The sequence below is a fragment of the Citrus sinensis genome, chromosome 5, assembly GCF_022201045.2.
Source record: "Citrus sinensis cultivar Valencia sweet orange chromosome 5, DVS_A1.0, whole genome shotgun sequence".
Classification (NCBI taxonomy): Eukaryota; Viridiplantae; Streptophyta; class Magnoliopsida; order Sapindales; family Rutaceae; genus Citrus; species Citrus sinensis.
In genome coordinates, this window is record NC_068560.1 from 9,605,540 (window position 1) to 9,749,718 (window position 144,179).

General features: G+C 34.0%; 10 protein-coding genes, 1 long non-coding RNA gene, 1 other non-coding gene and 1 pseudogene across 27 annotated transcripts; 9 read left to right on the plus strand and 4 right to left on the minus strand.

Moving 5' to 3' along the window:
- Positions 1-5,090: 5,090 nt before the first annotated feature.
- Positions 5,091-5,837, minus strand: LOC102628974 (uncharacterized). Its single transcript, XM_006471014.4, has one exon. It carries the CDS (start codon positions 5,679-5,681, stop codon positions 5,241-5,243), a length of 441 nt encoding a protein of 146 aa, XP_006471077.2. The 5' UTR covers positions 5,682-5,837; the 3' UTR covers positions 5,091-5,240.
- A 2,911-nt stretch (positions 5,838-8,748) lies between these two features.
- On the plus strand, positions 8,749-11,442 carry LOC102628704 (transmembrane emp24 domain-containing protein p24delta3-like). Its single transcript, XM_006471013.3, has 4 exons — positions 8,749-9,078; positions 10,000-10,212; positions 10,972-11,048; positions 11,134-11,442. The coding sequence occupies exons 1-4, from the start codon at positions 8,860-8,862 to the stop codon at positions 11,276-11,278; spliced, it is 654 nt and encodes a 217-aa protein (XP_006471076.2). The 5' UTR covers positions 8,749-8,859; the 3' UTR covers positions 11,279-11,442.
- An 822-nt stretch (positions 11,443-12,264) lies between these two features.
- Positions 12,265-14,755, minus strand: LOC102628205 (F-box protein At1g10780). 2 transcript variants are annotated; one of them, XM_025095973.2, is made up of 5 exons: positions 14,463-14,755; positions 13,921-14,042; positions 13,300-13,824; positions 12,868-13,148; positions 12,265-12,778 (listed from the first exon to the last, which is right to left on the minus strand). In XM_025095973.2, the coding sequence occupies exons 2-5, from the start codon at positions 14,039-14,041 to the stop codon at positions 12,542-12,544; spliced, it is 1,164 nt and encodes a 387-aa protein (XP_024951741.2). In that variant the 5' UTR covers position 14,042; positions 14,463-14,755; the 3' UTR covers positions 12,265-12,541. The 2 variants fall into 2 exon arrangements, with proteins under 2 accessions (XP_024951741.2, XP_006471074.2); XM_006471011.4 differs by having other exon boundaries at positions 13,300-14,042; positions 14,463-14,754.
- A 20,902-nt stretch (positions 14,756-35,657) lies between these two features.
- Positions 35,658-39,674, plus strand: LOC102627334 (uncharacterized). Of its 3 annotated transcripts, XM_052441496.1 has the most exons (7): positions 36,184-36,202; positions 36,299-36,330; positions 36,408-36,465; positions 37,204-37,313; positions 37,396-37,767; positions 38,278-38,947; positions 39,081-39,674. In XM_052441496.1, exons 1-7 carry the CDS (start codon positions 36,199-36,201, stop codon positions 39,167-39,169), a joined length of 1,335 nt encoding a protein of 444 aa, XP_052297456.1. In that variant the 5' UTR covers positions 36,184-36,198; the 3' UTR covers positions 39,170-39,674. The 3 variants fall into 3 exon arrangements, with proteins under 3 accessions (XP_006471071.2, XP_052297457.1, XP_052297456.1); XM_006471008.4 differs by lacking the exons at positions 36,184-36,202; positions 36,299-36,330; positions 36,408-36,465 and adding an exon at positions 35,658-36,018; XM_052441497.1 differs by having other exon boundaries at positions 36,051-36,465.
- A 472-nt stretch (positions 39,675-40,146) lies between these two features.
- LOC102626271 (RHOMBOID-like protein 10, chloroplastic) lies at positions 40,147-44,711 on the minus strand. 7 transcript variants are annotated; one of them, XM_006471007.4, is made up of 10 exons: positions 44,433-44,708; positions 43,446-43,489; positions 43,245-43,346; positions 42,978-43,032; positions 42,778-42,858; positions 42,591-42,687; positions 42,441-42,508; positions 41,768-41,866; positions 41,542-41,583; positions 40,147-40,524 (listed from the first exon to the last, which is right to left on the minus strand). In XM_006471007.4, exons 1-10 carry the CDS (start codon positions 44,613-44,615, stop codon positions 40,381-40,383), a joined length of 915 nt encoding a protein of 304 aa, XP_006471070.2. In that variant the 5' UTR covers positions 44,616-44,708; the 3' UTR covers positions 40,147-40,380. The 7 variants fall into 7 exon arrangements, with proteins under 7 accessions (XP_006471070.2, XP_052297460.1, XP_006471066.2 ...); XM_052441500.1 differs by having other exon boundaries at positions 42,978-43,121; positions 44,433-44,537; XM_006471006.4 differs by adding an exon at positions 40,696-40,789 and having other exon boundaries at positions 40,376-40,524; positions 43,245-43,489; positions 44,433-44,711.
- Positions 44,712-44,840: 129 nt separating this feature from the next.
- On the minus strand, positions 44,841-47,478 carry LOC102625875 (E3 ubiquitin-protein ligase RING1-like). The gene is made up of 3 exons (XM_052441501.1): positions 46,509-47,478; positions 45,805-45,934; positions 44,841-45,498 (listed from the first exon to the last, which is right to left on the minus strand). Exons 1-2 carry the CDS (start codon positions 47,419-47,421, stop codon positions 45,897-45,899), a joined length of 951 nt encoding a protein of 316 aa, XP_052297461.1. The 5' UTR covers positions 47,422-47,478; the 3' UTR covers positions 44,841-45,498; positions 45,805-45,896.
- A 4,346-nt stretch (positions 47,479-51,824) lies between these two features.
- Positions 51,825-58,098, plus strand: LOC102620240 (protein RETICULATA-RELATED 1, chloroplastic). The gene is made up of 8 exons (XM_052441854.1): positions 51,825-52,318; positions 55,281-55,445; positions 55,586-55,678; positions 55,754-55,869; positions 56,191-56,289; positions 56,385-56,687; positions 56,828-56,992; positions 57,511-58,098. Exons 1-8 carry the CDS (start codon positions 51,959-51,961, stop codon positions 57,797-57,799), a joined length of 1,590 nt encoding a protein of 529 aa, XP_052297814.1. The 5' UTR covers positions 51,825-51,958; the 3' UTR covers positions 57,800-58,098.
- Positions 58,099-59,052: 954 nt separating this feature from the next.
- LOC102612452 (elongation of fatty acids protein 3-like) lies at positions 59,053-60,051 on the plus strand. The gene has a single exon (XM_052440434.1). The coding sequence runs from the start codon at positions 59,146-59,148 to the stop codon at positions 59,962-59,964; it is 819 nt and encodes a 272-aa protein (XP_052296394.1). The 5' UTR covers positions 59,053-59,145; the 3' UTR covers positions 59,965-60,051.
- A 2,755-nt stretch (positions 60,052-62,806) lies between these two features.
- On the plus strand, positions 62,807-65,401 carry LOC107175073 (putative disease resistance protein RGA3). The gene has a single exon (XM_052441073.1). The coding sequence runs from the start codon at positions 62,807-62,809 to the stop codon at positions 65,399-65,401; it is 2,595 nt and encodes an 864-aa protein (XP_052297033.1).
- An 806-nt stretch (positions 65,402-66,207) lies between these two features.
- Positions 66,208-72,520, plus strand: LOC102620344 (uncharacterized). 7 transcript variants are annotated; one of them, XR_008054748.1, is made up of 18 exons: positions 66,208-66,810; positions 67,552-67,613; positions 67,826-67,937; positions 68,062-68,148; positions 68,229-68,351; positions 68,463-68,928; positions 69,099-69,465; positions 69,562-69,623; positions 70,052-70,213; positions 70,321-70,385; positions 70,480-70,636; positions 70,769-70,967; positions 71,096-71,182; positions 71,264-71,373; positions 71,504-71,646; positions 71,770-71,867; positions 71,975-72,102; positions 72,210-72,520. It is a non-coding gene; the product is annotated as an uncharacterized LOC102620344 (long non-coding RNA). The 7 variants fall into 7 exon arrangements; XR_008054744.1 differs by having other exon boundaries at positions 66,209-66,810; positions 71,967-72,102; XR_008054745.1 differs by having other exon boundaries at positions 66,209-66,810; positions 71,504-71,581; positions 71,967-72,102.
- Positions 72,521-74,812: 2,292 nt separating this feature from the next.
- Positions 74,813-116,875, plus strand: LOC102630135 (putative disease resistance protein RGA1). Its single transcript, XM_052441074.1, has 14 exons — positions 74,813-76,070; positions 76,771-76,896; positions 77,621-77,714; positions 77,811-77,872; positions 78,166-78,281; positions 78,355-78,480; positions 78,588-78,652; positions 78,748-78,904; positions 79,037-79,235; positions 79,364-79,450; positions 79,532-79,641; positions 79,785-79,862; positions 80,051-80,148; positions 116,781-116,875. The coding sequence occupies exons 1-2, from the start codon at positions 74,813-74,815 to the stop codon at positions 76,857-76,859; spliced, it is 1,347 nt and encodes a 448-aa protein (XP_052297034.1). The 3' UTR covers positions 76,860-76,896; positions 77,621-77,714; positions 77,811-77,872; positions 78,166-78,281; positions 78,355-78,480; positions 78,588-78,652; positions 78,748-78,904; positions 79,037-79,235; positions 79,364-79,450; positions 79,532-79,641; positions 79,785-79,862; positions 80,051-80,148; positions 116,781-116,875.
- Positions 101,403-105,597, plus strand: LOC102607226 (elongation of fatty acids protein 3-like; annotated as a pseudogene).
- A 10,446-nt stretch (positions 116,876-127,321) lies between the features above and the next one.
- LOC112499423 (small nucleolar RNA R71) lies at positions 127,322-127,428 on the plus strand. Its single transcript, XR_003067030.2, has one exon. It is a non-coding gene; the product is annotated as a small nucleolar RNA R71 (small nucleolar RNA).
- The last annotated feature ends 16,751 nt before the right edge of the window (positions 127,429-144,179 follow it).

A 144,179-nucleotide genomic window follows, 5' to 3' on the forward strand; every position in this document is an offset into this window, starting at 1 on the left:
GTTCTGTTGATTTAGCAGTCGATAACGATGCTATTTGTCGAGCAAGACCTTCAACCATCTCCTTGACTTCTTTGATTCCTGAAATTGACTCGCCAATTTGAACCTCATTTACTCCTTTAATTCTTCTAGTATTCCTGAGTGATCGACTCCGTTGTTGGGAATTATCTGCTTGTCGCTGGAAGAATTCCCAAATTTCTGATGCACTTTTTGACATTAGCTCTCCTCCACTTGTTGCCATTAGCCATTCTTGCACATTTGGTAGTAATCCCTCCAAAAAGTATTGGCATTGGTGCCATTTCTCGTACCCATGATGTGGACACTTCAAGAGTAGCCCATTGAATCGCTCACATGTTTCGAAAAATTGCTCGTCCTCTCTCTGGGTAAACTCCGAGATTTCCCTGCGAATAGCATTGGTTTTATACACTGGGAAATATTTATTCAAAAATTTTGTAACCATTTGTTCCCATGATGCAATGCTATTAGCAGGCAATGTATTAAGCCATGAACGAGCTCTATCTTTTAAAGAAAATGGGAATAATCTGAGTTTAACATCATCATCTGAAAAATTCTCATATTTAAATGTTTGACAAATTGCATGAAAATCATTCAAATGATTATATGGGTCCTCATTTTCTAGGCCATAGAATGTGGGGAGACAATTTAGCACACTAGGTTTTAGTTCAAAACTCCTAGCAGCTACATTTGGGTATCTTATGCATGATGTGCTCAAATTAGCTAAGGGACTAAAATAGTCCTTAAATGGCCTCTCCTGTGGTGCTTGTAAATCCATTTTATTTTTTACTTGTTTGTGTGTGCGACGTGTTTTCTCAAGTTCAAGGTCTATAGGTTCAAGATTGGGTAATAATGACCTTCGACCATGCATGCAAAACAGATAAAATAAAAAATAAAGATGGGAACAAAATAAATAAAAATAAAGAAGAGGGAGAAATTACGATACTAACCTTATTGCGCTATTACAACCTTTCTATAAAAATACACAAAAATAAATACGTGAAATAAATTAACTAAAAATTAAATTAATAAAATAAACAAAAAAAATTACAAAGAAAAATAAATTGAAAATTAAATTACAGAATTTTAAAGAAGAGAAAAAGGAAAGAAATACTAACCTTTAAATGTAAATTCACTTTTTTTTTAATTAAAAAAAAATTACAAGAAAACAATTAAAAGAAATTATTCACAAAAATTAATTCTATGAATTAAAATTACTTACCTCCCCGGCAACGGCGCCAAAAACTTGTTGTGCAAATTTTAATGTACTCGCAAGCGCACGAATCTATTGTAGTATAGACTAATAGTGACGAGTGTCGATCCCACGAGGAGGTGGATTTTAATTATATATAGAATTAATTTTGTAAATGGGTAGTTGGATTTATGGTGGAAATGATTTGGAATATGCTAATAATTAAATTAAAATGGCAAGAATAAATTCTAAAATTGGAATTGAAATGGCGAGAATAAATTGAAGAGAAAATCTATTAAATTGACGTACTTGGGTATCTGGATCCGTATCAACATGCATCATGGGCTAAATAATCCGTATTAATGCCAATTAAATCATGAGGGGGGAATCCACACCTCATGAACCACGCTCTAATCAATATGGTGCTAAGGGCTTATCGTGCCAAATAATAATAACCTTATACTAGAGAGCCGGTGTAACCAAGGCGGTATCTAGACAAGACTATTATTATTTGTCGACGAGAAGTCAAAACATCCACAAAAATTAGAGGGGAAGAGAAAATAAATTTACCAAATTAAGCCCATGACACATGTTGAGACTTCACCTTCAACCCAAGCTTGAAAGAAAATTAGCCACTCATAGTTGAACTAGGGGCAAAATGGAAATTTATTAAAATACGAAGAAAATACAAGATGGAGAGGGAATTACAGAAAATGGATCCCAAAAATGGATTCAGAGATATCAAATTAGGGGGGGAGGCCCCCTTTTTATAGATACATGGAGTAAATCATGGCCATCGGATTAAAAACAGTTTGGACGCTCAGGATTGCGCCACGTCATCAGTCAATAGTCCACGGTTTGACCGCGCGGATGAACAGTAACACGGTTTGACTCGGATGAACAGTAACGCGGTTTGACTCGGATGAACAGTAACGCGGTTTGGTTGAAAATAATCCTGTGTGATGCATGTACCGTACGCGAGATTTTTCATCCACTGATATGCTGCCACGTCACCATCATCAGTACATAAGAATTTTAGCCCAACAGGATAGTGACACCTCATCAGTCAATGCCACATCATCGGTCCGTCTATGTGAACAGTGTTGTGAACAGTAACGTAGTTAGTACCGTACATGTGAATAGTACCGTACATATGAATAGTGCCATTTTTCCTTTTATGCTCCTCCTAAGGTTTTCGACTGTCCTGAGTTCAAAAGTGATGTCCGTTTTGCCGTCTGATCTCTCCTTTATTGTGAAATGACTATAATGCCCCTAAAATACATAAAATACTTAATTAAAATAAAACACATGTAATTAAATCACAAGAAGGTTAAATACATAAAAGTAAGGGTTGTTAGTAAGACTTGAAATGTAAAATGACGGTTTTCTCCTTTATAAATATGCATTTTCTAACACTCAACAAAGCGCACCTGTCGCACCTTGCATTTACGCACGACAGGCGTGCAAGTGAACCTGTTGCTCGCGCTTATCACACGTGCTTACGAGCTGTTTGTCACACCAAGTTACAATTTTACTTTTTTTTTTCAGCGTGAGGTTATTAATTTGTTATAAATACAATATAATAATGATATAAATGTAATAGATACATGGCGAAATCCAAAATAACAAATCATGATTCAGCAAGATCAAGAAATGAACTGGGCATGATAAAGTTAGCTTATACCGATCATTTCTCTGGGCGTATTTCAATTATGTGTAAATTAGTTACAATCGTAAAAGCCATCCAAAAGAACTTAACAAAACGGTAGTTGCATTTGTTCAAGCACGACATATTTGGGCATTTATTGGAGTGCCGAAATTTTCCGTTTAGTGGCGTAATTTTGTACAATGTATTGCTTAGGCAAGTGGCCCATGGAGAATACAAAGAGAAAGATCAACTATGGTTTCAAATTGGTGAGTATTTGATACACTTATCAATTAGAAAATGGTGCCTCGTTATGAGACTTTCCTATGGTGAAGATGCCGTACTAAAAAAGTCAAAAACAATGCATAGGCTATTGAATACGTATTTTGATAGTTTGTTTCGCAACATCAATCTTAATCAATTCAACTCAAGATTTGAGGAGTTGGACTTCGAGGTTATGGATAACATTGATACACTTAAAGATCGCGCTATTTTATTTTGCGAACAGAGTTCTAAATGGGAAAAAAAAGTCACTGTAAAATCAATTTCTCATTGTTTAATGAAGTAGATGATATATGTCACTTTTCAAATCATCCATGGGATCGTTTGTCGTGGAAAACGATATTCGACAGTCTTGACAATGCATTGACCGGCAGAGACGAGAAATTTAAGAACTCTCAGTTGGAAAAGACAAGTCATAAAATTGAAAAGTACAATATTTATGGTTTTACGTTTGGGGTTTAGGTGCGTTGATTTTTTTTTTGGATTAATTAGTTCGGTAATGTTAAATATTTAATGGTAGTTTTAATACATTTCTCATTTTGATTGTTGCATGATTGGATTTTCGAAACAATCAGAGATCTGCCATCAGTATGGGTCGTGAAAACGAAGAAGAAGATTCCCCGCATCATGCAATGGAAGCCTATGGCTTGTTCTAAAATAAACTTTGCTGAAGTTTATTCGTTATTGAATGACAATTCCCGTCTTGTAAATAATATGTATTAGTAGATGTATAGTACTACTTTTGACATTACTAAATATTAGATGATTACACTTAAAATTTTGGGTTAAATTTATAGCAGGGGAACATTTTATAAACTCTTAAGTCGAATGTAAAAGCGAAAGGAGGAAAATTTTGGAAGATTGTGAAGGATAATGTGCCACATATTTCAAATTGGGTCCATAATGTGGGTATCTTATAGTGCATCAAACCACTATTATTTATTTAATCGAAATAAATACTCCATGCGGCCATCCATTAACGTCTCCCACCAACCATCATAACACAATTGAAGTACAACTGAATCCATTAAGCCTGAAATTATTATTATTATTATTATTATTATATATATATACACACACTATGAAACATAATAAAGAAAATATGTAGCATATTTTGATATATAACATTAAAAAAAAAATTGTATATTGTTGTCGCACAAATTAGGTGCGATAGGCGCTTGTTGCACCAATATACAATGGCATCGAAACTCTCTTGTCGGACCAAATCAAGTCAACAAACACCTCTTAACACTTGGTGATACAAAAATAAAGTATAAACAATCTAAGAAACATTTTATCAAACACCTAATATGCAATTCTTCTACAAAACCAATTTCCTTTCAATTAGCTTACCTATGTTTTAGGGTTTAATTCACTTTGTTAGAATCGTGTCAAATTGGTGTTGGATCCGCATGGATTTGGTTGTATTTGATCGGATTTCACTTTTACCGTTGTCGTCGCTGTTCGCCGCTGCCAATGATGATTCAAGAGGGAAAAATTGCGTTCAGTTTGATAAAGAGGGAGAGAATTTGGAATTGAACTAACAAGGGTATTTTAGGGTAAAAAACTTGTGTTTGACTAGTTATGATATGAAAAAGTTTCAAGAATTAAATGTGAAAAATGAAAAAAAATTTAGTTATTTTTATAAACTTTCCATTTATTTTAATTTTTTTTAATTTACTTATTGGGGTTATACCATGTTAGATTGTGGCTATAGTATTATTCTCTAAAATAAATCAAATTGGTCCTTTTAATTGAGATGATCGCCATGAAACTTTATCTTGAATGTGCAAGAGTATTACATTTATAATTAAAATTTTTAAGTTCTATTTAGTATCATAGCATTGTGGCTTGAAAGTTATTTATTAGAAGGAAAAAGTTAATAAACTAAATGAAAATAATAAACTTATTAAATCAAGCCAGAAACTAATATATATATGTACTTAAATTGCTGCCTCATAATCAAAATAACTATAAGATTGAGATGAATTTAGCATTTACAGAAATCAAAAACTTTAAATTAAACATGAGTAAATTATTCTCATATGGTATTCAATAATGATCATAATCAATTTTCATAAACCATGACACAAATTTATACTAAAAAAATCAGGAAGGATGAACCCTATTGGAAACACCCTTAAAAGCAGCTTTCATAGAAGCAGAAGCAGAATTCATGGCAGCCTCAATATACTTGTTGGAAGCAAAAGTTGCTGCTTTTTCCATGAACTTCCCCATCTTCCTAGCTTTCTCAGCCGTCTCAACCAAACCACCATATTCTTCTTTCTCGATTCTCACCATTTCTTCCTCAAACATTCTGAACTCATCCATGGCGTCTTCCATGGCCGAATCAAGATAATCTTCGGCCTTTTGCATGGTGATTTCAGCTTCTTCGGCTTCTCTTTCTTGCTGGAGCTCCACTGCTGCCCACGAGTTGTATGCTTCGATCTCAAACAGTTTCATCAAGTCCTCAATGGCATACGGATCAAAGCCTTTGTCTTGGCAAGCTTGGTTTGAGAGGAAAGTGAACTGGGAAATTAGGGCTTCCATTGCTTTAATTTTTGAGTTTTTGAGTGTTGAGAGAATAATATTGGAGATGCAAGATCTAGAGAAGAATAATGAAGATGAAAAAAGTTAGTAGATGAAAAAAGTTAAGTGGGTGGGAGGAGAATAGTATCATATAAAGATTGGTCACCCAAAAGTCCTTTGCTAAAATGTTTTATTATTAATACATATATATAGATAGATAGATAAATAAATACATAGCCGTTTAGATAGGTTTATAAAATTTTATTATTTGTAAACTAGGTGAAATGAGTTTCAACTTTAATCAAGTGGTTTTTTTTAATCACTCACACCTATGTTTTTAATAAAATTAATATAAACTATTAAATTTTGAATATGTATTAGAGGATTTTTATAACTTGCTTCATGAATATTTAAAGCTTCTTTTTTTTTTTTAATTTACCTAGAGAAAATATTTGCAATTAAATTGATCTATCCCCCATTAAAATGTGAACATAAATTGTTAAAAATTAATCATAATCAAGCAATTCATTTTCTTCGTGCTTTCATGGCCAGATGGGGTGTGTGTGTGTGAATTGGACCGTTGGAGTTTCTTTTTCTTTTGATAAATTATTGAAAAAGAAGAATTTTTTTCCACTCTCTATATCTGGTGATGGGGATGATGGAGATGTGGATGGATTTTCTTATCTAATACATTGAAAGGAATCTTCAGTATAGTGGAATGTGGGACCATACTCCTTTGAATTTGTCAAATTCTGACTCTACAATTTTCTTATCTTTTGGTTAATTAAGCTTGCTTTTGCTGCAATTGGGTGAAGATTTTACAATCAATCATGTAATGAATATGAATAATGTTAAAAAAAGATTGTTAGACACAGCTTGGTAAGTGAATTATTGAGAAGAATGTTTTTGGTTACAATAGAATTGAGAGAAAGAGTAAAACTCCATGCTATTTGACTTATTTAATCAAAGTTTTCTTGATTTTTAAAATACATTAAAATTCTCTTAAGTGTTAAAAGTTTTGCTAATCTTGTCATTTTATCCTTGATAATTGTTTGATGTTGAGAATATGAATATATTTAATTATTTAATTAATTGAATAAATTGAATAAATTTAAATCATAACTAATTGAAAATTTTATTTTAATTATGAGAAAAAGCAAGGGAATTGTCAAGTAGAATTTATTAAAAATTAAATCTGAAATTAATATATATATTTTGGATAATAAAAAGTCGAAACTATATATATGTATTTTATTTTTACTGTTTCAAATACCCTTAGAAATATTGTTCTCCAAAAGTGTGTGTATTAGTTTAAAAATTTAATTATGTTTAAAAATATGAATATCTTTAATTAAATAATTAAATATATTCATATTCCCTACATCAAACAACCACAAAAAATGAAATGGTCATCAACTAAAAGGTTGACAATTAAGTGAGTTTGGATATATTTTAAAACATTAATTTAGTCAAACAACAAAAAGTCTTAACTCTTTTTCCTTATATAATTAGTGTATTAAAAAGAATAAAAAAACATATAATCTAATTAAGTTGATCTTTTTAGTGGAATCAGTAAATTAAGAAAAAAAAGATAATGAAAGTCGTATGACATCAAATGTAATTAACTATACGAATACTTAATATGCTTTTATCTGTTTGAAATTTATAAAAATCGAAAAATTGATTTAATATTAATCGGCTTGAGAACCATGAAATTGAAAATGTTGCAGTAAAAAAATCGACCTAATGTGGAGGTTTAGATTAGTTAGATTTCAAACTCACCACACCCATGTTGAAATCTGAAAATTTAAACCTAACTTAGAATGGTATGATTATGATGACATGACACATTACATACGACGTATAATGAGCATACTGGGCCGTCCCTTTAAAATTTCTAAACCAACCCGAAGCGGTTACGTATTTAGTTTTCTTCCTAAACAGGCTCAAGTTCTATTTGTCTTTTATTGGTAAGTTACTATTTGCACCCTAATTTTATCTTTGCCGACCCCATTGAAAAGGTGGAGTTATAAACAGGCGTTGAATGGTTATATTATCTGAGCAAAACCCTAACTAATGTCTCAACTCTCACTTTTTTTAAGAATCAAACTAAAATAACAGCTAAATTAAAAAGAAAACTTAAAAACCACTCGGTAGTTGAGGAAGCGTGCAGCATTAATTAAATGGGTAATTTTTAAAAACTTACCCTGAGGTTTGGACTTGTTGCAAGTAGATGACGAGAATTTATTTATTTGTAAAAAATCCCCTACCGTCAGTTAACTTTAACATTGACCGTTAGTTGACTGTGCAAAGATAATATTACCCTTAACAATAATTTGTAGACGGAAATAACTAAAAAAAAATAAAATTATTGGCTATTTTATCCTCTTTAAATTATTGATATTTTCTTAAAGTTCCTACAAGAAAAATAAAATTAAAAATTTTAAAAATCCTCTTTAAATTATTGATATTTTCTTAAAGTTTCTACAAAAAAGATAAAATTAAAAACTTGAAAATGAAATAGTTATAATCTTTACCTATGATATTGTAAATCTTTGGAATTGACAAGGATAAAATTGTCAAAAAATAGGGTTTGTGCTTTTCGCGCCAATAATTTTAAATTTTTTTTTAGTTATTTCGGTCTACAAATTGTTGTTAAGGGTAATATTGTCTTTGCACAGTCAACTAACGGTTAATGTTAAAGTTAACTGATGGTAGAGGGTGTTTTACAAATAAATAAATTCTCACCATTTACTTGTAACAAGCACGAACCTCAGGGGAGGTTTTTAAAAATTACCCTTAATTAAATACGAAACACGGCGCTAGAGTTGAAAATTTTTCTAGTTGTGGATTGTCGTCTAGGTCCTAAATTTTATGTTTTTTAACAAATAAGAACACAATTTATCCATTTATAGCATGTAGGTCCCTCATACTGTATGGAATGACGAAATTACTATCAAAGTTGTAAATTATGACCGCCATTGACTAATGAGCATTGCTGTCATTTCAGCAGAATTTGGGAACCCAAACGATCAAAAAATAATCAACGATGCATTAATTGGGCAAAAACAAGAATTTAAGGACTTAGACGATAACAGTCTCATCCAATAAAATCAACTTAATTGTTGTTGCATGATAAACAGATCGAAATCGAAAGTGTTTTCGAAACCCGACGCAATCATTAACTCAGAATCTGGCCATGGCGAAGATTGCTAACGTGCACGGGGAGGTGTTGTTCCCTGTCTTCTTTGCCTTCTATTTCACGATTAACGCTATAGTGAGCGACGCCATATGGTTGAATCTACCGGCGACGGGAACCAAATGCGTGTCGGAGGAAATCCAGAACAACGTCGTCGTTTTGGCCGATTACGTCGTCGTTTCCGATGATCACTCACATAGCCCCACCATCTCCGTCAAGGTGTGTGAATTTTTTCGATTTCGTAGTTTTGGATCATTTTAGGTTGGAATTTTATTTTGGAAAAGTTTGACTTTTTTTAAATTTTGATCAAATTGTAGGGTTAGGTTTCGGCAATTTTTAGTGACAGTGTGTTGAGTTTATGTCGATTGGTGATGAATGTGTATCAGCTAGAAATGAGTTTGTATAGTTATAATATTGATTGTTGAGAAAATAATTTGTTTGGTTAGGGAATTGGTTTATTTCTCGCAAATGATGTGTTTCAGAGTGTTTTTAGTAGCGGCAAAAAGACCTTTAAACAACTAGAAATGCTGTTGTGTTTATTTTGTGGTGTTCGTTTGAAATGGATAAAAATTTTATTTTCATGGCGCTCAGGTCTAGACGTCCGGATTTACAAAATCCGGATTTAAACTAGAATCAGAGTTGTATAGCATTGTAAAATAATATGTCCGGGCATCCGAATTTGAGCTAGAATCAGTGTTCTGCAATACTGTAAAATAATTGTACAACTTCCAGATTTTACAAAATAACCATATAAATATGTAGTGATTTCGAAATAATCATTTGATAGAATGATTCTTCAGAAAATGAAATTCAAGTTGCTAAAGCACTTGATGGTTGCATTCTCCCAAAAGCAAACCCAGGAGGTTATTGCGAAAAGTAGTTTTACTTGTTAACACTTTCTGCTAAATCACTTCCAAAAATAGCTTAATTTTGTCATGGGCATTGTAATTATAGTTGGACCATTAGAGTATGCTTTTGTTTACAAATAAGTTATATTTTTCTGTAGCATTTGTAAATGAAATATGGATTAAATGAAACTTCTTGTTTATTTGAAATCGTGTGAGGAAATGCTGTTCCGTCCTTTTTTTCCCTTTTTTTTTATGTGATCAATTTCTGAAAATGTTTCATGTTTTACGATAGGTGACATCACCATATGGGAACAATCTTCACAACAGGGAGAATGTGACATATGGTCAGTTTGCTTTCACGACTCATGAAGCTGGCAACTACCTGGCATGTTTTTGGGTGGATGGCCATAATCCAGGAGGTGGAGATGTAAGCGTCAATATTGACTGGAAAACTGGAATTGCAGCTAAGGATTGGGAATCAGTTGCAAGAAAAGAGAAACTTGAAGTGAGTAGTTTTAGTTTCCTTTTGTTTTCTTTAGAGTGAATCAGATCCTTTGTTTTCGATATTTATTTGAATTTCTATTGTCTGAAATTTTGATGTATAGAAAATATTTTCAGTTAAAGACATCGCGTCACTATTATTTAGCTGCTCTTCTGCCATCCCTTTTAGTATAATTTTACTACCTGATGCACAAAGCTGCATTTTGGATGACCTAGAGCTTGGTACATCATTAACAGCAGTAGGGTCTTTTTTTATGGTAAACAACTTAAGTCTGATTTATGGGCTGTGCAGACAGAACTTTTTTCCCTTTCTCTCATCCCCCTTCCCTGAATAAGAGTTTATCATAGCTTCCCAAATTTTATTAGCATCAGGTGTTAGGAATGAATGAAGAGGAGTTGTGGTAATAATTTTTACCATACTTGTACTAAGCAGAAGAAGCTTTGATGTTTTTGAGAAATTCCAATTTAATAGAGACAAAGTCTTAGCATTATTTTGGATTCCATTGTTCATAAGGTGCTAAGGATTGTTCTCAACAGTTTTGAATTCTGATTATTGTGTGTGCTTTAACTTGATAACAGGGTTTTTTTTTTTTTGGGAAGAAACTTAGGTTTAATAACGAATTTCATGTTATTTACTATATTTTGCTTAGCAACCAGGAGAATTTCCAGTTACCCACATAGTTTCCTTCTTATAAATTTTATTCTTTCCTTTTGTCATTACTCTTGACCAAGCATGATTTTGTCTTGCATTGCTAACAAGTAGGGCGTGGAGCTTGAACTGAGGAAACTTGAAGGGGCAGTAGAGGCCATCCATGAGAATCTACTTTATCTCAAGACCAAGTAAGTTTGTTTTGTAGTTGGAAGTGATTAAAAGTTTTCTTCTTAATAATAAGCTAATGGCAATTAATGTGGGATATTCTTACAGGGAAGCAGAGATGAGGGAAGTAAGTGAAAAAACAAATTCCAGAGTGGCATGGTACAGTCTCATGTCCTTGGGAGTCTGCATTGTGGTTTCAGGTGTGCAGGTGTGGCACTTGAAGCGATTCTTTCAGAAGAAGAAACTTATCTAAATTCACTTCTAACATTATATTTCTTGTTAAAAGAGCAAATTGTAGAACACTTTTTTTCCCCCCTTTTCTGAAGAAATGAATACTGTAGTAGGAAATTTTGGTACATTTACTGTGCAATCATCTTTCAATATGATACGTAAGAAATTCAATTCTTCATTTCTTAATTTGTGTAAACTCAATTATTCTTTTATAGATCTTCAGTTTGTGGTCATTACTGCAATTGCAGAAATATGTTAAACATGATAGGTCTTCCGAGTGGAGCCTTATTCTGTATGTTTTTATCTGGTTAGAACCTAGAAGTCATCAATTTCATCACACCATGGAATTTGTTGTAATAGTTCTTTTTCATAAATCTAGATGAGATTGAAATCTCCATGGTAGGCAATGGTAGAGTTGTCCTGATCTTTTGAAAGCAGGAAAACGGTGACTTTTCCCTGGGTTGTGAATTGAAGCATTTGATCCCTGATTTGTGAGGCAAATTATGCACTGACCATTTGGTTAACACAAAGGGTTATTTGGGGTTAATCAAGAAGCTGTAACTGTGTGCACTAGAATCTCCACCACTCGATGCAAGGCTGATTACCATATTGAAAAATTTGTGAAAATGGACAGCATGAGGCACAAGAATAGTACATTGGATTTACATTTATCACCGTATGTAGTCGTATAGAGATTTTTGTGCCATGTAAATTTGACTACAAAGTAGTGAAAATGTAATTTTGAGTAAAGAAACTTTTGTGCCATGGAATCAAATAGTGAAGAATGCATTATATAGTACTTAAATTGGTTTCTATGGAGGCCGCTGGTTGATTCAAAAGTCAAAACTCAGTCAGGTGAGCTAGGTATACAGTGGCCCGAGGGCTGTGAAAAGCCAGTAAACCAAAACTCTCTTAGATGTGACTCAAACAGATTTAAACCAAAGCTCTTTTGTAGTGAATGCAAAAACAGGCAGCATGAAGTCATCACTCATCATAACCTGAGTACACTTTTATTCCATCTTGTTAGATTACTCTTAGCTTGCGACATAGAATTGCGACTATGTATGCTATTTGATCCTGAAAATTAAATACTACAATGACCAAAACAGAAAAGCAAACAACATGGAGAAATTGTTGTTGTGAAACCAATCATTAAAGAATGATTAAAGTTTTAATCAAATCAGCAGTCAAAACTACTAAATCAGGGAAACAATGTCAACTGAAATGGGATAAATTAAAGAAGAATTGGCCCGTGTAGCCTCTATTCAATTGGCCTGTGTAGGCTCTATTCAATACGAACTATTTTGCGATTCATGCATCTAAACCGGCAAATCTCGTCAAAGAAATCATCTGAACTGCTGTGGCTGCTCTTCATTTGAAGAATTCGTATTACCATTGTCTTCAAATTTTTCCCATACTTCAACAGTGACTCAAGAGTGCTCATTTTCTGTTCAGCATTTAAAGGTGATCTTACTGTGACCACCACCTCCTCCAGACATGGAATCACAAATCCTGATTCTACCTGCAAAAAAAGAGTATATATCTATCAATGTGAAGTCTAGAAGGTTGACTTGAGCGAATATTACACAAAAGTGCAGAGCATCAACTGACATTTTTCAGGCTGTTCTTTTGGCAAAGAGCAGCGAACATTGCCCCATGGATATCAAACTTCTGCAATTTAGGGTGGTTATTAAAGAATTCAACGAAGTCAACCTCCGGAAAGGGCTGAAGTGTATCAAAGTCCCCAGTGAATTCAACCTTCATGTATAGATGCTTCACCTCACTTGCCCAATAAAGCATTTTGCTAATTGCATCCCAACACCACTGAACCCCTCTTAAGGTCAAGGACTCAAGAGCCACAAGCTTTCCAAAATCGACCATGTAGACCCTCCCTACAGCATTTGCAGGAACATATAATCAATTACAGTTATAATTAAAGTAATCAGGAAACTTTGCTTTGCATCTGTGGAGTGAACTCAGGAGAAATGAAAAGTAATAATAACAATATTAAAGTTCATAGTAACTCCAAATGAGGAAAATTACCTGCATTATTGGAAATTGACAGATTCCTCAAGCAGTTTGTCTCTTGAACCCTAATCCAACTACAGCCTTGAACCTCAAGGAATTGGATCTTCGGACATGAAACAGAAAGTGAGCAGTTACCTAAGCCATAAAAATCCAGCTTACACTGCTCCAAATGTGGCAACTCAATCGAAACTGACCTGACCCCTTCGCAGCCAAGCAGCAACAAGTTGGTCAAATTAGGACATGCCCTTAGTGCAGTGGACAATGCTGGATCCTCCAGTCTTGCACCAACAATTTCAACGTTCTGAAGCTTATGAAAAACATCCCACTTGGGAGAACTAACCATTAGCACTCCCCAAAGCTTGAGTGACTCCAAATTTTTTGCTCTGCTAATGCAATCCAATTTCGAGGGGTTCTCCAGGCACCCTTGATAATCAGCAAGATTATCCATTCGAAGCTCTAGATGTTTGAGGGTAGAGCCAGCAAGCATTAGCCACGAGTCAAGGCCTGCCTTAGAGAATGGGGTATACACGACAAGCTCCTCTAAACAAACAATAGAATATATCATCTTCAGCACAATGTCATCAGGACTGTTATCACAACTCTGGTTATCAAAAGAGTTTCGTGGAAAATACAGACTTTTAAGGTAAGGAATCGATTCCTTCCATCTCTTGGATACACAGTTACAAACTGCAACGTCCCTGGCATTTTTCATGTGTGATAAAACGTATTGAACAATCGCATCTGGAAGCGAGTCCATTCTGTAAGGACAGCAATCAAACGGTTTGCAGTCAATAATAAGTATTGTAGAATAAGCAATAATTAACGTCAAAATAAAGAATGTAACTAAATTAACGAACATTAATCAACTCAAATAAGCTTGAATCTGAGATTTTTCTTTCAACTAACTAGAAACCAACTTCAGATAAATTAATAAATGATACAAAATTGAGAGAACCCAGATGAGAATCAAACATTTTAAGAAAAACCCACATGAAATTCAAACAAATTATACACAGAGGAAGAAAAATAGAGATTCTATGCATCAATTCGAAAGCTAAAGACAAAATCCATTTGCATAAATTCACGTTAAAGCCTCAAAATGTACAGATTTTCCTCAATGCTCAAACAAACAATTAAAACGTATAATGTAGCAAAAAGGAAAATGGAGGAGAGCTTACAGTTAACAGTTATAAATTTGAAACGAAACAGAAAGAAACAGATCTAAGCTCTGGCCTCACGAAGTATTTTCAAAAAATTTGAAAGCCGAGGCCTGTGCTTTTTTATATTTTATATTTCTTTCAGTCTGAGAAAGAAGAGACAGATTCCTGATTTGTTATTTATATAAAGAGAAGAAAAATATCAAAGTGAGAATCTGTGACTTATTTTTTTAATATTTTTCAAAAAATTTTGTGCAGGGAGCGCGACTGCGCAAAGGGCTCGAGGGGTTTTGTGTTGTTTTTCAAAATTTAAAATGCTTTCAATTGAGCCCTCGCTAACGGGCACGAACTTGAAAAACAAGTCGAAACGGCCCTGGCCTAGGCCCGCTTTCGGCTTTGCGATTTCAAAATTTTGAATTTTGTTACCGTTCCTACGGTCTAAATTTTTTATCAGATAGGTCCCCCTAATTTAGTAATATATTAACAAGAGTTCATTATTTTGTCTGTTTATATAAAAAAAATGATCGCTAGCAATAACACTGACCTATAAAACGAACAAAATTGTCCTTTGCTTTTGGAGTTTTCATTTATATTGAGTCCTACCATTACAACACGAGTAACTTATTCATGTTTATCTTTGTTAATAATGAAGAAGAGCTAATGCGGAATTAAGAACAGTTGTTTTATAAAATTTTATGAATTTTGCATGACCCTCTAAAACACGACCATCCAAAAGTTGTTTTTAACGTAGTTATGTAATTTTTACAATGTGCTAAAAAGCTCTATTTAGAAACAATAATAGTAATAATAATAATAATAATAACAATAATAATGCATGTTGTAAAGTTCATTGACAATTCATAAAAGGTCGATCCAAAGACTTAGGCTAGTAAGATTACTAAGGTTGTGATGATAATAATAAAAAAAAAACATTTTGATTTGCCTAGATGGAACTAAGAACATATATGTTAGGCTAATTCTAGACTATTATACATTGGATGTAACAAAAATGATTGAAATTATATAAAAAGTGATTTTGCATGTGCTATTGACAATTTTGTTAGGAATCTAAGGGGGTATTTGGTATTATTTTCGGGCCACTGTTTTCCACTTTATGAAAATAATAATAAAAAAAAAATGCGTTTGGTTGGTACTTTTATTGTCAAATTTTTGCTTTATTGGAAAATGATCAATTAGAAAGAAGTGCAGAGATTTCCTATTTTATAACCACTTTAGTTACTTATTTTATTTGTTAAAAATAATTAATATTCACAATAAAAAAAGACCATTTAAAGAAAATAAATTAGACATAAAAACAAAACACTACAAAATACAATACAACTACAGAAAATTGTTTTCATCAAAAGATTTTACCACTCTTTCGTCATCTTCAAATTTTCAAACGAACAACAAAAAATATTTTTATTTTTTCATTTTTAAAAATTATTTTAAAATTAAACTATCCAATGTATTTTTAAATTCACCTAAAACTAATCATTTCTATATTATTAAACAAATACAACAGCATCAACTTCAAAGCAATACCCAATACACCCTAAATATTTTTATTTATTGTCAAATATGCACTCAAAACTATTTTTTACATTAACTTTTCTCTTGGGAATGCCAAAAAAAAAATCTGCAAATGATTGAAATATGTAATACATCATTTATTAAATAGTTAAACATTTCACACTTTTTAGATTTCTTATATTACCACATCGTCTAACTATTCACCTCACAAGTATTGAATCATTTGAAACAAATTATTTTTTTTTTGTCTCTTTTCCCTTTTTTTTTTTGTGGATTAGAAACATATTCTTAAAATATTTGAGTGTAAGTGTTCTCATTCACCAAAAAGTTACATCTATTCAAATATAAACAAGTATATCATGAACTAATTGAAATATATTCAAAATTAAGGGATCTAAAGAGAATTACTATTTTTAATATAAACGTGTGTGAAGAGGATTGAATGTAGGGATGACAATTGGCACTGCTCGTAGCGGGTTTTCCATTACTAAATCTAAATCCCCACAAAATTTAAATTATCAAACCCACCCGTAACCCGCTGTGAGTTTTAATTTTTTTAAGAAAATCCACTCATTGCGGGTTTTGACAATTATTAAACCCGCAATGGTACCTAGCAAATTTTTTTGTGAATTTCCACATTTAAAAATCACAAATTTCAATATATAAATTTATAATAATAACCTAAAATTTCACTTAACATATTCAATTATAAATTTAACCAATGTAAATGGAAAATTAAAATTTTAGCATCAATCCAATAAAAGTTGTCAAATTTAAATATAAAATACAAAAATTCATAAAAATAAAAAAGCCACAGATGAGTATCTAAAAATAAACAATTATCAATTCATAATATCATTCAACACAAGCTCCAAAAGAAAATCTTCATTTCATTCACCACCATTAACACCTATCCAACACAATTCCTATAATAATAATTAAGATTAATATTTTCTAAAGAATAATACTTTTTAAATACTAATCCGAAGAACAAAATTATAATAATGAAATAATTCATGCATCAAGTTAAAGCCTATTAGGACTTAGGCACGTTGCAACTTGCACACACATTTGCATTTTATATTATCTACTTTATATGTTTTTAGATTTAAATATTTTTCAATTAAAAATATTTTAAAAAAAGTTATGGGTTTTTGGATAGCAATGCAGGTATTCGTTAAAATTTAGCTAATATCAAACTCACCTGCAACCTAGTGCGGGTTTTGATTTACAATACCAAACATGTCCACAACCCACAAAATTACTCACAACGAATAGGTTTTGGCGGGTGGGTTTGAGCGTTTTCAGGTACCATTGCTATCCTTAATTGTACACTTTGTACGTTGCTTGTACTGACAAGAGACACATGTGAGATAAGAATTAGCCATAGATCTGATAAATTTGGTCATTGGATCATGAAACATTGCCATCGTTGGTGCTTTTGTATTTTAACATAATGATAGGGTTATTTATTTAAGAGCCGACAATTGACAATTGCTGACTCACATGCAAATTGGTTTCTGACTTCCTTCCTTCCTTCCTAAAAAACGAAAAGTATATATATATATATAGATATATATATGGTCCCTTAATGATCCTATAATTTAAAGCATCAATAAAATAAAAATATGTATCGTTAGATCCAATCAATAGTATGTGTTATCTTTATTAATAAAAATTTTTATTAGTTTTAAAACAATAACCAATTAACAAACAAATAAAAGGGTGGTTTTAAATTTAAAAATAAAAATAACAAAAAATTTGTCCGATCCTTGACCCTTTAAATTTGGGCCAAAGTCCTAATCTTTTGGATTGGGTCAATCGAGCTAAGGGTTAGTTGAACCTTTTTTACCATCCTTAGTGGCAAATGTAACCCAAGCATTAAAACTAGGGGTGGGCAAAATACCCGACCCAATCCGACCCGAAAAATTTCGGGTTCGGGTCGGTTCGGGTTGTTATTGAAACCCGAACGGGCGAAAAATTGCAAACCCGATCGGGTTGTGATCGGATCGGGTAAAACCCGATCCGATCCGAATACTCGATTGGGTCGCACAAAAAAAAAATTCACTAAACCTATAAACACATCACACATGCACACACCAGACACCACACACACGGCCACACACAAAGTTACAACTCAAAAACAATTGGCTAAAAAAAAATTGACAAATAAAAAACAAAATCAAATTATAACCCACGCACAACCACACACAAACATTGAAACATATCCTCGCTGCCTTCATAGCCCTCATCCCCACAGCCCTCACGACTTCACACACACACACAAATATCGCAAAAGCCAAAAGCAAAGCGGCAGCTAGCAGCCAACGCAGAGAAGAGAACAGAGGAAGCGCAACCAGCGCATGCAGGCACCTAACCTGTGACTGGATCTACTGCTCCGCGACATCCGTAGATACCAGATTTGCTGTTGCCGGATATCTATCGGATTTGCTGTTGCTATCGGATCTGCTACTGCAGCCTCCACCATCACCGAGTTACACCGCGAACCGGCAACCTGAATTCTTTTCCTTTTTGATATTTTGATGGGATAAAATAATATATTATATATTATTTGTTAATTGCTAAGTATATGTATTGTTAAATGTTAATAATAAAATGAGGGAAATTCTTGTATGGAAAATTTTGGAGTTTAATTTATTAAGTCCGTGGAAGCTTAAATAATAAGTATGAATTGATTTCTTTTGTTTTGTTTTGTTTTTAATGAATAGATTAAGCAGATTAAGCATTAAAATTAAATATTTTGCATTTGATCCAAGCTTCCTCTTCACCCGATCCGAATTAACCCGAATTTAACCCGATTATTTGACCTGATCCGATCCGATCCGAATATGTTCGGATCGGGTCGGATCGGGTTACAACTTCGGGTTGAGTTCGGATGAATTCTTTTCTAACCCGACCAACCCGAAATCCGATCGGGTTGATCCGAACCCGAAAATGCCCACCCCTAATTAAAACTCAGTAAATACAAAAAATCATAAAAAGCCAAAATATTTATTCATTACCATGAAATAATTATAATTTATATGGATATTTATCAAAGCAATATTTTATCTCCGTATAAGCAACATTTAACCTTCTTATAACTCATATTATCTCCCTAATTTGAGAATTGTCAGTCTTATAATTATTATGTACTATTTATCACTTTATGGTTATGTTACTACAAAAGGAGGATTTTACTCCTTATTTAGATATACTTAAGATTGAATAAAATTTCACTCTAAATATTGTGTCTCTTATTTGCTCTCCCTTTCTCTTACTAAAATGTTGTGCTCCTAATTTATAAATAACTTAATATGTGTTAACATATATGTTTCCATAATATTGATTTTGATGATAACAAACAAGTTTAAGAATGATTAATCTTTTAAGCTCAAATTATTTAATATTCTTTTTAAATAAATCATTATTTTCACATTATAAATGTTTTATATTTAATGGAAAAATGATTTTATGAAATTGATTGTTTTTATTCTTTTTAAATAAATCATTATTTTCACATTATAAATGTTTTATATTTAATGGAAAAATGATTTTATGAAATTGATTGTTTTTATTCTTTTTAAACAAATCATTATTTTCACATTATAAATGTTTCATATTTAATGGAAAAATGATTTTATGAAATTGGTTGTTTTTCAAAGTTTATGGTTTAATTGAAAGAATTTTGAAAACTTTGAAATAAACAAGTATTGCTTGAAATCTTGGTAAATGACTTATTTGAAAAGTGTAATAGCATTTTGGGGTATACCATAATTTCAGAAAGTTTTGGGATTAACAAAGCATTACTTAGAAATTCTGAAATTGGACCTATGTGCAAAGTTTCATAACGTTTTGGGCCGTAATACAGTTTTATAAAGTTTTGTGGTCAAACTGTAAATTTGGAAAATATTTTCACTGTAGCAATCACTGTAGCAAACGGCTAACCGTTTATTTAAAACGGCTAACCGATAATTTCCAGAAAGCATGTTCTGCAAAGTATTGTTAAAATGATGATTCTGGAAACTAACGGTGAACCGTTTACTGAAAACGGTTAACCGATTATTTCCAGATTGCTAACCTTGAACCGTTTAGTAAGAACGGTTAAACCAAATTTGTTTTGCAGGTCCCTGGAAATTAACGGCGAAAGGGTAAGCCTAAACGGCTAACCGTTTATTTGAAAATTGGCCCAACGGTAACTTTGACCGGCCTAAACGGTTAACCGTTAATGGTTAACGGCGAACCGTTTTCGAGCAGACAGTCTGTAACGGCTAGTTTTTCAGCTCCAACTATAAATAAGCTCAATCTAATTCAAACGAGTAGAATTCCAACGATCATCATTGAGCAAAATATAGAGAATACAACTTTCATTGAGCTTTAAATCTTTGTATTCATCTCATTCATTCACACATTGAGCTTTCACTTGTGATCAAACATATTGTGTGAGAGAGATTCATTTGTAATCTTTTTTGTAAAATCAAGTTAAAAGATTGTAAGTGTTGGGATACACTTGGGTTAAGAGATTGGGGATAATCTCTTGTTGTAAAGGTCCATTGACACCTTGGAAGTCAATTGTAAGCGTTTGAAGCCTTGGGAGGCTAGCTTAGTGAAATCCTCAAGCCCGGTGTGCTTGGAGGCGTGGACGTAGGCGGGGATTGCCGAACCACGTAAAAATCCTTGTGTTTGTTTTCTCTTTCCTTACTCTTTTAATATTGTTCATGATTGAATTTATTGTTTTCAATTTGATTAAGGCAATAGATTAAATTGTTGTGTGGTTTGCCTAGGATAATTTTTAAAATCCCAATTCACCCCCCTCTTGGGTTGCCTAGTTAGTATTTCATTTGGTATCAGAGCGAGGTACTCTTGTATAGACTTAACCGTCTAGAGTTAAAGATCAATAGCAACCCAAATTAGTTCAACTTTCATGGAAGGCCAATCCACCACTAGACCTCCATTCTTTGATGGTAATGACTATCCTTATTGGAAAACTAGGATGAGAGTGTTTTTACAAGCCTTAGATTATGAAATTTGGGAAGTTGTTTGTGATGATTTACTCATTCCTAGAAAGAATGTTTTAAGTGAATTGGATAAGAAAAAGATGTCTTTAAATTCTAAGGCTATGAATGCTTTATTTTGTGCCTTAGATAAAAATGAATTTCATAGAGTTTCAAATTGTTCTAATGCTTATGAAATTTGGAGAAAACTTGAAATTGTGTATGAGGAGACTACAAACGAGGAGGAATTTCATGAAGTGTCGAATTTGGCACTTATGGCAATTGGAGATGAATCGGATGATGAACTTGATGAGGTAAGTGATCCAACATATGATGAATTGTATGATGCTTTTAAAGAAATGCATGATGAGTTGATGAAAATTGGTAAAAAGAATTCATGCCTTAAAAGGAAATTGCTAAAATCTACAAATGAAAAGGATGCCATGCAAAAATGCAATGAGTCATTGAATGAGAAGATTAAAGGATTAGAATTAGAGAATAAAACCTTGCATAATAGAGTTGCATTATCAAATGAGAAACTTAGCACTTCACATGAGCATCTAGAATCATATGTAGATGACTTGAAAAATGAAAATGATGCTTTACAAAAATGCAATGATTCATTAAATGAAAAGATTAAAGGACTAGAGTTAGATAATAAAATGTTGCATGATAGAATTGCATCATTCACATGTAAACAAAGTACTTTGTATGAGCATGAGAAATCACATGTTGATGAATTAATAAATGAAAATGAAACACTTAAGAAAAGGAGCAATGAGTTGAATGAGATTGTTTTTAAATTCACAAATGAGCAAAAGATGTTGGATAACATGCTTAATTTACAAAAATGTGTGTTTGATAAAGGAGGACTTGGGTATAAGCCTTACTTGAAACAAAAATATTATAAGAATTATTTTGTTAAGGCTACCTCCACAAATGATCAAATTGTATGTCATTATTGCAATCAAAATGGTCATATGAAGAATAGATGTCCAATTAAAAGAAATGTGTATTATGGAGTCAAATGTATTTGGGTTCCAAAAAGAACTAAATCTAACATTCAAGGACCCAAGAGTATTTGGGTACCAAAGGGTACAACTTGAATTTATTTTTGTAGGTACCATAAACAAGGAATGGTGGAGAGTTCCTTGATGAAGCTTGTGGAGATAATCACTTGATCATAATCTAAAGCAAAAATAATGAGGCAAGATGATTTAATTGTTTTGGTAATTATTATTGCCTTATTGATTATAAGTGATGGTATTTTAATCTTAGTAAATATTTAACACTTCATTTGATATCATAACATTAAGTGCATTAACATGATGTGGATAAGTTTATCTTGGCTATTTACTATATTGAGTGAATCATGATAAATGAATTTGCGAAAGTATGCTTGTATGTTTACATGATGGAATTATCATTGTGTTTAACATTGAGTGCTTTATCATGATGCATGGTTATATATATAAGATGATAGCTTGTCAACTTATCATGATAGATTTGTTTGATTTTTAATGATTATGTAATGCCTAAGCATGATAAATAAGTGATATGCTTTAATTCTAAATCTTTGAATATTTACATATTTCATGATTGTGTGATGTATATGCATGATAGATGAGTTATATGTTATTTCTTGCATTAGAAGTGATCATGGTGGATAATTCGAAAATCATGCATTTGAGATTTTTTTGTAATGGTTTTGCCATTGAATATAAATTTTCATCACCTAGAACTCCACAACAAAATGGAGTTGTAGAGAGAAATGATAGGTCTATTAAAAAAAAAAAATGGTTAAGACCACATTGATTAGATATCATCTCAATAATACTCTCTATGAGCTTTGGAAATATAGAAAACCCAACATTAATTATTGCAAAGTTTTTGGATGCAAATGTTATATTTTGAACACAAAAGATAATCTTGGCAAATTTGATCCAAAATTTGATGTTGGTATTTTTCTTGGCTATTCAAACACAAGCAAAACTTATTGAGTGTATAACAAAAGAACTTTGATTGTGGAAAAATTTATACTTGTTATATTTGATGAGTCTAATTCTTCCTCTATGGAGAAAGTTGTTTTTGATGATAATGTAGATGAAGAGCTACAAGAAGATTATCAAATGATAGCCAAAAGAATGCACCACTTGAAAATCAAGAGGAGCAACATGAAGAAACAAATGCGAAGTAAAATGAAGGTACTTCTCAAATACTCCCCAAGGAGTGGAGGTATGTTTCTTCTCACCTTAAGAACTTAATTTTGAGAGATCCATCACAAGGTGTAACTACTATATCATCTCTTAAAAATATATATGAGTATTTGTAATAATGGATTTGATCACTTGTTCTTTAACTCATCATTATGGCTTTTCTTAGTAGTCATGTTGATTTTGATGATCTATATATTGGCATATGTTGATTTTGATGATTTATATATTGCCATTATGTACTTATGCTTTGCTTAAGTTTTGATGATAAAATTTGTGCTTTGATGATTATTGTTTGATCTTATGCAATCTATGATTGGTGAATGGATGCATTTTTGTACTTTATTGATGTATTGTCGAATATGCATTACTTGCTTTAAATAATATCGAAAGGGGGAGAAATCCATGATCCTTGAGATCTTGGCGCATATGAGAGTGTAAGTTATATTAAAATGTCACATTTGATCTTTGATGAGTTTAGTTGTCTTGATTTCTAAAATATGATTAGTAATTATAAAGTTTGAATTGTTGACATTATGCTCTTATGACTTTTGCATTCCCTTGCTTAGCTTATTACTTGTTCTATTTTGGATAATATGCTTTTTGAACATTTTTATTGTCCAAAGAGGGAGACAAAGTAATAAATCTTTTTAATGATGTAAATTGGGGAAATAACATGTATTTTGAGCATTCTTTTAATGGTTGATATATGATTATGGAATCCTCGGATTTAATTTTTACAAGTGTTGGGGGAATTCATATTGATTTTGATGATTAATGATTATATGTGCATTGCTTGATGAATTGATGGAGTTATTGGTTTGTTATAATTGTTGAAGCTTATATCTTTTTAACCATGTTGTGTATTTGATAATTTGTTCATTTTTAAGGGGAGACTTTACCGAAATTTTTGCTCGCACAAAATAGGTAATATCTTCATCGAATTATTTTCATGATATTGTTTCAATTGCATCTATCTTTCCTTTTTACGATGAAGGGGGAGATAAATATGATATGTTTTTGGATAAAATCATTTTGGTTAAATTTTTTAATTGGCCATATATTTAGGGGGAGCATACAATATGATTTTGAATAATATGCATTTTGAACTTTTTTGTTGTCAAAAAGGGGAGAATAACATGAACTTTGAATATTGTTTTGATGATGAATATGTGCTTATGGTGATGTTTTTAAGATATGATAATGATTTGATTACATTGTTTTATATGATATTTTGGAAGTGATATCACTAATCTTGTATTTGAGGTGATGCTTGTTGTTAGGGGGAGATTCTTTCAAAATTTCTACTCAAACAACATGGGTAACAAATTTGCTATTTTTTTTCTTTTCCTTTAAAGTTTTCTTTTTGATGATGAAGGGGGAGAAGAATACATGTTTTTCAAATCTATAAAAATTTGCTACTTTTGTCTTTGCCAATTAAGTTTTTCTTTTTGATGATGAGGGGGAGAAAAACCCATGTATTTAAATCATGAATTTAGCTAATTGGCAAATTGTAAAAGAAGATTATATTTAGGAGCAATTTGTGGAATCATTCTTTAAATACATGAAATGTTTGTCATCATCAAAAAGGGGGAGATTGTTAACATATATGTTTCCATAATATTGATTTTGATGATAACAAACAAGTTTAAGAATGATTAATCTTTTAAGCTCAAATTATTTAATATTCTTTTTAAATAAATCATTATTTTCACATTATAAATGTTTTATATTTAATGGAAAAATGATTTTATGAAATTGATTGTTTTTATTCTTTTTAAATAAATCATTATTTTCACATTATAAATGTTTTATATTTAATGGAAAAATGATTTTATGAAATTGATTGTTTTTATTCTTTTTAAACAAATCATTATTTTCACATTATAAATGTTTCATATTTAATGGAAAAATGATTTTATGAAATTGGTTGTTTTTCAAAGTTTATGGTTTAATTGAAAGAATTTTGAAAACTTTGAAATAAACAAGTATTGCTTGAAATCTTGGTAAATGACTTATTTGAAAAGTGTAATAGCATTTTGGGGTATACCATAATTTCAGAAAGTTTTGGGATTAACAAAGCATTACTTAGAAATTCTGAAATTGGACCTATGTGCAAAGTTTCATAACGTTTTGGGCCGTAATACAGTTTTATAAAGTTTTGTGGTCAAACTGTAAATTTGGAAAATATTTTCACTGTAGCAATCACTGTAGCAAACGGCTAACCGTTTATTTAAAACGGCTAACCGATAATTTCCAGAAAGCATGTTCTGCAAAGTATTGTTAAAATGATGATTCTGGAAACTAACGGTGAACCGTTTACTGAAAACGGTTAACCGATTATTTCCAGATTGCTAACCTTGAACCGTTTAGTAAGAACGGTTAAACCAAATTTGTTTTGCAGGTCCCTGGAAATTAACGGCGAAAGGGTAAGCCTAAACGGCTAACCGTTTATTTGAAAATTGGCCCAACGGTAACTTTGACCGGCCTAAACGGTTAACCGTTAATGGTTAACGGCGAACCGTTTTCGAGCAGACAGTCTGTAACGGCTAGTTTTTCAGCTCCAACTATAAATAAGCTCAATCTAATTCAAACGAGTAGAATTCCAACGATCATCATTGAGCAAAATATAGAGAATACAACTTTCATTGAGCTTTAAATCTTTGTATTCATCTCATTCATTCACACATTGAGCTTTCACTTGTGATCAAACATATTGTGTGAGAGAGATTCATTTGTAATCTTTTTTGTAAAATCAAGTTAAAAGATTGTAAGTGTTGGGATACACTTGGGTTAAGAGATTGGGGATAATCTCTTGTTGTAAAGGTCCATTGACACCTTGGAAGTCAATTGTAAGCGTTTGAAGCCTTGGGAGGCTAGCTTAGTGAAATCCTCAAGCCCGGTGTGCTTGGAGGCGTGGACGTAGGCGGGGATTGCCGAACCACGTAAAAATCCTTGTGTTTGTTTTCTCTTCCCTTACTCTTTTAATATTGTTCATGATTGAATTTATTGTTTTCAATTTGATTAAGGCAATAGATTAAATTGTTGTGTGGTTTGCCTAGGATAATTTTTAAAATCCCAATTCACCCCCCTCTTGGGTTGCCTAGTTAGTATTTCAATATGTTATCAACACGAGTCGCTATCCACAAGACGTTGATTTTTGTCCTCTTTAAAATATGGTAATATCTCTCCTTTGACCTTACTCTTAAAAGAATGAGTTGAATTATCTTGATTTTATCTAAAATTATATTTACATTTTTAATGCATTTTGATAATTAAGAATAACACATCAATGAATTCACACTTTAATCATCATTATTTATATTTTCATTGTTTGACATTTCTTATTCTAATATTCAATTGTTATTATGTATTTCTATTCTTGGAATTAAAAAAAAAATCATCTTGAAGTGTGATTATTATAATATATAATGAAAGAATTGCATAATGAAGAATTTCTTTCAAAATACATTTATGAAGAACTATTCCAAAATTATAATGTTATTCATGGACATCGTGTTCATGAAGGATTCACTATATACGTATATATTTTACATTTTCCTGAAGGACTTATACAAATATTATGAGTTCGTGTATATAACATGTAAGACTCTTTCTCCATATTTCCCAGAAGGAGTTACAAAATGAATGTATAAATAGGTCATAATTGTTTCTTTGAAATAATTTGTAGGAAAAATATGACAATCAAAAGTGTTTGAGTGAATGTAGTCATAAAAAAAAAATTATTCATTTCTAGTTTGAACAGTTTCTTGACTTGTTGGCTTTTTGCTTTATTTTCAATCTTTTAGTTGCATGCTTAATTTATATTAGATAATTTTTAAGAACAATTTGATATAATAAAAATATAGGAATGAGTTGTAAGTAGTATATATATGCACTTGACCCCTTTAATTTATCTGTTTGTTTTTATGGAATTCTTAATGAATGATTCTTTTATGATTATTTTGAATTACTAAAGACTGATTACTGTTCAAGTGTTTGGATCATGAATAGTCCGAAAACATTTTGTGAAATAAATCAATATCTGAAGGATTTAATCATCTCCCCAAAGGAGCTAAAAATTAATGCATAAGTTTGATGATAATTCAAATGCTCGATTAATTCTGTCATTTGAAATTATGTGGAAAGATAGAAGGAAACATATTAAAGGACACATGATTTTATAACACAAATATACTCTTTGATTAGAAAAATTAAGAGTGCCAATATAAATTGATGTTATTTTTTCTTTTATTAAAAGACAAAATATGAGTTTTTGATTAAAAAGAAAATCATGGCTAATTCAATTCCTTAATGGATTCATGTTCTAGTGGGAATAGTAATGGATATAATTATTATCAAATGACTTTTCAAAATTCTAATAGCCATAAGTCTTATAATAAGAAATCAACATGCCAATATTATACCACTAGAATGTATGAAATTGAATTAATGTTGGTGATGGACCAGAAGTCCAAAATCCAAAATCTTCATTAATTTAGCTTAGTAACTTTGCCATGCAAGCTTAATAATGAAATGCAAGTTATGCAACCCAAGAGGGGGGGTGAATTTGAATTTTAAAATTTATGCAATACAATTCGCACAACAATTTAATCTATTGCCTTAATCAAATCAAAAATAATAAATTCAATCAAGCACAATATTAAAAGAGTAAGGAAAGAGAAAATAAACACAAGGATTTTTACGTGGTTCGGCTATCCCAGACTACGTCCACGCCTCCAAGCTCACCCGACTTGAGGATTTCACTATCCAAGGCTTCAAATGTTTACAATTGACTTCCAAGGTGTCAATGGACCTTTACAACAAGAGATTATCTCCCCAATCTCTTCACCCCAAGTGTTTCTCACACTTGTACACTCACAATTTGATGAGAAATGAAAATCACAACAATGAAACTCTCTTTAAGAGTGGATAACAAATTATAACTCAATGATGATTCAATAAATGATGATTTACGAAATGGAAGCTCAATATATGTTATATGATCTTGTTTATGCTTGCATTAGTCCTTAAAATGAAGTTGAAGTTGAAGTTGAGTTTTTATAGTTAAAACCCGAAAACTAGCCGTTATAGGCAAATTCCCTCGCTCAAGCGGTTAGCTGCTTGATTTATCCGGCTAGCCTCTCATGAACAGTGATATTACAGTTATTTTTGAATTTTACCACAGTAACAATGTTCACTAAAATTATACTTTAGCCCAAAACTTTCTATAATTATACTACCGCTCAAAACGTCAGAAAACTTTGCAAATAGGTCCAATTTTAGAATTTCCTAATAATAGTTTTCCAAAACTTTCTGAAATTATGAGATGGCCCCAAAGATATTATTCTTTTGCAAAAAGGTCCTTTTCAACATAATACCCATATTTTTCAAAGTTCTCAAAACCTTTCACTTTAGTCCTATAATATTCATAAAATTATAGTATGGCCCAAAACATTTTAAATATTTGTAAAAAAGGTCCAACTCTGAAATTCAATAATAATACTTATTAAAATCAAAGATTTCAAAACTTTGCATTTAAGTCCAAATTACTCAAAACCACAACGTACTTTATCTTATAAAAATAAAACTTTTAGTTTATAAAAAGTAATTAATTAAATTAATCTCTTGAGCTTCTCAAATGCTAAATCATGCATAAATTAAATCATACCGGCTTTACAAGAATTTATCACACTAATTTGTCCGTTGGGCTCTAAACTTTATTCTTGATTTCACTGTTGTCCGTTAAGTGTCTTGAGCTTGATTTCACTTGCATAAATATTACCCTTAAAAAACTAGTGAAAATGTGAAATACAATATTTATAAATCACTTAATACATATGTTTGTTATCATCAAAATTACAATATGTGTAGCCCTTTAGGCTAACAAATAAGTTTCCTAAAAGTTTGCCTACGATTAGGGAGAGAAAAGTAATATGTGTTGTGCAAATTTTATTGAACTCGCAAGTGCACGAATCTATTGTAGTATAGATCAATGGTGATGAGTGTCGATCCCACAAGGAGGTGAATTTTAATTGTGTGTAGAATTAATTTTCGAATTAGGTAATTGGATTTTTGGTAGAAATGATTTGGAATATTCTAAAACTTAAATTAAAATGGCGAGAATAAATTAAAGAGAAATCTATTGAAATGAAGTACTTGGGTATCTGGATCCGTATTAACATGCACCATGGGCTAAATACTCCTTATTAGTGCCAATTAAATCATGGGGGGGTATCCACACCTCATGAACCACACTCTAATCAATATGGTGCTAAAGGCTTATCGTGCTAAATAATAATAACCTTGTACTAGGGAGCCGGTGAAACCAAGACGGTATCTAGATAAGATTATTATTATTTGTTGATGAGAAGTCAAAACATCCACAAAAACTAGAGGGGAAGAGAAAATAAATTTACCAAATAAAGCTCACGACACATGTTGAGACTTCACCTTCAACCTAAGCTTGAAAGAAAATTAGCTACTCATAATTGAACTAGGGGCAAAATGTGAATTTATTAAAATACGTAGAAAATACAAGGTGGAGAAGGAATTACAGAAAATTGAGTCCAAAAATGGATTCAGAGATGCCAAATTAGGGGGGGAGGCCCCCTTTTTATAGATACATTGAGTAAATCATGGTCATCGAATTAAAACAGTTTGGACGCTCAGGATTGTGCCACGTCATCAGTCAACAGTACGCGGTTTGAATAGTGACACGATTTGACCACGCGGTTTGAATAGTGACACGGTTTGACCACGCGGTTTGGTTGAAAATAATCCCATGTATTGCATGTACCGTACGCGCGATTTTTGGTCCACTAATATGCTGCCACGTCACCATCAACAATACATAAGAATTTCAGTCCAATAGAATCGTGAAACCTCATCAGTCAATGTCACATCATCGGTCAATGCCACGTCATCATTCCGTATATGTGAACAGTGTCGTGAACAGTAACATGGACAATACCGTACACCTGAATAGTACCATATATGTGAACAATGCCATTTTTCCTTTTATGCTCCTTTTAAGGTTTTCGACTGTCCTGAGTTCAAAAGTGATGTCCATTTTGCCGTCTGATTTCTCGTTTATTGTGAAATGACCATGATGCCCCTAAAATACATAAAATACTTAATTAAAATAAAACACACGTAATTAAATCACAAGAAGGTTAAATACATAAAAGTAAGGGTGTTAGTAAGACTTGAAATATAAAATGACGATTTTCTCCTTTATAAATATACATTTTCTAACACTCAACAATATGCATTTGATGAATAATATAAATAGTATGCATCACCTTTATCCTATTTCAATCTTTATATGAATTAATTTGTTTGATATTGAAGTTCAACAAATTATTGTACAACTGGTATTGTTGATAAGTTATTAGATAAACTATAAAACAAATACCCTAATATGGGTTGATGTCCTTGAAGGATGAAATGGTGATACAAAATAAATATACAATCGTATGAAGCATGCGTGTAATAGATCAAATCATACAAATAATTTAAATTTCGAGAAGATTTGAAAATGATTTGGCACTCCTAAAGAGATCGTGTTTGTATAAATAACAAACACATTTGATCTATAATTAAATTATTAAATATATTGCCCTTAGAAAGGCGTATTTTACCAACTAGTAAATGAATCTCAAATACCCTTGAAGAAGTAGATAGTAAGAAATAAAGAGATTCAAATTGCCCTATAAAAGACATGTATACACACTAAAAAGGAGAGATCTTTAGCTCTTGAAAACTCATATATAGTAGAAGTTTCGAAATATCTCAATAAGGCATATATATTAAAAATGAGAAATATTTAATTAATGTTGGTAATTGGTGCAAGAGAGAAAATTGAAACTAACCTAAGTTTTTTGTTAAAAAAAATTCAATTGTTTTGAAAAAAATTTCAAGATCCCGAATCACAAAATCTAAAGATCATCAAATTATATGATTGGCCTAAATTATAAAATATTTGAACCTATAATCCATATGCTAGAGGTTGTAAGATTGATTAATAAAAATTAAGAATTTTGGACTTGTAGCCCATACGCCTGAAGTCATAAAATTTATTAATAAAATATGCATTTGAACTATAATATGTCAAAATTAAATTAAATATCTATGTACTTATCCTTGGAGGATAAAATGTTTGAAACATGTATTTGAAGTATTAAATAAAAAAGCTTGCACCTTATATATTCTGGATAAACCATAATCGCAGTTGTTTACATTACAGCAATCTAGGCTTGTAAAGTATAACCACTTAAGTGAAAAATTATTTTAAGTTAGATATGTCATTATCTACTTTGTTATGCGAATTTATTAAAAAAAAACTAAAAATTGAAGAGAAAAGGACTAATATACCCCCAACATTTAGTAAAAGGGACACAAATTACCTCAACGTTTTAAAAAAGATATTTAAACCCCTATTTGTTAATCAAATCCGTTTCTTTTAACATAAGTTATATTTTCAACATATAATTACCATTATCTCCCTCTAAAATACAAGCGACCTGGACATGTCATCGAAAAATAATTGTTGATTACTGAATTCACCGATGGATCTAATAAAATTACGAACATACCATTATTCATAAGTGCTAGAGTTTTTACTTAAAGATCCAATTTAATTCCCCATTTTTACCGATTTAATTATTGCTTGTTAATTAAATTACAAGAATACCCTTATTTATAATGGTTCAAATCACTAAATTTTGTCCCAAGGCTGATTAACATCCCATTTAGCCTAATTTTCTCATAAAACCAAATAAATTTGTTCCATTATTCGAGAATAATCCATAATTGATTGTCTTATGTATTATTTGTACCTAAAAATTTAACTGAACTTCATTTCATTTCATGCTATAAAGATTATTGATGCCATACCAATAGCACAATTCTTCATTGACATGTCAACCATTTAAACTTTCATGATACAAACAAAAATAGAAGAAAATAAAAAAACTAATTACATCAAGAATCACTATATCTTAATAGTACTAATTAGCCTATCCAAATGACATGAAAAACCACCGTTTCAATAAACATAACAAAAAAATCCTTCTATTATAATATTGTATCAAATTGGTATTGGTAAACTTTACAACAATAGCCATAATATTACAAAAAAGACCATAATCTATTCGATTTTTCAGCGGTTCAATTTGTCTTGTGATGGTTTCAGTCTTGCAGCAGTGCCGGGGATGCACAAACAGTGGCACCAACAACGTGCTATGGTTTGACCTGATGGTTTGATTTTTCATTGGTGGTCTGGATTTGACTTTGGTAGTGGTTTCATTCTTGCAGCCACGTTGATGATGCACGCGCAGCAGCACCATTAGCGTTCGGCGGGTTAGGCGTTGGGAAACAGAGTGTGTTAACTGTTAAGGGTTTGTGATTTTTGTTAGGGAAGAGGTTTTTGAATCATTTTGGGTTTATGATATTTGAAGAGGGGAAGAGGGTTTTTAGGTGAATTCATCTGTTATCCCTGTGCAATTACAAAATTAACCTTGCAATGACTTAAAGAAAGAGATTTCGTTAATAAATGGGGGTCTAAATGTCTTTTTAAAAATGTTGGGGAGTTTTGTATCTCTTTTTTTAAATGTTTAGGGTGTACTGGTCTTTTTCTCAAAATTAAATTTGCAATGTTTCAAAATGTATCGATGATTTCATCATGAAAAGACTTATGAAGAGCTTATGAATTTATTCAATTTAAGAATAAAATTCAAGACGAAAGATCTTAAAATGAAAGGATTTCTTTTAATTTATTGATTGTAAGTTATCAAGTGGAATGTTAACATTATAAAAATATCACAAGTATCTCATATTCAAATATTGTTCTACTTTAACATATATTGTATATGTCTTGGTCCCAAAGAATCATATTTTACTCCAACTTCTATCTACAAAGACAACAAAAAATTGCGTAAATGCAAATTAAAATATGTTCAGTGTAAACTTGAAAATATCAAAACAATGTGATGAGCATAACCCACTCTTTTTTTCATATGCATACTAAAACTTAATTTTATTCAAAATAATCAAAAAAAATTACAAAGATATATGCATACCGAAGAACGATCGTGTCTCCAATTTATTTAACGTATTCAAGCTTTTGAAGTGTCACTGACTCTCTTATTCTGGGCTGAACGAATAATGCCGTATAGGACGCAGATCAAGCCTGTTCCTGACTCTTTTATTCAGGGCTATTGTAGGGTTTTATTCGTTGAGAAAGAAATGAAGATCTGTTTTTGGATTGGGTTCTCCAGCCCGGTTCTGGGCCCAAACCCGGGTTCGGGCTCACTTCTGACGAAAATTCAATTTTTCTGGAAAGGATATTTAAAAAGAAAAAAAATTATTATTTAATGGAAAACGGTGAAAAATAGAAGTTAGTTGGCGTCTCTCTTATTAATTATTATCCCATCATATCACATGAACATCCAACCTAAGCGCAACATGCATGCACATAATTGGAGTCTTATTCGTTACAAAATCCTTGAAGATAATTGGCCCACGTGTACGTCCCGCATTGGTCAACTCCATTTGTGCCCCAGCACTACATTGAGTAAGAATCACAACTCTTCGAAAATATTATGATAATGTTTAATCATTGATGAACAGAGAGATTCATAGAAGTAGTGTGTAAGTAAGTGACCATAGTCTTTTGCCCACCTTTGACTTTCATTTCATTTGTTTATCACAACTCACAAGCAAAGCTTCCAAAACAAGTTAAGAAAACACACAACCAAAACAAAACTCTGTGCACATTACTACTGTTAAAATTAGTTTTTTTCAAAATTGTAATAATTTCATCATTCATTTTTTTATTTTTTTTATTTATATATATTTTTAAAATGTATTTATTAGTTCCAACTTTAACATTTAATTTGTTAGGATTCATCTTTTAGAAGTCATTCTCTAATATTGGTTAAAATACTAATTGTGAGTTGTTGCTTAGTTATGTGTCTTGAAAATATCTTTGAAAACAACAATAAATAGTCCAGTACTGTTTTTTTTTTTTTTTAATATCATTAGAGATCAAATCTCATATTTTATTTATTTTCTTACTTTTTTTTTCTTTAAAAAAATTGGGATATACGCAATGATATATTGCAATCAATTTTTAACTTTAGCGTCACCACTGCTTCAGATAAGGTGTTTCACAAAATCTTATATTATCTTAACCGATTGAATTAAAAAATTTGATAACTCCAAAATTACTTTATTACTACTTTCATATTTCAATGGTTGAATACAACATTCATTATTTTAAATACAATCTCTTCGAATATTAGTCAGGAGATACTAGAATTCACCTGTATTTTAGTCAAATCTTAGGAGATATTAATAAATTTACCCTAAATTTAAAACTCGAACAAGAATATTTTAATGAACCTAACGACCTTTTTTAAGAGAGAAAAAAGGGAAAAAAGGGGGGGGGGGGGGAACTCTCGTGATACATGTCGAATTTGAAACAATCAATTTATGATTGAAAGAAGTTCGTTAAAGATAAACAATTTAAAATAATTTATTTAATTCCAATATCCATCAGAAAGAAAAAGACTCTTCTCTGCCCCTCTTTATACTTTGCTTCTCCTCAACGTTCGGTAGCCTAAAAAAAAATTACTTTAAAAAAATTAAAAATCATTTATCTAAAAAATAAATAAAAATTCCCACTAAGAGAGTATAAAGTGAGGGAGACTGAAGTGGGTTTCACTTTTTAGTGGGAATAAAAGTAAAGCCAATCAACAAACCGAGCGTAAAATGACAATTGGATCCCTTAATTTTTACATTTTACAGGATTCAAACAAGTGTTATAATCTTTACATGTAGGTCCTTGAATCCCATCCAATTGTCCAAAGCAACCTTATAGACAATATTTAGGGTGAAAAAAATAAAAAAGATTGAAACACTAAATTAAACCATTCGATTTTACTTTTTTCTACTAAATTTGTTGACTGTGATTCATCTTTTAGTAATCGATTAGTTTCTTTCATTAATAAATGGAATAAAAATATCAGCTAAAATAGGTAGGATCAAAATTCAACATAAAAAAAGGAAAAGTAATCTAAACATATTAATATAAACGGATTTAGCAACCACATTTCATCTTTTAGGAACCGTTTAGTTTGCTTTGCTTTATTAATTAATAGAATACTAATATCAACTGAAGTAAGTTCAAATTCGATATAAAAGATGAAAATTAATCTAAATATACAGTATAATTGGATTAAAGCTTAAAATCTATTTGACCCATCATTAACTTTTAACTTAGTTCGATTTTTAATATGTTCAAGAATAGTTGGAAGCAAGTGAGTGGTTGGTTAGACTTGTGAGACCACTCGAATGGAAGCTAAATCAAAACCAACTTTTGCACTTTTAATAGGAAAAAGTGAACCTAAATTTCAAACCTAAAAGAAAATGACATTAATAGTGAACTTTGTCCATTACTGTGAGAAGAGGGTATATTTGTAACTTCAGAAACGAACCGGAGATCTGATTGATGAAAAAAAATTAAAAGAAATCAGCTCAAATTTATTTGATTTTCAGTGGAAAAAAGAAGCATACCCGATGCTCTTTCGATGGGTAAAAATGAGCAAAATCTGCAGCAACAGCAGACCAGTCACACTCCAGATCAACGTTCTTCTAGATTCTTCTGTGCGAGATGTTCGGTGGTACTGTCACTGATTTCTAAGGAGCTCAGTCTCAAGTGCGTCGTCCTTTTGTTCTTTAGTTTAGCCGTTTTTCTTTCTGGGTTCTTCTGGTTGCTTCCTCGCTCCAAATTTCAATCCGGGTTTGATGCAAAAGCTGAAATTAAGCTCAGTGGTAAGCAGGCAATCGCATCCAATTTGGTTCTACTATAGGGTTTTGAGCAATTGGGGTTGTTGTAGTTTTGCTAATGATTTCACTGTTTAATTAGGGTTTCAATGTTGGTTTGATTAAATGGTTTTGTTGTTAATTGCACTCCTTTGTTGTGTAATTAGGGCGTTCTGGTGTTTTGAACAAATGGGTATGCGTTATTTTGTGTTTTTGTTGTGAGATTAGGCTTCTGTGGTGTTTAGAGCAAATGGGTATTTAGCGTTTTGTGATTTTGTTGTTTGATCAGGTTTCCACAGAGCTAAAAAGCAATGGGTGGTGGTAAATTTTCCTCTTTCTTGTTGTGTAAATATGTTGTTTTGATGCTTAGAGCTAATGGGTATTTTATGATGCCTCAGCGGTTGGCTGTGCGAGAGTTAGGATTACAATCATATTTTGTATTGTTTAAGTTAATGGGTATGTGTTCCATTACATCGTAATTTGATTGTTGAGATTATGCTCGTGTATTATTACGTTTTTGTTGTTTAGTAACTTAAATTTTTGATAATTTGAGTGGATCACCGTGTGATCTCATTGCTTGTGTTCTTTTACAATAAGATTATGAAGAAATGGAATTTTGGGTTTCTACATCTTTGCAAGTTGATCGTGATGTTTTGAAGAGATGCCCGCGCATTTCCCTCTAGGATTTTGGAGCTTGATTTCTTAGTGATTGACATATCCAGGGTCATGCAATAATGTTAGATTCAATGCATTTGGTTCAATGCTAAGGCTGATATAAATTTCATTGCGATAATTATGCTCCTTTTAAGTAATTTCATTATTTTCATCAATGCTGAAGTGATATATTTGCTAATTCCTCAAACTAGAAATTTTCTTAAATTGCTTATTAATGTGTGTATGTACTCAAGTGGATTTTGAGAGTGATGATGAACGTTTGATGATCTGCCTATTGAGAGAGGAGTGAGTGGTAAACCTTGAATGTATGATGATTGCAGAATTAGTAAAAAATCCTGGTAAAGCCATGTTGCTGTGCATGAAATCATAGGATGTTAATATCAAAGGGACTGGGTCAAGTATTTCAGAGCAGTGGCTAGAATTGGACATATGATATTTACATTTCATAACATGAGTAACATTCCTCGATCTGCTTTCCTTTTGTTGCTGATATATATGTATTTTATCTGTTTATTACAGCCTCAGTTCAGGCATCCTTCAGACTTCAGAAGCCAGTTTCAGAGCTTGTTCCTCGTATTGGAAGGCTAGAGTACGACATCTATGGGGAGATAGGTGTCCCTGATACAAAGGTCTCCTTTAGCTTCCTTGTTCTGTAGAATTAATTTTTAAACAATATAAAATATTGATCTGAAAGTTGTTTGCTCTCTGCAGGTGGCTGTCCTATCCGTGCACCAGTCAGGTGCTTCTAACTGGACTGACATAGTGTTTGGTGTCCTTTCTGATCCAATAAATGCTCGTATAAATCCAGTGTCTCTAAGTGTGCTGAAGTCATCTTTAATTGAGCTTTTCCTTCAGCAGTCCAATCTGACCTTGACAACAACAGTTTTTGGGCAGCCTTCTATGTTTGAGATATTGAGGTTTCCTGGGGGAATCACTGTAATTCCTCTTCCAATTGCTTACATTTTGCAGTTGCCCCAGATTCTATTTAACTTTACTCTTAATAATTCTATATCTGAAATAGAGGAGAACTTCATTGAGTTGAGTGATCAGTTGAAGTTTGGATTGCGTCTACGGCCATATGAGGTAACTAACTGATTCTTTTAACTTTCAACGCGAATTTCTTTGATGTACATAGTTGGTTGGGTTTGGGAGGGATTTTGGGGCATTTGATAGCCATTTGGTTTCGAAGTAGACTTAATGTTAATGGTAGACCTTACGGGAGTTAGTAGCTTGACCTTCTATTTAATTAAAAAATAGGGGAAACGGAAAAATATTATTTTTGCTGCAGTTGTCAGCTCTTGGACCAGGTTCTTTAAAAACTGCAGTTGTCAGCTGTTCAGTGAAAAACTAGCTGGTAGGGGCAGATTTTTTTGGGTTCCTCAAAAGGTTTTCTTTGCAATTACCTGATTAGTTCCTATGCCTGGTTTTTTGAGCTATGCAATTTGTTTTTTTTAGCCTTTCGTGGAAAATGAGTTTTGCAATTGTACTGGCTCCTTTCTTTCCATTTCAAAACATAGGGTGTATGGTACTGATTGATAGCTTTATGTATAAGTTGAATAATAACTTCTCTTACTACCCTCTGCTGTGATGTAGAATGTATATGTGCAAGTAACAAACAAGGATGGCTCCACAATATCTCCTCCAGTCACTGTGGAAGCTTCGGTAATGTCAGAAATGGGGAGCCTTTTGCCACAGAGATTGAAACAGTTGGCTCAGGCAATCTCGGATTCGCCAGCAAAGAATCTTGGCCTTGACAACTCAGTCTTTGGTAAAGTTAAGGGTGTTGTTTTATCTTCTTATCTAAAGGGTACACTTCATGCAACCCCTCCAACTCCATCGCCAGCTCCATCCCCAGAACCATCAAATGCCCCATACCCAGCCCTTTCTCCTTCTAACTCTCCAGCACCCTCTCCTAACATTCATCACCTCCCACCTTGTGCTAATTGTGAAGTTTCATCTCCATCTGATCATAATCAGCCACAGCCACCAAGCTCTCAAAGTGATCCCACTCCAGCACCTTCTTCTGCAACTGCTTACCCTCCTAGTCCTTGTCGACGGCCATACCATGTCCATCATCGTACTGTTCCTCCAAGCTCTTCACCAGCTTCTGATCCTAACCCAACTAATTCACCTCCAATTGGTCCACCAAAATTGGCTCCTAACCTATCACCCTTGCCAGAAGTATCCTATAGTTCTGGTCGAGGCCATGACGCAGGAAGTGCAATGGCCCCGGCGCCTTCATCACTTCCACCATCTCCTTCATGTAAGTATTCCTGAGTTTTTGTGTGTGCTGTATGAATGTCCTCTACCTACATGCATAATTTGGTTTTATGCATGCATGAAGGTATCTTTCTGGTTAGGCAGGTTGTTCACCTGGATGCTTCCTTTGTTTGCAGCTTCAGCAGTTGCTCTTTTCTACAACAAGGTCTGGTTAATGGGATTTTGTGGAGTCTTGATCTTTTTCATCCTTTGTTGGTCATATTGATGGTTACCTGTAGAGTTTTGAGGCATTCCAGGCGCCATGGCGGAATGATGTAAATGCCTGAGTTTTGTTCTGACAGGATTGGTAGAAGCCCGGGATAAGTTTGCCAGTCCCCTCCCCCCCACCCGAACCTTTTTTCTTTTCTCCTTCACGGAAGCAACTTATTTTTAAATGAAATGGAACGAGGTCGAAGCCAAGAAGGTGGCAGCCCGCTCATCTCACCTCAGTGTTTGTGATATGTGAAGATAACAATTAGGATGTTCTTTCCAAAGGGAAACAACTCCTAATGTGAAGTGTTGCAAGTTGAGAAGTACAAATATATCCCCGATGTCAAAAAGAACCTTCAACTCCACTGACCTTTTAAGTGTAATATATGCAGGTTCTTTTGGAGCGTCTGCAATGTAGTAGTACAAAGCAAAAGATGTCATGCAGAAATGGAATATAAACTAGTATCATAAATTACTCAAGTAAAAGATGAATACTTGTATAGATGAATTCAGCTTTATCATCTCTTTTTAATTTTTTTTTTTAACTGGTATTTGAGTTGCTTGATGAATAAGATAACACAGTCATTAAGATGCGGGTACAAGTGCATTTCTCAGGTAGGGAAGAAAATAATAACAATAACGATCATGCCGACAATCATGAACAACTTGGAGATCATATCATAACTTTATAAGAAAGTTAGCTGAACAATCCATTTTCTCAAAGTTGGACTGCTCCTACTTAGGCTTCAGAGTTAAGGGCTGATTGGTTTTTTTACTCAATAATTTAATTGACGTAATTTTAGTTAGTTAAGTGATTAAATTTGTTTTTTTTTTTTATCAATTTAATGAAATTTTCTGTTAAGTGGTTAAGTTAGTAAATTATTTTTTTTAGTATTTTACTTAACCTAAAAGTCTTAATGATACATTAAAAATTATTTTGCCATATGTTAGACAGCTCTAACAAAAATGTTGACAGTTCGAATAAACACCACCTTAATCACAAAAGCACCAACCAGTTCTCTCAATAATCATAAGGTAAGAAGTTAGACATTATGCCATTTGCTTATTCATTATCAGAATGTATAATACAAAAGGTTTACATCTAAACTAGCAGATGCATTTTCAATGCAAAAATGATCAGGAGAAAAGCCTTTCTCATTCCCTGTGAGTTAGCATGGGTCTTAGAAAGAGTGCTCGGACATAAAGTCAACTTTTCAATTGAGCTGCCTAGGCTTTTCTTTTCCAGTCGATGAGGTGGAAAATCGGTGCTCTGTCAGAGAAAATTCTGAAACCATCATCGGAGGTGAATTCATACTTCAAGGCAGGTCCAAGAAGCCATGAAATTGCAGCTCCACCAAGCAAGCCTCCTACCTGACATTAAGCAATGTGCATACCACACATGGATATGTGCATAAACAAATCAATTGATATCAGCGACATATAATAGCGAGAAAATCTGTATGATAAGCACATGAGAAAAAACTAGGCCAGCATATAATGGGGCTTTTTGTGCATCAAAGTCGATGGCTCTCCCATGGATACCTGTGAGGGTTTTGATTTGGGAGAGTAAGTATAATTCTAGGGAAGTTTAGGTAATTCCTAACAGTTGGAGAGGCACTCTTCTCCCTGGCATATCCTAGAGAAACAGGTGAAGTAGAAATGTCATTACATGTATAAGCCATTTATATGTAAAACATAAGTAATTAGGTGTCATTCATTCTGTGGTTATAACCTATTCAAGTCATTGATACATCATCCAAATGTTGGTTATATAACTCATCAGAGATGATAGACACACAACAGCTGTTTGTTGGCAACATTTTGCAGTCCTATTTGATAAGGAGATTATTCAGAACACTATAAATAACCCATGATTCATATCTCCAATATATTCTATGACATTGTAAGCAAGACAAGACTGTCGCGAAACCTCCCTATGATTGCCTCAATCCCACTGAAATCATAATTTCTAACACCGAGATATATGCAGAAAAGAAACTTTATAAAACAATAGCAAATGCGCAATTGCCAATGGATGAAGCAGTCAAAATCGGAATCCGCCAGAATATTAAAGGCCTAGATCTACAAAGATTCAGTAACCAGTTCTAACTTTATGCAGAATAGCAAACACTTGTGCCACGTTGGCACAATACGGTCAGAGCTGCAGTATCACAACAACTGAACCAAGGCAGAAAGTTTTGGCCTTTGAGGAAAGGAAAAGCCAATCCAAATGCTTGTTATCCTTATTTTTAACATAGATACTGAAACTGATTTTAAAATATATGCATTTTTTTTTTAAAAAAAAAATCCATATTTTTTCGGTTTTTCAGGGAAAAAATATCACATACTCAGAGACAAAACAAGAGAGGGTGAGACTTGTATACTTACATGTCCCCAGTTATCAATGCCTTTAATCAGAAGTCCAATAGCCTGCATCACATATGCATATTACCATGTAGCTTAGACATGCACGCACGCACACACACACACACAAAAAAAAAAATTCTAACATATCAGTTCATTTGTTTGGAAGGATCAATAAAATAACATGTTTCCCCAGTCAATGTATGCCTGCTTTCTATTTTGACAATGTTTGAAAAGCTGCAGAACATACCATATTAAAGATAATCACTTTTGCTAAATGCTGTAGCTCTTCTTTGCCACCTCCAAGGATGTTTCTATGTCTCATGATAAATACAGCAAAAGATCCAACCTACGTAAAAAATATAAACTAAGTACATCAGAAAGGAAACAATTACCTTGAAAAAAATTCAAGGTAAAAAATTCAACCAACATAAATTCAATCAGAAAGGAAACAACCTACATAAAAAATTCAATCAGTGAACTCCACAATAAATTTGAGGCATTAGAGTGTTGATTCACTGGTCAAAAGAGCATTAAGATTGAAATTGTATGGCACTGAAACTTAAAAGAGCCACAATTTAAAACGGTGACAAGTTTATTTATATATTATCGCCAAGGGTGAGAGTGAAGGGGGAGGGAAATCAAACGTCAAAACTGCATGTGAAATTGTAATAAATAACAATACAGGGGCACATGATCTAGCATTATTGAGAAAGGGTGAGCAAGATTGCATTAAGGGCTGTAAATGTTTCCACTTTCCAGGTTCTTAAAGAAGAAATCTCAGAAATAATTATAAGCTTGAAAACGTACAGCACTGAACCTGATCGAGTTATTGATTATTTGCCTTAGGGTTGTAACTCGGGAACATACTGCAACAGAAAGGAGATTCAATTTTTGCTGAAAAGGAGTTCAAAATGACATACCAATCCAAAGATTGCTCCTGATGCACCAACAGCAGGGGAATTACAGAATCGATAACTCATAGCTGAACCTAATTTCTTCAAAGAACTAAGTCAGAATAATAATGGGTAAACAATTTCATCACTTGTGCAAGTGAGGTTATGAGTTGTTACTTGCAATTGCCGAGGAGAAGTACACTCCAAGATATCTCCTTGGACCACAGATTTTCTCCATAGTAGGACCGATAGAGTTCAAAGAATAACAATTGACCTATACAACGTAATTTTTTTCTTATCAGACCAACATGAAAAGGATCAACAATGATGAGAAATAATTCAAGCCAAAAGCTTCAGACCAGACCATTAGGTGTGCAATATTTGCATGCAAGAAGGCGCTCGTGGCAAGCCTCCAGAACTGCCCTTTGTCAATTAGACTATTAATCTGCATACTTAAAAAGTTAAAATAAGGAATCAAGCAAAAAGGGATAATTCAAAAGGGGAATATTCAAAAGTCTACCAGAATTAATGTTTAAACTTTCTTCTGTAGACTAAGCATCTCACCTTGGCTCCCCACAAAAGAAGCTTGTCTTGTGTCGCAAATTGTGCAATATAAACTCTAGAGAAGAAAAAGAAATAGAAAGCTATTACTCTGCTTAGCACTCTCTCAGAAATTCGGAAATGAAGACTGCGGCCTAAGCTAAATAACTGAAATCAGGTAATGTAGAAAAATTGTAAAGAATTGGGGAATTTGTTTATGTATCGTACTTATTATATAGATAAATGATAACTACAATTTATTTCATACAAATATGAATAAGTGATACTCACAAGACATTGACTGCAAGGAGGATATTCGTCCATTGCCTTCCAATAAATAAATTTGTCCTGGCGGTATCCAAATGTGATGTACCCTCATGTCCAGAGTTTTTCCTAGTACCTCCACCATTGAAAAAAGATAATGAGGATGCAAATGCATCATTTGTGAACCGGAAAAAATTGACTCCATTAAACCGGAAGGCGTTTTCACACCATTGATCCTTCAATCTGGGTATATGACAGAGACGAGAGAGTTTCTGCTCAACAAGAGACATCAGATGGCAGAGAGAAATTTTGACACTCGAAAGAAACTATCTACAGATGATTCAGCAATCACGTAACAGATGTTGCAGTAGAAACAACATAACCATTCCACATCAATCATGAAATGACTAAGGAATTTCAGCATTATACAGACAAATTTGACCTTACAGAGCCATGGGTTGCCAAACATAAATATTCTATGAATTCCGCAGACATACAACTAAAGATAAAAAAGTCTAACAAAATGAACCCACGTTTTCAATCAGGTTATACACACAAAACTAAATGGAGCTACAAAGTCTATGCATTTGATACTTTTTATTACATTTCTACCCAAGATTAAAGGATTCAGATTCTCATTTCTTAAAAAATTAAAAATTGGTGGAGCAACAAAATGGCATTACAATTCCATTAATTACAAACTCTGCACAGTCCTGATAATATCACATATGAAAAACGACATGGTATATCTGTAACTGCTGTGCTTCTGATTAAACTCGAAGCACAGCAGCTAAACTGTTTGGCAAACATCGCACTTCTACTTGGCAGAATGCTGACAAAAACAAGAATAAACCGGTTCCGGTTTACTTAAGTGCAAACACAATAAATTGGCACAAGCTTATAGTTGTTTTTGTCAGCACTCTGTGAGCTCCGTATCTCTTTAGCATTTTTCACTAATGAATTATTAACCACCCAACTACTTATACAACCAGTGATTTCACATTCAATCCACGGCTCATAAGTCAGTGGCTTTATTGAAATTTCCCAATCAAGTCAAATTTATAATTTTTTCCCCTTTTTATCAATTGAATTGGACAGAGTAACAAAATTACTTAAAAATTCAGAGAGTGTTAACATACATACATAACAAATTTGCATTGGCAGTGACAAAACAGAAAAATTGGTTAAAAGAAAGGGGTAATTGAGTAATTGTACCTTGACGGAGGAATGGAGAAGGCGGCGGGCGTGGAGGCGCTGGTGGTGGAGAAGGCGACGAGAGAGGCTGACAGAGAGAGAATGTTTGGCTGTTGTTGTTATCAGATTCAACGGCGGCCTGGTCAGCCAATCGAACGGCTCGCGGTGATGAGGCAAAGCTCTGCCTGATGCTGATGATTCCATTTTGTTTCTCTCTTTCAAGTCTCAACAAGCCTTCGTTTCAAAGTAACAAAACTAACAAGAAGGCAACGGTTTTTATTTATTTATTTTTTATAAGAACGCCTTTCCACATTCGGCCTTTTTAACCTTTTTAATAATAATAATAATACTATTTTTTTTTGAGATTTTCGACATTTGTGTACGAACACATCCAAATTTCATTAAATTAAATAAAACTCTTATTTTTAAAAAAAGATTTTTTTTTTAATTTTTTCGGTGAAATAGAGCTTCGTCACCGTAGATAAAGGATATAATTATCCTAAAAAATAGTCTATGTGATTAATTTTAAAAATAAAAAGTTTACGTGACCATTTTCGCTAAACTGCTCTCTATGATCGTTTCACGAAAGATTTAAATTCAGTATTAAGCTGACCTTTTTACTAAATTTTCAAAAGTATAAAATTGGTAGTTATTAAAAAAATATATAAAATTAATTAAATTTTAACCATACATTGTTATACATGCATGAGCTAATTTAGTACTCAACTTTTCATAATCTTCTACCACACGTGCATGTATAATCCTTCGGCAAGTTGTCTAATTCTCAAATCTAAATATTGAATAACTTAGAAATAAAAATTTAAATAAGAAAAACATGTCCGCTAATAACTCATTAGTTGAGTTGATTGATATTTTTCCTTTATTGTTAAGAGAATTCAAGTATCTCATAGTTGTGTGGGTAAAATTGAGACAAATTAAATAAAAAAATAAAAAAAGAGGAACAAATCATATAACCGTATGTATTGAGGCGGGAATGAAAGAAACAACATTAGCAAGTATCAAATCAAACAAATAAGTAAACAAATTAACAAAACAAAGCCTCTGGTTCGAATTGGGATTCTGGAATCTGCAACATGAAACAATGTCATACTCGTACGTATATAATGAATATAACAAAATAAATATGAAAAAAAAACCAGATTTATGAAAAAAAGAAAGAAAAGAAAATCATTAATTGCAGTTATGCCATCTCTTCTATATTCAACCCTACGACTGAAAGGTGCAAAAAGTATAATTAATTTGATTAATAACATAAATATTTAACTATGATAATTTTATTAAAAATGAAATAGAAATTAATTTGTAAGGTATTCATAATATGCTTAGGGGTGCTATTGCGATCTTTGAATCAATGTATGAACTATATACATACCTGCCTAGCTGATAAGAAACAACATAAAGCTAGCAATGCTCGCACCACTTCCAATTAACTTGACCATGATCATTGACATAGTAATTAAATAGCTAAAGAATGAGCCAAGAGTGCCACCAAGGTCTAGAAGCTGAAAAAAAAAATAATAACATACAAAGTCAGCTTGTAATGCTACAACAAAATAATCAAAATATTTGTCATTACAAATAGAAGGGCTATCATCTATTTGATATAATGAATATAGTAACTATTACTACCATAGTTTAATTTTATTATTAGTGTCACATGATACGATATTCATAAATAACGCTTAATATAATATAATAAGTTTTATTTATAATTATGAAAAAAAGGAATTTGGATTAAATTAAGGTAATGAAATATAATTTTATAACCAAATTGCGATCACGTACTATATTTAAAAAAAATAGGGAGATTGTTAATTTTCTTCTTTCTGAAATTAATATATATCACTTATCTTCCTACTATTTTCATAATAGTTAACAACTATCTGGTAGCATAATTTTACATTATTACTTTTATTTTCAAATACGTTTTATTCATATTTATCATAAATTAAATAAATCATATAAATAAAAAGTTAAAATACAAAATTTAAGTATAAAAAATAAAAAATATATATTTTCATGTGAATAAAAAAATTAATAACAAGAAGCTACCGCTATGGGAAGCATTATTATTACCATTATTAATCCTGCTATCCATAGAATCAAAATGCCTCCGTGCCCACTCTGATATTGCACGAAATGGCCTTAATCCCATCAAATGATTCCACCACAACTCAATATTATTCGCCAGTTCTTCTTCAAACCTGTAAGTATTATTATTAATATAATAGCGATTATCAACATAATTATTATTCTCACCGTCTCCATCATCTCGTAGCTCATGACGATGATGATCATTCATAATGTTTCCACCACCAGAACCAATAATAGAATCTTTCAACTCGTAACGACAAACGGGGCACGTAGTGCTGTAATGTCTCAGCCATGGGACAATGCAATCAGAATGATACAGATGCTTGCATGGCAACTCCATGATCATCACTTCATCACTATCATCATCAACATCATCCCGAACCCTAAACTCTTCTTTGCAGATTGGACAGCATTGCACCTCGTTGTTCCTCATCAACTGGGTACTCTCCGATATTCTCACTCTTTTCAATGCTTCAACGGCTGAAACCGGCGCCGGTGTGGGCCCCGCATCCGGCTGAAGATCGTGCATTGGATATTCAATCATGGGTTGTGGTGGCGGCGGTGGCGGCGGATCAAAATGGAGGGAAATCCAAGAATGAAGGTTGTGTCCGTCGTTATTTGGTGTGTCGAGAGCTTGAGCCAATGAGTCGAGAAAGCGACCAGAGGGCGTCGGGAAAGACTCGACAGCTGCGGGAGAGGAGGAAACAAGCCTAGGCCTTGAGACGTCAAGCTCGAGATAAAGTTGTGCGGAGCAATGAGGGCAGAAGAGTTCAGACGGGTCTGTGGATCGGAACCTCGTGGTACGTTGGCAGCTTTGGCACCAGAAGTAATGAAAAGTTCTCGTTCTTCGAGTTCCATTGACGATAACTCGCGGACGATTTTGAGCCAAAGACATGGATGGTTGGTTGGTTGGTTGATTCTTTAGCTTCAAGTTATTGAAATGGGATTTGTGTTTTTGTTTGACATGATGAGGAAATGGATATGGGTATTATATATATGTGTGTGCTCGTTGTTGTGTGCGGTTTGTGGATGGAGAGGGAGAAAAGGATAGCTTTTAGAGCTACAGGAAGTGATTCCTTGTTTTGTTTGCAAGTTTTGTGCAGCTAGCTGCAGGCTTTGTTTTCTTTGCTTTGTTAAAGCAAAGGATGAATGCAAAATGCTGCACACGTTTACTTATTACTATTTCTATTACTATTTTGATTGTTTAGCCTAACCACAATCAAATTTCGAATTAAACTCAGACCTCTTGTTTTCAACACGAGATTTTATCACCTCAATTAAGTGGTACGCACTCATACATTTAAGTTACATGTTGGGGAAAATCATAACTAGATTCTTAAGGTCAATTCAGAATTGTTTTCGGGAGATTTAAAAGTAATTTTGAAAAATTAAAAGTTAATTTTAGTGTTTGGTAAATATTTTTAGAAATTACTTTTGGCAACATCACCTTATCCTACCGTAGATTTTGAAAAAAAAAAGAATAAGTATTCTTTTAAAATCTGATTTTGAGAATCACTTGTATATTTAATACAATTACATATATATCCTCATATATTATAAAAATTTAAAATTATCCTTAATAATTAGTAAATAAAATTGTTAACTTTAAAAAGATTATTATGATTGCCAATTATATTAAGATATGAACAAATAAAAAATAAAATTAATAAAATAAATTTTAAAATTAACCATTATATGTGCACAGTAAAAATAATTTTTGTATATTTTTATAAATATTTAAATAAATTTTATTTAACATTATATCCAGTTCAGTTATTTATATTCTTACAATAGTTCAATTGTGAGATTTACCAAACACATACAACTGCTTTTAAAACTTACAACACTTTTAAAAATAAATTTTATCAAATATTTTACTGATTTTCTTCATAGTTGATTAATTTTATAGTACAACTAACAATAATTATTTTAAAAGTTATAATATTACTAAATTGGCCCTTAGTGTTTGTAATAAATATGATGAAACATAGTGGCAGGTTTAGAAAAATGATTTACTGAAGGCTAAATTATGTAACAACAAGATGTAAAAACTAAAATTTCATGGTTTAATGAGTTTATAAATGTTATTTTAATAGATTTAATGGGGGATAAATTAAAAAAATAGTAAAACCACCAATATAGGTAAGTGTGGGGTTTTATTTATTTATAATTAAAGTGTAAGTTTTTATAATTCTCAAAGTTAAAGTTCAAATATTATGGGCTTATAAGTTTATGAGTTTTTTTTAATATAAATTTAATAGGGACTACTTTAATAGGTTTAACAAGGGGTAATGAGTAACTTAAGTAATCTTTTCTTTAATTTCTTTTCAAAATTATTTTCTCTTGCGAGAGTTGAGCCACATTAGTGATGAGGTGGATCCACCTTTGATGAAGCGGATCTGCCTTTGATGAAGCATAAGTATTCTCGAATTGTTCTTTTCTCAATTTTTTTTTTTTTTTTTTGTAACTATCGTTCTTTTCTTTTTTTATTTTAAACGCTCGACTTTTAATAATAACGACAATAACAACAACTAGGACAACAATAGCAGCAGCAACAACAAGAAGAAGTTACTATGAAAATCAAAATAATTCCTCGTGAAGTTTCAATTTCTTATTAAAATAATTAACTATTTTGAGAGAAAAAGCTTAAGAAATATAAATAGAGTTTAATTTATTTAACTTTACCAAATGAATTTTGGTTTAAAATAGAGTTTGGCAAGTCAAATAGTCATGTGACCTACAATTATTTATTAAATTTTTATTTACAAGTTACAACAAATATATATAATTCTTGTAAGAGTATAAACGTCAAAATTATAGTTTTCGGATATTTTTTTTCGTTTACGAAAATCAAATGTTAAAAACGTAAAAACAAACGTATTATTCAAACATATGCGTTTAGAACTATTTCAATTTCAACTAAATTTATTTATTTAGATTGCAGAAAAAATATTTAGTTTATAAATATATTGGTTAATAAGAAAACCTGGCTTAAAATTCAAGCAAATGCCACTCTATTCTCAAATCAAATAAATCCATTACAACTGACATAAAGTTTATTCTCTTTTACTAGAAAAGAAATTAAATTTCTGCATAAACTTATTTTAACTTCTACTTTCAGTTTTAACAAAAAAAATAATAATAGCAAATAAATAAATATTCATTTTTGCTCACTGATTCGTGGTCATGTATTTCGGATTGAAATATTGTTAGGTATAAAATTTGTTAAAGTTTTAACACCCATGTAAAATTCATTTCTTGTTAGCATACCTGAAATACTATAAGAACATTTTTAGTTGTTGGTATATAGATTCGTAATCCTCATTTTTATTTCTACTACTCTTTTGCTCTTCCTTCTTCTGCTGCTATAACACCTTCCAATTCAGATATTAAATAATAACTTTAAATATTGGAGGAAACTAATTGATATAGAAATTTATGCCTCCGATAATCAGCTACATATAAATTTGATATTTTCTTTTCCTCCTAATTTTAGTTATAAATTTTGTGATCAACCCAAAACATTTAGAATAAATAAGTTTCTTTTGTTTGAGTTCCTAACATCCCTTTAAAACTCTTATTAAACCCATTGTTATACTTAAATCTATTTTTTTGTAATAAAAATTCTAGCATTAGGTAATTGATTTCTTCAATATCTCAAAATTCTTTTAAATTTATAAAAAAATAATTATATTTTTTTGTAATAAAAATTTTAGCATTAGGTATTTTATTTCTTCAATATCTCAAAATTCTTTTGAATTTATAAAAAAATAATTATTTTATGATGAGGATTTAAAGATGGGAGGGTTCATAAATTGCGGGTGTAAAAATTTTAATTTAATTATTATCGTTTAATGTAATTTCCACTAATAATAGAATTATAATGAAAATAAATGGAGTTTAATAAAAATTTTAAATAGATGTAGAAAGCATTATACTTTCATATAAGGAATGGACGTGAAAGCCCAATTTAGAAATTTATAATTAAAGTCCAACATGGAAGACCATTAAAGCCTACACATGAATCATGAGAGAGTATATAATAACACTATCAAACTCTCCGTTTTAAGGGAGGAAATAAGAGCTAACTGAAATCAATGAAATAAGAACTAACTCAACTAATGAGCTATTAACTTATGTATGATTATTTTAGTTTTAACTTTTATTTGAGCAATTTTATGTATGTTTTTTATTCCTATCTTAGAGACCCATCTAACTCTAGGGTCGAGTACATTACACTATGCATATTATCTATATTGTATTAGAATATAAATATTATTTATAAAGGTCCCTCACACTTGTATAAGGAATGACTTAATATGTAGTTATACCCATTAGATGGTAAACACCTGAATATGTGATAAAATTCTATGGCTCTCTATGTATACTACTAAATCTTTGAATTAACCAGACAACATCACGTGATAATATCTCTCATCATAAAGTGAATATTATCACCCAGTAGATCATTACTCTTTGTATATATATAATGAATTTATTTTTTATAACATCAAATGTGAAAAATGAAATCTAATACAATCTCATAATCATTTATAGTTTATTAAACAAGAAAAGTTTGTCAAAAAATTTATATTTTGTTAAGCAAGGATTTGAATTTTAATAGCAAGCTAAATAAACTACTTGAAAATCATAGTAGACAAACCTTGTTGTTATTGATCGTATTGTATCTTTGATTTTTATTATTTTATTTATTAAAATATCTATTAGCTAATTTTTTTCTTCAATATTACATTAGAGAATCCAAAATAATATATTCTTTGGAACCTAAGCTCTAATCCAATATCCATTGAGATTTGTTGGTACAAAATTGAAGTTCAGCCCAAAAATTCTAAAATTAAAAATAATAAATAAATAAACTCCCATACACCCATAAAGAATATAGAACTTTCCACATCAAGAATAAGATGGGAAGATGCTTAATAATAATTCAAGGGTATCTTTAACACCTTGTATTTCTTAAATTGTTTAAGAAATTGAATAATTATTAATCTGTAATAAGTCATGCTCACCATCCGTAATTCCAGTAACCACGGGGGCCGTATTGTAATTCTGCCAGCATATTAAAAAACAGACCAATTGCTAAGCAGTAGGCATCGATCGGCTACTGCTAGTGGGCAGTAGTCTAGCTCTTCGTGTCAGAGAAACGCCAACTCAGCGAGCCGGCCGATGAACACGTGAAACCAGGACGAGTTAACTCAGCGTCTAAAAAAACTACACACTATCCGATTACGTTTTTGTCGTTTAGTCGACCTTAAACTAATCCTTCAAAACCCTTTCAATCTCTCTCTCTCATTTTTTCTCTCTCTTAAAACTCAGAGAGAGAAAGAAAACCAAAACAAAAATTAAAAAAATATATGTAAATTTTCCGGGAAAATTACTAAAATTTTCTCGGTATCCGAACATTTCCCATCATGCACATCATGTTCCAAACGACTCCCGTCCCCACAACCGCTGCCAAAGCCTTGTCATCAGCATCATCATCATCGACTCTGGCGGCTCCTCGATACAGTACGAGTTATCCGGTGGGGGTTAGGGTGCGGAGAAAAAATATGCCGATAACGTGTTCGGTGCCGTCGCCGTTAATTGACGGCGGAGACCATTCTGTGGTTTTGTTGGAGAGGTGCTACAAAGCGCCCAGTGCTCTACCGTCCGGTTCGACTGCCGAGTACGGTCCGCTTATGAAAGGGGGTCAATACGGTGCATTTGGTGCTGTTACGTTGGAAAAAGGGAAACTTGACACGACGCAGCAGCAATCTGAGACTACACCTGAGGTCTGTAACTGTTATTTTTGCTGCTGTTGTTGTTGTTGTTTTCAGTTTCAAAATTCGTTAAATTTTTTCTCTTTTTTTTATTTAAGTTTTGCAATTTCTTAGAGTTAGGTTTTTGGGTGATTGATTGCCAAAAAAAATTTCTTTATTAAAAGTTTCCTGCTTTGAGAAAAAGGCGTGGTGATAAACACTGTTGATGTTGAATGACGTTGGAAGCTGCAAATTGAGGTCATTTCCTATGGATTCAGTTGCTTTAGGGTTTAAGCTATGCCTAGAAGGATTACTAATCCTGGGGCAATTGTGTGCTATGATACGAATCTGAGAGCAATGACGGTTTTGTTTAAAGGTTCTAGGTTATTTGGGCTAATGCGAGATGGGGGTGAGGGTAGATTTTTGAAGTATGGATTTGAGTGTTTGAAGGTGTTTTAATGTGATTGTATTCTTGTAAGTGGTTGCTCAAAAGCTGAGAAAAGGAAAAATAGGTAGAAATTGTTTGCTTGACTTGTGATTTTTCATTCGTCCTTCCCCTTTGGTTTGCATTGCTTTGACACAAGCTCTTAAGTTGTGTACTTGCAGAAAAGGTTTAAGACGTATTCTTCCATGAATTTGAGAAGTTATTTTGATATTTATTAGTTGTCATTTTTTTAACACGACTTTAGGATTTTTTTGAAGTTGAGTTTTGGTTATTTATTTATTTATTTATTTTCCCTAAAAGTTAGCTATTGGAAAAAGAAGTGGTTGTTTGTCTGTTAATTGTATAAGAGTTATTAAAGGCTACTTTGGGCATTTAATTTTTAATTTTAGGTTGATAAATTAGTTTTTAGAGGAGCTAAAAAATCTGGTTTTAGATATATGGAAATGAGTTAACCAAGATTATAAAAAGCATATTTGGATTAAAACGAAACAACTAAGAATTGAAAATGTTCTTCTTGATCCAAAAAAGTTGGGATTTCATCAAATAAATCTCTATCTAAGCTACTTTGAGCCACTCATTAAACTCAATAATGTAATGAGCTCCACCTATGGAGAAAGTGAAATCGAAAAGTTAGTTTGATGCTGTATTCAACACTCTTTAGAATATAACTAGTTTGATGCTTTATTCAATACTCGTTAGAATCTAACATAGTTGTTCAGTTGGTTAGCTGCCTGCGGAAAACGCACTAGATTTGATTTTAATGACATCCCTGTGCTGGTCATCATTATGTAGATTAAGAGTAAAATAAAGTAGTAATATATGAATGACATCCCTCTGCTGGTCATCATTTATGTAGATTAAGAGTAAAATAATGTATTAATATATGAATGAGCACTTATATAGCATTTAAGTAGTTTTCACCTCAAAAGTGTTTGTGAAAGCATGAGAAAAGTACTATTTGTAAAAGCATGGGAAAATAAAAAAGACAAAAAAGTAGAATCACTCTACAGAAGAGAAAATGGGCTTAAATGGTTTTGAATTTACCTCATGAAGAGGTCATCATGACCATCTGAAGCTCACATATTTCTCATCTCAAATATACATGGTTTAGCTGAGAGGTGAAATTTTCATACCCTTTCTTTTTCTTCTCTCTTAAATGTTCCCTGCCATACTTTCAAAATCTTAAAACTCTTGCAGTGTAACTTACCCCACAGTATGACTCGAAGCAACCAAATTTGCAAGTACTGGTCTGGAGACACCCCGTGTTATGCATTTATCACGAGTTGTAAATCTTATCCCCCCATAATCACATTGTCATTGGTAGAATGTTTTGAATGGGTTGCAGTTCAAGCACAGAAAGCTACCTTGAAATGTGTTCGGTGAACTAGGTTTCCATCAGCGAAAAATCAATTTCCTTGCTCTTGTACAAGCTATTTTGTGTTTTAACTGCAAATTTTCATTACAAATGATCTGAAACCCATTGTTCAGTCCCTATCACTAGTTTATGCCCCTGGTTAAAACTGCCAAGATTATAAATTGCAGTGTTAAAGTTTTAAAAGAACTTAAATTGAGTTTTGTAACTTTAGGATTTTTGGACAAATGATGACCAGTCCTTGTGCTGAGCCGCTTTCTTGCTTGTCCTCTACAATATAATGCAGATCAGGAAACATGAACCTTAATAATAAACCTCAACATTTTACATTCCTGAAAAACAATCTCAATTGTGTTCCCTGCACAAAATATTGTTACTGCAGATACTATTAAAAACTACTCTAATTCTTTCTGTAAATTTACTCCATATCAACTTGTTACTTCTTTAGTACAAGAACAATCTGTTCTGCCTATTAAACTCGCAAGTCATTCCAAATGGTGATTCCTTTTACAAAAGTGTCCTCAATATCATCCCTAAAAGGTGTTTATAAGCAGTTAATACACTTCATTATGATTTGATACCACACCGATTGTGTCGTTCTTAGCTGTCTCATAGATATTATGATTTGAGGTTTTATTTGCCAAAATATTATTAGTAGAGGCATTGGTTTTCTTTGCCTGTGACCTTATGTCAGTAGAAGAGATTTGCTTTTTCATTTGTCTTTCTAGGATGGTGAATATTCAGTACATGCAATAATTGGTTTAAATCTATTGATTTGTTACTGCTGTTTTTCAGTCATTGCTATTAATTAGTTAGTACAATCATCTCCCCCTTAATGATTCCGGTGGCTGTATGTGGTATACAATGCTTTTATTTTTGTTTATAATTCATTTTATGGAGAAGTTTGTTTAATTGGTTTGTTGACTTAATTGTTAAAATTCTATGTTTATGGAATCGTGAACCTTACGCATTGTTGGACTTTTATCATTCATTTGTGAGTGTTGTGCTGATAAATCGTTCATTTGTGACTGGGGTGCTGATAAAGGCCTGAAAGTGAGGTTCAAGGTTTTGCTTTTGCATAACATCCAAACGCAACATTTCATTTTCCTTTTTTTTTTTTTGGCTTGCATAATGGCTAGAAATTTTGGCAAGGAGGCTAATTCATTTTAAAATTACAGCTTGCAACTGGTGGCGGTGGTGGAGATATTGGAAAGAAAATCAACCATGGTGGCGGTGATGGAGGTGATGATGATGGGGATGATGATGACTACTTCGATGATTTTGATGACGGCGATGAGGGAGATGAGGGCGGACTTTTCAGGAGGCGGAAAATCCTTGAAGAGGTTGAAGCTTATAAGCTCTGAAACATACTTATGGACATTTGTTGATTAAATTAATATTTGCTTCTGCTCATATTCTTTTGATTTTGAATTTCGATGTAGTAACTATTTCCATACTTAACTATTTCCATACTTTCTGCCAGCTCTTTGATCGAAAATTTGTAGACGCTGTGTTGAATGAATGGATGAAGACAATGATGGATTTACCTGCTGGGTTCCGACAAGCTTATGAAATGGTACATAGTTGCTCGTGTTATTGCTTTTGTCTGTGAACTCGTATGGCTAAATACTCACTGAAATATTGTTTCTAGGGATTAGTCAGCTCTGCTCAGATGGTAAAATTCCTTGCTATTAATGCCAGACCAACAACTACCAGGTTCATTTCTCGTTCACTTCCTCAGGGAATCTCGAGGGCATTCATTGGCAGGTAGTCTTTCTTGTTGTGCTCCTGGAATTACTTTTAATTTATCATTTATGGGGTTTTGCTTTTTGATTGCTTTGTGATTTGTGTATTTATCGCTTTGTAGCTAATTAATCTTGGTTGTTTTGTATCTGTGTTGGATTTAGAAGTTTGGAGTTGAAAACTGTTAAAGCTTAGACTAGTAGAAGAAATTTATACATTCATTTATCTTGGACAAAGTTTTTGGAAAAAAAAAATTATAAGTATACACTGTCCAATGGTTCAGTGATGTTTGATTGGTTTTAAGATGTTGGATCTCTCATGATGTATCGACTGCTGTTGCCACAGGATGCTCGCAGATCCTTCTTTTTTGTATAAACTTATACTAGAGCAGGCTGCCACAATTGGTTGCACTGTTTTGTGGGAGTTGGAGAATCGTAAGGAGAGGTGTGCTTTTTCTTTCATAACAAAGGAACTTTCCCCTTCCTTTTTATTTTCATTTTATATATTAAGCTAATAAATGTTTGTTTCTGTCATGATAGGATAAAGCAAGAATGGGATCTTGCCCTAATAAATGTGCTCACAGTAACAGCATGTAATGCTTTTGTTGTTTGGTCGCTTGCTCCTTGTCGTTCTTATGGAAACACCTTCCGGTTTGACTTGCAAAATACATTACAAAAGCTCCCAAACAATATATTTGAACGGAGTTACCCATTTCGAGAATTTGACTTGCAAAAGAGAATCCACTCCCTTTTTTACAAGGCTGCAGAGTTGTGTATGGTGGGATTAAGTGCTGGAGCAGTGCAAGGTTCTTTGTCAAACTATCTTGCTGGTAAAAAGGACAGGTAAACATGGTTGCAAAACTTCCTTTTCATTCCTCGTTCACTTATTCGTTATAAATAAAGAAAACTTAGAAGATTGTTCTGTTTACTGTCTAAACCAGTTTAACATTTGTTAAATTTGGGCCACCTTTAATGTCTGACAGGTTATCTGTGACAATCCCATCTGTGAGTACTAGTGCGCTTGGTTATGGTGCTTTCCTTGGACTATATGCAAACATGAGATATCAGCTATTGTGTGGATTTGATAGAGCGGTCATCAACCATTTTGATGTTATTGGAGTAGCACTGTTCTTAAGCACTGCTTTGAGGTATCTCCCTCTCTCTCTTTTACGTATTTGTTTATTGATCTGCATCTCTATATACATTGATAGACTATTCTGGTCGTACCAAATTACCCTTGTTTTAATGTTTTGTTTGTTAAACTTTGACTGGGGAATCTGTTTATTGGTCTGATATGATGTTAGTGTGGTTTCTATTGGAGTGTGTAGATCTATCACCGAGTATTATTTCAATTTTTCTTTACTTAATCAACTTGCATCCTTTCCAAGTCCAGATCCTTAACAATAGTGAGACTCCGCTACAGAAGTACGATTTCTCTAGTTTTGTAGTTAAATACGTTAGAATGGTTTTAAATTAACAGAACTCTGAGATAGTTCTCTGAGGAAATACAAGTGGTGAATACGGTTCCAACTTTTAAGTGCCTTAATATTCCCATTTGTTCAGCCCTGTGCGTAAACAATTAGTAATTTCTGTCCAAATTCTTCTTTAATGCCTATATGTGTTGGACTTTGTCTATTGTTCAACTTCTCAAATGGATTCCATGCAGGGTTCTTAATGTCCAATTAGGAGAAAGATCAAGGCTTGCTTGGCTAGGAGTGGAAGCGGATCCGCTACTTCAGTCAGATGACCTTTTGAAGAAGGCTTACAACAGGCCGTCTCAGGATGTCAATGGCTCAACTCAAAAGTCCCCAAGGTGGTTGATATCAAAGAATGCCATTGTCTCTGGGCTTGGGCTCCTTGGCATCAAACAAGGGAATGTCAACTCTGTTGAAGAGGAAGCAAGGGCTCCTAAAATGCGAAGAAAGAGGATAGTCCGGAAGAAGGTGACCGCATAAATTTCTTGGGAGTTAATCCTAGTCAATAGCCCAATTTTGCTGCCTGTCGAAGAGATACAACTTGGAAGTCCTCATCAAACTCTTTGAGACATCTAAGAACTAGTAGGGAGGTGTTTCCTGACAAGTATAGTTCACTGCTAGAGGGATTCTTTTCTTGATGTCTAAATACTATATGTGATACAACGACGTATATTCCAATTTTTCTCTAGTTAAATTCTAGTAAGTTAGAAAAGTTAATTTTGTTCTAGCGATGAATTGTTTTCTTAATAATAATAATGGCCTGTTGCTTTGGAATCTTATTCACTCTCTGTAACCCAGTTAAATTGTGCAAATTCTACTGCAAATTTATCAAACAGAGTGTCTTTGTGATTGTTTTGATACACTTTTGATGGCAAGTTCAAGTTTGAATCATCTTGTAACGCCAATATGTTGATATTATGTAATAAATATGATTGTTAAAACATAAATTTTGATAAAATTATTAAAGATATTTTAGATTTTTTATATTAGAGTATGAGGTTAAATCAATTTAAGTAATACTGTTTAAGTGTTTACTAGATACTCCTAACGTTGTATCTTAAAAATTATGCCCTACGAAACTCTTACCAAATTTTAGTTGTACTTTCTAGCCCGATTGTAGAAATCCTTACTCGATGTGCTTCACCATACAATATGTCAACTTAATTTTACTTAAACTTACTCGACTTCGATTTGTAAATTTTATGCCTAAATTTTTGTCCACAAATTGGTCCCAGTTCCATGCTTCTTCGGCTTGGGTGATCCCACCAAAACCATTACGTCCATTCAAAAGGGTTCCACGTTGAGTGCACGAAATCCACAAGTTTGATTGACCAGAAATAGCCAAAAAAGCTGATGAAACCCACGTTCAAAGATGCCTTTTGTCGCGGAGGCCTAGACACTACCCCCATCCCCTCTTACCATATTTTTTTAAGGCAAATGCTGAGTTATAATAATTGTAACATATATTTTTTATGTGAATCACATAAATTATGAGTCTTATAATTTTGTGTGGTTCACATGAGAGATATATGGTACAATTATTATAACTTAAAGGCTCCCATTTTTTAATTGAAGAGGCTATGATTGAATTGAAAAATTATTATTCAAAATCCCAAAATAGAAAAAGAAAAGCAATTGTTGGAAACACAATCGGAGTTTTAAATTGACATGAGAAAAGAATTTATTATTATTTCTTTTTAACAAAAATTTAAGCTCGGACAACATTATATACCCAAAATACCCCTCAGGTTATCCCAAACTGTCTAAACTCCCCCACTCCTCTCAACATCATCTCTTTCTAATCTTCCTCCCCCTAAAAACCAGCCATGGCTTCAAATTCAATCACCTCAACACTCCAATATCGGCTTGTAAACCACCCCCAAATCCTCAACTTCACATGGACTCAAAACCAAACCCCAGCTTCCTCCCCACACTTCCTTATTCTCTCCATCCTCACTTACCTCTCCCTCACATTCCTCCTCTACCACACATCAACATCAACATCACCACCACCATCACCTCTCATTGAACCCCACATCCTCAAGCCCATCACAGCCGTCCATAACCTCATCCTCCTCCTCCTCTCCCTCGTCATGGCCGTTGGTTGCACTCTCTCCATCGTCCTCCATTCACCCGACCTCCGTCACATCCTCTGTTTCCCCCCCACCATTTCTCCCTCCGGTCCCCTCTTCTTCTACGCTTACATCTTCTACCTCTCCAAAATACTCGAATTCCTAGACACCCTTTTGATCATTTTGTCAAACTCCATCCAACGGCTCACGTTCCTCCACGTCTACCACCATGCAACCGTCGTCGTAATGTGCTACCTTTGGTTACAGACGAAGCAGTCTTTGTTTCCTATCGCACTTGTCACCAATGCAAGTGTGCACGTGATCATGTACGGGTACTATCTATTGTGTGTGATGGGGTTGCGGCCAAAGTGGAAGAGATTGGTCACTGATTGTCAGATTGTTCAGTTTGTGTTTAGTTTTGTTGTTTCGGTTTTGATGCTGTATTATCATTTTACGGGATTTGGTTGCTCTGGGGTTTTGGGTTGGTGCTTCAATGTTGTGTTTAATGCTTCTCTTTTGACACTTTTTGTTAATTTTCATTCCAAGAGCTACGCTAAAAAAAAGCAGGGATGATCAGAACAAATAGTTTTTGTGATTGTTTTTGTGTGTGTGATTTGTTTTTTTAAGTTTGATTTTGTTTAATTAAGAAGGGTTGTGATCTGTTCATTGCAATTGACAGAGATGTTTTCGAAAGAATTGCGTGGGATATACACCGTTTCTCTCGTAATACCCAAAATATATCTCTATCTATTAAAATTTGTAACTTTACATATACATACTTAAAAAACCAAAAAAAATAAAAAAATAGCCTCAATAAAATGCCACCAAAAAATTAATACTCGACTCATTAAATTTACTTACTCGACTAGATATTCGATTTATTCAATTGCTTTCACTTTTTATTCAACTGAATGTTCAACTTACTAGACTTCAGACTCGACTTCGTACTCGATTAGATATTCGACTTATTCAATTACCTTCACTTCTTACTCGACTGAATGCTCAACTTACCAGACTTCATACCCGACTTCGTACTTGACTAGACACTCGACTTATTCAATTGCCTTCACTTCTTACTCGACTGAATGCTCAACTTATCAGACTTCATACCCGACTTCGTACTCGACTTATTGAATTGCCTTAACTTCTTACTCGACTGAATGCTCAACTTACCATACTTTACTTCTTTAAAAATATTAATACTTGACCCGATGTACTTACCCGACTTAATACTCGACCTCTTTAAAAATTACATAAATTTTACTCGACTTGTTCAAAAAATTTACTTGACTTTTACTTAATACTCGACTCAATTAATATGCTTACTCAACTTCCTACTGGACCATATACTCGACTTACTTATCTCCAATTCTTGCTCGACTAAATTCTCAATTTACCCGACTTCGTACTCAACATCTTCCTGCACTGAGAGGAAGAAATGTGTGGATTCTTAATTTTTTTAAGGTTATTTTTTACTTTTCATATCTTCGTGAGGTATATGTATATAATAGGGTATAAATTTAATATTTAAGGACAAATTAGGGATATTTAAATAAAAAACCTAATGTTTTCAATTGCCTAGACTTTGTATTTTCAGTTTTAGTAATACATGTCGTTTTTCACCACATTTGTTTAGTCTCTCCCTTTTAAATCCCCTCTCGCACAAAAAATTTGGATTTGTATTTTGTAAACTAATATTTTTCATTTTGTTAATGTATTAATTATTATTATCTACATTTATGTGATAGGGCACATGCCAAAATTAAGTTATGAAATTTTGCAGCCCCTAAGCACTCAATGTTTGTAGGCACAAGTTCAAGTCCCACCATTTGTTAGGATTTAAATAAAGAACATTATAACCATGAGTCCAAAAACTTAAAGTTAGCTTAAGTGCTTGGATTCGAGTCCTAGTTATTGTTGGAATTCGATTTTCTTTCCAATTAAATTGGGTAAGGGTAAAATTATTTCTCAATTAATAAGGACAGAGTGGATATCTCTCTCGATTTTCCTCCCAATTAAATTAGTTGGAAGTAAAATTATCTCTCGATTAATAAGAGTAGAATAAGCTTCGGTTGCCGACTTTGGCCATGGACATCAACAGAGAAAATTATGAATTAGGGCTGCCAATTATCCAAAAAGCTGGTGTTTCTCACAAGATTGACTTCAGAGAAGGCCCTGCCCTGCTTGTTCTTGACCTACTGGTCCAAGATGTAAAAAATCTCACCAGATCCATCATTTCAAAAAAAAATTATATAATAAGTACACGTAATCAAATGTAATTAGATAGTCAAAACTAGATAATAAGTACACTTAATCAAATGTAACTTGAACGTTAAAAAATAAAAATTTATATAAGAAGAGGATCGCCCTTCATTCATTACGTCTGAGTTAAAGTTTGAAATATATTGTTACAAATATTTAAAGAGCGTAGGTATTACAAAATGAAACTAAAGTGTCAAACTCAAAATTTATGATTTGTAAGTAGTACATTTATGAGTATCAATAATCTTTATAACAAAAATGAACTGGCAAGTGTCAACACACATACATGACACATAACTCTGCAGCATGAGATGGTCCAAACTCCTAAATCGATCGATCCATGCATGGACCTTATTCATAGCCAAGTGCACGTGAGATGGAACCATTGAAATGTTGATGGAGGAATAAGCTATAAAGCTTTATGTCACATGCAAGACCATTCATGGTTTCTGCAAAACCTGGCTAGCCATTTGCATCGATCTGTTTCTCTCCGTAACATTAATTAAAACAAGGAAAACAAAACAACATCATTAACTCGACAGAGAAAAAGTGGGCACTTGGCAGTGGGCTGGATTACTTAGGAGGTAAAATTCCCACACGTTAGGAATTTGGCACATAATCTCGGAGTTTTAAATTGACATGAGAAAATAATATATTCATTAACCTCATACGTTAAAGATGCGACGAGTTTGAGATTATGTGCCAAATTCCTAACGTGTGGGAATTTAAAGATGTTAGTACAAAACATGTGTTCGTCCGTGGAGTAGAATCATGGAAATTACAGATGCTGCTACAATTACTAACGTGTGGGTGGGGATAAGCATAACTTTTTTCACCCAATGCCATATTTCTGCACGAAATAACATGCAGATATAGTATTTTAGAAGATTATGAAAAAATACATAAAAATCATTACTAGATCCAAATTTGTGCTATTTTCATACATAACTTGAGAATATTTATAATTACCCATCAGAACTAGTGGAGTAGAATCAGGGAAATTAAACATTCTACAATCATTGACGTGTGGGGTGGGGATAAGCATAAACCTTTTCTATGCAGTATAAAAGAATGCAATAACTCCTTTTCTTTCATATCTTCGCAACAAAAGCACATCTAATAACTCTTCAGAATTCTCGTCTTCTTTGTCAGAATGGTTGATGCGATCGTTTCCTCTCTCCTGGGGCAGCTGACCTCCGTTGCGGCTGATGAAGTGAAACAACACGTGAGGCTTGTGACTGGTGTCGGAGAAGAAGTGAAAAAGCTTACCAGCAATCTTCGAGCCATTCGAGCTGTGCTGGAAGATGCAGAGAAAAGGCAAATGCAGCGCGACAATGCTGTTACTTTTTGGCTGGATCAGCTCAGAGACGCATCCTACGACATGGAAGATGTGTTGGATGAGTGGACCACTGCAAGGCTCAAATTGCAGATTGAGGGCATTGATGATGATAATGCTCTTGCTCTTGCTCCTCATAAGAAGAAGGTACGTTCCTTCTTTTGTGCTGTATCAAACTGCTTTGGTAGTTTCAAACAACTCTGTCTTCGTCATGACATTGCTGTCAAGATTAGGGAAATCAATGGAAAGCTAGATGATATTGCCTCCCAAAAAGATAAGTTTAACTTTAAATTTGATGAGAATGTGAGTAACAATGTCAAGAAACCGGAGCGAGTGCGAACCATCTCCTTGATTGATGAGGGAGAGGTTTGCGGTAGAGTTGAGGAGAAAAATGAGCTCTTAAGCAAGTTGTTGTGTGAAAGTAGTGAACAACAAAAAGGCCTTCATGTCATCTCACTAGTTGGGTTAGGGGGTATAGGTAAAACCACTCTTGCACAACTAGCGTATAATAATGATGAGGTGAAAAGAAATTTTGAAAAAGTTATATGGGTGTGTGTATCAGACACTTTTGAGGAGATTAGGGTCGCCAAAGCAATCATTGAAGGTCTAGGCGTGTCAGCTTCTGGTTTAAGCGAATTCGAATCTCTTATGAAACAGATTCAGGAATATATTACGAGGAAGAAATTTTTTCTTGTTTTAGATGATGTGTGGGATGGAGATTACAAAAAATGGAACCCATTCTTTTCTTGTCTAAAGAATGGCCACCATGAAAGTAAAATTTTAATTACCACACGTGATAGGTCAGTTGCTCTACAGTTGGGATCAATAGATATTATCCCTGTCAAGGAGTTGGCTGAAGAGGAATGCTGGTCGTTGCTCGAGCGGTTAGCATTCTTCCGTCGTTCTGTTGATGATCATGAAAAATTAGAACCAATCGGGCGAAAAATTGCACACAAGTGCAAAGGTCTGCCTCTTGCGGCAAAGGTAATATGGAATCTCTTGCGCTCTAAAAGTACAGTAAAAGAGTGGCAAAGAATTTTAGATAGTGAAATGTGGAAAGTAGAAGAGATTGGGCAAGGTCTTTTAGCTCCTTTGTTGTTGAGTTATAACGATTTACCCTCCAATTCTATGGTAAAACGGTGTTTCTTATATTGTGCTGTCTTTCCAAAAGACTACAATATGTATAAAGAGGAGCTAATTTCACTATGGATGGCTCAAGGTTACCTTAATGCAGATGAAGACGAAGAATTGGAGATGATTGGAGAAGAGTATTTCAACATGTTGGCAACACGCTCTTTCTTTCAAGAGTTTAAGAAAGACGATGATGATGATGAGATTATAAGTTGTAAGATGCATCACACATTACATGATTTTGCCCGACGTGTAAGCAGAGAAGAATGTTCGTGGGCAGAAATTAATGGTTATTTGTCGGTAGAAATTAAAGGCAACAAAGAATCAGTTATAAGCTATGTTGATCACAAAGTCCGTCACCTAGGGTTAAATTTTGAAGGAGTAGCTTCATTTCCTATGTCCGTTCTTGGACTTAATAGATTGCGTACCCTCTTAATTTATGATGAAAGTCCTTCCAATCCGTCTCTTAATAGTAGCATCCTTCCGGAGTTATTTAGTAAATTGGCATGTTTAAGGACATTAGTTATAAGGCAATCGTTCTCACTTTTTCGTCCTAGCCCAAATTTCATTAGAGAAATTCCAGGAAATGTTGGAAAATTGATACATTTAAAATATCTTAAGTTGTCTGGACTACGTATAAGGAGACTACCTGAGACTTTGTGTGAATTATATAATTTACAAAAGCTAGATATTAGGTGGTGCCGAAATCTTAGAAAATTGCCTAGGGGGATTGGGAAGTTAATGAACATCAGGAGTTTACTGAATTTAGGCACTGATTCGTTGAAATACATGCCAGTAGCGATTTCCAAATTAACCAGTCTTCGAACATTGGAAACGTTTGTGGTGGCTGGAGGTGTTGGTGATAGCAGTAGGTGTAGCCTTAAATCTCTGAAAAATCTTCAACTCCTTCGAGAATGTGGAATAGAAGGGCTAAGTAATGTGTCACATATAGATGAGGCCGAGAGATTAGAACTCGACAATAAGAAAAACCTCCTTCGTTTTCGTCTTGTGTTTGGTGAAGTTGTAGGTGGGGAAGGTGAAGAAAGGAGGAGGAAGAAAGAGAAAGATGAACAACTTCTTGAAGCCTTAAAACCGCCTTTGAGTGTAGAGGAATTAGACATTTTGTTATACGGAGGCAACATTTTTCCCCAATGGTTGACTTCACTATCCAATCTAAGGAATTTACATCTTCGCGGGTGTCTTAACTGTGAGCATTTGCCTCCTTTGGGAAAATTGCCTCTGGAAAAACTCGAACTATGCAGCTTGAAAAGTGTAAGTTAGCGTTTATTTTTTGGATTGGATTAGGAATCTTGGGAGTGGGAATCCTAGGATTGGGAGTGTGGAGTGGGAGTGAGAGTAGATTGTTTACTTACACTAGAATGGAAGTATGGAATGGAGATCAGAATCCAATTTATGTGTTTACTTTGTCTTGGATTGAGAGTAAATAGTTTCAAATTATAATTTTATCCTTAATTAAAGAATTATAATTTTTAATTACAAAACTAATAAAAAATATATTTAATGAATAATATTTATTTTATTATATTTGTAAATTTATTATAATTATTAATATTCTTAATTATGAACAATAAATTATTAATTGTAATTTTAATATAAAATGAAATTTTATTTTATTTTATTTAATATAATTATATTAAATTTATTATTATATAAAATAATAATATAATATTATTTAGTACAAAATTAATATTTTTTTAAAATAAAGTATTTATTATTATTATTAAATAAATATAGTACTATTATTTTTAAAATAAATATAATAATATTATATTTATTAATTTTTTATTAATATAATAATATTATTTTAAAATAATTTTAACTTAGAATCAATATAAATTATTATTTAGTTAAATATAATATTATTATTTAAATAAATATAATATTATGTATTTTATTTTATTAATTATAAAACATAAAATAAAAAAAGGGTAGAAATGGGAGTCTCACTCCCACCTCTCTCAATGAGAGTCCCACTTCCACTCCCCACTCCAAAAATAAGTGAGACCTACAAAGTAAGACTCCCAATTTCTCCCCATTTTAAATAAATAAATATTAAAATAGGAAGAATCCACACTCTTGTTCTCACTCCCACTCCATCAAGTAAACACGACGTAAAACATAAAAAGAGTGGGTAATGAGTTTTTGGGAATCGAAGAAAGTAGTGAGGATGGCCTATCTTCATCTTCATCTTCATCTTCATCGTCATCATTGGTTATTGCCTTCCCCAAATTGAAATCACTCGAAATTACAGACATGAATGCATTGGAAGAGTGGGATTACAGTATTACAAGAAAGGAAAACATCTCCATCATGCCATGTCTCTCTGTCTTGCGGGTTTATCTTTGCCCCAAATTAAAGGTGCTGCCGGATTACCTTCTTCAAACGACGACACTGCAGAAATTGAGGATCCTTCAGTGTCCAAGTATGGAAGAACTGCCCATTCTAGAAGACCACATCTTTCTTCCACGTCTTTCTTCCTTGCGAATTGAGTATTGCCCCAAATTAAAGCTGCTGCCGGATTCCCTTCTTCAAATAACCACGCTGAAGGAATTAGGGATGGAGGGATCTCCTCTTCTGGAAAAACGTTATGAAGAGGGGAAAGGAGAAGACTGGCGGAAGATATCTCACATTCCCCACATCATGCGGTCGGCATAAGATATTACTCGCCGGTAATTTCTCCTCCTCTGATTTACTCTGTTGTTGCTTGCAATGAAATTAATAAAAATAATTATATTTTGAATTAAAATTCTATAATTATATGCAATGTTTTCTACTATTTTGATTTGCTAATTGAATTTAACTATTTACTTCAAACATTAATTTAATGGGCCATTCTATGATCCTGTTATAAAAATTATAGAATCAATCATGGTATAAATATGTATGGTTAAATTTAATCAATAGTTCATAAAGTTACAAGTTAGTTAGGATAAGTTAGAATAATACTTTAATTTCAGTTATTTAAAATTTAAACTTCCTAACTATTAAATCTGTTAAACTTGTTTTCTAAAGATTAAATAATAATAATAAAAAACAGGTGTAGTATGTTTAAATTTCTATATTTTCTTTTAAAAAATATATAGTCTTTGTAAAATTTCATACAACATCATAGAAAATCCTAATGCAATTTATTTTTTAATGTACGAAAATTTGTTATGTGTAACTTCCTGAGAGACAAAATCTTTGTGATACATTTGCAGTAACGTTGAAAACTAAATTATCAATTTTATCTTGTATAATGATAATCTTACTTTTTTATATGTAATTTATGTAACATTAATTCTTTAAAGTAACCGTGTAATTGTTTTTAGTAGTACATTAGCCCACTTTGTTTTATTTCGTACGAGTGTAATTATGTTCACCAGGGATTCGAGGAAATGTCGGAACTACATTTGGTTTTAATGATGCAGGCAGGAGAGCAAGACTATGAAAATGAAAAATTTAGCGAAAGGATTGCTAAAATGTTCTGCTGGTAATTCACTTGCTTTGTTTTATAGAATTTCATTTCCATCTTCATCTATTGATATCTTGTTGTGTATAAACAAGGACAGATAAGTAAAGATACATCAAAATTTACTATTACGATGATGCTAAAGCAAGCTCAAGCTCAAGCATTGCATTTTTATTTTATTTTATTTATAGAATTTTCATTTCCACCTGCATTGCATTTTTATTTATTTTTAGGTTGACTTTGAATACTTCATGGTGAACATTGGGGTGACCAAGGATTAGGCTGGCAGTGGAACGACTACCACTGTGGTTATTGTGCGACTTTGAAGAAGAAAGTGATGGCTGGGTCTGCTCTGTTTCTATCTTTTTTTATTCTTTGATCGGTTTATCCTATATAAACATATGGAATTATGCTAATATTATCAATTTTTTCACCCAATTTTCACTGTTGGTTGTGATAACAATTTCAGGCTCTCAAAAGCTACAAAGCAAAGCATTTGTGGGCTGATCATATGTTTCAATTGAGGAAGGAGCTTGGTGTTGGCAATATTGTCCAGGTAACCACAGCTGATAATTTCCACAAATTTGCATTGTCAGAATACACTTTAATGTTCATTGTGTTCCTATGTGTTATCAGGTTATCGTGGTATGTAAAGTATCATCTTTAAGGATTTGTAAGAGACTTCACAGTAACCTTAGTTGTCACCAGCTCGTGCAATTGCTCATTCATTCAAGAGTACTTCAAAGTTAGATTTTCAAGGTTTGTATGTTTAGTAGCGATTAAAATGTTTAGTCACTCATTCTTAATCTTTTCTGATTTTCAAGTTCTTTAGGGCCATAAACAGTTTTCCAACTCATTCTTGATTTTTAGGTTGATTTCGAGCACCCTGTTGAGGACATTCCTGAGACCAAGGGTTAGGCTGGCGAAGGAACCACTACCTCAGTTGTTATTGTGCAAGGTTTGATCATTGGACCTTGAATAAGAATGCCTTACACGCATTCTGTAATTCAAGCATTCTCTAAAGGAAAAGAGCAGTAGAAGGGATAGTGATGGCCGGATCTGCACTATTTTAGTTGAAGATCTCTGTGATGTCGATGAACTTAAAGCAGTTGATACTTCTTGAAAATTGTTATTACGGATGAATTGATTCCTGAAGACGGGTATCCAAAGGCGTATTTTCATAAACTTCCTTCGTTAACAAATGTTCCAACGCTTGCTGTAGTAACAATTTTATAGCTTGCATCTCTCGGGTGCATCATGTTCACGGGTTGGAAGAAGCATTTGTGGTAAAGCTTCAAAGCTTGTAAAATGGCTGTGAAAAGGCACATTCAATTCGGTATGCTTTGGTGCGGTCTCCTAATGCTAATAATATATTTTGTATAGCAATCTTAATATGCAATAAATCATTGTGTCCAAAGTTTTCTATTAATTATATGGTGACTGAAATTTTAATTATCATATCAATCTTAAAATTTTTTGTAACCCTGTTTTACTTTGCTTGTACAGAGTACCTGTTTTGGCTGATATGTCGAATTCCTAGAAATTCATTCCATCGGTTTCCATTGGTTTTAGCACAAACAGAAACAGAGAGCCCTGGGAAAAAGTTTTACTTTTGGTCGTATTATGCCCTTGTTTCTTCATTCATCCTGGGAAAAAGTTTTACTTTTCCAAGCTGCTTTGTAGCCAAATTTTGATGCCATCGATGCATGATTGTCATTTAGATTTTCCAAATAATTGTCATTTAGGTTGGGGAAAGTTATTGTCTTAATTAAATTACAGGTGATAAGATGCTGCTTCAATTTTGCAAGCATCTTGTACTGCGAAGATTCTGCCCACATGAGATGCTGTGATTCTTGACGTCAGGATAACACAGGTCAAATTTTAGTATCAATATATATCATCTTCTTTACTGTTCTGCCTCTAAATATTAAACTTTAATCAAGTTGTTTTTGTTTGTGTAAGTTATCAGGTTAAGGATACTAAGCCGCTTATTATGGCAAATGTCAGAATGAAGATTGTTCACCACACCTGGTATGCATGATGGCCAGGAAGATTAATTGTTCACAAGCCAATTTTATCAGTGTTATATTTTTTGCCTCCTTTCGAGGGACATCATCATCAAATTTGAGTAGAGAATCTTTGAAGAGAATTTTGTTGTGAGAGTTTCACAGTAGTGAATTCTGGGAGCTCGAACTCACTTAAGTGAGATATTAGGGAGTATTGGGGATTTGGGTTATGAGTAATCATTATCCTTCCAGTATGTGCAAGCTCTCACTTGTTAGAGTGTGATCTTCAAGGGTTTGAGAAAGTCTTTGCAGTAAAGTTTCCCCCACAAGCAATTGCTGCGAAGAGGCATATACATTTGAGAAATTCAGTTTCAGATTTTCTAGACGTGTATGTTTAATTAGTTTCGATTATAATATTTTGTCACTCATTCTGAATCTTTTCTAATTTTCAAGTTCCTTAGGGCCACAGCTAGTTATTCAAGTCTGCATGTGGCTGCAAAAAGATTGATGGTCACAAAATTATCTTGACCCTTGAGCCATTGCGTTTGAGCACAAACAGAAACAGAGCTAAAGGAAAAGAGCTTGACGCTAGAAGATGCTCTGAATATAATAAAAGTATATTTTTACTTATTGTGGTTATTTTACTTTTGTTTCTCCTGTCAGCATATTTGATTATGTCGTTCGAATTCGAGCTCTTAGACTTTATTTAAAACCATTTTCAGGTGGTTTGCAAGCTAATTCAGTTAATGCAGAAGCAATACTCCAGACAAAGATGAGCAAATTGAAGGTGATAAATGCATATATGGTGGCCAAATCGCTGATCATATTTCATCTCTCAATCTAACATGATTCTGAATTTTAATTCCATGAATAATTGTTAGGCTGGTACAGATGTTCTTAAAAGGGCTATTAAACTACCTTATGGAATTGGAAAGTTGCTATTTCCTGAATGAAAGAACCATCTTCTGTTGCCAAGGCATTCCCCACATGATGAGATTCTGTGATTGTTACCGGCTCCTTAATTATTTGTTAAATCAGGTTTTTCTTATCAAGTATATCATCTTATTCACCATTTTGGCTATATCAGAATTTGCTAATACCATGCTGTCAAAGCAAGCTCAAGCACTAGATCCCTAATAATAATGCATTGCATTTTCATTTTATTTTTAGGTTGACTTTGAAGACCCTATGGAGAACATTGGGGTAATCAAGGATTAGACTGGTGATGGAACTACTTCCACTGTGGTGTTGTGTGCAACGTTCAGCTGCTGGACTTTGAAGAAGAAAGTGATGGCCAGGTCTGCTCGGTTTCAATTGAGGATGGATAGCTGCCTGGAAGGCATGATGATTATTATTGCATGATATTAAGGTTCTAAGATAATCATTTCTATCTTGTTTTTTTCTTTGATCGGTTTATCCTCTATAAGCAAATTCAATTATGCTAATATTACCATTTTTTCACCCAATTTTCACCGTTGGTTGTAATAACAATTTCAGGTACTCAAAAGCTACAGAGCAAAGCACATGTGGGCTGATCATACGCTTCCACGGAGGAAGGAATTCAGTATTGACATTATTATGCAGGTAACCGCAGTTGTTAATTTGCACAAATTTGCATTGTCAGAATGCCCTTTAATATTCACTGTGTATCTTTTTGTTATTCAGGTTACCATGGTATGTAGAGTATCATCTTTGAGGGTTTGTGAGAGCCTTTGCAGTAAAGTTACCGGCTCGAGCAATTGCACATTCATCGAGTACAATTTTGGATTTTCAAGGTTGCGATTGGCAGGCTTAGTCACTCATTCCTAATCTTTTTTGATTTTCAAGTTATTTAGGTCCATTAACCATTTTCACACATGTTTCATTGCTAGTTGTAATAACAATTTCTTACCCTGCATCTCTAAGGTGCATAACGTTTGAAACAGCTTTTGCGGTAAAGTTTCAATGCTTGTACAATGGCCGTGAAGAGGTACATTCAATTCGGTACCTGTTGGTGCGGTCTTCTAATGCTAATATCATGTTGTGTATATTTAGTTTGCAATTAAAACGTAGGCATACATTCTTAATCTCCAATAAATCATTGTGTACAAAGTTTTCTATTAATTATATGGTGACTAAAAGTTTAATTATCTTAAAATTTTTTGTAACTCTCTTTTACTTTGCTTGTACAGAGTACCTGTTTTGGCTGACATGTCTAATTCGTAGAAATTCATTTCCATCGGTTTCCATTGGTGCTAGCACATACAGAAACAGAGCTCTACTTCTTATGGTATTATGCCTTTGTTTCTTCATTCACCATATTTGTTCGAATTCATGCCCTCATTAAAAATACTTAGTCACTCATTCTGAATCTTTTCTAATTTTCAAGTTCCTTAGGGCCACAACCAGTTTTTCAGGTCTGCAGAAACTATCTTGAGTGTTGAGGAATTGCGTTTGAGCACTCACAGAAACAAGGCTAGTGGAAAAGAACTTGACAGAAGAATTATGCTCTAAATCTAACAAAAGTATATTTCTACTTCTTGTGGTTATTTTACTTTTTTGTTTTCTGTTATCATATTTGATTAATTCGTTCGAATTCAAACTCTCTCTCACTATTTAAACCCATTTTCAGGTGGCTTGCACGCTAATTAAGTTAACGCAGAAGCAATACTCTAGACAAAGATGAGCAAATTGAAGATGATAAATGCATATATAGTGGCCAAGTCGCTCATTACATTTCATCTCTCATACGAACATGATTCTGAATTTGAATTTCCATCAATAATTGTCAGGCTGGTGCAGATATTCTTGAAAGGGTATATTAAGCTACCTTATGAAATTTGTAACACCCCAAAAATTACCCATGAAAACACAAGGGTAAAATTGGAATGAAACCCCACATCATTTATTCTTATTAATAAATCTCAAGATAAACAATCATTATTCATACTCCAACTAAATCCTTACATAAAACATATGAAATAAGGTCTCCAAAGAAAAGTTTCTAATGCAAAATAGGAAGTGTAGTCAAATTTAATCTTTAAAGCAACTCCAACGATCCACTAAGAAAAATTCTTCGTCTAAGAACCCAAGCCATATCTCTAATCAATCTGCAAAATATTGGAGACGAGGGATGAGCCGTCAACTCAGTAAGCAAATCCATGCACAATATTTGAAAACCTTTGTCATATACCTTTAAACATTTTATAACAACATCTTCATTTAGCATAAGGGGTGGATTCATATAAAAACATTAAAGCGTAAACATTGGTAGCTGATGCCTCGTAGTTATCATCATTCATCATTCATCATTTAGGGTTTTATACCCCGCATTGTTTTTCATTCAGGGTACTATACCCCGCATTGTTCATAACATCCTTGTGCACAAGATCATCATCATTCCAACAAGCTGGCCATAGCATTTCATAACATCATAACATTAACATTATATACATTACTGCGGACTATGAGCCAAAACATTTTTGAATCCACCATACATCCTTTCATAAATAGCATTTAAAGTCTTCTAAAACATTTAAAAATCTTTCTTTGATCATTTAATTCTTTTAGAAAATTCTTTAAGAAAACATTTTGTTTAAGATAACTAATTTCTTAAGAAAAATTCATTTTAAAATACATTTATATAAATTCATTTAAAAGTGTTTTTATTTTACAAAATTCATTTAAATATTTTAGAAATCAGTTTTGTAAAAATTTCCATTTAAACATAATTTTTGTAACATAAATTGCATTTATTATAAAGCACATAATGCATGAATCTACTTACCTCGATCCGTAGCAATCAATTCAATACCTCAAGAACAACCAACGAACTCACCCTTGTCCTATAATCATCATAAAAATATTCTTATCAATATCATCTCTAACCTTAAACATAATCCCAATCATCCTTAAATCATAGACATTAATACTACCTTAATACTTATACATATTCTAAACATATCCTATACTTATGAGTATCCTGCACATGCTGATTTTTAATAACCTATACACATGTCGAAAAACCATGAAATTTACAGAGGCACTGTGAACATGCATAGCATTGGATACAATATTTCACAAAAAATCAGCACAAGTCAAAATCAAGCCAGAATATTGACCTTTCACCAAAGTAATAAAACTGTCCAGCACTGACCAAACCAGACATTTTCCACTTAGAAAATTCATAAAATATTCTTTGGTACTCGAAATAATATGCTTCTTTTTTCTAATTACAGAAGACACATTCAAAAAGTATATAATTAAAATTCATAATTTTTGGACTCCTGAAACTATTTTAAAACGTTTTATTTCCGAGAACATCTAACCCGTCCAGAAAATTCCAGATTTGAAAACAGAATTTCAAAAATTCGTATCTTTTATTTTACATGCCCAAAAATCGCGATTCCAGTTTTTAAAGACAGAGGAAAGATTGAAATTTCATTATAAAATCCTAACATGGCTTGTAATATTCATAAACTAGCCCAACTGTTACACGTTTCAGCTTCTGAAATTCTGGAAAACAGTTTCCAGATTTGCAGCAGCCATATGTTACGATTTTTAGTAATTCAACCATAAAGAATAAAACTACGAAATTAAACATGCAAGCATAGGAGACATAGATCTGTTGGCAAAAAAATCGGCATAATTTTAAAGGATGTGTAATTTTATAGAAAAATTTCCAGAGTTGAGAACCGCTGCTGAAAATCGGAATTTTCCAGCACCAGTAACCCAACTTCGAAAACCCATAACAATTTGCATACTCAGACGATTTCAACACAAAACCTATAAATGGAAAGCCTAGGATGTCTAGTTCCATGATGTGTAAGATATTCACGTGATTCTAAATAAAGAAAACGATTTCAAGCAAGGAATAGAGACTGTTCATATCATCACAACATTACAAACACACATATATTACCCAAATCATACTACAAGTAATTAACGGCAAACAATTCCATAAAAATAAATCATATAAGTCGAAGAAATACTTAATACCTTAAGGCATACACTAAGAAAAGAAGTGATAAAACTTTCTTTTCCTTCTCCAAAAACTTATATTTCCTTCTTTTCTTTCTAGGGTTTGTAACGGTGTAAAAATAAAAGACGGCTTCTTAAAAAGATGGTTTTCTCTTAAATACTTAGTAATTAATAAAAGATGGTTTTCTCTTAAACTCTTTTGGTGACAAAGTCCGTCACTTAGGGTTAAATTTTCAAGGAGGCACTTCATTTCCTATGTCCATTCATGGACTTAATAGATTGCATACCCTATTAATTTATGATGAAAGTCTTTTCAATCCATCTCTTAATAATAGCATCCTTTCGGAGTTATTTAGTAAATTGGCATGTTTAAGGGCATTAGTTATAAGGCAATATTACCTTTTAGGTTCGCATCCTGAGGCAAATTGGATTAGAGAAATTCCAGAAAATGTTGGAAAATTGATACATTTAAAGTATCTTAATTTGTCTGAATTAGTCATAGAGAGACTACCTGAGACTTTGTGTGAATTATATAATTTACAAAAGCTAGATATTAGGCTGTGCCGAAATCTTAGAGAATTGCCAGAGGGGATTGGGAAGTTAATGAACATGAGGAGTTTACTGAATGGTGAAACTCGTTCGTTGAAGTACATGCCAATAGGGATTTCCAAATTAACCAGTCTTCGAACATTAGAAAAGTTTGTTGTGGGTGGAGGTGTTGATGGTGGCAGCACGTGTAGGCTTGAATCTCTGAAAAATCTTCAACTCCTTCGTGAATGTAGAGTACAAGGGCTGAGTAATGTATCGCATGTAGATGAGGCTGAGAGGTTACAACTTTACAATAAGAAAAACCTCCTTCGTTTGGGTCTTCAGTTTGGTAGAGTCGTAGATGGGGAAGGCGAAGAAGGGAGGAGGAAGAATATTGAGAAAGATAAACAACTTCTTGAAGCCTTACAGCCGCCTTTGAATGTAGAGACATTATGGATTGTATACTACGGAGGCAACATTCTTCCCAAATGGTTGACTTCACTAACCAATCTAAGGGAATTAAAACTTCTCTCCTGCGTTAACTGTGAGCATTTGCCTCCTTTGGGAAAATTGCCTCTGGAAAAACTCGAACTATACAATTTGAAAAGTGTAAAAAGAGTGGGTAATGAGTTTTTGGGAATAGAAGAAAGCAGTGAGGATGGCCCGTCTTCTTCTTCATCATCACCATCAGTTATTGCCTTCCCCAAATTGAAATCACTCAAAGTTGGGGCAATGGAAGAATTGGAAGAGTGGAATTACAGGATTACGAGGAAGGAAAACATCTCCATCATGCCACGTCTTTCTTCCTTGGAAGTTCGTTCTTGCAACAAATTGAAGGCGCTGCCGGATTACCTTCTTCAGACGACGGCACTGCAGGAATTGACAATTTGGGAATGTCCCATTCTGGAAAACCGTTATAGAGAGGGGAAAGGAGAAGACTGGCATAAGATATCTCACATTCCCCACATCCAGATGTCACCCGACGGTAATTTCTCCTCCTCTGATTTACTCTGTTGTTGCTTGCAATGAAATTAATAAAAATATTTATATTTTGAATTAAAATTCTGTATATTGCCAATGTCTGATGGGAATATATAATATTTTCTAATATTTTAATTTGCGTATTGAATTCAATTATTTACTTGAACCATTAATTTAATGGGTCACTCTATGATATTGTTATAAAAATTGTAAAATCAATCATGGTATAAATATGTACTGTTAGATTTAATCAATAGTTCAAAAAATTAGAAAGTTAGTTAGGATAATATTTTAATTTTAGTTATTTAAAATTTAAACTTCCTAGTTATCAAATCAGTTAAACTTGTTTTCTAAAGATTAAATAATAAAAAAAAACAAGTGTAGTCTGATGAAATTTCTATATTTTCTTTTAAAAAAATTGTAGTCTTTTGTAAAATTTCATACAACATCATAGAAAATCCTAATATATTTTATTTTTGAATGCACGAAAATTTGCTATGTGCAACTTCCTGAGAGACAAAATCTCTGTGATACATTTGCGGAAATGTTGAAAACTAAATCATCAATTTTATCTTGTATAATGATAATCGTATTTTTTTATATATAATTTATGTGACATTAATTCTTTAAAGTAATGGGGTAATTGTTTTTACAACATTAGCCCACTTTGTTTTATTTCATACGAGTTTAATTATGTTCACCAGGGATTCGAGAAAAAATCAGAATAGCCCTCCTTGTTCATCAGGCGGGATCTGCTCTATTGGATGAGTTTAAAGCAGTTGATACGTCTTGAAAATTGTTATTGCGGATGAATTCATTCCTGAAGACGGGTATCCAAAGGCGTATTTTCATAAACTTCCTTTTTTAACAAATGTTCCAACGCTTGCTGTAGTAACAATTTCATCGCTTGCATCTCTCGGGTGCACCATGTTCACGGGTTAGAAAAAGCATTTGTGGTGAAGCTTCAAAGCTTGTAAAATGGATGTGAAAAGGCACATTCAATTCGGTATGCTTTGGTGCGGTCTCCTAATGCTAATATTATATTTTATATAGCAATCTTAATATGCAATAAATCATTGTGTCCAAAGTTTTCTATTAATTATATGGTGACTGAAATTTTAATTATCATATCAATCTTAAAATTTTTTGTAACCCTATTTTACTTTGCTTGTACAGAGTACCTGTTTTGGCTGATATGTCTAATTCCTAGAAATTCATTTCCATCGGTTTCCATTGGTTTTAGTTCAAACAGAAACAGAGAGCCCTGGGAAAAAGTTTTACTTTTTGTGGTATTATGCCTTTGTTTCTTCATTCATTATATTTGTTTCGAATTCATGCTCTCATTCAGAGAGTAAAGCCTTTTCCAGGCTGCTTTGTAGCCAAATTTTGATGCCATCGATGCGTGATTGTCATTTAGATTTTCCAAATAATTGTTAGATTGGAGAAGAATAAGAATAAATTGTTCAAAGGCTATTTGATTAGCACCCTCTGAATTTAGTTGGCAATAATGCATTGAAATGGTTGGGGAAAGTTATTGTCTTAATTAAATTACAGGAGATAAGATGCTGCTTCAATTTTGCAAGCTTCTTGTACTGCGAAGATTCTGCCCACATGAGATGCTGTGATTCTTGACGACAGGATAACGCAGGTCAAATTTTAGTATCAATATATATCATCTTCTTTACTGTTCTGCCTCTAAATATTAAACTTTAATCAAGTTGTTTTTGTTTGTGTAAGTTATCAGGTTAAGGATACTAAGCCGCTTATTAAGGCAAATGTCAGAATGAAGATTGCTCACCGCACCTGGTATGCATGATGGCCAGGAAGATTAATTGTTCACAAGCCAATTTGATCAGTGTTAGATTTTTTGCCTCCTTTCGAGGGACATCATCATCAAATTTGAGTAGAGAATCTTTGAAGAGAATTTTGTTGTGAGAGTTTCACAGTAGTGAATTCTGGGAGCTCGAACTCTCTTGAGTGAGATATTAGGGAGTATTGGGGATTTGGGTTATGAGTAATCATTATCCTTCCAACATGTGTAAGCTCTCACTTGTTAGTAAAATCATCTTCGTATATTGACTCTGTTTCTTTGTTATCAGGTAGAGTGTGATCTTCAAGGGTTTGAGAAAGTCTTTGCAGTAAAGTTTCCACCACAAGCAATTGCTGCGAAGAGGCATATACATTTGAGAAATTCAGTTTCAGATTTTCTAGGCATGTATGTTTAATTAGTTTCGATTATAATATTTAGTCAATCATTCTGAATCTTTTCTAATTTTCAAGTTCCTTAGGGCCACGACCAGTTTTTCAAGTCTGCATGTGGCTGCAAAAAGATTGATGGTCATAAAATTATCTTGACCCTTGAGCCATTGCGTTTATTTTACTTGACACTAGAAGATGCTCTGAATATAACAAAAGTATATTTCCACTTCTTGTGGTTATTTTACTTTTGTTTCTCCTGTCAGCATATTTGATTAATTCGTTCGAATTCGAGCTCTTACACTTTATTTAAAACCATGTTCAGGTGGCTTGCAAGCTAATTAAGTTAATGCAGAAGCAATACTCTAGACAAAGATGAGCAAATTGAAGGTGATAAATGCATATATGGTGGCCAAATCGCTTATTATGTTTCATCTCTCAATCTAACATGATTCTGATTATTAATTTCCATGAATAATTATTAGGCTGGTGCAGATGTTCTTAAAAGGGCCATTAAACTACCTTATGAAATTGGAAAGTTGCTATTGCTTGAATGAAAGCACCATCTTCTGTTGCCAAGGCGTTCCCCACATGATGAGATTCTGTGATTGTTACCGGCTCCTTAATTATTTGTTAAATCAGGTTTTTCTTATCAAGTACGTCATCTTATTCACCATTTTGGCTATATCAGAATTTGCTAATACCATGATGTCAAAGCAAGCTCAAGCACTAGATCCCTAATAATAATGCATTGCATTTTCATTTTATTTTTAGGTTGACTTTGAAGACCCTATGGAGAACATTGGGGTAATCAAGGATTAGGCTGGTGATGGAACTACTTCCACTGTGGTGTTGTGCGCAACGTTCAGTTGCTGGACTTTGAAGAAGAAAGTGATGGCCAGGTCTGCTCTGTTTCAATTGAGGATGGATAGCTGCCTGGAAGGCATGATGATTATTATTGCATGATATTAAGGTACTAAGATCATCATTTCTGTCTTGTTTTTTTCTTTGATCGGTTTATCCTCTATAAGCAAATTCAATTATGCTAATATTACCCTTTTTTCACCCAATTTTCACTGTTGGTTGTAATAACAATTTCAGGTATTCAAAAGCTACAGAGCAAAGCACATGTGGGCTGATCACATGCTTCCATGGAGGAAGGAATTCGGTATTGACACTATTATTCAGGTAACCACAGTTGTTAATTTACACAAATTTGCATTGTCAGAATGCCCTTTAATATTCATTGTGTTTCTTTTTGTTACTCAGGTTACCATGGTATGTAGAGTATCATCTTCGAGAGTTTGTAAGAGCCTTTGCAGTAAAGTTACCTGCTCGAGCAATTTTACATTCATCAAGTACAATTTTGGATTTTCAAGGTTTGTATGTTTAGTTGCGATTAGCAGGCTTAGTCACTCATTCCTAATCTTTTCTGATTTTCAAGTTATTTAGGTCCATTAACAGTTTTCACACATGTTTCAATGCTAGTTGTAATAACAATTTCTTATCTTGCACCTCGAAGGTGCATCACGTTTGAAACAGCTTTTGCGGTAAAGTTTCAATGCTTGTACAATGGCCGTGAAGAGGTACATTTAATTTGGTACGTTTTGGTGCGGTCTTCTAATGCTAATATCATGTTGTGTATATTTAGTTTTCAATTAAAACTTAGGTATACAATCTTAATCTCCAATAAATCATTGTGTACAAAGTTTTCTATTAATTATATGGTGACTGAAAGTTTAATTATCTTAAAATTTTTTGTAACTCTCTTTTACTTTGCTTGTACAGAGTACCTGTTTTGGCTGACATGTCTAATTAGTAGAAATTCATTTCCATGGGTTTCCATTGGTTTGAGCACATACAGAAACAGAGCTTTACTTCTTGAGGTGTTCTGCCTTTGTCTCTTCATTCACCATATTTGTTCGAATACGTTGTCTCATTAAGAATTTAAAGCCTTTTTGTAGGCAGCTTTGTGGCCAATTTTTGATGCCATCAATGCATGATTGTCATTTAGATTTTCCAAATAATTGTTAGGTGGGGAAGATATTGTTAAAAGGGCATTTAATTAGCTACGTCCCCTATGAATTTAGTTGCCAATAATACATTGAAATTGAGAAGGATAATAGTTGAGGAAAGTTATTGTCTTAATTAAATTACAGGTGATAAGATGTTGCTTGAATTCAGCATCTTGTATTGCGATGATTTTGCCCACATGAGGTTCTGTGATTCTTGACATCAGGATAACTCAGGTCAATTTTTTGTATCAGCATTTATCATCTTCTTTACTGTTTTGCCTTTAAAGAATAAACTTTAGTAAAGTTGTTCTTGTTTGTGTATGTTATCAGGTTAAGGATACTAAGCAGCTTATTAAGGCAAATGTCAGAATGAAGATTGTTCACCACACCTGGCATGTATGATGGCAAGGAAGATTAATTCTTCACAAGCCAATTTGATGAGTGTTAGACATTTTCAGATTTTTGGCTTTATATATTATTAGAGCTCTCCCTCCTGAGAGATATCTCATTAAATTTGAGTAGAGCTCTCCCAATAACTGCAAGCTTTCATTTGTTTGTAAAATCATCTTCTTATATTGATTGTGTTTCCTTGTGTTATCAGGTAGAGTATCATCTTCAAGGGTTTCAAAAAGTCTTTGCAATAAAGTTTCAACCAATTGCTGTGAAGAGGCATATTCATTTGAGTAATTCAGTTTCAGATTTTCAGGGAGTGTATGTTTAATTAGTTTTGATTAAAATATTTAGTCACTCATTCTGAATCTTTTCTAATTTTCAAGTTCCTTATGGCCACAACTAGTTTTTCAGGTCCGCAGGAACTATCTTGAGCGTTGAGGAATTGCGTTTGAGCACACACAGAAACAAGGCTAATGGAAAAGAACTTGACAGAAGAATTATGCTCTAAATCTAACAAAAGTATATTTCTACTTCTTTTGGTTATTTTACTTTTGTGTTTTCTGTCATCATATTTGATTGATTCTTTCGAATTCAGACTCGTTCTCATCATTTAAAACCATTTTCAGGTGGCTTGCACGCTAATTAAGTTAACGCAGAAGCAATACTCTAGACAAAGATGAGCAAATTGAAGATGATAAATGCATATATAGTGGCCAAGTCGCTCATTACATTTCATCTCTCATAGGAACATGATTTTGAATTTTAATTTCCATGAATAATTGTCAGGCTGGTGTAGATATTCTTAAAAGGGCATTAAGCTACCTTATGAAATTGGAAAGTAATTTTGTAATCTTTTCTGTGCAATCAAGAATGTAATTTTGTAATTATTCAACTCTGCTTCCGCGAACATGCGGTATCTTGCAGATTTTTTTCTCCCTTTTTCTTTCTGCGTTAAAACTGCAACAAATGGAAGTGACTTGCTTGAGTTTAGCTCCTGTAAAAAAGTGCTTGGGGCAATGTCTTTTGTATCAGCAAGTTATCAAACATCATAGTTTAAATATAGAATCCTGAGTTGCTATCGAAAATTCCAGGTCTTTCACCTGTCAGTTTCTTAAAAGCTACAAAGCTTGATATATATTGACAAACCAAACCGTCTGTGGGCTGAAATGCTTCCACGGATCAGGAAGGAATTTGGTGTTGACACTATATGTTATGCGGATAACTACAGTTGATAGTTTTTACCCAAAATATGTCAGAGTTGACAATTCACTTACAGTGTTTCCTTGTGTTACCAGGCTCTCATGTGTGAATTGAAAGATTAAGAAAGATTGATTCTTACTGACTTATGCAATTGAAGATTATGAAAAAGCATTTGCACTAAAGTTCCCAGCTTGTTTAATTGCTGTGAAGAGGCACATTCATTCTGAGTACTTGAGTTTTAGATTTCCAAGATGTGTAATTTTAGTTGCCATTGAAATATGTAGTGGCTCATTCTTAAAAATCTGTTCTAATTTTCCTGTTATTTTGGGCCATAAACAGTTAAAAAGTCTGCATGTGGTTTCTAAAGATTGATGGTTATGATAAATATTGTGAGGTATGAAATATTAGTTTGCTATAAATATGTGTACAAAATGTTTCTATTACATGGGGATTGAAATTGTAACTTGCAGGGTCAAAAGAAATCCTAATTTGCGTAAGTGTCTGCATTTGTGTACAAAGGAAAAATAAGAAATTCTACTACATGGGGACCGAAATTTTAATTGGCAGGGTCTTCATCAAATGTTTGTTATCAATACTAATCCCGGAATGTGTGGAACACGGTGAAAAGTTTTTCATAGTTTTGCGAAGAAGGTTGATTTATCTGATTCATAGAATTGTGAAAAGGGCATCGGGCGGGGGATAAAAAAAGTGTTGAAATTGAAAGGTTAATGGTTGAAGCATGCAGTGTTGCAATTAAGTTATTATTGTCTTGAAATAACAGGAGATGATCAGATGCTGCTTAATGCATGCAGTTTCTGTTGCAATTGTATTGGCCTGGGTTTAGGGAACTGTGAGAACTTTCAGAAGAAGATGGAGTTTCTCAAACCAAATATAAGAAGATATCTCACATTCCCCACATGGTCTCAATGCACAGGTAAGTTCTTCTCTAGCTCTGTTTTTCATTGTTTGTTATTTTTAATGTAAATAAGGAGCAGAGTTAATCTCTTATCTTGACCTTGCTTTGAGAAAACTGCTTTTACATGTATTTTTAATTCAGATGTCCACAATAATTTCATTTTAGTTTGAGCTAAGTGATAACTGTTGAAGGCTCACTCACTCATTGGGAGAAGCTCCATGACGCAGGCTGCTGGGATTAGCTAGTGCAATTGTTGTGAAGAGGCACATTCATTGGGAGAAATTAAATTTTAGATTTTCTTAGTGTGTATGTTTGGCTGTGATTAAAATGATTTCTCTCGTTGTTAATGATTTCTGATTATCCTGTTCTTTATGGCCATAAACAGTTTTGGGCTGCATGTGGCGGCAAAAGATTCATGTTGATAAGGCTAATGCTAAGTTACATGCATGTAACTTAGGGAGATCCTGTTGATAATTATATCTTGTGGTATGTGTGTTGCATTTTGAAAGAGAAAATGAAGTTGTTTGTTTTTGAGGAAAATTATTTTCAGAGAGAAGATCACTTTATTTCTTATTGATTTTTCTTAACCTTTACAATTGAATCAACTAAACTTATATACACACACAAGATTACAGCTTAAGCTAATTACATTCAGTTACACACACATACGAAATGACTGATAACAAGCTTAACCATCTTGTGCTGATCTGGCAACTTGCTTAACTAACTCTAATGAGCTGGCATTGCTGAAATGTTTGACTGACTGAGACTGAAGCTTCTTCTCCTTCTTACTCCTACTCTCTGTGAGCTCAGCATATTGGACTTCTCTAAGGCTGCACATTGAGTTTTGATCTCAGATAGTTAAAATGAACAAATGAAAGAGGTTTTGTCATGATATCAGCAATCTGTTCTTCACTGGGAATGTACTGAATTTTTAACTCCCCTGCAATCACTTTGTTTTCGATGAAGTGTAAGTCAAGCTCGATGTGTTTAGTTCTAGAATGGCAAACAAGATTATAAGCTAGCTCAGTGGCACTGGTATTGTCACACCAGACAGTAGGTATCTCTGAACAACACAAACCAATTTCAGAAAATAAAGATTGTAACCAGCTGATCTCTGCACTAGCTGAAGCTAAGGCCCTGTACTCACTCTCAGCACTAGACCTAGCAATGACTGATTGCTTCTTGGATGACCATAAAATCAAATTATTACCTAAGTAGATGCAATAGGCTCCAACAGATTTTCGATCATCTAAATCACAAGCCCAGTCTGCATCAGTGAATCCAGTAATCTTCATTTCTCCATTTTGAACAAACTTAAGTCCATAATCTTGAGTAGACTTTAAGTATCTAAGCACTCTCTTACAGGCTATAAGATGTTGCATTGTAGGACTTGAAACATACTGACTTAACTTGTTTACAGCAAAGGCAATTTCTGGCCTTGTTAAAACCAAATATTGCATCCCTTCTACAATGCTCCTGTAATGTGTAGCATCAGCAATATATTGGCCTAGATATCCTTGAGCTTCCTTCTGCAGCTTAATTCCAGTACTCAAAGGTGTGTCAATCTCTTTACACTCAAGCAACTGAACCTTAGTCAATAGATCTCTTATGTATTTCCTTTGAGACAGATAAATGCAATCTGCACCATATAAGACTTCTATGCCCAGAAAATAAGAGAGAGTACCCAAATCCTTTAGTGCAAAAACTGCATTAAATTTGGCAATGAAAGATTCTAGTTCTGTACTATCTGGTCCTGTGATTAAGATGTCATCAACATAAATCAGTACCAATATCATATATAAGCTGGTTTTCTTGATGAACAGAGAAGTGTCAGCTCTTGAGTTTTCAAAGTCCCACTGTAACAAACAACTTCTTAACTTTTCATACCAAGCTCGTGGAGCTTGCTTGAGGCCATAGAGTGACTTATGGAGTTTACACACAAAGTTTGGTTTTTGGCTGTCAACAAACCCTGCTGGCTGATCCATAAAAACTTCTTCTGTTAACTCCCCATTAAGAAAGGCATTATTAACATCTACCTGCCTGATTTTGCCACTGATTCATAACAGCCAAACTAATCACTACTCTAACAATAGCAGATTTTACCACTAGACTGAAAGTTTCAAAGTAATTTACCCCTGCAATTTGTTGAAAACCCTTAGTAACTAATCTGGCCTTGTACTTGGCCAGACTTCCATCTAAGTTATGCTTAACTCGATATACCCACTTGTTTCCAACAATCTTCTGACCATCAGATCTTGGAACTAAATACCATGTATTGTTCTTGAGCAGAGCACTATATTCTTCCTTCATAGCTTCAAACCATTTAGGATTCTGCATAGCTTCTTCTACAGATTCTGGCTCTTTATGAACAAGAGCTACATTGTAGAGCTTAGGCTTGAAAATGCCAATCTTACCTCTAGTGGTCATAGGATGTGTGTTTAAAGGAGTTTTGGATTGTTGTGTGTTTTCTGGAGCTAATGTATTTTGATCTGTTTTAGGTAATGTTTGAAAAATGGGAGGTCTGTTGGTGGTGATTGGCTGAACTGGTAAAGAAGTATGAAGTTCTGTATTAGGCTCTATATTAGTGATTGGTAATGTGTTTGTTTGGGACAATAGATGAGAATTGTTGTTATGATTAGGAGAAACTGAATGATGAGAACTGCTACTGGTAGAGCTTGCAGAGTTAGGATTATGAGTGCTGTTATCATCTGAAGTTAAGAATAATGGCAAAGTGGATAGATGATACACTTGCTGAGGAGTGAAAGACAAGTTTTGACATGAGTTTGATTTATTAGAAGCAAAAGCAGAATCTGAGGAATAAGGAAAAGAAGACTCATCAAAGACAACATGTCTTGCTATATAAACCTGACCAGATGGATGCAAACACTTGTACTCTTTATGAGAAGGGTTGTACCCAATGAAAATACATTTGCTAGAATGGTAACCAAACTTATGCTTGTTATAATCTCTCAAATATGGATAGCATGCACAGCCAAAACATTTAAGCATTTTGTAGTCTGGTTTATGTTTGAACAATTTTTCATATGGAGTAAAGAATTTCAGAGTTGCAGAAGGCAACTTGTTAATATGGTAAACTGCTGTTTGAAAAGCTTCCCACCAAAAACTTAAGGGTAATTTAGCTTGAGCTAGAAGTGTGAGTCCTAACTCAACAACATGCCTATGTTTCCTCTCAACTACCCCATTTTGGTGATGTGTATAGGGACATGAGTGTCTGAACATGATTCCATTTTGGTTCAGAAAATCAGTAAATGCTCTATACTCTCCCCCCCAGTCAGATTGCAGCATTTTAATGGGACTTTGAAATTGTTTTTCAGCTTGCAATCTGAACAATTTGAAGACTTGTAGGGCTTCTGATTTCAATTTTAATGGATAAATCCAGGTGTATCTACTGAAGTCATCAACAAAGCTGATATAATAGACATAACTAGCTTTAGAAAGGATAGGTGAAGGGCCCCATAAGTCAGTGTGAATTAGTTCAAGCACCTGAGAAGTTTTGGTTTCTCAGACAGGGAAGTGCAACCTGTGACTTTTTCCCATTTGACATGCATCACATATTTGTTGTGCAGCTTGGTTAATAAGAGAAGATGAGAGATTAATAGTTTGATCATTCTTAAGCAAATGCATGAAGACATTATGATGAGGATGACCAAATCTTTTATGAAGAAGATCAACTTTATTGACAAATGAATTACAAGAGGAAACATCAGTTTGAAAACAAGCTTTAGAGCTTGAGTGTTTATTCTGAACATTATTTGAAATAGGAAAAGAAACATGACATGTTGATAACATAGACAGAGGCTGATTTGAAGAAACTTGACACACGAAGGAAGAGGGAGATTGTGATGACTCTGATGATTTTAACAGCAGCCTATACAATCCTTTCTCAGCAAGGCCTTGCAGAAGTACTTGTCCCTTCAGTACATCCTTTACATAACACACATTGCCAACAAATTCAATGGAAAGATTATTATTGCCAACAAATTCAATGGAAAGATTATTATCAGTGGTCAATTTGGATATGCTTATCAAATTCTTAGTAATTGAGGGAACTAACAAAATATCCTTGAGTGCTATAGGTGTGTGTTTGTAGGCAAATTTGAAACTTTTATGGTTAAAGCATGCATCACCAATATGAGTAATGATCAAACCTTGTCCATTGCCGATGGTCAATTGGTCTGAGCCTTTGAATTCTTCTCTCACATGCATATTTGCCATGTTGTTGGTAATATGGTGTGTAGCTCCACTGTCAAGATACCACCCTTCATCAGTTGAGCCTTCAACATTTGCAACATAGGCTTCAGGCAGAGTAAAAGCCTCTGATGGATAAGAGGAAGCAGGAGAATAATTCATGAACTGACAGCTAGAGTCTGAGATTTCATAAGGATCTTCAAATGAAGATGGTTGATAAGGAAATGGCTCAAAATTAGCCATATATGCAGTCTTAGATCCCATCATTTTTCCTCTTCCAAATTGTTTAGGTGAGGAAAAATAAGCATCACCATACCTATACCAACATGCATCAGCAGTATGTCCTTGCTTATGACATATTTGACATATAGGTAATGGCTCACTTGATTCAGAAACATTTGAAGTATTAGCAGGAGTGAACATATGCCTCATTTGTGGTGGCCTATGAGACTGCATGAACTGATTTCTTCCAAAACCTGCAACATTTCCTCTACCAAAACCACTAGCAGTATTACCACCAGCTGGAAATCCTCTAGGATAAGAAGCAGAAAACATGCCTCGACCAAAAATCTGACCTCTGCCTCTAGATTGTCCATAAGTGGCACTACTATTACCATAAGCATTTCTCCTAGGAGCACCTCTCATATGTGAATAATTTGTATTCATCATACTATAATTTGCATTAAACATAGCCTGAGGATTCTGATTTTGTTCCAGCCTAGCTTCATGTGTCAGTAAAAGTGCATACGCATCATCATAACTCATCTTATTGGCTGTGATTATTGAAGCCAGATCTAGATAGCCAGATCCAAGTCCATTTAGTGTCCTTATCATCAAATCCTTTTCAGTTATGTGATCTCCAGCACATGCAAGTTTATTAGCTAGCATTTTCCTTTTCGAACAATATTCTTCAATGGACATTGACTCTTTTCTCAGAGTATCTAATTCATATCGAAGTTGCATTATTTTTGCTTTAGATTGTACTCCAAATTGCTTTTCAATAGATCTCCATACATCAAAAGAAGTTTCATGGTTAAGAACTGGGCTTAAGATACCTTCACTGATTGTTGATAGAAGCCAGCTAAGTAGAGTCTGATCTTGAGCTCTCCAGTTGACATAAGCTGGATTTTCAATCCTTTCCACAGATCCATCAGCTTGGAACTGAGAAACATATTGCTCTGGAACATTTTGTTTTTCTGAGATTAATCCTTCAAGTCGATTCCCTCTGATTGAAGTAATCACTTGTTTGCGCCAGAGAAGGAAGTTTGATCGATCGAGTTTTACTGTTGTGGCAAAGGTAAATGAAGTTTGTGTGGAATGCATTTGAATGAAATTTGAACAATTTTGATTTATTGTACTGGAACTAGCCATGGATGGCTCTGATACCATGAAAGAGAAAATGAAGTTGTTTGTTTTTGAGGAAAATTATTTTCAGAGAGAAGATCACTTTTTTTCTTATTGATTTTTCTTAACCTTTACAATTGAATCAACTAAACTTATATACACGCACAAGATTACAGCTTAAGCTAATTACATTCAGTTACACACACATACGAAATGACTGATAACAAGCTTAACCATCTTGTGCTGATCTGGCAACTTGCTTAACTAACTCTGATGAGCTGGCATTGCTAAAATGTTTGACTGACTGAGACTGAAGCTTCTTCTCCTTCTTACTCCTACTCTCTGTGAGCTCAGCATATTGGACTTCCTTAACAGAGCACATGCAGAAACACAGCTCAAGGAAAAGCAATTGACACTAGAAGATGTTGCAAATATAACAGAAGTATATTTCTACTTGCGGTCAATTTACATTTGTTTCTTGTGTCATCCTATCTCATTCATCATTTTGGACAGAGTTTGGAAAAAAAAAATTATACGTAAATCACTTTCCAATGGTTCAGTGATTTTTGATTGGTTGTAAAATGTTGAACCTCTTTTCAGATTTCCAAATAACTGTTAGATTGGAGAAGAATAAGAAGATATTATTAAAAGGATATTTAATTAGCGCTCTCTGAATTTAGTTGCCAATAATGCATTGAAATAGTTGGGGAAAGTTATTGTCTTAATTAAATTACAAGTGATAAGATGCTGCTTCAATTTTGCAAGCATCTCGTATTGTGAAAATTTTGCCCACATAAGATGCCGTGATTCTTGACATCAGGGTAATACAGGTCAAATTTTAGTATCAATATATATCTTCTTCTTTACTGTTCTACCTCTAAATATTAAACTTTAGGCAAGTTGTTTTTGTTGGTGTAAGTTATCAGGTTAAGGATTCTAAGCAGCTTAATCAAATTTGAGTAGAGAATCTTTGAATAGAATTTTGTTGTGAGAGTTTCACAGTAGTGAATTTTGGGAGCTTGAACTCACTTGAGTGAGATAATAGAGTGTATTGGGGATTTGGGTTATGAGTAATCATTATCCTTCCAATATTTGCAAGCTCTCACTTGTTAGTAAAATCATCTTCGTACATTGACTCTGTTTCTTTGTTGCCAGGAAGAGTGTGATCTTTAAGGGTTTGAGGAAGTCTTTGCAGTAAACTTTCCACCACAAGCAATTGCTGCGATGAGGCATATACATTTGAGTAATTTAGTTTCAGATTTACAAGGCGTGTATATTAAATTAGTTTCGATTATCATATTTAGTCACTCATACTGAAACTTTCTAATTTTCAAGTTCCTTAGGGACACTACAGTGTTTCAAGTCTGCACATGGCTGCAAAAGATTGATGGTCAAAAAGTTATCTTGAGCCTTGAGGCATTGCGTTTGAACACACACAGAAATAGAGCTAAAGGAAAAGAAGACGGTAGAAGATGCTCTAAATATAACAAAAGTGAATTTCTACGTCTTGTGGTTGTTTTGCTTTTGTTTCTTCTGTCATCATATTTGATTAATTTGTTCGATTTCACACTCTCACACATTATTTAAAACCATTTGTAGGTGGCTTGCAAGCTTGTTAAGTTAACGTAAAAACAATACTCTAGGCAAATATGAGCAAATTAAAGGTGATAAATGCAAATCGAATTTCCATGAATAATTGTTAGGCTGGTGCTGATATCCTAAAAGGGCATTAAGCTACCTTATGGAATTGGAAAGTTATTAATGCTTCAAAGCAAGCAGCGTCTTCTGTTGCGAAGGCTTTCCCCACATGATGAGATGCTGTGATTGTTACCAGCCCCGTATTTATTAACTCAGGTCAGTATTATCAAATACATTATCATTTTGGCTATATATAAAGATTAAAATTTTGAACACTTGTCTCGATTTCTTGTGTAATCAGGCTACTAGAGCAAATGTTTACTGTCTAAGCACTAACGCGACAACCCCATATGTAAATTTATGCCATATTTGATGTCTGACAGGTTAGCTGTGACAATCCCATCTGTAAGTACTAAAGAGCCTGGCTATGGTGCTTTCATTGGACTATATGCAAACATGAGATATCAGCTATTGTGTGGATTTGATAGAGCGGTCACCAACCATTTTGATGTTATTGGAGTACCACTGTTCTTAAGCACGGCTTCGAGGTCTCTCCGTCTCTCTTTTACGTATTTGTCTATTGATCGACATCTCTAAATATACATTGATAGACCAAATTACTCTTGTTTTAATGTTTTGTTTGTTGAACTTTGACTGGGTTATTTGTTTATTTGTCTCAGATGATGTTAATGCGGTTCCTATAAAAGTGGATATAGATCTATCACCTCAAAGTCTGATTTCAATTTTCCTTTACTTAATCTACACTACAAGAAAAAAGGCCTACAATGACAGTTCCTTGTGTGACAGTTTTTTATCTGGAGACCTATAATGATGGATTTGTGTTAGATTTTATTTTTATCATGCAATTATGACATAATTGTGATATAAATTTCGTCTATCAAAAACTTAGGATAGACTCGTGATAGATTTTTTAACTATCAAGAATTTATGACTGATATTTAATTTTGACTTCAGTTATTCGGGTTTGACTATATTTTTTAAAATTATTTTATTACAAAAAATTAATATTAAAAGGAAACACGGTCGTTTCTTTTGTTTGCAAGCAAAACGACAACGTCTCTTTGTCGAATATAAAATTTATAATTCTGAATAAAAGTTGTGACTTTTGGGGAAAAAAAACATAAAATGCACAGTTTTAAAGAGATAACTCATTTTAAGTGTGAGAAATTCACTCTCACACTCAAAACACACAAAAGACTTCGACAAATTAAGAGAAAATGAAGAAACCCATGACAAACCCACAACAAACCATAATCATTCGAAGTCATTCTCATTGCCTACCATTCTCGCCGCTATTTTCGATGTCGTTTGTCTGCCATTCTCACTCATTCGCCGTTCGAGCTCTGCCGAACCCTGCTTTTGTCAAAGATTTCACCCTTTCGTTTGAACGCAATTTCTACTCTGCGCTAGAGATATTTGAAGTCCTAGTTTCTGCCATTGTCATTGCTTCTGCTTCGGATTTGTTGATAAACCCTAACAATTTCTATTGTACCTATCTATTTCACCAGCAAAGCCCTAACTGAAGAACTGATTTCTTTGCATTGTGAAATCATCAGTTCATTGGTATGAAATTCATCATTACCTTTAATTTTTGTTTATTTTTTGTTGATTTTCTGTATTTGTATGTTTTTATAAAAATGAGACTTCGAAAAATATTTTCAATTTAGAAGCATTTGTTGGGGACTTGACTTTTGAGGAAGATACGAGTAAATATGTGGAAGTATTTGTTTAATTACTTTGAGGTCTGATCTCTATTGGACATTTAGAATAAAGATCAAGAAATTTATGCCATTTTTAAGAAAGAGTTGATTCTTGATAGACCAAATTCTTGTTCTTTTTAGAAGGTTATTTTGTGAATTCAATTTGTTTTTAATTGAATCTGTTGTTGTTTTTGGTAGCGATGATATATGGTTTGAAGAACTTAAGGAAGAGCTTGAAGAATGCAAGAACCATGAAGTAAGCAGAAGCTTTAATATTTGTTCTTTTTATGCTAATAGGTAGCCAATCTTTTAGTGATTATATGTTTAGTTGTTAGTTTAACCACTCAGGCATGGTGCTACTTTTAACATTGATTCATTCTTTGGGAAATAATCAGTTTAGAGATTGACATAAAGTACAAGCTTAAGAATTCAATTGTTGTTGTTGATCTGTGCATTGTTTGAACTGAAAATTTGAAAACTTGTAAGTGATTAGGTAGCTGTTTGTTGGATGTTGATTAGACCTGTAAGTGTATAATACTTCTTGAGCTTACATTAATGCAAGTTATTCAGATTTCTGGGTTTAGAAATTAACTTGTTAAATGGTTGATGCACAAATCAGATGATTACATTATCCAGTTCAATTTTTTTTTTAATTTTGATAATACATTTATCCATCAAATAGAAAGGAATGAAAAGTGAGTTTAGAGAGTACCACTTGTCATTGTCTTGTAGTTTGATGTAGAATGTGCATAAGCTAACTGTAACATCCCATATTCCTTTAACTGTGATTTTATTAACTCTTAAGTTTAAGCCCAATATTATATATTTAGCCATTTTTAAAAGCCTATTTTCTCTATTACTTAACTAAATAGCTTAAACAATATGTTTGCTTGTCATTCTCATGTGTAAGAAATGGAGGCAAAAGACATTGCCATTATCCACCATTTGAGAAAAAGAAACAGAACCTGATACAAAGTTTAAAAAGCTTTCTGATTTCACCAATTGAGCTTCAATTTCTTTAGTTTCAATGTCAATTTGAAACATATCTTGCCAAGGCCTTAGAAACATTCTTGCATGTTAAATTATCCAAGCTTGGCAGCCTCAAATCCATCAAAATTATAAGTCTACCTTAAATTGCTTTATATGTATGTTAATTTACTCTCCTTTCTATAGTTGGTGTAAGTTTGAAGCCATTGTGAGCTATTCTTATGCTATCTCAGAACTCTTGACTCACCATTGTAGTCCAACCACTGATTTTTCTCCTTTTATGATTTAGGGAGAGTAGAACTGGTGTGGGGGATAAAAATCTGGTTGTTTTGAGTAGTCTTTTTTGCAGAAGACAATGGGCTTCCTTTTGTTTTTAGGTAAAACCCCTCGATTTCTCAATAACTTCTTATGACATTGTTTAATGGTAGTGTGATTGATTATTATTTCTTTGATCTTTTATGTTTTGAGTAGTCTTTTTGGCAATTCCAAGGTTGAGGTTAATACTTGAGAAGGTGGCAGAAAGCTTTAACAGGCTACAAAGTTAAAGCTTGTAATTTAGGTAGGTAACTTTGGGCAACTAATGCTCTGTTTTTGTAGTTCACTTACATAGTGCATAGATACTTTTTTACAATTCAATGGAAAGACAACATATTCTGATGCTGAATTAGATGAAGTTCGTATTGAGTGGGCAAACCATGTTTCTGAATTACTTGCTACTATGTGAGGTAAGCCTTACCTATTATGTTGTTATATTGAGTTCATTGATGAAACAAATTAATTTACCAAACTTTTGTTCATTGAAAACAAACTTTGCTAGCTATTATTCTATTGCTTAGTATTCTAATCTATATAAGTTGTCACGGACTTTGAATTTGTTATATTTTACTTGTGCAGTTACCTAGCTTCTTACACTTGCTATGTTGGAATTTGATGAAGATGGTGGGTACTGCTGGAGTTCGCTACCTTTTTTATTTGATGCAAAAACAGGTCCTGAATATTGAGGCAACTTTGCACATTTAGCTTCTTCTTATATTGGTATTTGTTGTATGCTTCACCAAAACTGTTAGAATGGATTTTCTTAGTCTGATCAGTGTTGTTGGCTTCATCTTGTGTTGCTGGAAATGAACTGTGTTCTTGGCTTTCTTTGTGTTGCTCTAAATGACTATGTTGTTGGCTTCCTTTTGTTGCTGGAAATGAACCGATCATGGTACATTAGTCTTGTACATGTTGCAGGAATTTAGTTTTTATGTTGTTACAATACTCTTCTATTTATGTTGGACTTGTCACTTGTATTTGGATAAATTATGTTTGTTCACAATTATCAATAATTAGCCAATGTTATTTATTTTGTTTTCTTTGTCAATGAATTTTTAATTGCAATTAATTTTAATAATCTAATTAATTAGCTAAATTATGAAATATTAATTTCTAAATCAATTGTAGGATTTTTATTAAAATGATAATAATTTCATGGTACAAACAAAATAGTTATTTTTATTAATTATAATTTCAAATTTCCAATTAATTGAAAAAAATCAATTAATTATCATTTCCATTTTCGCTGCAAATTGAACATTTTCTGCCAAAATTTAAAAAATAGCGCACGAAATTGAAAAAAGGCAACCCAAATTCAAAATTATTATATTTCCCTCTAATTAAAGTTATGATGGTTGTGTGACTGACTATATCCATCATAGGTTATGATTGGTATTATTCTGTCATCAATTCTTGATGCTAGCTACAATGATGGTATGAACAACTGTCACCCACCCCCTACTATGACAGTTTTTGCCTGTCATCGTAGGTACTTTTTCTTGTAGTGCTACTAGCATCCTTTCCAAGTCCAGATACTTACCAATAGTGAGACTTTGCTACGGAAGTACAATTTCTCTTGTTTTACAGTTAAGTATGTAAGAATAGTTTCAAATTTACAGAATTCTGATATAGTTCTCTAAGGAAATGCGGGTGGTGAATATGGTTCCAACTTTTAATAGGCTTTAATAGGCCCATTTGTTAAGCCATAGTGATTGCGGTCTAAATTCTTCTTTAATGTCTATATGTGTTGGAGTTTGTCTATTGTCCAACTTCTCCAATGGATTCCATGCAAGGTTTTGATGGTCTAATTAGGAGAAAGATCAACGGATGACCTTTTGAAGAAGGCTTACACAACAGCCCATCTCAGGATGTCATGGCTCAGCTCAAAAGTCCCCAGGTGGTTGATACCAAAGAGTGCCATTGTTTCTGGGCTTGGGCTCCTTGGCGTCAAACAAGATAGTCCGAAGGAAGGTGATTGCATAAATTTCTTGGAGTTAGGGCCAGTTTGGTAATGCTGCAGCTTTTAAAATAATTGTTGTTAGCTGTACTGTAGAAATAATCAGCTGTGAAGAGAATCGGTTAAGTGTTTGGTAAATTTTATTTTCAAAAGTACTGTAAATTTTGAAAGCAGTTATGAGTGTTTGGTAAATCTTATTGTTAAACTGGTGTTAGAAAATAAATGACTAAAATGTACATAATGTATAATGAAATTTACTTATACATATAAAAATGTACACGTACAATATCTCGTTGAATCAAACAATTTTTTTTTTTATAAAAATGTGGAATTAACATATTAACTTCTTGCCAAGCAGCATAAACGTAGCACTTTCTATAGTTTTGTGCTTTGTATCTTTAGTTACACAAATTATTCTTATGGAGAAAACGAAGCGTCTTGATAGTTGAAATAATTTCCCTTATGACATGCTGCCTCAGCTCCCCAGTTCTTCACTCTTTATAATATCTCTAAAGTAGAATTCTTTGGTCAAGAAAGTCTATTATTTTATTGAGAACCTGCAAAACGTGCTTGGTTCTCACATTATCTAATTCAATGTATCTACTTCGTTGTATCATACTTTAAAAAAGAAACTACGTAAATAGTTATAAGAAATATGTTTTGTTGATTCAGAGTGAAGAATTCAAAATAATTTTAACTAATTTTAAAATAATTGCTATTATCTTTAATTGTGTATTATAATAATTTTAACTAAAAATAAAATTTATGCTATAGTGATTTTTTTAAATCTTAAAACAGTTGATATTTAAAATTTATTTCCAATTTAAATAAGGATAATTTCGGGTTTAAGTAATAATTGTAAGGATATTTATGGAATTATATTAAAGGATAAAATTGATTCTCAAAATCAGAATCTAAAAGTTACTCTTTCCCTGCTTTTCAAAATCAGTTGTAGGAGGAACTGATTCTGGCAAAAGTGATTTTGATTTTTTTTTTTACCAAACACCAAAATTAACTTTTAGATTTTTAAAATCACTTTTAACCCTCCCAAAAGCAATCCCAAACGGGGCCTTAATGTAGTCAATTGCCCAATTTTGCTGCCTGTCGAAGAGACACAACATGGAAGTCCTCATCAAACTCTGAGACACCTAAGAACTAGTAGGAGGTGGTGGCGGGGATTTGTCCCCGCCATACCTTAAAGGTTAGGTATTTATCCAACTACACCCCCATAGTTTAAAATTTCTTTTATATACCTTTTTCAATGTGCAATTACAGAATTACCCCAATTTAATTCTTCAAATTTCAAAATCTACCTTCACAAGCTACCATACACAACGCCTGCTGCTGCAAGTTCATCCACCACATTAAAGGCTACAAAATCACCGAATTAAAGGCTGAAAATTCACCAAACTAAAGGTCATTAACCACATTTACACTTGATTTTTACTTTGTAAAGAGAATTTATGGTGCATAATTGTTAGGGTTATATGCATTAGGGTTTTAAAAAACAAATTACCCACATGATTTTGGTCATTATCTTGCTTATTTACTGATAATCTTTCTTGCTGGTAATGTAATGAAGCTTCTTGAACTTGTGGATTTGAAATTGAAGAGAGTGATTTCATGGCTCTTTAATAATGGTTGTGGGAGTTCCTAATTAAATATTCATAGAGAATTGGATGAAACAAATATTATCCTTATGAATACTCGGTTATGGCTACACTAGTTTATGCATTAGATCTTTATATAATTTTACTTGTTGTTTGTAGTTGAACTTCATCCATGGGAATTATATATCAATTTTCTTCAGCTGCGTATGCATTCATTATGCTACAATCTGGGTTTTCTCTATTATTTGCTATAGAACCTTTATTTTGCAATTCTAATTTATTAACAATTTGCTATTTGTTTCAGCATAAAACTATTGATAGTACACTATTAATAAATGTGTTTTGAACGACTTGTGAATTTTGAAACAATGTTCGATCATTTTATTAATTTGTCTCATTGTGAGGCTATTGACTGAAGAAGTCACATAGCATTTAGGATTTGATATTATTGTGCAGCAAATGTTGTTGTATATATTTCCAACTAGTTAACTATTGGAGAATTGCCCTTTAATACACTCCTCCTAGACTTGTTTTTAGTTTTTGACAATTATACACATACTTAATAGCTTATTAATCAGATTGAACTAATGAAAATTAATTGTTTGAGTGTTATGGAAAAATTCAACATTTTCTTTGAATATTTATACTTTATTTGGAATTGTTAACATACTTGATACATAAAGTTTGATTTTTATGTCATGTGGCAGTGATGGTTTATTTCTTATTTTTGTTTATAACTCATTTAAAAATTATTTGAGTTCATAGTTATTGGCAATATATTTTAATTTGATGGGTTTGTTCTTGAAATAATATAGTTATGCTGATCCTGTAGATACTAGTTGTAAGAAAGTCATGTTATCTTATATATAGAACATTTTTAAGTTGTAAAACATTCTCATATCTGTTTGCTTTTATGTTGTGTGATCATTTAATAGATTGATAATATATTACGACAATGATAATAAGTTTGAAGTATTATTTTTACTACAAACTGAAATTATATTTTTTCGACTTAACAACAACAATGGTGATATTTAACGATTGATTTATATGAATTTTTTTAGTGGTGATTGTGGAGCATTTTTGTTGCAGTTCTTGGAGGTCCTGGCCCACTGACTTGATGTCAATTTATATTGCCAACAAGATGATGTTGCACAATTTCAAAAAGCATTAGCTGTCAAATTATTTTGGAGTAGGTCTTGGAAAAAAAAACTACGTAGTCTCCCACTCTTAAAAACTTTATTGATGTGTCATTTTTTGGATTACTTATCATGAGATGTAATGATTACAATGGGATGTTGTTGATATTTGATATCATTAAAGTTAATTTGACATCATACATATGTTTTTTTTATTAAGTATATTAATGACAGAGAAGATAGTTTTATATAATGTATGTGATGTAATAGAATGGTCATATATGCTCAAGAAATGCTCAACCCAAATACATGACTGCAGTCAAGTATTTTCACAGATACTCGATCGCAGTCAAGTATTTGTAAACATACATGACCAGCTGGTATTTGCATTGGTTCACGACTGCAGTCAGATATTTTCAAAGATACTCGACTGCAGTCGAGTATTTACAAACATACATGACCAGCTGGTATTTGCATTGGTACACGACTGTAGTTGGGTATTTTCACAGATACTCGACTGCAGTTGGGTATTTTCACAGATACTCGACTGCAGTCGAGTATTTTCAAACATATATGACCAGCTGGTATTTGCATTAGTACACGACTGCAGTCGGGTATTTTCACAGATACTCAAATGTAGTTGAGTATTTACAAACATACATAACCAGCTGGTATTTGCATTGGTACACGACTGCAGTAGGGTATTTTCACATATACTCGACTGCTGTCGAATATTTCCAAACATATATAACCTGGTGGTATTTGGATTGGTACACGACTGCAGTCGGGTATTTTCACAGATACTCGACTACAGTCGGGTATTTTCACAGATACTCGACTGCAGTCGAGTATTTGCAAACATACATGACCAGCTGGTATTTGCATTGGTACATAACTTTAGTCGGGTATTTTCATAAATAAACGACAATAGTCGAGTATTTAATAAATTCACATTTATAGTTGAGTACAATCAGATATACACGACAATAGTCGAGTAAGAGCCAAAATACACGACTGTAGTTGGGTAAGTGGACATAGAACATAAAATTACCTAAAACATTCATTATAATGACAACAAAATCAATATAGGCTTTGACATATTATACTTCAATTTAATAAATAACAAAAGTAATTGTGAATCAAACAACATAGATCCAATACATGTTCAAATCATAAATAAGTCGTAATATAATCGAAGTTGCTGCACAATCATCATAATTATTTGCATGCTCAACCCAAACACTCGACCCATGTATTATAAGGCCCCGTTCGCCTCCTTTTGAAAACAACATAAGCCACACAACATGTTTATCCAGCTGCAAGACAAAAAAGGTAGAAATTTATCAACTAACTATTTTAGATATTAAAGAAATTAAAACAACAAAAATGACAAGTATGTAAGTTTCATAGTAGTATGTGTGCTTGTTTTTGTTTCATTCGGTCTAACTACGGGCTCATTGTTAGACAATGAGATTGGTGCATTGCAAGTTAGTCGATTATATCATTGAGAACCACACCTACTGTACTTACGGCGTAACTTTTCTTCACCTTGTGATGCTATCATAATTTCTTATGATTCTAAAGAATAATAGGCACACATACTGAAGTCACTTCATGTAATAATACAACAGATGATTATACAAAAAAAAAAATCAAACAAGGTATATTATGAAGTGTGGAACTATCTGTCTATTTACACGACAGTTGTCGTGTAAATAACTAGTTTACACGATAATAGTTGTGTAACTTGCTAAAATACACCACTATAGTCTAGTAAACAGTTATAGAATATGTTTAGTAAAAAAATGTAATCTTTATACTAACAGAATGCTATGTGTCATAACAACTACTATATCTTTCAATCTTGCACAACTGCTATCGTGTAAATTCATACATACATACATGACAAAAGTCATACATACATGACAAAATGTTGGGATCTCATAACAGTTGGAACATTTTACATATATGTACAATTATAATATGTAAGTTCATACGTACACGATAGTAGTCGTGTAACTTATTAAAACACACTACTATAGTCTAGTAATAGTAAAATGATATATCTAATGAAAATAATATATTTTTTGCACCAATAAAATGATAGGGTGTCATAATAATTTGAATCTTTTGCACATTTTCACGACTACAGTCGTGTAAATCCATACATACACGACTGTTGTCGTGTAAATCCATACATACATGACTACTGTCGTGTATGTCGGGGTGCAGAACAAAATTTTGGCAGCAACTTCAGGTTTTAACGAATGTAGTTATAAAATCCATCAAATAACAATCATATGATGCAAATATAATGAAAATGTGAGTTGCTTTATTGTTTATCACAAACCAAACAAAACCCTAAAAATAATATAATGTCAACAAAATAAATAAATAACACAAAATAAAAATAAAGTTTCAAATACCTTATTCATGTGATGAATAATGCACCCAGCTGCAAACTAAAATCTCAGTGCATTGGCTGTTCGTGAGTGATTTTGAGTGTGGAGTGAGTTTTTGTTGTGTGGAGTTAAAAAGAGTGAGAAGTAAAGAGTGTTGGAGGTGAGTTGTGTGTGTTTTATAATTTTCTTTAGGGATATTTTAGACAATGTACCATATAAAAAGGTATATCTAGATAATTTTCAAACATGGGGTATATTTAACTAAATACCCTACTTTTAAGGCATCTTTAATTAAAAACCCCAGGTGGTGGTATTCGCCTGGTGTTTCCTGGCAAGTATGGTTCACTGATACATGGATTCTTTTCTTGATGTCTAAGTACTATATGTGATACAACGTTGTATATTCCAATTTTTCTCCAGTTAAATTCTAGTGAGTTAGGAAATTTAATTTTGTTTTAGCTATGAATTATTTCCTAGATAATAATAATTGCCATGTTCCTTTGGAGTCTTATTTACTCCTACTTTAGGAAATTCTAGTGAGTTAGGAAATTATGCACCGTCAACCCGTTTTTTCCAACTTTTTCAAAAATACACAATTCTTATTTGACTGACTTGATTTTTCTGACATAATTTTCTCCCATTTCTATATTATCAACGTTGAGTGCATGTAATCCACAAGTCTGATTGAGCCAAAAGTCTAATGACACTCACGTCCAAAGATGCCGTTATCACAAAGCCCTGGATAATTAAAGAGATCATTGTTCGAAAGAAAAGAATGATTTGTTGGTATGAAATTACGTTAAAATGCATATATCACTTTTTTTTTTTGGCGTGGGTGATGGCTTCGTTTAATGACAGTTGGCAGACAATGAGTCATCTTTTAATTTTAGTTTTGATTTATTAGAAAATATTAATTTTTGTAGTTTCAGTAGATGAAATTTTGAATCAAATATTAATATCGTTAAAGTACGAAGCTCAATATTTGCTTAAATCATAAAAAAAAAATAATTGCTTTACATTAAAAAAAAAAAGTGATCACTTGATTTAACTTCCTTAACTAAATTTACGATTTAAAATCCAAAATAGAAAAACGAAAACAATTTTTGGAGTCACACTCGGAGTTTTAAATTGACATGAAAAAAGAGCTTATTATTGATTATCTTTTTCCGAAAATTTAAGCTAAGATAACAATATGTCCAAAATACCCTCCGCATTATCCCAAAACTTTATAAACTCCCCCGTTCCTCTCAACATCATCTCTTCCAAATCTTTCTCCCCCAAAAAACCAGCCATGGCTTCATATTCAATTACCGCAACACTCCAATATTGGCTATAAACCACCCCCAAATCCTCAACTTCACATGGACTCAGAACCAAACACTAGCTTCTTCCCCTCACTTCCTCATTCTCTCCATCCTCACTTACCTCTCCCTCACATTCATCCTCTACCACACATCAACATCAACATCACCACCATCATCACCTTTCATTGGACCCCACATCCTCAAGCCCATCACAGCCGTCCATAACCTCACCCTCCTCCTCCTGTCCGTCATCATGGCCGTTGGTTGCACTCTCTCCATCATCCTCCATTTACCCCACCTCGATTGCACCCTCTGTTTCCCCCCTACCATTTCTCCGTCTGGCCCCCTCTTCTTCTACGCTTACATCTTCTACCTCTCCAAAATACTCGAATTCTTAGACACCCTTTTGATCATTTTGTCAAACTCCGACCAACGGCTCACGTTCCTCCACGTCTTCCACCATGCAACCGTCGTCGTTATGTGCTTCCTTTGGTTACAGACGAAGCAGTCTTTAGCTTCTTCCCAAATTCATCAATGAACCCCAAAACCAGACTAATCATTAAAATTATTAACAACCATTTGCTTGGATCAATGTATACTTGGCATGTCTATGGGTTTATATATTATTAGAGCACTACTACTGATTACATTGGTTATTTAAAACAACCAAAGAGGCAAGCTCTTTCCGAAATATGCTTGTTTTATGAAATATATTATTGAGGTTTTGTTTTATTTTTTTTAAAATAGATTAGAGGATGTTTTTCATTAATGACACACATAAAGTTTGAATTAGTTATATTTTAGAAATAGTAGGGATATAAGTGATATATCTTTCCAACATAAATATATCAGTAACATAAGTTATTCTATAATTAACAAGGGTATTATCGTATTTTAGTGAGTCAATATTGGTTGATAGTTAAATTTAACAGATTTTAGAGAGTAAATTGAAGTTTTTATTTTTTATTTTTGAGTAAATTAAAATATGTAAATCTCATAAGGGGTTAAAATATAATTTATCCAAAAATTAGTGTTAAAATGTTATAGATGAGTGTATAATAAGATGTTCAAAGTATTAGAACATAAATAATCTTAGTTTTAATAAAATTTTGCCACATAGTGAATATTATCCTCAACCTCAAGAGAAACCTATCAATAAAATATACAAAAATAGAATGCATTAGTACATGTCAATAACAAGACCAATTAGATCATGTCATATTTGTTATGTAGTTATTTAAGCTAATAGAGTAAGAAGTCCCAAATACATGTACATCATATCTTGGTAAAGAAATCGGTTCTACCCGAAATACTTCTTTGTATTGAAATCAATGATGATTGCTTGTTTAAATCATGAAAGTTGAAATAATTTTGTAAATAATTTCATTCTTTAATTTACGGTATATAAATAAATTCAAAAAATGTTAATTTCTCTCATACTTTTAGGACTAAAAAAATAACAAAATGTCTTAACATATTTAATGGTTATATATAAATCATCCGTACATATTTTTCTTGAGAGAAGCTCAATTCGATAGACAATGCTCCCCTTAATTTTCTTTTCTAGTTAGATAAAAGAACAAAAGAAATTGATTACAAGAATTCACGACGAAGTCACCTTGGTCTACATGATATATATTACAGGGCTAAGCTTCTTTTAATGCCAAACTAGAATAACAAACTTTAATTTACTTCTTAAAGGGTAAAAACATCAATTTGTCCTTATATTTGTTCAAAAGATAAGGAATACACACACACACACATACATATTGTCTTCTTAATGTAAACAATTTAAATTGATGTTTCACGTTTCTAAAAAAAAATTAAAGACTGTCATTCTAAGTAGGAGGTAAATTTAAAAAAAAAAAACATGTGTTCATATGAAAGATGTGCATTTTACAATAATTAATAAACAAAAAGGGTAGTCATATTTTCACCCTGCAATTTTTGTAAATCCATCCCCACTCCCAAGAAATAATTACAATAAATTCACATAACTTTTTTAAAACTCAAATAAAGAAAAATTTTGGAGATTTAAACTATTATATACAAGAGGATAGGAGTAAACATTTTTCATGCAGTATAAAAAGAATGTGACAACTCCTTTTCTTTCGGTATTTTCGCAACAAAAGCACGCTTAATAACTCATCAAATTATTTCTCCTTTTCTTTGATCGCTTGATTCGCTTCCCCTCTCCTGGAGCTGCTGAACTCCTTTGTTGCTGATGAAGGGAACAAGTGAGGCTTTTCGAAAGACCACAATATGTATAAAGACGAACTAATTACACTATCAGTGGCTCAAGGTTACCTTAATGCAGAAGAGGGCAAAGAGATGGAGATTCGATTGATTCGATAATAGTAGTTTATTTTAATTTTTATTCATTTGATTTCATAGCAGTAATTTTTATTTTCATTTTTTGCTGAAAATTGGTAAAAACGAACTAAAATGAGATGATTACATTAAAACAATCTTCAATGACTAAAGTAATTTGAAAAAATAAAAATAAAAGTAAACAAGCTCAAAATTTACCACTAATCCAAACATTATCCGAATTCAGCGTAATTGACCAAAATCTAATTTTAATCCAAACTTGACATGACCCGCATATAATTATAATCCGATCAGATCCAAACTCAACCTGAATTTTTAATTCAATACGATCAAATCCAAATATTCCAACCCAATCAAATTAAAACTTGATCGGGTTGATCCGAACCCGAATTTGCCACTTCCGGAGGAGACCATGACCCTAAAGGCTTTGAAATAATCTTTGAGTTTTCTTAATGAAATATTAAAAGTTAGGTGCAAAAAGACTGATTTGACCCTAGAATACATGATATATAAATTTCAGACATTATATTCTGTGAAATAAAGTCAAAGTAAACCGGTTGTTTGATTTTTTATTAATTATTTTGTCATTAGATAACAATTTTTTTACTGAATTTGATGTTCATACAGAAACAGTCAAGTCCTTGTCGACTGAAATTGGCATTTCTCTTGTCTCTGCTCCTATCATTTGGTGTGATAACCAAAGTGCAGCTGCCTTAGCAAGTAATCCTAAATTCCACTCCCGAACTAAATACATAGAACTTGATGTTCATTTCTTGCGAGAAAAGGTTATTTATGTTCCAAGAATTTAAATTTAACTCTAATAAAAGCTTCCAAGTTCTCATAACTCACTGATATCCTTACTAAAGCTTTAGCTTATCACCCTTTTCATTATCTGAGAGACAAGCTCACCCTGACTTCACTAGGGTCTAGGCTGAGCTTGAGGGGGGATGTTAAAGAGTATAAGCTGAAGGTGCTGAGCTGGCTGGTGACGTGCTGAAGGTGCTGAGTTGACTGATGTTTTGTAAATAAGTTGCTGAGCTGGATTGGGTTGTTATTTGCACTGAATAAGTTGTAACGAATTGTCCAGCTGGCTTGTTATGATTGGAAGGCTAATTAGTTTGTTAATATTGCAGCTTTGAGCTCTGTTTCTGTAATCAGTTTTGAGTGTAACTATAAATAGTGACTAGTACGCTCATAATGTATGATTTCAGCTTTAATCAATAAGAATCTGTGATTGTTCCAGAAACTTCATAGTCAAATTTTCTTTCTTAATTTTCTTTCACTTTCTCTCGTGCCAAACACCTTATTGATTCAAATAAAACTCCGTCCAACGGCTCACGTTCCTCCACGTCTACCACCATGCAACCGTCGTCGTAATGTGCTACCTTTGGTTACAGACGAAGCAGTCTTTGTTTCGTATGGCACTTGTCACCAATGCAAGTGTGCACGTGATCATGTACGGGCACTATCTATTGTGTGTGATGGAGTTGCGGCCAAAGTGGAAGAGATTGGTCACTCATGATTGTCAGATTGTTCAATTTGTGTTTAGTTTTGTTGTTTCGGTTTTGATGCTGTATTATCATTTTACGGGATTTGGTTGCTCTGGGATTTTGGGTTGGTGCTTCAATGCTGTGTTTAATGCTTCTCTTTTGACACTTTTTGTTAATTTTCATTCCAAGAGCTACGCTAAGAAAAAGCAGGGATGATCAGAACAAATAGTGTGTTGTGATTGTTTTGTGTGTGTGTGTGATTTTTTTTTTTTAAAGTTTGATTTTGATTAATTATGAAGGGTTGTGATCTGTTCATTGCAATTGACAGAGATGTTTTCAGTTGCCTAGACTTCGTGTTTTTAGTTTTGGTAATACATGTCATTTGTCACCATATTTGTTTAGTCTCTCCCTTTTTAGGTTCCCTCTCACACAAAAAATTAGGATTTGTATTTTGTAAACTAATATTTTTCATTTTGTTAATGTATTAATTATTATTATCTACGTTTATGTGATAGGGCACATGCCACATGAATTAAAATTAAGTTGTGAAATTTTGCAGCCCTGAGCACTCAATGTTTGTAGGCACAAGTTCAAGTCCCACCTCTTATTAGGATTTAAATAAAGAACATTATAACCATGCGTCGAAGCATTTAACGTTAGCTTAAGTGCATGGGTTCGAGTCCTAGTTATTGTTGGAATTCAATTTTCTTACCAATTAAATTGGGTAAGGATAAAATTATTTCTCAATTAATAAGGATAGAATAGATATCTCTCTCGATTTTCCTCCCAATTAAATTAGGTAGAGGTAAAATTATCTCTCGATTAATAAGAGTAGAATAAATATCTCTCTAGTATCTTGCAAGGGTAGAATTTTTTGGTTGTACTATGTTAGAATTATCAAGGATAGTCTTGATAGAATTCTAATTGTAATATATGAGTGTATAAAAAAATGAACATTAATAAAAGATGTCTAGTTAATGACTATTTTGGAATAGAATTTTAATTGTAATATATCAATATATCAAAAAAAAATAATAATGAAAGATGTTTATCAATGACTATTTTGATATTTTAATGAGTAGGAAAAATTAATGTTAAAATTTGATAGACAAGTGTATAGTAAGATGTTCAAAGTATTAGAACACATATAAATAATCCTAGCTCTAATAAAATTTTGCTACATAATTAGTTTATCCCTTAAGGAAACATATCAATAAAATATACAAAAACACAATGCATGAGTACATGTCAATCACAAATGAAAGCAATTAAGATAAAGAATATGATTTATTTTATTTTATTTTAGTTATTTTTTTTATTATTTTTTTGTTTCTTTTGAAACAAGACCAATTAGATCATGCAAGAAGTAATTTTTTTTTAAATAAAAAAGGAGAAATGATGAAGCCCACGTCCAAAGATGCCGTTGTCGCGGGGGCCTAGACACTACACCCCATCCCCTTCTACCATATTTTATAATTGAAGAGGCCATTATTGAATTGAAAAATTATGATTCAAAAATCCAAAAATAGAAAAAGAAAAGCAATTGTTGGAAACACACTCGGAGTTTTAAATTGACATGAGAAAAGAATATATTCATCAACCTCATACGTTAAAGATGCGACGAGTTTGAGATTATGAGCCAAATTCCTAACGTGTGGGAATTTAAAGATGTTACTACAAAACATGTGTTCATCGGCGGAGTAGAATCGGGGAAATCAAAGATGCTACTACAACCACTAACGTGTGGGTGGGGATAAGCATAACTTTTTTCATCAAATGCCAAATTCCCCCAGGTGGAGAGTGGGGACTCCTTCGCATAAATGTTGATAAAATTTTGACTATGATGTTACTAGAAACTAGGGAAAACCTGTGGTGGAACTGTGGTATCGTGCCATAGTTGCATCCAGCCGTTGGATGCCAGTGAACCCCATCCATGTAAGTGCATCCAACGGCAAGATGCAATTATGGCACGGTACCACAGTTGCACCGTAGCCGGGCCCTAGAAATTAAGATATTCTCTCTCTACATATTTCTGGACGAAATAACATGCAGATATATTATTTTAGTTTATTATTAATAGTTTTATAATAATAAAAATCATTTTGATAGACTGGAAAATGTCGTATTCGTACTTTATTTTGTACGAACGTCTGCGAGAAAGAATATATCTATATCTATATCTATATAGGAACGTGTATTTTAGATTTAGCTAGTGTGAAGTTGGGAAACTTTTTTTTTTTTGAACCCAGGCTAAAAATATTTCAATAAATTTTGATCATGGAGACTAATAAGATTTTTTTAGTTATATTTATTAATTTTTTAGGGACTAACATGAATATTAATAATTTTATTTAGATTATTAAAAAAACAATGTGCTATTTTACATCTATGACTTTTCCAATCTTTTTTTCTTTCGTTATTTATTCCTTTGTGAATTTTAATTAATGCTTGATATTATTTTTTTGCTCATTTTTTAAAGTAGTAATTAAATCTGAACCCTTACAGTAGAAGATTATGAAAAAGTAAAGACACAAAAATCATAAAAATCATTAGTAGGTCCAAATTTGTGCTATTTTCATACATAACTTGAGAATATTTATAATTACGCATCATAACCAGTGGAGTAGAATCAGGAAAATTAAACATTCTACAATCATTGACGTGTGGGGTGGGGATAAGCATAAACATTTTCTATGAAGTATAAACATTTTCAGTATCATCGCAACAAAAGCACATCTAATAACTCTTTAGAATTCTCGTCTTCTTTGTTAGAATGGTTGATGCGATCGTTTCCTCTCTCCTGGAGCAGCTGATCTCTGTTGCGGCTGATGAAGTGAAACAACAGGTGAGGCTTCTGACTGGTGTCCGAGAAGAAGTGAAAAAGCTTACCAGCAATCTTCAGGCCATTCGAGCTGTGCTGGAGGATGCAGAGCAAAGGCAAATGCAGCAAGACAAAGCTGTTACTTTTTGGCTGGATCAGCTCAAAGACGCATCTTACGACATGGAAGACATGCTGGAGGAGTGGACCACTGCAAGGCTCAAATTGCAGATTGAGGGCGTTGATGATGACAATGCTCTTGCTCTTGCTCCTCATAAGAAGAAGGTACGCTCCTTCTTTTGTGCTGTATCAAACAACTTAGTTTTTGTCATGACATTGCCGTCAAGATTAGGGAAATCAATGGAAAGCTAGATGATATTGCCTCCCAAAAAGATACGTTTAAATTTGTTGAGAATGTGAGCAACAATGTTAAGAAACCAGAGCGAGTGCGAACCACCTCCTTGATTGATGAGGGGGAGGTTTGCGGTAGAGTTGATGAGAAAAATGAGCTCTTAAGCAAGTTGTTGTGTGAAAGTAGTGAACAACAACAAGGCCTTTATGTCATCTCACTAGTTGGGTTAGGGGGTATAGGTAAAACTATTCTTGCACAACTGGCCTATAATAATGATGAGGTGAAAAGAAATTTTGAAAACGTTATATGGGTGTGTGTATCAGACACTTTTGAGGAGATTAGGGTTGCCAAAGCAATCATTGAAGGTCTAGATGAGTCAGCTTCTAGTTTAAGCGAATTCCAATCTCTTATGAGCCATATCCATAGATCAATCGAAGGAAAAAAGTTTTTTCTGGTTTTAGATGATGTATGGGATGGGGATTACAACAAATGGGAACCATTTTTCCTTTATCTAAAGAATGGTCTCCACGGAAGTAAAATTTTGGTTACCACACGTAATGAGTCAGTTGCACATATGATGGGATCAACAAATATTATCTTCATTGAGCAATTGGCTGAAGAGGAATGCTGTTCGTTGCTCGAGCGGTTAGCATTTTTCGGTCGTTCTTTTGAGGATCGTGAAAAATTAGAACCAATGGGGCGAAAAATTGCACACAAGTGCAAAGGCTTGCCTGTTGCTGCAAAGGTAATAGGGAATCTCTTGCGGTCTAAAAGTACAGTAAAAGAGTGACAAAGAATTTTAGGGAGTGAAATGTGGAAAGTACAAGAGATTGGGCAAGGTCTTTTGACTCCTTTGTTGTTGAGTTATAACGATTTACCCTCCAATTCTATGGTAAAACGGTGTTTCTCATATTGTACTGTCTTTCCAAAAGACTGCAATATGGATAAAGAGGAATTGATTAATCTGTGGATGGCTCAAGATTACCTTAATGCAGAAGAAGACGAAGAAATGGAGATGATTGGAGAAGAGTATTTCAACATTTTAGCAGCACGCTCTTTCTTTCAAGAGTTTAAGAAAGATGACGATGATAATATTATGAGTTTCAAGATGCATGACATAGTACATGATTTTGCTCAGTTTGTAAGTGGCAAAGAATGTCTGTGGCTAGAAATTAATGGTACCAAGGAATCAGTCATAAATTCTTTTGGTGACAAAGTCCGTCGCTTAAAGTTAAATTTTGTAGGAACTGAGTATTTATTCTTGTGATCTTCTAGAAGAACTGCCCATTCTAGAAGATCGCAGGACCACGTCTTTCTTCCTTGCGAATTTGGTATTGCCCCAAATTAAAGGTGTTGTCGGATTACCTCCTTCGAACGTCGACGCTGCAGGAATTGACTATTGACAAATGTCCTCTTCTGGAAAACCATTATAGAGAGGGGAAAGGAGAAAAGTGGCATAAAATATCTCACATTCCCCACATCATTCTGTCGGCGTAAGATATCACTCGCCGGTAATAAAAATAATTATATTTTGAATTAAAATTCTATATATTGCCAATGTCTGACAGGAATATATAATATTTTTCTAATATTTTGATTTGCATATTGAATTTTGTTTACTTCAACCATTAATTTAATGGGTCACTCTATGATGCTGTTATAAAAATTATAAAATCAATCATGGTATATATATGTACTGTTAGAGTTAATCAATAATTCATAAAGTCAAAAGTTAATTAAGATAATATTTTAATTTCATTTATTTAAAATTTAAACTTCCTAGTTATCAAATCTGTTAAACTTGTATTATCAAGGTTAAATAATAATAATTAAAAAAAAGTATAGTCTATTGAAATTTTTATATTTTCTTCTAAAAAATATGCAGTCTTTTGTAAAATTTCATACAACATCATAGAAAATCCCAATGTAATTTATTTTTTAATGTACGAAAATTTGTTATGTGTAACTTCTTGAGAGACAAAATCTCTGTGATACATTTGCGGTAATGTTGAAAACTAAATTATCAATTTTATCTTGTATAATGATAATCATATTTTTTTTATATATATAATTTATGTGACATTAATTCTTTAAAGTAATTGTGTAATTGTTTTTGGTAGTACATTAGCCCACTTTGTTTTATTTCATACGAGTGTAATTATGTTCACCAGGGATTCGAGGAAATGTCAGAACTACACTAGCAATTCGCAGGTCCAAGCTAATTTGGTTCTAATGATGCAGGCAGGAGAGCAAAACTATGAAAATGAAAAGTTTAGCCAAAGGATTGCTAAAATGTTCTGCTGGTAATTCACTTGCTTTATTTTATAGAATTTCATTTCCATCTTCTTCTATTGATATCTTATTGTGAATAAACAAGAACAGAGAAGTAAATGATTGAACCACAGAGAAGTAAAGATATATCCAAATTCGCTATTATGATAGTGTTAAAGCAAGCTCAAGCTCAGCTCAAGCATTGCATTTTTATTTTATTTAATTTATAGAATTTTCAATTTCCATTTGCATTGCATTTTTATTTCATTTTTAGGTTGACTTTGAAGACTCTACGGAGAACATTGGGGTAACCAAGGATTATCACTGTGGTTATTGTGCAACGTTTGGTTGCTGGACTTTGAAGAAGGAAGTGATGGCCGGGTCCGCTCTGTTTCAATTGAGGATGGATAGCTGCCTGAAAGACATGATGATTAATTCTATCTTGTTTCATTCTTTGATCGGTTTATCCTATATAAACATATGGAATTATGCTAATATTATCAATTTTTTCAACCAATTTTCATTGTTGGTTGTGAAAACAATTTCAGGCTCTCAAAAGCTACAAAGCAAAGCATTTGTGGGCTGATCATATGTTTCAATTGAGGAAGGAGTTTGGTGTTGGCAATATTGTCCAGGTAACCACAGCTGATAATTTCCACAAATTTGCATTGTCAGAATACACTTTAATGTTCCTTGTGTTCCTATGTGTTATCAGGTTATCGTGGTATGTAAAGTATCATCTTTAAGGATTTGTAAGACACTTCACAGTAACCTTAGTTGTCACCAGCTCCTGCAATTGCTCATTCAATTGCTCATTCATTTAAGAGTACTTCAAAATTAGATTTTCAAGGTTTGTATATTTAGTTGCGATCAAAATGTTTAGTCACTCATTCTTAATCTTTTCTGATTTTCAAGTTCTTTAGGGCCATAAACAGTTTTCCAACTCATTCTTAATTTTTAGCTTGATTTCGAGAACTCTGTTGAGGACATTCCTGAGACCAAGGATTAGGCTGGTGAAGGAACTACTACCTCTGTTGTTATTGTGCAAGGTTTGTGTTGGGAAAATATGCTCTTTAAAAGCATATGTGTTTATTTAATTGTAATAAACATTTTTTCTGATTAATAAAATTAATGATGTATTTTATTCAAATATCTTAATTGCATTAATATTTTTATTAAAGTCCATTTAATCATATTATATGTATTTATGTGATCACCATGTGGATTCACAGAAGACATAAATACAAGTTATCTTATGATTAAATAAATTTTGTTCGCAGTTGATAAATAAAGTTGGGCACTTTATTTAGGTATAGACTGTAATAAATTCATTGAATGATTTGTCTTAATCATGTATGAATTTATTGATGTAGTACGACTACATTGAACAGGATCACATATGAGATTTAATTAACTTTGTAATAACTGTCAGACTTATTAAATCTCATAGGCATTGATTTTACTGTAATCTTAATCTTGAGTTAATTATGATTTCATGATTGTAATTGTTATTCCATTTGAGTTACCAATGGGCATGACACATACTTGTAGTCTAGATTACCCGGTATCTTGGTGGGAGCATTTATGAGTATTGGAGTTATAGATTAACAATATAGAATTTGTACAACACATCTCTTGATGGGTTTTCGGCACTTGATCGTAGAATTCTCTGGCCAGAGTGTGTCAACATATTTAGTATGTTGAAAATGATCATTAGAGAAAACCAGTAAGTATCAAGGAATAAGATGTTATTAAATTGATTGGACAGTTGAGATATCAATTTAATTAACGATGTGGTACAAAGGATTGTGCAGTAAAGAAATCAATGTGGCTTGGGACGAATTATTATTCGAGCATACAAAAATGGAAGTCAATTCCAATCTTTTAGTGGAGTAGATTTGGAATTAAATAATTGGGCTAATTTAATTACAGGCCTAATTATTGTAGCCACTATTGTATGTTCCCAAATGATCCCCGGGTTAGCTCATTTAATTGACTGCACCACTACTGGACTAATAAGTAAGATAACTAGCTATTTGGGTCAAAAGCCTAAATATATCATTTAGTGGGAGGCTCCATTTAATTAGCTTTTGTGTAAGGGGCCTTATGTTATTTTACAAGGTGGGTCCCCTATTGAAAAAGCAAATAACGTGGGTTTTGTTTTTTGATTATTTGGAGCCTAGGGTTTTCACTAAATGGTGATATAAAAGGCTTATTTTCTCTAAAGAAAAGAGTGAAGCCACTTTATACAGATCTGAGAATAAGATTTTTCTCTCTATTGTTGAGAAAAAAATTTTCTCGTGCTAGTTGCTTTGGTAGTGATAAAGGCGCCCACACGTCAAGTGCAGATCGAACCTGAGTCATAACCTGGAAGATCATTGGTGACAGTTCGTGATCTAACAAGCGTGGTGGTGACGGATCGTGATCTAACAGGAGTGGTGGTAGCAGATCATGATCTAGGAGCCTAAATCACTTCAGCGGAAAAAGCCAACTCGGATTTTCAAGGTACGATTTCTAGAATACAAATTCTTATATATTATATGAGAACGATCTTCAAAAGGTTTTATAAAAAATTTAAAAAACTAATTTTCCCCAACAGTTTGATCATTGGACCTTGAAGAAGAATGCCTTACACGCATTCTGTAATTCAAGCATTCTCTAAAGGAAAAGAGCAGTAGAAGGGATAGTGATGGCCGGATCTGCTCTATTTTAGTTGAAGATCTCTGTGATGTCGATGAGCTTAAAGCAGTTGATACTTCTTGAAAATTATTATTACGGATGAATTGATTCCTGAAGACAGGTATCCAATGGCGTATTTTCTTAAACTTCCATTTTTAACAAATGTTCCAACGCTTGCTGTAGTACCAATTTCGTAGCTTGCATCTCCCGGGTGCATCATGTTCACGGGTTGGAAAAAGCATTTGTGGTAAAGCTTCAAAGCTTGTAAAACGGCTGTGAAAAGGCACATTCAATTCGGTATGCTTTGGTGCGGTCTCGTGATGCTAATATTATATTTTGTATAGCAATCTTAATATGCAATAAATCATTGTGTCCAAAGTTTTCTATTAATTATATGGTGACTGAAATTTTAATTATCATATCAATCTAAAAAATTTTTGTAACCCTATTTTACTTTGCTTGTACAGAATACCTGTTTTGGCTGATATGTCTAATTCATAGAAATTCATTTCCATCGGTTTCCATTGGTTTTAGCTCAAACAGAAACAGAGAGCCCTGGGAAAAAGTTTTACTTTTTGTGGTATTATGCCTTTGTTTTTTCATTCATCATATTTGTTTCGAATTCATGCTCTCATTCAGAGAGTAAAGCCCTTTCCAGGCTGCTTTGTAGCCAAATATTGATGCCATCGATGCATGATTGTCATTTAGATTTTCCAAATAATTGTTAGATTGAAGAAGAATAAGAAGATATTGTTAAAAGGGTATTTAATTAGCACCCTCTGAATTTAGTTGCCAATAATGCATTGAAATGGTTGGGGAAAGTTATTGTCTCAATTAAATTACAGGTGATAAGATGCTGCTCCAATTTTGCAAGCATCTCGTGTTGCGAAGATTTTGCCCACATGAGATGCTATGATTCTTGACATCAGGGTAACACAGGTCAAATTTTTGTATCATATATATCATCTTCTTTACTATTCTGCTCTAAATATTAAACTTTAGGCAAGTTGTTTTTGTTTGTGTGAGTTATCAGGTTAAGGTTACAAAGCAGCTTATTAAGGCAAATGTCAGAATGAAGATTTTTCACCGCACCTGGTATGAATGATGGCGAGGAAGATTAATTCTTCACAAGCCAATTTTATCAGTGTTAGATTCTTTTGCCTTCCTTCGAGAGATATCATCATCAAATTTGAGTAGAGAATCTTTGAAGAGAATTTTGTTGTGAGAGTTTCACAGTAGTGAATTCTGGGAGCTCGAACTCACTTGAGTGAGATATTAGGGAGTATTGGGGATTTGGGTTATGAGTAATCATTATCCTTCCAACATGTGTAAGCTCTCACTTGTTAGTAAAATCATCTTCGTATATTGACTCTGTTTCTTTGTTATCAGGTAGAGTGTGATCTTCAAGGGTTTGAGAAAGTCTTTGCAGTAAAGTTTCCACCACAAGCAATTGCTGCGAAGAGGCATATACATTTGAGGAATTCAGTTTCAGATTTTCTAGGTGTGTATGTTTAATTAGTTTCGATTATAATATTTAGTCACTCATTCTGAATCTTTTCTAATTTTCAAGTTCCTTAGGGCCACGACCAGTTTTTCAAGTCTGCATGTGGCTGCAAAAAGATTGATGGTCATAAAATTATCTTGACCCTTGAGCCATTGCGTTTGAGCACAAACAAAAACAGAGCTAAAGGAAAAGAACTTGACGCTAGAAGATGCTCCGAATATAACAAAAGTATATTTATACTTCTTGTGGTTATTTTACTTTTGTTTCTCCTGTCAGCATATTTGATTAATTCGTTCGAATTCGAGCTCTTACACTTTATTTAAAACCATTTTAAGGTGGCTTGCAAGCTAATTAAGTTAATGCAGAAGCAATGCACTAGACAAAGATGAGCAAATTGAAGGTGATAAATGCATATTTGGTGGCCAAATCGCTTATTATATTTCATCTCTCAGTCTAACATGATTCTGAATTTTAATTTCCATGAATAATTGTTAGGCTGGTACAGATGTTCTTAAAAGTGCCATTAAACTACCTTATGAAATTGGAAACTTGCTATTGCTTGTATGAAAGCACCATCTTCTGTTGCCAAGGCGTTCCCCACATGATGAGATTCTGTGATTGTTACCGGCTCCTTAATTATTTGTTAAATCAGGTTTTTCTCATCAAGTACATCATCTTATTCGCCATTTTGGCTATATCAGAATTTGCTAATACCATGATATCAAAGCAAGCTCAAGCACTAGATCCCTAATAATAATGCATTGCATTTTCATTTTTATTTTTAGGTTGACTTTGAAGACCCTATGGAGAACATTGGGGTAATCAAGGATTAGGCTGGTATTGGAACTACTTCCACTGTGGTGTTGTGTGCAACGTTCAGTTGCTGGACTTTGAAGAAGAAAGTGATGGCCAGGTCTGCTCTGTTTCAATTGAGGATGGATAGCTGCCTGGAAAGCATTGTGATTATTATTGCATGATATTAAGGTACTAAGATCATCATTTCTATCTTGTTTTTTCCTTTGATCGGTTTATCCTCTATAAGCAAATTCAATTATGCTAATATTACCATTTTTTCACCCAATTTTCACGGTTGGTTGTAATAACAATTTCAGGTACTCAAAAGCTACAGAGCAAAGCACATGTGGGTTGATCATATGCTTCCATGGAGGAAGGAATTCGATATCGACACTATTATACAGGTAACCGCAGTTGTTAATTTGCACAAATTTGCATTGTCAGAATGCCCTTTAATATTCACTGTGTTTCTTTTTGTTATTCAGGTTACCATGGTATGTAGATTATCATCTTTGAGGGTTTGTAAGAGCCTTTGCAATAAAGTTACCTGCTCGAGCAATTGCACAGTTACCTGCTCGAGCAATTGCACATTCATCGAGTACAATTTTGGATTTTCAAGGTTTGTATGTTTAGTTGCGATTAGCAGGCTTAGTCACTCATTCCTAATCTTTTCTGATTTTCAGGTTATTTAGGTCCATTAACAGTTCCACACATGTTTCAATGCTAGTTGTAATAACAATTTCTTATCTTGCATCTCTAAGGTGCATCACGTTTGAAACAGCTTTTGCGGTAAAGTTTCAATGCTTGTACAATGGCCGCGAAGAGGTACATTCAATTCGGTACGTTTTGGTGCGGTCTTCTAATGCTAATGTCATGTTGTGCATATTTAGTTTGAAATTAAAACTTAGGTATACAATCTTAATCTCCAATAAATCATTGTGTACAAAGTTTTCTATTAATTATATGGTGATTAAAAGTTTAATTATCTTAAAATTTTTTGTAACTCTCTTTTACTTTGCTTGTACAGAGCACCTGTTTTGGCTGACATGTCTAATTCGTAGAAATTCATTTCCATGGGTTTCCAATGGTTTCAGTACATACAGAAACAGAGCTTTGCTTCTTGAGGTGTTATGCCTTTGTCTCTTCATTCACCATATTTGTTCGAATTCGTTGTCTCATTAAGAATTTAAAGCCTTTTTCTAGGCAGCTTTGTGGCCAATTTTTTATGCCATCAATGCATGATTCTCATTTAGATTTTCCAAATAATTGTTAGGTGGCCATTTAATTAGCTACGTCCCCTATGAATGTAGTTGCCAGTAATACATTGAAATTGAGAAGGGTAATAGTTGAGGAAAGTTATTGTCTTAATTAAATTACAGGTGATAAGATGTTGCTTGAATTCAGCATCTTGTATTGCGATGATTTTGCCCACATGAGGTGCTGTGATTCTTGACATCAGGATAACTTAGGTCAATTTATTGTATCAGCATATATCATCTTCTTTACTGTTTTGCCTTTAAGGAATAAACTTTAGTAAAGTTGTTTTTGTTGAAAGGTTGACCCAATCAAATCGATTTGGTTTTCCTTATATATTTAGGTGTATATTTGGTGTAAATATAGAGTTATTGCTTCCTAGAAATCAGTGTGTAATATTCTGTTTTAATTTTTTCTTTCCTTTCTTAGTCTCTTGTATCCCTATATTAAGACTGTGTACAGTCTCATTAAGATATGAAATAGAGAATTATTCCATAACCTTTTTCTCTACCTATTTTCACATGGTATCAGAGCTAGGCTCCCTTTCTTTCTAATCTCTTCCCTACCATGTCTGACCAATCTTTTGAAACCACAGTCACCTCAAAAAGACTAGAACAAAAAATTTCCCATTCTGAATCTCATTCTGTCCAGATTAAAACTATCCGGCTGAATGAAGGAAATTTTCAAAGATGGTCTCAGTCGGTTAGAATGTATATTAGGGGAAGAGGGAAGAGGGAAGATTGGTTATCTTACCGGAGATGTTAAGGCTCCTGAAATATCTAATCCCTGTTATGGTGTTTGGGATGCCGAAAACTCCATGATTATGGCATGGTTAGTCAACTCCATGGATGAAGACATTGGTGCAAATTATATGTGCTACTCTACTGCAAAAGAACTCTGGGATAATGTGAGTCAGATGTACTCTGACTATGGAAATCAGTCCCAGATCTATGAGTTGCAGCTTGCTCTTGGAGATATTCGTCAAGGAGATTATAGTATAACAAAATACTTCAATACTCTAAAGAGATTGTGGCAAGATCTGGACTTATTCAATGACTACGAGTGGGAGATAATGGAAGATTTTAAACACCACAAACAAACTGTCAATAATGAGCGAATCTTCAAGTTCCTGGCTGGGCTCAATGTTGAATTTGATGAGGTAAGAGGAAGAATTATTGGGAGAAAGCCACTTCCTACTCTTGAGGATGTTTTCTCTGAAGTAAGGAGAGAAGAAAGTCGTCGAGGTGTTATGTTGGGAAAAAAGAACTCCGTTGTCTCTGTGGAAAAATCTGCCCTTGTTACAACAGATGCTAATGCTACCTGCTCCATCACTCAACAGCAACAAAAACCTCGAGTATGGTGTGATTACTGTAATAAACCACGCCATACTCGGGAGGCTTGCTGGAAACTCCACGGAAAGCCTGCAAACTGGAAAAACAGCAAGCATAGCCGTGCGTTTGCCAATGAAGTGGAGAATCTAGAAAAAAATCTCAGCAAGGAGCAAATTGACCGTCTCATAAAGCTGCTGACTTCTAATCCTCCACCTAGTACTCCTAGTGGTTCACTAGCCCAAACAGGTAGTATTATTAATGCTCTATTTAGCCACTCAACTACTGCACCATGGATTATTGATTCGGGTGCTTCTGATCATATGACTAGCATTTCTAGTTTATTTGATTCTTATTATCCTTGCCCTGGTAACAAAAAGGTAAGAGTTGCTGATGGAAGCTTATCTTCCATAGCTAGAAAAGGATCAATAAAAATCTCTGGAACCATTGAGCTTAAAAATGTGCTACATGTCCCTAAACTTTCTTGCAATTTGTTATCTGGCAGTAAATTAACCAAAGATTCTAATTGTTGTGCTGTCTTTTTTGACTCCCATTGTGAATTTCAGGACAAGGACTTGGGGACGATGATTGGCAGTGCTAGTTTGCGAGAAGGTCTTTACTATTTTGATGACTACTTATCAAGGAATAAACAAGCTCAAGGTTTGAGCAGTAGTATTAGTTCAAACTCTGCTAGGGATCAAATAATGCTTTGGCACCTTAGACTAGGACACCCTAGCTTTCCTTATTTGAAATATTTGTTTCCAGATTTATTTAAAAATGTTGATTGTACTACTTTTCAGTGTGAAAGTTTTTTTTTTATCTAAAAGTCATCGAGTTTCATATAAAGCACTTACTTATCGTGCCTCAAAACCTTTTTATTTAATTCATAGTGATGTTTGGGGACCCTAAAAAATCAACACTTTAACTGGAAAAAAATGGTTTGTAACATTCATAGATGATCATACTCGGCTTTGTTGGGTTTATTTAATGAGAGAAAAATCTGAAGTTGAGGGGTTATTCAAAGATTTTTATAACATGGTTGAAAATCAATTTCAAACAAAAATAAGCCTACTCCATACAGATAATGGTACTGAATATTTTAATAATTATCTAGAGGTGTTTTGTAAGGAAAAGGGTATAATTCACACATCCACTTGTCGTGATACTCCACAACAAAATGGAATTGCAGAACGAAAAAACCGCCATTTACTTGAAGTTAGTCAGGCTATCATGCTCTCTATGCATGTTCCTAAATATTTGTGGGGTGATGTTGTTTTAATAGCATGTTATTTGATTAATAGGATGCCTACCCGTGTTTTAAAGTATCAATCACCTTTAGAATACTTCACACTTATATATCCTTCTAGTAGGATTACCTCCAATATTCAGTTAAGAGTCTTTGGGTGCACTGTATTTGTTCATGTTCCTAACCATCTTAGATCTAAATTGGATCCTAGATCTAAAAAATGTGTTTTCTTGGGCTATGCTCCTAATAAAAAAGGTTACAAATGTTTCAATCCTCAAACAAAGAAATTCCATGTCAGTATGGATGTTATATTTCTCGAAAATCAACCTTTTTTTGGCCAAAATTCTCTTCAGGGGGAGAAAGAAAATAGTGAAGATCATTTTTGGCATACTTCTACACCTATGCCTAATATGTTTTTACCTGATCTGGGCACTTCAACTCAAACTCAAAAACTGATATTTCTAATAATGAAAACCTAGGAAACCTTGAACTACAGGAACCAAGTGTTAATGTACCCGAGACAGGGGGAGAAATACTACAAGATAAAATTCCACCACCAGAGCTTCGTGTTTATACTCGAAAGTATCATCACAGCAGTAAAGACCCTCTCATAAACTCGGTACAGCCTCAATCGTCGCCTCCAAGCACTGATTCCTCAGAAAATTCAGGTAACATTTCTTCTCCTAAACATTCCAACACTTTTTTTCCTGATCTTGACTTACCTATAGCACATAGGAAAAGAACCCGAACCTGTACTAAGCACCCCATTGCTAGATATGTTTCCTATGAAAAGTTGTCCAATAAACAAAGAGCCTTTACCACAAAAATCTCTCAGATACCAATTCCTAAAACCATAAAAGAATCCCTAGACCACCCAGATTGGAAGTTAGCAGTTTTAGAGGAAATGAATGCTCTAAAGAAGAATGGTATGTGGGAGATTGTGGATTTACCAAAAGAAAAGAAAACTGTGGGTTGTAAGTGGGTGTTTACACTTAAATGTAATGCTGATGGGAGTGTTGAGAGATATAAGGCAAGGCTTGTAGCAAAAGGGTTCACTCAAACCTATGGAATTGATTATCAAGAAACCTTTGCCCCCGTTGCAAAGATAAATTCCATCCGGGTCCTTATCTCATTGGCTGTACATTCTGATTGGAATCTATACCAGTTAGATGTTAAAAATGCTTTTCTGAATGGGAAGCTAGAAGAAGAAGTCTTTATGGATTTACCACCAGGTTTTGAGGGAAATCATGGCAGCAGTAAAGTGTGTAAACTACATAAGTCTTTGTATGGGCTCAAATAGTCTCCTAAAGCATGGTTTGAACGCTTTGGTAATGTTATAAAGGGACACGGCTACTCCCAAAGTCAGGCAGATGATACAATGTTTTATAAACATTCTATTGAAGGGAAATTAGCCGTGTTAATTGTATATGTAGATGATATAATTTTGACTGGTGATGACTTAGTTGAGATTTGCAGATTAAAGAAAGTGCTTGCACGTGACTTTGAAATCAAAGACTTAGGCAACCTGAAGTATTTTTTGGGCATGGAGTTTGCTAGATCAAAAGATGGGATTGTTGTGTCTCAACGCAAGTATGTTCTTGATTTGCTTGAAGAGACAGGTCTACTCGGATGTAAAGCAACCGAGACACCCATAGATCCTAATACAAAATTACAGCCAGCTAAAATTGAAGATGTGACCAACATAGATCGGTACCAACGCCTTGTAGGTAGATTAATCTACCTTTCACATACACGCCCGGACATAGCCTTTGCAGTGAGCTTAGTCAGCCAGTTTATGCATGCTCCTGGACCAGAACACTTTGAAACTGTATATAGAATCCTTAGATACTTAAAAGGATCTCCGGGTAAAGGTCTTTTGTTCAGAAAAAACGGGCACCTACAAGTAGAAGTCTACACTGGTGGTTGTCGAAGCCAACAAAAATAAATTCCTACTCTAAATAAATTGTGTATAGTGATTGAGCAGGGTCGTGTCCACAGAGATCGGTAATTATTTAAATCCTTTTGAAAAGTAAAACATAAAATGGGGGTTTTGTTGACAATAATAAAAATCAAATTAAAATAACAAAAATACAAATTAAAGTTGTAATTCAAATTAGAGAAAGCTCTGGTTGAAGGAATTAACTCAGCTTGATTCGACTACTGATCATTGATTCAAATATAGATTATTATTACTTATGAATAGACCGGTTATAGCTACTGAGACCCTCTAATAGCCAATCTCTCCTTAACTAGTCGATAACCAAGGTACGACCGTTGGTTATTTCCCTAATCAAATAGAAAACCCTAGATACGATCATAGGATTTAATCAATTGACAGCCTGAAAAACCAGAGAGACCCAAATCCTAATCAACACATATGATGATTCATTTAAATTAGATTGTTTATTCTCACAACACAACTCTCTGCTATGTTATTTGTCACAAACATTAAAATCTTCATGCGATGAATCCTTTAATTGACAATAGATTAAATTGATAATTAAATAGTGGCCAATTACCTAATTAACAAACATAATCATGAAACTAATTCAGAGAATAAACAAATACCCAAAAAGCAATAAAACAATTAGAGCATAAGAAAGATCTCACAGTAGTGATGAATCAAAGCTTCATTATCCTTCAACCAGAAAAATAGGTTTAGTTCTTCATAGAGAGAAGAGAAAAGTTTAGATCTAGGGTTTCTTTCTTTTTCTCCAATCCCCCCTTTTCACAATAGATTCCTCCCTTAAATACTCTCTCTCTCTTCTCCTCTAGAATTCTATTTAAAATAAAATACTAATATCTGAAATATTAAATTCGTAATTACAAAAATAACCAAAAATACAAAACATGTTAAACTAAAATGTGCAGGTCCGCAGTTGACAGTACGCGCCCACGCCTTATCAATAAAGTTCTTCTGACGCTCATAATTTCTCCAAGAAAACAATCATTCTTAAATATCATCTTGTAGCTTAATTTTATCACCAATCAATAGAATTGCACCTACAAAAGTAAAACACAAGTTAATCACTATTATTAAGTGCAAAACATCGATATTAAGGGAAGTAAACAATGCAAAATTAGTGCATAAATTGCACTCTAACAAATTCCCCCACACCAAGATGATGCTTGTCCTCAAGCATATAACTCAAGATTAATCCCAAATCTCCACTCAATTCTCATCTCAACTCATCCAAAAACAATTTTAAGCAAGTATACCTCAAGAAATTAAGTCGATCAACATTCGAGAGACAAGGATTTTAAAGCATAGAATCTCATAAGATAGAATAAAAGAAAAATATCCAACCACCAAGAAGATCCATTCAAAATTCAAGTGCAACAATATTTAATAGCCCTCTCATTGACTTCACTCCATGCACTTAAAGTGTTTAGGGTGTCATTTATGCACTCAAATCAAATCAAAGAATGCTATTACCATAAGCTTGCTTATATATCATATCTCAATCCACAAAACATGAATTAAATGCAAAAATCTAAGGGTCTTAAAAAGGTTGTAACGGGTTTAAATGGGTTAAATGAAAAAGAAAGGTCTATGAAAGAAAAAGAGATCAAAATGAGAAGAATGAACTCATTGAATGAACTTATGATATCAAAATGCTTATTTCTACTCAAGTCACCAAGAATGTAAACTTTTTTTTTTCGATTTTTCTTTTTCTTTATTTTTTTTCTTTTTTTTTTCTTTTTTTTTCTTTTTGATTTTTTTTTGAATCAAACAAAAGAAACGAACCTTGCACAATTTAATTCAAGCATAATGCTTGTTGATCTAATTGAGAAACTTTAATACAAGGTAGAAAAAGCAACAAAATATATCCACACAATGAGTCCAAAAATCTCCTTAAATTGAGGCTCAAAAAGAAGAAAAATGGTTAAGTAGATGGAGAGAATTAGATGGGTAATGGTTAATGCTCAAACAAAGGTAGCAAATAAAGGTCTTCGGGTAGAGAAAAAAGAAAATGCGAGAATAGAAAAATGGTAAATGGTTTGCCCTTATCATTTTAATGCATAAAATCCCGTAATGTGGCTTCAACATGCATAACAAAGCAAGTTCTAGAATAAACAAACTAAGATTGATATTCACATAACAAAAATAATTAGAGCAAAGTAGTTGCTCATAGGCTCAAATCCTCACAAAGTTGGTAAATTTTCCATCAAATCATGTACACTCTTCAAATGAATCAACCATCAATAGTGGTGTAGAATGAGAAGAAGGTATGAGTGAGATATAAAAAGAAAGGTAAAAAGGATAATAAGCGAGAAGATGTATGTAGTAAAAAAATAAAAGATAAAATATGAGTGATGAAAGAGTATGATAGAAAAAAAATAGATGTAAATAATTTGAGATAGATGGGAAAAGTGTAGTGAGAGAGAAAGGAAAAGAAAATTAATAATATATGAAGCATACTAACTCCAAAATCATTTAAGGATGAGTAGAGTGAAAATAATAATTCCAGACATCAATAATGCAAAAATCCCTCCCCCACACCAAGAACTTACATTGTCCCTAATGTAAGATAATCAAAACTCACATAAAAATTAAAGCGTAAGGATAAAAGATTAAAGGCAAAAAAAACTTCCCTAAATTGTGAGCTTTGATCCACATAACGTCTATGGGCTTGGCGGAAATGGTGGGATAAATCCCACACTCTCGAAGTATGCGGCCAAATTCTGCTCCATCTTGTTCAGCTTGTGCTCCATTTTCTCTAACTGAATGCTCAAAGGTGGTGCGGATGTAGAAGGAATAGTTGGCGGGGCAGCAGTGTCGTCATCAAACTCGTCATCAGAGGTAGCACCACTCCTAGCATAAAGCTTCTTCGGAGGTTGAGTGGGTCCTGGTTCAGTAAACTCTTTTTCTCTTGTTGAGTCGCGAATGCGAGGCACCCTCCGAGATTGGATTCCGCAAGTGGCAAAACACTCATGCCTTTTCCATGTTTCGATCTTTGTCTCATGGCTTGGCGTGAATCTGAAATTGTGTTCCATGGAACCGTAGTGGGAGCGGCAATCTTAGATTTCTTTGCGACGGGTGTCTTTTTCGATGACTTGGAAGTAGATGCTTTCCTCTTCGGCATTGTTACAATAATTGCACTCACGGATTTCGATTTACCCGGCTGGAATACAGGGCATAGGCTGGTTGCGTTGAGTTGCTGCTCGGCTGGAGCTTACTGCGCGGCTTGGGGCTGGTTACGCACTGCTGGTTGTGTGCGGGCTGCTGTCTGCGTGGCTGTGTTGCGCGCGAGACTGTGTTGCGCTGCTGCGTGGGATGTGTTGCGCGCTGCTGGGTTGCGTTACGGATCCGTTGCGCGCTGGTGGGGCTTCGTTGCGCGCTGCTGGGCTGCGAGACACGAGATGCTGGTGCTGCACTCGCGGGATGGTGCTCGATGCTGGTGCTGCGCACGCCGGGGCTTGCGTTTTCCGGCGGGCTGGTTTGCTGCTGGTGTGCTGCAAGCGGCTGGAGAAGAAAACAAGTTTTGGAAAATTAGGGATTTTGTGAACAGTAAAATTTTTTTTTTTTTTGAATCTCTTTTTTTTTTCGTTTTTTTTAAATAAAATATATATATATATATATATATATATAAAAGAAAGAAAAGAAGGAAGGAAAAAAATAAATAAATAAATAAAAAGTTTTTTTTTTTTTTTTTAGTGATGAATCACTTTGAGACACTAAAAATTTCAGAAGTACTTTTCTAATAAGCACGTGGGCACGCCTTAAAACTATTTTACTTTAAAAATCACAGAAGTACTTATTAGTTAAGACGTGGGCACGCCTTATCGATAATTTTCTTCTGGCCAAAATAAGCAAAAATATTATTAAAAAAAATCTGAATCAAAATTAAAAATAAAAGATATAACTAAAATCAAAATAAATAAATCTTTTGGGTTGCCTCCCAAAAAGCGCATTTGTTTTATGTCTTTGGCTAGACACATTTATGCATCAATCTCCATAATTGGGACTCTCGAGAGCCACATCCTCCACAATATTCACCGAAAAACCTTCATAAAAATGTTTTAAGCGATGACCATTAACCTTAAAAACTTTGTCAGAGGTCTGACTCTGAATCTGAACTGCACCATGAGGAAAAACATTAGTAACAATAAAAGGTCCAACCCAGCAAGAACGTAATTTACCCGGAAAAAGTTTAAACTTAGAATGAAAAAGAAGAACTTTTTGACCAACAGAGAACTCCTTTCTCAAAATCATTCTATCATGAAATGTCTTCTTCTTTTTCTTGTAAAAAACTTCCTGCACTATAGGGTTAATAACATCCACAGAGAATACTGAATGTTCCTCACTAGGATATTTCATGGCATCATTCATATTGAATTCTATAACCTCTCCATCAAACTCCATAGTGAGAGTCCCTTTATGTACATCCATTTTAGTCCTAGCAGTCTTCAGAAAAGGTCTTCCTAGCAAAATTGGGACAGAATTAGAGGAGTTATCATCTTCCATATCAAGTACATAAAAATCAGCAGGAAAAACCAACTCATTAACTTGTACTAAGACATCTTCTAATACCCCATCAGGATATGCATTAGACCTATCAGCTAGTTGAATTATCACGTCAGTTTCTTTTAATGGACCAACATTCAAAGATGAATAAATGGAATGAGGCAGGACATTAATAGAAGCTCCTAGATCTAACATAGCCTTTTCAACTCTAACACTACCAATTTTACAAGGGATAGTAAACATACCTGGATCCTTGCACTTAGGAGGTAGTTTCTTTTGGAGAACTGCTGAAACATTCTCCCCCATGTGAACTTTTTCATCTCCTCTTAATTTTTTCTTAGAGGTGCACAGTTCCTTAAGGACTTTAGCATATCGAGGTATTTGTTTTATAGCATCTAATAAAGGAATATTTACCTCAACCTTGCGAAATGTCTCAAGGATGTCTTTCTCTTGTTCCTCCTTCTTGGATTTTGCAAACCGGCTTGGAAAAGAAGGAGGTATCACAATAGGTAGGGGTTTCGCTCTGGTGGGTTCCGCATCTTGAGATTTAGGCATCAATTCATTCTTCTCAAGCTCATCTTCTACATGCTTTGTCACTTTCTTACTAGGCTCTTGCAACTCTTTCCCACTTCTAAGGATGACAGCACTAACGTTTTGCTTTGGATTCACCTTAGATTGTGAAGGTAATCTCCCTAATACTTGAGACTCCAGACGGCTCACTGTAGTCGCCAATTGACTCATTTGGTTCTCCAAGTTCTGAATGCTTGCTGTAGTTGCCTGCTGAAATTGTTGAGTGTTAGTCGCAAGTGATTTAACAATTTCTTCAAGAGATATACCTGACTTGGAGTTTGACTGTGGAGGTGCTGGTTGTCTTGGTGGATACTGTTGTGGGAATCCTGACGGCCTAACTCCATAGCTGAAGTTGGGATGATCCTTCCATCCCGAATTGTATGTTTGTGCATAAGGATCATACCTCCTCTGAGGCATGCCTGGAAATCCTCCAACTGCATTGGCTTGTTCAACAGGTTCTTCTTGAAGTGTAGGACACATATCAGTTGAATGACCCATATTGTAACAAATGCCACAAGTCTTCACCTGTTGCACATTACCTACAACAAACTTTTCCACAAGAGAAGTAAGTTTATCTAAACGTTGTTCAACAGAAGAAATATTTACCTCATTCACCTTTGTTGAAGCGGCATCTTGCCTGTTGCCAAATTATTGTGCATTGGCAGCCATATTTGATATCAACTCCCTTGCTTGAGTAGGGGTCTTGTTCACCAACACACCTCCACTAGCAGCATCTATCATACTCCTATCCATTAATGACAGTCCTTCGTAAAAATATTGAATAAGAAGTTGATCAGAAATCTGATGCTGAGGACAGCTGGCACACAATTGTTTGAATCGCTCCCAATACTCATACAAAGTCTCCCCAGGAAGTTGTTTGATCCCACAAATATCTTTTCTGATGTTGGCAGCTCTTGAAGCAGGAAAGTACTTCTCGAGGAACTGCTTCTTCAAATCATTCCACGTTGTAATCGATCCAGGAGGCAAGTAGTATAATCAGTCTTTAGCTAGTCCATCTAAAGAGAAAGGAAAAGCACGTAGCTTAACCTGCTCTTCAGTCACGCCTTGTGGTCTCATACTTGAACATACAACAAACTGTGGTAGCAAGAAGTAGTGTAGAGGCAGAATATAGAGCAGTAGCTCTAGGAATTTGTGAGGTTTTTTGGATCAAAAAAATTCTTGAAGAACTTAAGGCAAGTAATTCACTACCTATGAAAGTATATTGTGACAACAAATCTGCCATTGCAATAGCACATAATCCAGTACTCCACGACCGAACTAAACATGTTGAAGTGGACAAACACTTCATAAAAGAAAAACTGGACAGTGGTTTGGTCTGCAGGCCCTATATTCCTACAAATGAGCAGATTGCTGATATACTCACCAAGGGACTACCTAAGAAACATTTTGAGAAATTGGTTTGCAAGCTGGCCATGAAAGACATTTTTAGACCAGCTTAAGGGGGAGTGTTGAAAGGTTGACCCAATCAAATTGATTTGGTTTTCCTTATATATTTAGGTGTATATTTGGTGTAAATATAGAGTTATTGCTTCCTAGAAATCAGTGTGTAATATTCTGCTTTAATTTTTTCTTTCCTTTCTTAGTCTCTTGTATCCCTATATTAAGACTGTGTACAGTCTCATGAAGATATGAAATAGAGAATTATTCCATAACCTTTTTCTCTACCTATTTTCACAGTTTTTGTTTGTGTAAGTTATCAAGTTAAGGATACTAAGCAGCTTATTAAAGCAAATGTCAGAATGAAGATTGTTCACCACACCTGGCATGTATGATGGCAAGGAAGATTAATTCTTCACAAGCCAATTTGATGAGTGTTAGACATTTTCAGATTTTTGGCTTTATATATTATTAGAGCTCTCCCTCCTGAGAGATATCTCATTAAATTTGAGTAGAGCTCTGCCAATAACGGCAAGCTTTCATTTGTTCGTAAAATCATCTTCTTATATTGATTGTGTTTCCTTGTGTTATTAGGTAGAGTATAATCTTCAAGGGTTTCAAAAAGTCTTTGCAGTAAAGTTTCAACCAATTGCTGTGAAGAGGCATATTCATTTGAGTAATTCGGTTTCAGATTTTCAGGGCGTGTATGATACAACCTTCCACATTCAGTCGGATAAACTAGATTACTTACAAGAAGGGCAGCCCAACAACGAGTCCAATTATGAACAACCCATGAAGGAAGCCACATCACAGGTTGAGGAAGAATAAGCTCATGAGGAACGGTACGCAAGCACACGAATTAGAAGAGCCCCTGGGTGGTTTAAGGATTATGTCGTGTAATGAAATTGCTAGTACCTAATGATTGCTGGTTTGTTTTTATTGTCATATTTTCTGTTAGAAGTTGCTGAGCTGTAATATTTTTGCTAACGTCTTAGACAGAGGAATATATGTAGAGCAAAACGAATTCGTGTGGGGTATGAAGAAATAAAATATCTCTTTCTATTTCTCTTGGCTCTTCTCTCTTTCACAACCTGTCTTTCCATTCTTAATATTCATCTCTGATCTTTTTATTTTTGGAGTCAACACTCACTCGAAGAGTGCAAGTTTAATCCGATACATCCTTGGTTGCGTAGAGGTGTATCATTGGTGCTTTCATTGTTCATTGCTATCATCATGACGGACTCTGAACTGTTAAAAACAATTCAAGAACAGTTCGAGAGCCAAACATTGTCGTTGCATCAAACGCTGCAACAATATATGGCAACAGTAGATTCTCGCCTTGACGATTTGCGTTCACAGATCCAGGGGTCTTCAAATAACACGGGTCGAGCTCGTAATCAACCACACCCAATATCTTCTTCTACTGAGGCAAATTCCAGTGGTGTTGAGATATCCCCAGTGCTCCGTTCTATGAAGATGGAGGTTCCTAAGTTTGATGGATCTGACCCAAACGGGTGGGTTTTCCGAATTGAGGAGTTCTTTGATTTTCATGGTACACCAGAAACTCTTCGCTTGAGGATTGTTTCTTTTCATATGGAAGGACGAGCGGCAGCGTGGTATCAATGAATGAAGATTAATAATTTGCTTACAACCTGGAAAGCATTTTTACAGAATCTTAAACATCGTTTTAGTGCCTCTCTCTATGAAGATCCTCAAGGAAATTTATCCAAGTTATCCCAAACTACAACGGTGACTGAATTTCAAACTGCCTTTGAAGATTTAATGAATCGAGTGACTGGAATCTCCGAGCCACTTCTGATAAGTTTTTTTATCACGGGATTGAAACCCGATATTCGTCGTGAGTTGCTTTTTGCTCGGCCCTCTTCTCTGATTGAAGCATTTGCATTAGCTCGGGCCTATGAAGCACGTGCTAAAGAGGCCAAACAAGGATACCGCTTTTTGACAAAATGGAACAACACAGCACCCACACCTACCACAAACTCCCCGTCACATAAATTTCAGCCTCAACCGTATCCTCTTGCTTCAACACAACCGAATCATTCAGCTGGTATGGTCCGCGTACCATCTCATTCACAAAATACTCCTCCACCCCCTAAACTAAACACGTTACCACCACTTCTTCCCACACCCAACTTACCGATTCGTCGCCTCACTCCAGCGGAGCTCCGTGACAAGCGTGAAAAAGGCTTGTGTTATAACTGTGATCAGAAATATAGCGCTAATCATCGCTGTCGCAGTAAGTTTTTGCTCCTTATGGGTACAGATGATAATGAACCTACTTCTTTTGAGCAAGAGTTGCCACCAGAGTCGGTTGAAGAGGTCATAACAGGGGATATTTCCAGTTTGAATGCTTTGGCGGGTCAGATCAATCCCTGCTCACTCCGTTTGATTGGTGAAGTTGGTTCTCACAGTTTTCAAGTGTTGATCGATAGTGGGAGTACCCACAACTTTATCAAACCAACAATGGCAGAGCGTATGGGCTTACCGATACAACCAACAACACCCTTCCGTGTTTATATTGGCAATGGGGATTTTCTGGTGTGCAAATACTTTTGCCCTCAAGTTGCTCTCACGTTGCAGGGGACTGTTTTCACCTTAGATCTCTTTTGCCCAATAGCAACTCTTGGGCCGTGTCTCGCATGATTACTCTGCCCTATCTATGGAATTTTGTTGGAATGGGGCACCAGTGACTCTTCAAGGCGATTTAGCCACTACTCCCTCCCTAATCACCTTTAATCAGTTGCAATCTCTAGTCCACCATACTGATATTTATAGCGTGTTTGCTCTGCAACAGGTACCTGCATTTGGGGAGGAATCGGCAAGTAATCCAGAGAGTTCTTCCTTCGAATTACCTGCAAATTTAACTTAACCCTTCATCAACCTCCTACACAGCTACCGCAACTTATTTTTTCCACCTACTACACTGCCGCCGCATCGCACAATTGATCATAAAATCCATCTCCTCCCAAATACCACTCCAATAAATGTCCGCCCTTATCGCTACCCTCATTTCCAAAAAAAAAAACGAGATGGAAAATCTTATCCGTGAAATGTTAGAACAAGGCATCATTCAAGCGAGTCATAGTCCATTTTCGTCACCGGTCTTGTTGGTTAAAAAAAAAGATGGAACTTATCACTTCTGTGTTGATTACAGAGCTTTGAATGCCGTGACAATCAAAGATAAATTTCCCATTCCGACTATCGACGAATTATTTGATGAGTTAGGCGAGGCAGCAGTTTTCAGCAAGTTGGATTTACGGGCTGGTTGCCATCAAATTCACGTGCACCACCGCGACATTTATAAAACGGCCTTTCGCACTCATGAGGGCCACTACGAGTTCCTTGTCATGCCATTTGGTTTAACAAACGCACCTTCTACCTTCCAAGCTACTATGAACTAGATTTTTGCTTCTTTTTTGCGTAAATTCGTGATTGTTTTTTTTTATGACATTTTGGTTTACAGTGCTACAGCAGAGGACCAGTTGTGGCATCTTCAACAAGTATTGGTGTGCCTTCATTTTCACCAGTTCTTTATCAAGCTCTCCAAATGCTTGTTTTGCCAAGAAAAGATTGATTACTTAGGCCACATTGTTTCGGCCTCTGGTGTGCGGCAGACCCTCAGAAAATTAAAGCTATGGTTTATTGGCCGACTCCTCAGACTACAAAACAACTTCGAGGTTTTTTTGGGTTTAACGGGTTATTACCGGCAGTTTATTCGTGGATATGCGTCTTTAGCAGCCCCCCTTACTGATTTACTTTGTAAAGATGCCTTCTAGTGGACATAAACAGCAGCTGAAGCGTTTGACGCTCTTAAGAAGGCAATGGTGGAAGCCCCTGTGCTACGGCTACCAGATTTTGATGCTGACTTTATCCTTGAAACTGATGCATCTAATGTGGGTATAGGGGCTGTGCTTATGCAATCCGGGCACCCCATATCTTACTTCAATAAGAAATTAGGCCCTCGACTTTGTGCTTCTTCTACCTACATCAAGGAATTAACTGCTATTGTTGAGGCAGTGCACAAGTGGCGACAATACTTATTGGGCAGATTTTTTGTCATCCGAATTGACCATAAAAGCATTAAAGAACTTCTACAGCAGGTAGTTCAATCTCCGGATCAGCAAATCTACATCAGAAAATTATTAGGCTATCACTTCCGCATTGAATATAAACCGGGCTGTACCAATCTTGCAGCCGATGCTTTATCACGAGTTCATGAGGAAGCTGGTGCGGACACATCAACCGTGACTGCTTCTTGTTTGCCTCTTCTTAGTCGTCCTTCGTTTGAGTTGTTAGCAACTCTAAACTTAGAAAATTCCACTCTCTCGGATATGATTGCCCTTCATCAACAATTTGCTGCGGGAACTCTTTCAAGGGATTATTCGCTACATAATGGATTTCTTTTTTACCACAATCGCTATTATATCAACCCATCATCATCTTTGAAAGAAGTTCTATTGGCTGAATTCCACTCTTCTCCACTTGCGGGGCATGTAGGCATCAAACGCACGCTGGTCCGCTTAGCATTTACTTTTTTCTGGCCTAAAATGTGTATGGATGTTGAGCGGTTTGTGGCCGAATGTCTTGTGTGTCAACAGACCAAATACTCTACTCAAGCACCAGCGAGTCCACTGCAACCTCTTCCTATCCCTACTTTAGTTTAGGACGAACTCACTATGGACTTCATTACTGGCCTTCCCGTTTCGCGGGGTTTTTCAGTGATATTGGTAGTTGTTGATCGCCTTACTAAATCGGCACACTTCGGATCCCTTCCCACTTAATTTACTGCTGTAAAGACAGCCGAATTATTCGTGGATATGGTTATAAAAATTCATGGGTTTCCTACCTCTATTATTTCTGATCGCGACCCTATGTTCTTAAGCAATTTTTGGAAGAAGTTATTTGAGTTAAGTGGCACTACCCTTCGTCACAGTACAACCTATCACCCACAAACAAATGGGCAATCGGAGGTAGCCAATCGTGGCTTGGAGCAGTATCTTCGCGCTTTCACTCAAGAAAAACCAAGCTCATGGGTATCTCTACTTGGGTGGGCTGAATTTTCTTACAATTCTTCCTATCACAGCAGCATCAAGATGTCTCCCTTTCAGGCTCTTTTTGGGCGACCACCTCCTTCCATCCCTCCTTACTCAAAGGGCTCTACTTAAATCCAAGCTCTTGATGAAGCATTAAGTGAACGGGATGCATTACTCCGTTCTTTGAAAGAGAATTTACGCCAAGCTCAACATCGCATGATTCAAAAAGCTAATGCTCATAGACGTGAAGCTCAGTTTGCTGTTGGGGACCAAGTTCTAGTGAAGCTTCAGCCATACCGCCAAAATACAGTGGCAACTCGTTCTTGTCAAAAGCTAGCTAAACGGTATTATGGCCTTTTCCATGTGCTAGCTCGAGTTGGTCCAGTAGCTTATAAACTTGACTTGCCCAGCGGTTCTAAGATCCACCCAGTGTTTCATATTTCACTTCTCAAACCCTTCCTTGATTCTCAAAACCCTGCTTCCCATTCCTTGCCATCAACAAGTATGCATAATTAGCCATTATATTTACCTGCTGCAGTTTGCGCTATTCGAACCGTGCTTAAACAAGGAAAGCAATGCCGTCAAGTTCTGGTTCAGTGGCAAGACAATTCCCCTGAGAATTCTACTTGGGAAGAGTTTGAAACATTCTGTAAACTTTATCCCGATTTTCACCTTGAGGACAAGGTGAGTTTTGAAGATGGAGGGAATGATACAACCTTCCACATTCATTCGGATCAACCGGATTACTTACAAGAAGGGCAGCCCAACAACGAGTCCAATTATGAACAGCCCATGAAGGAAGCCACATCACAGGTTGAGGAAGAATCAGCTCATGAGGAACGGTACGCAAGCACACGAGTTAGAAGAGCCCCTGGGTGGTTTAAGGATTATGTCGTGTAATGAAATTGCTAGTACCTTATGATTGCTGGTTTGTTTTTATTGTCATATTTTCTGTTAGAAGTTGTTGAGCTGTAATATTTTTGCTAACGTCTTAGACAGAGGAATATATGTAGAGCAGAACGAATTCGTGTGGGGTATGAAGAAATAAAATATCTCTTTCTATTTCTCTTGGCTCTTCTCTCTTTCACAACCTGTCTTTCCATTCTTAATATTCATCTCTGATCTTTCTATTTTTGGAGTCAACACTCACTCGAAGAGTGCAAGTTTAATCCGATACATCCTTGGTTGCGTAGAGGTGTATTAGTGTATGTTTAAATAGTTTTGATTAAAATATTTAGTCACTCATTCTGAATCTTTTCTAATTTTGAAGTTCCTTATGGTCACAACCAGTTTTTCAGGTCCGCAGAAACTATCTTGAGCATTGAGGAATTGCATTTGAGCACTCACAGAAACAAGGCTAATGGAAATGAACTTGACAGAAGAATTATGCTCTAAATCTAACAAAAGTATATTTCTACTTCTTTTGGTTATTTTACTTTTGTGTTTTCTGTCATCATATTTGATTAACTCGTTCGAATTCAGACTCTTTCTCATTATTTAAAACCATTTTCAGGTGGCTTGCACGCTAATTAAGTTAACGCAGAAGCAATACTGTAGACAAAGATGAGCAAATTGAAGATGATAAGTGCATATATAGTGGCTTGTTATCGGCTTGAATGAAAGCACCATCTTCTGTTGTCAAGGCTTTCCCCACACAATGAGATTCTGTGCTTGTTATCGGCCCCTTAATTATTTATTAAATCAGGTTTTTATTATCAAGTACATCATCTTATTCACCATTTTGGCTATATATAAAGATTAAAATTTCTAACAGTTGTTTCGGATTCTTGTGTAATCAGATAATTGGGGCAAATGTCAGAATAAGGATTGTTCAGTGCAACTTGTACGACAATGATGATGATGGTGAGGAAGATTGTTCACAAGCCAAATAGAGTCCTCCATTTTGTGAAATAACATCCTCAAATTTGAATTGTTGAGCATATGAAGTGATGCTAAATCCTTAATAATTGGACCTTCCAATGAAAGTTTCATTTGAGTGAATTATGGGAGAATGAAAGTTCTTAGAGTGAGTGAGAAATTAAGCATATTTAACTCTGCTTCCGCGAACATGTGGTACTACAATTGGGATTCTAAAAATTATTCAATTTATAAAGAAAAACTTAATGCAAATATAATCCAAATTCAAAGCAATAACAATTAAGTTGATCACAATATAAAGAGATAAGGGAAGAGGGATTCAAACACAGAGATTTTTACGTGGTTCGGCCAACCTCGCCTACGTCCACGCCTCCAAGCTTTCCGGGCTTGAGGATTCCACTAAGCAAGCCTCCAAGGCTTCAAATGCTTACACTTGACTTCCAAGGTGTCAATAAACCTCTACAACAAGAGATTATCCCCAATCTCTTAATCCAAGTGTATCCCAACACTTACAATCACTCAAAGTAAAAGATTACAAATTGATTTGCCTCTCACAATATATAGGATTACACAATGGTGCTTAATATGTGAATAGATGAAGCAAGAATGTGTTCTAAGCTCTATGAAGATTGTATTCTCGAATATTAGCTCAATGGTCGTGTTGTGATCAACTTTCTTTGAATTTGAATGAGCTTATTTATATCTGGAGCTGAAAATCTAGCCGTTACAAACTGTCGGACAAAAAACGGTTCGCCGTTAACCCTAAACGGTTAACCGTTTCGGTTGGTCAAAGTTACCGTTGGGCCAGATTTCAAATAAACGGTTTGCCGTTTAGGATTAACCTTTCGCCGTTAAATTCCAGAGACCTGCAAGATGAACATTAGTTATCCGTTTACACTAAACGGTTAAGGACTTCCATGAAGTGACTTCTCTGGATATTATCGGTTAACCGTTTTCAATAAACGGTTAGCCGTTTGTCTCCAGTAACCTGCAAAACAATTTAGCCTTATCAGGTTTTGTTACTTAGTGCCAGAGGAGAACAACCTTCAATTCTGGACGTTATCGGTTAACCGTTCAAAATAAACGGTTCACCGTTAAGTTCCAGTAGCCTTCTCATCTTTTGAGTTTTCCGTCTTTCATAAACGGTTAGAGCTTTAGGCATTATGTTGCTCTCTGGAATTAATCGGTTAACCGTTTAAATAAACGGTTTACCGTTAAGTTCCAGTAACCTTCCCATCTTTTGTGTTTTCCGTTTTTCATAAACGGTTAGAGGTTTAGGGAATATGTTGCTCTCTGGCTGTTATCGATTAACCGTTTAACTAAACGGTTCACCGTTTATAACCAGAATTGCATTTTAAACTAGTTTTTGCAGAGAATCTTTTTCTAATTTGAAAGTCCATCTTTTATGAAGAATGAATGGAATGATTACTAAGGCTTTCGTTTATTAAGAAATAGCTCCAATATTTTTATCAAAAACCATTTAAAATTTATTATCATCAAAATCAATATTATTAACATATTCGTGTTAACAATCTCCCCCTTTTTGATGATGACAAATTTCGATCAATGTTTAGCTCCCCCTTAATATGTGCTCCCACTAAATGTATGGACAAATTGAGAAATGTTCAATAACGTGATTTTTGCTCAAGAAAACATTTTTTAATTCATTCTTAATCTCCCCATTTTAAATCCTTCTTAAATACCATAAATCCATTTTAAATACCATAATTATCTCCCCCTTCATCATCAAAAAGAAAAGAGAGAATAGGAAAAATGCAAATCCGTTAAAGAAGTTACCCGGTTTTGGCGAGCGAAAATTTTGGCAGAGTTTCCCCTTAAAAATGATCAAAACCACTAATACAAAATGAGATGAAAACACTTCCAAAATAGATTAACACCAACTTCATCTTTCAACAAGCCAACAACTCCATGAACAAACAAACCAACACTTCAATATCCACAAAATAAACCAATACTTCAGTAGCCAACAATCAACAATCACCAATAATCAATCATCCAATCATTAAGAACATCACATATTATCAAAATCAAAAAAAAAATATAAATGCAAACAACCAAAATATGAAATGTATGTGCGAAAACAGAACTCAGAAGCTATGGAGGTGGAGAAGATGTGCTCCCCAGATCATAGCCGAAATAGCTGAGAAGAGTGCGCTGTCCAGCGATAAGCTCAAGCTGCTGATCAATGCTCTGCTGCTGGAAGATCTGAAAGTCAGAACGTAGCTGCTGCTGGTCACGGGAAACAGTGTCCAACCGATCAAGAATCAGCTGCTGGCGCTCTGAAATCCGGTGAACATCAGCAATTAACTGCTGCACAACGTCTGAAGCAGGGGGCTGAACTGGAGCTGGAGGCGGCATAGAGGCAGATGGCTGCTCAGGAACAACAGAAGGCTCAGGAGCAGGAGGCGGCTCGGAAGAGGAGGGAATGTCAGCATCCATCGCACGCTCCTCAGAGTCTGAGTCAGCTGGAGGCCGAGGGAAACGGCGATGCGGAGGATGAGGATGAGCTCCTAGTCTAAAGTCAGGAAGCTAATCGGGACGATAGATATCATTGAGCATCCGATCGTCCTCTGGAGCAATCAAGGTATCCCGATTTTTGGAGTTGCTTGTCTTTATCCACTCTCCATTCTTCCGAGAGAAACCGATACTAGTCATGGCCTCGGGACCAATCCGTCTAGTCTCCATGTGACCAGTATTAAGAAGAGGCACCTCAAAGCGTCGCAGTATCTTAGTAATGATACTGCCAAAAGGAAGCAAGCGGTGATTGACCGCGGGAGTACTCAACATGTGTCGCACAATAATATACCCGAGGTTAATGGGACGGTCTGTAAGTAGGCTATCTAGTAGGGCAACGTCCAACCTCGTAACCTCATCCGAGTGACCCTTCCTAGGTGTCGCTATGTGCTGTAAAATAAAGTGAAGAATGCGAACTTGGAGAGGTAAAAGTTGAGACCGAAAGGGAAGCAAACAAATCTCATCCGACAAGTCTCGACGATGACATATATTACGGACGCCATCAGTATGACGAAAACTGTCAAAGGAAAGGGCTTTCCTAGAGGTGTAAATATCAAGCCCCTCACAAGAGATACCAAGAAAGTCAGCTAAGTCCGCATCATCAAATTCTATTGGCACACGACCGACTTGAGTAACTATCCTATTTGGGCAAGTATCGGAGATTTCCATGTGGGAGTAAAAGACTCGCACTAAATTTGGATAAACCCGGTCATCAAGGTCAATGGCAGCCTCCCAAGGCTGAAGCATATCCCGAATGCTTCTACCACAAACAACTAAATTGCGGAAATCATCAATGTCAACAAAGAAAGAGTCAAGTACCTTTCGACCATCGAAGCGTTCTTCGAACCGCTTGGCCAAGGAAGGAGTGGGAAAGTGAATCCTTGCAAATTCAGAGACTTCCCTTGGTGGTATAGGATTCCTTGGAGGCACAGATTAACGCCTGAGATTTCTCCGAGAGGGTTCAGCCATGGAGAAACACAATGAAGTGTGGAAAATGCAAGAGCGATGTGAGGAGAGGAAAATGAATCGATAAAAGGCTTAAGAATGAATAGAGGATGTGAGTAGGATGTTCAATTTGGTTGAAGAAGGGTAAAAATCGGATTAAAAACGAAGAAACCCGACCCGCGGCAATTAGGGTTTCAATTTGGGATTTTTGAATTTTGGGCTAGATTTGATGTTTTGAATCGGTGAAATTGTTCTAAAGGAGATAATAAATGATGTTTAAGGTTTGATTTGGAAAAAAAAGTAAGAAAAAATGAAGATTTGAGGGTAGAGAAACCTTCGGCTGCGCAACAATGGCTGAAACGGTGAAGGAGTAACTGGAGAAGGAGAAGAAAAGCTTTGAACAGTTTTATACTCGCGAAAACGGTTAACCGTTTATTTAAACGGTTAAGGGGTAACTTCCAGAGGCTAAAGAAAGGGCAACGGTGAAAGCTTAAGTGCTTAACGGCTAAGGAGTAACTGTTATAAGACTCTCTGTATTCAAACGGTTCACCGATTGTAGCAAACGGTGAAAGGGTAAACGAACAGACACATTATCTTGTTTCTGGAACAAAACGGTTCACCGTTTATTGGAAACGGTTATCCGTTTATTTTATTTGTAATTTCGCACATTTGATTTAATTTTTGGCCAGCAAATAATATATTCCAAGATCATTGAATTGATCTGAAAATATTTTATGAGCCATTTTAATGCATGATTCATGAACGTGTTTTCAACCAATTTAATTCATATAATCAAGAATTAACAAGGTAAATTCATCATTTGACTATCAAGCTCAAGCATTTTATAAATATTTGATCACAACTAAGTCAATCAATTCAGTACACTCAATAGCATGAATAGAGATATTAATGCGAAAATTTCATCATCCCAAGTTCATGCCGAATTTTTGAAAATTGTTCTTCGCAAAGTGGTTTTGTGAAAATATCGGCAAGTTGTTTTTCCGTGGAGATAAACTCTAATGCAATATCTCCCTTTTGAACATGATCTCTCAAGAGATGATGTCTAATTTCTATATGCTTGGTTCTAGAGTGTTGAATGGGATTCTTTGAAAGATTTATAGCACTAGTATTATCACACTTAATAGGAATTTGTTCAAGATTAATGCCATAATCTCTAAGTGTTTGTTTCATCCAAAGTGCTTGTGCACAACAACTTCCGGCAGCTATATATTCAGCCTCGGTAGTTGAAAGTGCGACAGAATTTTGTTTCTTGCTAAACCATGAAACAAGAGAGTGTCCTAGAATATAGCAAGTTCCACTAGTGCTCTTCCTATCCACTTTATAACCAGCAAAGTCCGCATCCGAATAACATGTTAAATCTATATGAGTTCCCCTAGGATACCAAAGGCCAATATTTATGGTTCCACTCAAATAACGGAAAATTCTTTTAACAACAAGCAAATGGGATTCCTTGGGACATGACTGAAATCTTGCACACAAACATACACTAAACATGATATCGGGTCTACTTGCAGTCAAATAAAGTAGGGATCCGATCATACCTCGATACATTTTGATATCCACTTCTTTACCTTTTTCATCTTTGTCCAGCTTGGTTGTTGTGCTCATTGGTGTATTTTTTGTCTTTGAGTCATCAATGCCGAATCGTTTGAGTAGATCTTTTACGTACTTGGCTTGATTTATGAAAATTCCTTCCTCGTTTTGTTTGATTTGAAGTCCAAGGAAATACTTCAACTCACCCATCATACTCATCTCAAATTCTTTGCTCATACACGATGAAAATTCTTTACACAACAATTCATTAGTAGAACCAAAAATAATATCATCAACATAAATTTGAACAATAAGTACATCTTGGTTCTTATGCTTAACAAATAGAGTAGTATCCGCTTTACCCATTGAAAAATCATTTTCCAATAGGAAATTCTTAAGTCTATCATACCATGCTCTAGGTGCTTGTTTTAATCCATACAAGGCTTTAAGCAACTTATAAACGTGATTTGGAAATTTTTCATTTTCAAAACCAGGGGGTTGTTTTACATACACTTCTTCCATAATATACCCATTTAGGAAAGCACTTTTCACATCCATTTGAAATAAGATGAAATCTTTATGACATGCAAATGCCAACAACATTCTAATTGATTCTAGTCTAGCAACGGGTGCAAAAGTTTCATCAAAATCAATTCCTTCTTCTTGGTTGTAACCTTGAGCCACTAATCTACCTTTATTTCTTACAACCACACCGGATTCATCCATCTTATTTCTAAATATCCATTTAGTACCTATGACGGATTGATGTTCCGGTTTAGGAACTAATTCCCACACATTGTTTCTTTCAAATTGATTTAACTCCTCTTGCATTGCCATAATCCACGATTCATCATTTTCTGTATCCTCAAAGGATTTTGGTTCAATTTGAGAAATGAATGCATTATGCTCACAAGTATTTCTAAGTGATGATCTAGTTGTAATACCTCGTGAGGGATCTCCTAAAATTACATCTTTAGGGTGAGAAGAGACATACCTCCACTCCTTGGGGAGTGTTTGAGAAGTACCTTCATTTTGCTCCACATTTGGTTCTTCATGATGTTCCTCTTGAATTCCATGTGGTGCGTCTTCTTGGTTGTCATTTGATGCTTCTTCTTGTTGTTCTTCTTCTGCATTATCATCAACAACGACTTTCTCCGTAGAGGAGGGTTTAGACTCATCAAATGTGACATGCATAGATTCTTCCACAACTAAAGTTCTTTTGTTATAGACTCTATAAGCTTTGCTTGAATTTGAATAACCAAGAAAAATACCAACATCAGATTTTGGATCAAATTTACCAAGATTATCTTTTGTGTTCAAAACAAAACATTTGCATCCAAAAACTTTAAAATAGCCAATGTTGGGTTTTCTATCTTTCCAAAGCTCATATGGAGTTTTATTAAGATTAGGTCTAATCAACACCCGATTTAAAACATAACAAGCGGTGTTGACGGCTTCGGCCCAAAATATTTTGGTAATGCATTTTCGTTTAGCATGGTCCTAGCCATTTCTTGAATAGACCTATTCTTTCTCTCAACAACTCCATTTTGTTGTGGAGTTCTAGGTGATGAAAATTGATGCTCAATGCCTAGATTATTGCAAAAAATCTCAAATGCATGATTTTCAAATTCTGCTCCATGATCACTCCTAATGCATACAATACCATGCCCTTTTTCATTTTGTAATTTCTTACAAAACACTTTAAAATCATCAAGAGCATCATCCTTATTGGCTAAGAATAATACCCACGTATATCTAGAATAATCATCCACTATCACAAATGCATAATATTTGCCATTTAGACTTGCATATCTAGATGGCCCAAAAAGATCTATGTGAAGAAGTTCAAGTGGTTTTGAAGTAGAAATATGGTTTTTATTCTTGAAATAAGTTTTAATTTGTTTTCCAAATTGACAAGCTTCACAAATCTTATCCTTTTGAAAACCAATTTTCGGAAGACCTTTAACTAAATCATCTTTCGAAATTTTTGAAATCAAATCCATACTTGCATGTCCTAACCTTCTATGCCATAACCAACAATCATCATGCAATGCCGAAAAATATTTATCAAGAGTAGATGCACATTCTATGTCAATGATATAAACATTACCACATCTAATCCCAACAAATAAGGTTTTGCCATCACATGAGTTCTTAATAACACAACTAAATTTATCAAAGATAACTTTATAACCTTTGTCACATAATTGACTAATGCTAATTAAGTTGTGTTTCAAGTTCTCAACCAAACATGCATTCTCAATTAGAGTTGAAGAGACTTTACCAACATTTCCAATTCCAAGAATTTTTCCTTTTGAGTTGTCTCCAAAAGATACGTCTCCACCATTTTCAATTTTGGTGAAGCTTGAGAACCATGCATAGTTTCCGGTCATGTGCCTTGAACAACCGCTGTCCAAGTACCATTTATTTTTCTTCTTCTTCAAGCCCTACAAGAAAATATCTCAAGTTTTAGGTACCCAAAGCTTTTTGGGTCCTTGAGAGTTAGCAACGGTTCCTTTTGGAACCCAAATGCATTTGACACCATAATATGCATTCCTTTTCACGGGACATCTATATTTCATGTGACCATTTTGATTACAATAATGACATACAATCTTATGATCATTTGTGGAGGTAGCTTTAACAAAATAATTCTTATAATACTTTTGCTTCAAGTTAGGCTTATATCCAAGTCCTCCTTTATCAAAAACACATTTTTGTGAGTTAAGCATATTACCCAACATCTTTTGCCCATTTGTAAATTTCAAAACAATTTCATTCAATTCATTACTCTTTTTCTTAAGCATTTCATTCTCATTTTTCAACTCATCTATGTGTGATTCTAAATGCTCATGTAAGATGCTAGGTTTCTCATTTGATAATGCAATTTCATCATGCAATGTTTTGTTCCCTACTTCTAGGCATACAATTCTTGCATTTAGAGATTCATTTTCATTTTTAAGCTTTGCCATTTCCTTTTTAAGACATACATTCTTTTTACCAATCTTCATCAACTCATCATGCAAATCTTTAAAAGCATCATATAATTCATCGTAGGTGGGATCACTTACCTCATTGAGATCATCATCCCCTCCTATTGCCATGAGTGCTAGGTTTAATACTTCTTGCGATCCTTCTTCATCACTTGATTCTTCCTCACTATCATCCCAAGTTGCAACCATTGCTTTCTTCTTGAGTTTGTTGATAAGTGGGCACTCCGATCTTATATGTCCAGGCTTCTTGCATTCATAGCATGTGATTGCCTCCTTCTTCTCCCTATGGTTCTTGAAGTTTCTGAAATTTCTTCGCTCTCCGGTTTTCTTGAAGAATTTTCTGAACCTCCTTGCTAGCATGGCTAGCTCTTCATCATCCAGTTCACTCTCCCCATCACTCTCATATTTTGAAGCTTTGAGAGCAATGCTTTTCTTCTTCTCCTCATGTCCTTTTTCTGCAGCTAAATCCTCTTCATATGAAATGAGAGAACCAATTAAATCATCAAGAGGTAAAGTATTTAAATCTTTGGCCTCTTCAATGGCGGTTCTTTTAGGTCTCCATTCTTTTGGAAGTGACCTAATGATTTTCTTAACTTTCTCACTATTTGAGAAGGTTTTCCCTAAGGCACCTATGGTGTTCACTATGTCCGTGAATCTAGTATACATAGAATACGCATTTTCATTTTGTTCCATTTGGAACAACTCATATTGACGAGTGTATCTACTGATTTTAAACTCTTTTACTTGATTTGTCCCTTCATAGACAACTTCAAGTTTGTTCCATATCTCTTGTGCACTATCACAACTAGATACTCTATGGAATTCTTTCTTATCAAGGGCACAAAACAAAGCATTCATAGCCTTGGAGTTTAGAGACATTTTTCTCTTTTCTAACTCACTCCATTGACTTGATGGTTTAGGAATATCATCTCCTACTTCATCTTTAAACATAGGCATGAATGGACCGTCACAAACAACTTCCCAAATTTCATAATCTAAGGCTTGCAAGTAGATTCTCATTCTAGTTTTCCAATAAGCATAGTCATTTCCATCAAAGAATGGTGGTCTAGTTGTAGATTGCCCTTCTCTAAAGGTTGAGTCATTTAGGGTTGCCATGGATCTTTTACTCTAGACGATTAAGTCTTAACAAGAGAACAAGGCTCTGATACCAATTGAAATACAAGTATGCAACCCAAGAGGGGGGGTGAATTGGGATTCTAAAAATTATTCAATTTATAAAGAAAAACTTAATGCAAATATAATCCAAATTCAAAGCAATAACAATTAAGTTGATCACAAT

Coding starts and splice junctions, on each gene's coding strand:
- LOC102612452 (XM_052440434.1), top strand. CDS start 59,146: ATGGCTTCAAATTCAATCACCTCAACACTCCAATATCGGCTTGTAAAC.
- LOC102626271 (XM_006471003.4), bottom strand. CDS start 44,615: ATGGAATCATCAGCATCAGGCAGAGCTTTGCCTCATCACCGCGAGCCG. Junction 41,584..41,767: donor AAGTGATTATCTTTAATATG/GTATGTTCTGCA, acceptor TATGTGATGCAG/GCTATTGGACTTCTGATTAA. Junction 40,525..41,541: donor GCATTGATAACTGGGGACAT/GTAAGTATACAA, acceptor GCTTAATGTCAG/GTAGGAGGCTTGCTTGGTGG.
- LOC102627334 (XM_006471008.4), top strand. CDS start 35,775: ATGGGTAAAAATGAGCAAAATCTGCAGCAACAGCAGACCAGTCACACT. Junction 37,314..37,395: donor TAGGTGTCCCTGATACAAAG/GTCTCCTTTAGC, acceptor TGCTCTCTGCAG/GTGGCTGTCCTATCCGTGCA. Junction 38,948..39,080: donor ACTTCCACCATCTCCTTCAT/GTAAGTATTCCT, acceptor CTTTGTTTGCAG/CTTCAGCAGTTGCTCTTTTC.
- LOC102630135 (XM_052441074.1), top strand. CDS start 74,813: ATGTCCATTCATGGACTTAATAGATTGCATACCCTATTAATTTATGAT. Junction 76,071..76,770: donor CATCCAGATGTCACCCGACG/GTAATTTCTCCT, acceptor TATGTTCACCAG/GGATTCGAGAAAAAATCAGA.
- LOC102628205 (XM_006471011.4), bottom strand. CDS start 14,041: ATGGACTCGCTTCCAGATGCGATTGTTCAATACGTTTTATCACACATG. Junction 13,149..13,299: donor GTCAATTTCCAATAATGCAG/GTAATTTTCCTC, acceptor CAAATGCTGTAG/GGAGGGTCTACATGGTCGAT. Junction 12,779..12,867: donor AAAAGAACAGCCTGAAAAAT/GTCAGTTGATGC, acceptor CTTTTTTTGCAG/GTAGAATCAGGATTTGTGAT.
- LOC107175073 (XM_052441073.1), top strand. CDS start 62,807: ATGGTTGATGCGATCGTTTCCTCTCTCCTGGGGCAGCTGACCTCCGTT.
- LOC102628974 (XM_006471014.4), bottom strand. CDS start 5,681: ATGGAAGCCCTAATTTCCCAGTTCACTTTCCTCTCAAACCAAGCTTGC.
- LOC102628704 (XM_006471013.3), top strand. CDS start 8,860: ATGGCGAAGATTGCTAACGTGCACGGGGAGGTGTTGTTCCCTGTCTTC. Junction 9,079..9,999: donor GCCCCACCATCTCCGTCAAG/GTGTGTGAATTT, acceptor GTTTTACGATAG/GTGACATCACCATATGGGAA. Junction 10,213..10,971: donor CAAGAAAAGAGAAACTTGAA/GTGAGTAGTTTT, acceptor GCTAACAAGTAG/GGCGTGGAGCTTGAACTGAG.
- LOC102620240 (XM_052441854.1), top strand. CDS start 51,959: ATGCACATCATGTTCCAAACGACTCCCGTCCCCACAACCGCTGCCAAA. Junction 55,870..56,190: donor TCGAGGGCATTCATTGGCAG/GTAGTCTTTCTT, acceptor CTGTTGCCACAG/GATGCTCGCAGATCCTTCTT. Junction 56,688..56,827: donor CTTGCTGGTAAAAAGGACAG/GTAAACATGGTT, acceptor AATGTCTGACAG/GTTATCTGTGACAATCCCAT.
- LOC102625875 (XM_052441501.1), bottom strand. CDS start 47,421: ATGTCTTTGGCTCAAAATCGTCCGCGAGTTATCGTCAATGGAACTCGA. Junction 45,935..46,508: donor GGATAGCAGGATTAATAATG/GTAATAATAATG, acceptor TTTTTTTTTCAG/CTTCTAGACCTTGGTGGCAC.